This window comes from Vigna umbellata, chromosome 1 (genome assembly GCF_029865625.1).
Source record: "Vigna umbellata cultivar VRB3 chromosome 1, Vumbellata_1.0, whole genome shotgun sequence".
Classification (NCBI taxonomy): Eukaryota; Viridiplantae; Streptophyta; class Magnoliopsida; order Fabales; family Fabaceae; genus Vigna; species Vigna umbellata.
Genome location: NC_142165.1, coordinates 8,992,963 through 9,116,737, shown reverse-complemented (window position 1 = coordinate 9,116,737; position 123,775 = coordinate 8,992,963). Strand labels below are relative to the sequence as shown.

Below are 123,775 nucleotides of genomic sequence, written 5' to 3'. Positions count from 1 at the left end.
AATCCAAAACGGACGTTCTTATATGCACAAAACAACGTACGCAAAAAATAGGAGAATACATGAATAAGACGAACGGCCTTACAAAATACTTGGCCGAACGTTCTTTAAGCACTAACATTTACAATTCCTATTCTAACGAGCGCCTCTAAGGCTCGGCCTTCACTTCAACCTCTACCAGATTGGCTTCATCCAAATTTTCTTCTTCCAGCACTTGCTCAAGGGATGCACCACCATCTGCTCACATCCACAACGGATGATCATCACATTTGGACAAGACGGATATACATGAACAGTAGACAACACAATGGAAATGCAAGGGTAAGCTTATAATATTTAATTTATACAATCAACACATACAGTTACATTTCAACACACACATACAGCATGTGATTCATCAAATAATAATCATAGAAAAATGTAATATAAGACAGACCGTCCGGACTGTATGAACCATGTAGTTACAAGCGTCCTTGCACCCGAGTGGTGTAGTAACTGATCAATCTCCCAGCTGCCACTCGAGGTTAACCCTATCTGCCCGAAGTACTCAATGGACTAGGGTCTCCTGCCATTCCCACGCATGAATACCCCCTTCTACTTGAAGAGGCGTATCACGGAATATCAGGATGGACTGCGAGGCTTAACTTATCCAGGTTCATACTTTACCATTCAATATTTCATATTCAGCACATCTGAGACGTTCCTCCTTGGAACGCTCGTTAAAATCCACTTCCAATTATTCATTCAAAATATCATTCGCCCATAATAACCAGTTCTCTTTATTCACATTTTCATTCAGTGTTCCATTCTCTTAACATTAACAACATGCATCCTTTAATCAATTAAAACGAATGTATTCCAGTTTGTTTGACCACACGTTTCTGAACAAAAGAAACAAACTCTTTTCCATTTACGGACGTTAAGAAAATCTAACATATTTAAATGAAATTGAATTTAGAAGATCAGTATAATACTTAGAAGATTTGGAGTACAAGAACTTTATGTTGAATAAAGAGGATAAATACCTTACAAAATGACTTGGATAAATAATCAGAGTAATTGTAAATCAGAAAACAACACTTACTGTCAATGACCGAACGTTCCATAAATAACCGTGGACGAACGCCAGATACGTTCGCTCAGAATTCAATAATAAGGACGAGCGTTCAGTTATAAAACTGAACCCTACTTGGACGAACGCTGGGTCAATGACCGAGCACAAATCAGAACGAGCACTTCGGTATAAGACCGAGCGCCAATTGGGACGAACGTTCAATACAAGGACGAACGCTCTGTAGAACGAACGTTCGACACAAGGTCGAACGGCATTAAGGACGAACGTTCGACTTAAGGCCGAACATCATTGATGACGAACGCTCGACTTAAGGCCGAACGTTATTGAGGACGAACGCTCGACTTAAGGCCGAACGTCACGTATTTATAAAGTTTCAAATATTTATCTATACTGAGCTGAACCGAACGCTCATTCACTAATAATGGGGACGCTCGTTCTCGAGCAGAATTCTTTCCAAATGAAAGAATTCCAATCTAAGTTATTTAATGAAAACCGAACGGTCTAAGACCGTACAGTGACGAGCGTCATTTAGCAAAGGGGATGATTTAAAATTTCAGATTTCACAAACTTAACAGAATTTTCCAGATTTCCATCTTATAAACCTTATAACTTTCATTCCAGATTTAATTCACCTTCAACTTCACCATCATACAGATTTCAACATTTTAATAATTCCAACTATACAATAATCATATTCCATTCATACATAATCAAATCAATCATGCATTTAAATCAAAATCAACAACATATAATACATACGCGCAGTGTTCGTTCACAACAGATCATTCCAACCAGAATTCATATCAGTAAATTTCCATAGCAGCTCCAACTTCAGAGGTATCATACATGCAAATTAGAATATAGAACATACAGTATAAATTAAACATATAAGCTTCCCTTACCCGGATTGGATTTCAAGCTTGTCCTAGATAGAAAATGGCTTTGTCCAACTACGCTTTTCTTACGTTCTTGACTCTTCCAAAATAAAATCTAACCACGGAATGCAGATCACTTAGAATACATGTTTGCATGCAACCAAAACCCTATATTTTTTTTTTTCCAGAATCCTAAGGATGAGCTACGGAATGAAACTTACCAGTTTCAGTTCTTGAAGCTGTTCGGTCCAGTGAATAGCTCTCAATGCAGTGGACGTTTCTACGGTGCTGGAAATGGAATCGGAGGAGAAACGTGAGAATTACAGTAGAGAGAAGTTTAGGGTTTCTAGAGAGAAGTTGGAGAAAATGAAAGGTTGGTTTTCTGAGGAAGAAGATGACTGATGCAGGTGAGCGGAAAGGTTTTCGAAAATTACTTTTGTTCCTTCAAATTCCAGACGAGTGAGCGTCTCATTTTCGGACACCTGCAACCCCCATTCTGATTTCAAAAACTTCCAACGTGACAAGTGGCATGCTTGCATGCAGAGTTTAGTGCGTTTTAATGCACTGAGTGTGTAACGTGATGCGTGTTTCAGAGAATGATGAGCGTGGTTCTTCGTGCACGTCAGAGAGGGATAGGATCAGTTTAGGGAGTGGGTTTTAATGGCTGGGAATGAGGTGGCAAGCATTAATGGTGAGATGTCAGGATTAATTTAGGCTAATTATTAAGGGTTTCACAATAATCATCTATATTTTGACATAGATCTCTTAATATAACACAGTTCAGGATCAAAGTTCCAATTAAGGAAATGCTATATAATTTCTTCTAAATTACAAAATAAGAAGTTAACAAAACTATTTATTGAAGTTATGAAATTTGTTATAATAAACGTGCCGACGTCTACATTTTTCAAATTGAATATTTATTAATATGGGGCATTAAATTTGGAGAAAGTTCAGTAATAAAATAAAATGAGACTAATTTGTACAAAATAAAATAAAACTAAAGGTTGTGCTTTTTATGAATGTAACAGTTTTTCAACTAATTAAGGAATATTATTTATGATATTAATATTTGTTTCATATTCAATAGAGATGTTACATGTATAAAATTGTTTACGCCTTAAAAATTTCTAACGTCCTTTATTTTTTATTCATTTTGTAATAGATTCGGAATAAATGGAAGGTGACATGTGGAAATTTAGGCCCACTTATTATTTGATACACCTTTTAAAGAGTTACTCCCTCCATCATCACCTTACACTTCTCCCTCCACCTCCCCACCACCACACAATTTTCCCTCCACCTCCTCACTTGGTAATATTTAATTTCTGTTTTAACTTTTACCTTGAAATTTTGCCTCACCACACCTATCAACCCATCATCGTCATTTCGATTTGCCTTCCATCCATCAATGTGAAGCTTCCAGTAAACAAAAAATTAAAAAATTAAATATTAAAGAGAGAACCCGAAGAACACAACAGAAGTGAGACATCCGTTTGGCCTTGAACGGATATCCACTTCCGTTATCTGATAAGTCTAGTTCTACCAATTGGGACAAATTGGTGAGATGCAATTCATTGATATTGCTCTTCAAATAATTATTCTCAAGATTGAAGAAACTGCAACTTATAAAGCAAGTCGATGTTTTCTGGTATTTCTCCAGTTAACTGATTGTTGCAAAGATACAAATATCACAAATGTTTAAACGCTGAAATATTAGGTAGTTTTCCAAAAATCAAGTTATTAGATAAATCTAGTATCTCAAGTGTTATGTTGCACCTTGAGGAATTATGGATGAAGCTAGAAATTTTCTCATTCAAACTGTTATTCTTAGAGGTATAATATCTTTAATGTGCATATGTTCCTAGGGAAGCTGGAATCTCGCCTTTTAGTTTGTTTTTGCTAAGGCCGAGAGCTTCAAGAGAGTTCATTACTTTCCCAAATTCATCTGGGATGGGACCGTCTACCAAGTTATTATAAAGGGAAAGGCTTTGAAGATTGGTGGTGAAGTTGAAAAACCAATGAAATACAACGGATGATTTCAATAAATTATCCGAGGGATAAAGGGTGAGAAGAGAATGTGATTTTTAAGGCCTTAAACGGATGTCGGTATCCATTCAAGACCAAACGGATGTCACATTTCCGTTATGGCCTTCGCAGACTCATTGACGAAGCAACAACGCTCCTCCATACTAGGAATCAACCACCGATGGAAGCAATGAAACCAAAAAAAGAAACCAGAAAGGAGAAGCATGAACGAAAATGAAAGGAAAAGAAGAAGAGAGGAGAAGAACTCAAACCAAAGTCAAAAGAGAGAAGAGAATTCATGTGATGTGGGAGTGGGGGTGCAACATAGCAGTAAATAAGTGAGGTAGAATTAGGGTTTTTAGATAAATTAAAAAATCTTAAATGGTAAATGTAATAAACTTTTAACCTAAGGATAATTTTAAAAATAAAAAAATTTGAAAAGGTGTAAGGAATACTGTGTGGTGGTGGAGGGAGTAACAATCCACCATTTATTTCTCCCTTTGTGGGTTAATAGTTACTACCAATACCCCCAATATTGCTATTAAAATTGTTCACCATGTCTAAATTTTGATTTTACTGTAAATTATTCATTGATATGTGTTGCTCTTAAACACTGCATCAAATAATATTTATCGTGTGAAAAATTTGAAAAACCGTTGCATTCCCATGTATTAGGTATCGATGTATAAAATTTTAATATCTAATTATCGATAATTCTTTTAGTTGACAACGATTTTGATATTTTTTTTTATAGTGACTGCGTGGTACAGAATTGCTTCTGGTACCCACAACTTGCACTGGACATGCCACATTTTTTCATCAAAGCAGAATTTAAGATGATGTTTTGATAACTATAAGATGAAAAACCAGTATCTTTCTTCGTGTTTACAATTTTTCTATGATGTGATTCAAAGCAAATAAGTGAACAAAAGAAAAATTAGAGCGAAATTTTGAATTATTTAGATTAGACTATAAAAAAGAAAGAGAATTAAGCCCGTAATAACATTACGTTATTTTATTCTTGCATGTTAATTATCAAAGATGATATATATATATATCCACACAAAAAAATGGGTGAGTTAAGTATTTTTGTTGGTTTCTCTCCATTTGGTCCACATAATCTACATTGGTGTAAATTCTTAAAATATAGTAAGACCAGCAACACGTTGTGTGTTTTTTTTTAAACAACTTACTCATTCAAAAGTAACTCTGATGTTCATGGGTTCTTTTAGTCCAATAAAAGGTCATTTTTATTTTCAACCAGCTTGTACTTAAAAATATACAAATTATAAATTATAAAATTGTAAATAATACTTATTTTAAGAAATCGCTTTATAGATTTTATTATTGTCATTGATTTAATAAAATAAAATTAAAACTATTAAAATCTCTCATCTTAGTATTTTATACAGCAAAATAAACAATTTCTTATGTGGGTTGTGAGTTAGCTCACAAACCCACAAGTCAAATGTTGTTTGAGTGAACTAAAAAAGGTAGTTCACATTTCTCTGCTCTTGACGACTAAATGCAAGACAAGCTAAAATAGGATTATCGTTCCATATTGTCATTCCTAATTATAGTAAGTCTAATTCACTATGTAAGTCCAACTTACACTCAAAATTCACTACTCAAAATTCAAACATACTATGGCACATATCAAATTACCAGACATGGTAAACATATACTGTGACAAGTAATAATAACATATATTACATATAATGTAGGGTGTTGTTTTTTGTGGTTCGTGATGTTACGTCCTCTACACTTCTTATGTAGAGGATATCATATACTTTTTTTGTAAAGGGTTATAATATCGCACAAGTATTCTATTATATTTATTTATTTATTCTTTGTTAATAAAAAAACTATGACAAGTCACTCAGTGACATAATAATTTTTTCTTCTAATTAAAATTATACCATCGCATTCACTTGGTATGACATGTCCAGGTGACATCCCAATTATATAATAACCACAATCATATAATATAGACGTCAACATCCAAATAAAGAGAACAATTAGAGTATGACGTGTAATTAAGTGCAGAATTACAGTCATCCAAATAAGAAGACAGAACTTTAAACTTAAACAGTTTAAAGTATCGAACACTTCAAGCGTTCAAATAGGAAATTCTTAAATAGACTGCACTGCAACATCAGTATCCTCTAGTTCTTGCTCCAAGGGAACCTCCTCGACAACATCTGCTCCCATCCAAGTGAATGATCATCGCCAAAGAAACATACCCAAACAGCACACAACAAAACAAGTAAGGGTGAGCTAGGTAAACAAGCAATAAACATATAGTACAATCAATTCATGTCATCATGCTTAGTTACGTATAAAAGAACAATTAAAGCATACCCATTAAACCATGACTCACACACTCACACGACTCATCCAGATTTGTATAACTGTCGAACTATTGGTCGTCTTTGCACTTACATAGTTCAACTGGCCCTCCCCAACACTAGCAAGGTAAATCCCCAAATCTGTCTATGTCTAAATTATAAGACTATAGACGAGGACCTCTCTCTACTCTCACCACTTACATTGTTCTTCTCTATTTGAGCATGAACAATGCTTTGAGTGTAGGGATAGACATACCAGTTCAAAGCTCCATACAGTTATACAGAACAACAACAACACTTCACACATCACTTTCATCCATCTCACCCTGAGATGTCCAATTCATACTCAAATTCATCATTTAAATTTGCAGTCATATTATCACAGTAAATTTAACATATCTCATGCATTCACATCCTTCCCACATAAATCACATCATAGTATGCATTCCAAACATTTTGCACACTTAACTCAACCCAGAACAAGAGCAAATGAACTTAGAACCGAACACTATTTGCCGAACACTACTAGACCGAACACTATTTGACCGAACACTATTTGCCGAACACTATTAGGCCGAACGGTATTTGCCGAACGCTATTTGGCTGAACACTATTTGCCGAACGCTATTAGGTCGAATACTGTTTGGACGAACGCTATCGGATCGAGCACTATTAGGCCGAATGCTATTAAGACCGAACATTATTAGATCGAACACTGTTTGGACGAACGCTATGGGATCGAGCACTATTAGGCCGAATGCTATTAAGACCGAACACTATTAGGTCGAACACTATTTGGACGAACGCTATGGGATCGAGCACTATTAGGCCGAATGCTATTAAGACCGAACACTATTAGGTCTAACACTATTTGGACGAACGCTATGAGATCGAGCACTATTAGGCCGAATGCTATTAAGACCACCACTAAAACCGAACGTTACCAAGACCGATCGCTACTTGAGAACAAGCATCATCAAGACCGAACGCTACCTATGAACGATCGCTACCTGAGAACAAGCATCATCAAGACCAAATACTACCTATGACGATCACTACCTGAGAACAAGCATCTTCAAGATCGAACGCTACCTATGAACGATCGCTACCTGAGAACAAGCATCATCAAGACTGAACGCTACCTATGACGATCACTACTTGAGAACAAGCATCTTCAAGACCGAACGCTACCTATGAACGATCGCTACCTGAGAACAAGCATCATCAAGACCGAACGCTACCTATGACGATCTCTACCTGAGAACAAGCATCTTCAAGACTGAACGCTACCTATGAACGATCGCTACCTGAGAACAAGCATCATCAAGACCGAACGCTACCTATGACGATCACTACCTGAGAACAAGCATCTTCAAGACCGAACGCTACCTACGAACGATCGTTACCTGAGAACAAGCATCATCAAGACCGAATGCTACCTATGGTGATCACTACTTGAGAACAAGCATCTTCAAGACCGAACGCTACCTACGAACGATCGCTACCTGAGAACAAGCATCTTCAAGACCGAACGCTACCTACGAACGATCGCTACCTGAGAACAAGCATCATCAAGACCAAACGCTACCTATGACGATCACTACCTGAGAACAAGCATCATCAAGACCGAACGCTACCTACGAACGATCGCTACCCACAATCTATAGAAAAAGATCTAGCTCCCCTTACCTCTTGAAGACTTCCTTTGTAAACATTGAATCTATCTCCACAAGACTTGCAGTACCTTAGCCTCCTTGCAACTCCAGAAGCTCTCAACTTTACCTCTCTCACGGATTTTGCAGCAAAGACTTCACTCCCACAAGTGCAGAACCCATTTCCTCCTTTTTATCTCTTCCGTTCAGTATTTTTAAAGCCGCTTCCCTACGTGTTGTGCTCTCTGGACGGTGCAAAATGAAAGTAAGGGCCCTCTGTGTGCTGCTCTCCATGTTGCCAAATAAAAAAAAAATAATCCACTCCTTTCTAGGGGGCGGCTGGTGCTTCCAAGCAATGATTGTGTTTCTATAAAAAAAAATTTAAGCAATGAATGACTCCCCATCTTCTTTTAAAATATATAAATATATTTAGGTTCTTACACCAGGTACAAAGTCAAATAAATTTAACTTTCGTTACAAAAATGTTATAGATAAACTTATTATAACCAATAAACCTACCTCCATCGTAATAACTTTAACTTTTTATTACAAAATTATCATTAGACAACTTATTATAACATATGAACTACCTTAGTCATAATAAATCATCACTAATTTATATTTTTTTTATTATTGTAACACCAAATAATAATATAAACTAGAAAAAATATAATATAATCTAAAATAGCTAAATGTGAAAAAAGTATTCAATAACACAATGTCATCTATCTCCAGAATTTAGAATAACTTGAATATAAAATAATAGTCCTTTAAAAGAGGTAATATTATTTAAATGATATTTCATCACTAACATTTTTTAAATAAAAAAATGGTTTTTCTTTATTGATATATCTCTTAAACTAAGAAATATCGGCTGAAAAATATTTCTCTACTAGCAAGAGGAAAAATATCCAAAATTTATCCATGTTTTCTTGGATAGATCTGTACTTGAGCGAGGTGCTCCAATTTTGAAATTTATTTGTCTTGGCCTAGATATTACTTGAGTAATATATATATATATATATATATATATATATATATATATATATATATCATAAATATTAAACTTTTAAAATTCAACGAAACTAACTAACAACTCTTCAAATAAACCTAAGTTACAATACTACAATTCTACTCAAGCATGTATAAATGTCTAAGTAGACTAAGAAAAATCTTCTACAAATTATCACCAACCATCTAAAGATAAAAGGACTAACTCACAAGCTTACCACAATAAAGTTTACAGTAAAAAAAATCCTTAATTTATCATTTAATTATCACACATCAAATTTTAATTTGTACCTTAATTTATAAATTATAGTAAAATAATTTATTTTACCTTTAAGTTTCTTTGTAACCTGATAAAACAAAAGTCAAATGAGAGAGTGGAAAAAACTCTTTTATCACCTCAAACTCAAATTATATCCCACAATTTAGTTTAAACTTGAAAACTTTTCTAGAGATACTCCACATTATTGCATAAGTTAGACTGAAGATCATTGTTAAAGAAAAAAGAGTTTGAAAGCAAAAGGTGAACTTGTTTTTAAATATTCTTATGTGTGTGTAAATACCTGAAAAATAGAGTATTATAGAGCAGATTGGTGTATTAGAATAATGAGATAGATTATTTTACTTTAAAATAATCTTATAATATAAACAGAGTTCTTATAAACACTTCTCATTATTCTAAAAACATTTCATCTCTCTAGAACTTTATTCTTCAGAGTTCTCTGAGTTCTCTCTAAGATTTCTTCTTGCTGAGTTATCTGTTCAACGATCAGGAAGTGCCTAGGCGATCCTGGCGTTGAGGGCTTGAGTTTGGACCGATCAATTTCTCGTTCTTCAGCTGGTAAGTCGTCTCCCTTTTTCGGTCCGTTCTCCTCTCAACTGTGAGCATGCAATGATTCTGGTTGCATGTGAGTAGTGGTTATTTCCTTCCAATTCTAGCTCAATTTAGGTTCTAAGTGTGTTTCTCTATCACCAATTGGTGAGTTGTAGGTTTCTGTCGAGTTTCCTTGCTGTGCAAGGTACGGTTGAAGCGTTTCTGTGAGCTGATTATCTGTCTCTGAGGTAAGGGAAGCTAGCCACTGTCTTGAATTGTTGTATGAACTGTTTATGTGTTGAGTTTGTTAGTATTTGACTGTTTGAGACTAAATTGGTTAGTTCTAGAGCAATATGAATTGAATGTGCTAGAATGATGAGATTATGAAACTGTGGTCTGTGTTAATGAACTGGTTTGGATGATTATGTGCTGTGAATTGAGTGAATTGGAGGTTATTGCTATAGGAGAACTGTTGGGGGGAATGAAGAAGTATAGTGTGAAGTAAATTGGACTGGTTTAGGGTAGTTAGAGGAAGTGAGGTAGTGAAATTGAGAATTGGTAGTCTAGGGCTGTTGGTGACTGCTGGGATAGTGTAGGTAGATCATATGGGACTGGTTTAAGTCTTTAGAATGGTCAAAAATAGGTTCAAACTAGTAGAATTGGTTTTGGGTCTATAAGTTGAGAAATTGGAAGTTTTAGAGTAGAGATTGGTGCATAAACACTTTAGATTGGTGTTAGGAATGTTTAGAATCCTTTAGTCATGTTTAATTTAGTATATATATCGATTTAGGAGGGTTAGAAGTTGGCCAAGTTGAGTGGAATGGGTAAAGAGTGATTGAGTTGTGTAATTCTGCAGAATTTCGTTCTGCAGATTCTGCAGAATTTCGTTCTGCAGAATTTCGTTCTGCAGATTATGCAGACTCGTTGTGCGAATGGATTCGCATAGCAAGTTACCTTGGCGAGGTGATCTCTGCCAATGAAACCGCATAGCGAATGGGTGCGCTGTGCGAGTGAATTGAGAGGGTTGCTCTCTGTTTGACAAGCCGCAAAGCGAATTAGATCGTTGTGCGACTGTTTAGGGTCTAGAACTATTATTCAGTTTATTCGATTAGCGAGTGGGTCTCGCTCTGCGAGAGGTTGAGGTCTGATGCTTTTCATCTTTTAATCGCATAGCCATTTTAGTCGTTATGCGAGAGATCTAGAGTAGTTGGTCTCTGTCTTGGGTTTTCGCAAGGCGAGTTAGGTCGCTGTGCGAGAAGCTTATGGTCTCGCTATGCGAAGGGGTGCGCTGTGCGAGAGGTACGTTCTAGTTCAAGTATTGTGTATTCTTATGTTGTTTAATATGTATCAATGAGTGTTGTATGAAGTAAGTTGAAGTTGTATCATGTAATATCTGTGGTAATTGTGGTATGTTGTAATCAAAACTGTAAAGTTCAAGTGTGGTTTATGGACGTAATTCCATGTTCCTCAAGGAGAGGAGACATGGTGGTGACCTTGTTGTGATTCAAAGTGGAATCTCTAGTTGAGATTCAAGTAAGTTTAGAATGGATGCAGGAGCTCAATCTTGGGGGTTATCCTGAAACTCCAATGGTCTTTCATTCTCAAGTAGAGAAGATTGATCCATGTCGTGAGGAGTAGTAGGAGGTCCTAGTCTTGGGTGCTTCCAGTATGGCCCAAGGTGAGTGATAACGGACTAACCTCGTGAGTGTGGTAGGGTGAAACCCATTGGCAATGGCTTTGCAAAGTAGTAGAAGCCACCACGAGTGCACGACCCGCCATAGCTCGACAATCATTCTAAGTCCGGACAGTCAGAGTCAGTGTGTGTTATGTATGAGTGGTTTAAGTGATGTGAATGCATAATATACTTGTATGAACTTTATTGTTTGGGGTATGATTAGTCTTTGTTTAAACTAGCTTACCATGTTGTGTGCTTATGTTTTGTATGTTTTGCTGTTCTTCTTCTGCGATGACCATCCTTTGGATGTGAGCAGCGGAAGAAGATGTTTCCCTGGAGCGAGCATTGGATGGAGGTGATGCTGCTGCTGAGTAGTTGTGTTTGGTTCCTTAAAGCCTTGTAGATAGTTTTGAAATAGTCTTAGGTTTGTATATAAAGTTTTAAATTTATAGTTATTTTTGGATGACTGTAAAGATATCACTTTATGTCTTAGATGGATAATGTACTACTTTATCATGCATGTTATTTCTCTTTATTATAGTTTCCAATATATATTGGGATGTTACAATATATATATATAAAATAAAGTTAGATATGTCTGAAGTCTCTAAATTTAACTGTAAAAATATTTTTTTTAAAATTTTGATATAATTTTAATTTTTAAATTTTAAAATTGAATTAATATAACATTTTTAACTTAATATCATTAATTTATGTATGTTAAGTAATATTTTATATTGATATTTAAATTGAAAGGTGTTAAATGATGCAAATATTTCTATTATTAGTCTAAAATAATATATGAGATGTCAAAAATACAGATTTAGAAAATTATCAATTCACATTTTAAAGTTTGAAGATCAAATATCAAATTTAAAACCGAGTTAAATTTTAATTTTGCGTTAAAATTTTAAAAAATATATATATTTAATCTAAAAAACCTCCACGCAACTCTTTTTACTATAGACACCACCAATAATTTCTATTATCACCTCTCAACCTTCATTTTTGTTTTATTTCAAACATTTACATTAAAGCACAAAAAATAATTGTTACACCTAGTATGATACTTACCGCGGGATAACGGGAGAAGTATATAGTTGATACTTAGCTTGAGTGTCCAATTTTTTAAGAAGATTTTTGCAAATGGATTTCCATGTCTTTATTGGATTATTTCTCTCACTTTAATGGTATATTTTCATAATAAATAAAAAGTTTATGAAAGATTATAAATATTTTACAATTTTTTTTCTAGAATGTTATTTTTTAAAACTCTCTAAAATTACTTCTTTTTACAAGTTAAGTGTTGTGCTGACAAAATATAGTTATGGAAGAATAGTACTTGAAAAAATAATACTTTTATGAGATAATTTAAATTCTAGAAAGTTTAGTAAAATTTGTTACACTAAATAAAAATTAGAGTGGTCAAAACATTACGAGATATTGAAATGATAAATATTAATAGCTTAAAGTTAGTAAAGATTAGATTTAAAGTTTAGTTTAATTCTTTAAAGTTAGTTTGTAAGCTGAGATTTATATTTATTTATATATTTAATTTATTTTAAGTTGATGTAAAACTTGTGACGTACATCTCGAGATATATTAAACTCTAAACTATGACTTTAATAATATTGATATGTGAAATTTTTGTTATAAACTAGTGTATTTATGTATGCACTTATGTATGTACTATTCATTGGATATGAAGTAAGTAATACTTAAAAGGTATTGTAATCCTAAGAGGCCTGATGTTATCCACGAAATTCAATGCAAATATGACATATGCAACGTACAACGCTAGAAGCGAAAAAAACTTATGCATCAAATTATTATAAAATACGTGCAACTAATAATCTTATTTAATTTGAGAAAACATGTTTTTAGTAAAACTAACAAATAATTGAAAATATGTCCATTATTTTTTTTAAATACTCTTTAAATTGAAATAATAAATCATTAATAACTTTTACATGTTTAAGTAAAACTATTCAAAAATAAAATAAAAGTATTAAAAAAATACATTAATTTTTAGAAGTAAGTTTTTTTCATTTAATATTGTCTTCATTTATTTTAATTTTTAGATTAAATATGTTTTTAATTCTTAAACTACAAAATAATTTTCTAATTCATTTATATATTTAGTTCTTATTGTACTTTTAAAAAGCTGAATTTAGTAGTTATTAATTTTAGAGTTTTTTTACATGACAAATAATGATATCATTAGTATCATTCTCTCTTTTCTTTCTCTTTTTCTAACCTCCTTACGAGATCTCCTTCCTTCTTCATCCGTCATGGTTGTTGTTTTCCTCTTCTACCCTTTCCACCATTCCAATCCTCCCTCTATCATTTTTTAGTTATTATTACATCTTAGTGATGAAGATTAAATTCATTTATCTTTAAAGTATGTTAAAAGAAATAATTAAATACAAACAATAATCATTATAATAAAAATAATATTAATTTAGACACAAATGAAAATTAATAAAGTCAAATCATTTTTATAAAAAAAGTTAAAAATATAAAATAAAATTGTAATAAAAAAAAACTAAAAAAAATACAAATTATAACAAAGTGTTGGAGAAAATATTTTTACTAATGACAAGACAAAATATTATGTATTTTTTTTTCAAGATACAATATTTTATCAGATTGATCAAATATGGTGAAATTTTTTTGAACTTTTTTAACATCGAACATTAATATTTTAAAAAATAATAAAAAGGTAAATTTATCAATAAAATAATTCATAAAACATTAGTAAGATAATTTATTTATTCTTTTAAGTTATATTAAACATTTTTAATAAAATATACAATCAAATACAATTAACGAATAAAAACCATTTACAGAATCGTGTTATAATTTAATTTCTAAAAATATATTTAATTTTTATTTAAATGAAATTAAAGCTTAAAAAAATGTGAGTAAAATATTGAATCAACTGAAGAAAACTTAGATGGATTGGGTTATTATTTTCCAATCTAATGAGTCTGAGTTAAAATTAGAAAAGAGAGAAAGTAAGAGTGTTCTGAAATTGTGATATATAATAATGATTGAAGAAGATGAACAGAGTCTTTAAAGACTCCAACATTGTCTTTTCTTATTGGCTCATTCATTGTCACAGTACCTTCCTATTCTTTATTACCTCTTTCCTCACGCTCCCTCATACGCGTGTAAAACTGTCTCAATCATTCATTCATCCATATCTTCACTCCCTTCCTTTCTCTATAGTGTTAGTAAAATCAATAACTATGATTTTTTTTATAAATTATAATGATTAAATATATTTTTAATATTTAAATTGAGTGTAAAATTAAAATTTATTTATATATCAAATTTTGATATATATTAGTCTTTAAATTTAAAAAATAAACTAATATAATTATTTTAATTTAATAACATTAATTATTATATTTTTGTGTTAAATAATATTTTAGATTTATATTTAAGTTAGAATATGTTAAATAAAGAATATAACAAAATATTAATATTTTAAAAAATTATAATATAATTAAATTAAAATATATATATTTATTCATTTTATAATGTTTGGAAAATAAATTTTAAAATATTAAAAAATTTAAATTTTATGTAAAAGTTTAAGAACTAAAAATGTATTTAACTCAATTATAATTTTAATTAAAATATTTATATATATTTTGTTTAAAAATTATATTATTTTAATATATTAAATAGTTATATATTTAAAAAAACGGGTAACTACCACAAACGATAAAATGAAAATAAACATTCGAAATTTCAAGACATTCGTAACATATTAAATAATTTACCGTGAACGAAATTATATATATATATATATATATATATATATATATATATATATGTATATATATATATAATAATTTCATTTAGTATGATTTAAGAGCAAAAATAAATACTTTAAAAAAAATCTTAAAATGAACATAAAAAAAAGGTGACAATACCTTTGTTAGTGTGATAACTTAAAACTCTAATTTAGTTCAAAAAATCACTTTTAAAATATTTTAATGGAAGAAGCACTTGAAAATATATAAAAAAGACACGTGATCTACTCTGAGGACAAATTATTGATCCATTTTGTTCGGAATAACTTCTATGGTGCAGATACTGTTTATATATATTCTTGAAAAGACTTAGAAAATACTCTCATTAAGCAATATCAATAATACAGTACAAACTTAACTCTCAAAAAACTGTTTTTCTAAATATCTTCAAGACAAATGACAAGATATTTAAGAAACATAGTTAACAATGAATATAGCTAGATCTACAAAATTAATGTATACAAAACAAAGTTCAAACCTAGTTTTTCCAAATATATCTCAATGTGAGAGTTAAAAGAATTAGGTTATGTTATATAATTTTTTAAATATAAAATAATAATTATTTTCTTTAAATTGAATTTTGAAAATTGTTAGGCTTTTTTAGTATATAGAAATCTGATGAGATTATCTTTTAAGTGATAAATATACATTAATGAAACGAGAAGTAGTCGGAAAATATAAAATAAATGTTTTTTTTATATAAATACTATAACGATGTAACATTCTTACATGAATTACATTATATATAGGGAAATATCTGATTTTATGATATTATAATTTTGATGGTGTTTTTTTCTTGATTAAACATATATTTCTTTATTTTTACGAACTATCTAATTAGTGGTGGATATAAACCATGATTAGCCCACATATATTGTGAAATTGATAGTGAGAAGTAAAAGTATGTTGGTAACTTATTCGTGAATTCTAATTTCTAAGTAGTATAGTATTTATAAATTAAAATGTGTTTGATTATAATAGATTTTACTTTATTATTATCTTGGTTAATGAAATATTTTAAACCTAATGTTTAAAGTCAAAATACGATATTTTGTTTTAAAATTCTATCAATTCTGTAATCTTCTCCCACACATACCTAATATTAATATTTATAGTTCTTCTTCTTATTATTTTATGAGTTATTTTCTAAACTATTTAGCGTTGTATCATTATAATATTAGTATTATTGATATTTTTCATATTATTATTATTATTATTATTGTGATTTTCAAAAATCAATTACCACCAACTACTGAAAACATATGTACTACCTATTTTTTCATTTTTAAAAATCTAAAATATAATCTGAATCACCATTAAATTTTATAGTTTAAAAATTATGAAAATAAACATATGTTTTAATTAGCCTTCTTTAATATATAAAACATTGAAATATAAAAGTTGAATACAATGTGGCTGTTGTAAGTTAATGTGGAAGAAATAATGACAAATAAAGGTTAAATTGATCAATTAAAGAAAAGTTATTATTGTATATTTTATTTATATATAGAGAGAGAGAATTATTCTATTTAGTGTTAGCATCTGTTTTATTTATATTATCTTTTAAGTGATTGTTTATTTAAATTTAAGTGTTTTTTATTTAACTGTTGTTTTAAATTTATCTATTTTTTATTTAAAAAAATATCCACAAAATACATAAAAATTACTTACAATAAATTTATAAAAGTTATTTATATTTAAATTTATAATTATAATTATAATAATAAAAATAGTAATAATTTTATTATTTTTTATTATTATATAAAAAACAACGCATAAAAAAATAAACATACATTCACGTAAGACGTATATTTTCACTAATGTATTTTAAAAAAATAATTATTATAGAAAACCATAAGAAAAGTATATATAAAAAGTGAGAGAACCCATTTGTATATATTGCTACAGATATTGTTATTATTAACATAAACATCATTTTAAAACAAGAATACTATTTTGATCTTTTATATTTTTAGCTAATTTTAATTTATTTTTATATGTTTTAAACATCTCATAGTGACAATTTAACATACAATATTACTTAAAGAGACCTTTAGTAAAATTTACACTCACACTATTTTATTAAAAAAATAATTATTTTACCGTAGTAGCAATTAAAACTAAAACAAAAATGAAATTACTAAAGTCATTAAATCAAACACAGTGAGTATTAAAAATATGACACAAAATTCATAAAATTTCTTAATCATGTGATTTTGGATCTTGACGTCGTCTATCTTTTGGGCTTATCCTTAGTTAGGTCAATGTAATTATCAATATTTAATTTTCATTAAAATTTAAAGTATAAAAATAAAATGTATGTGATAATTTTAGGTTGACGATATTAAAATTACATGGTTGAAAAATGATAAAGACTAAAAACGATTTTAGGAGGACTTAATATAAGAAAACGATTTGGATTTTGAGACAGTCGTATTAACTTGTGAGCCAATCAATTTTCAATGAACAGAGAAAAAGCAAAATATCCAAAAATCCGAATTTATTAAATAATAGGGAAACCTAGAAGCCATTCGTGACTAACGCGCCACCAAGGCCTTCACGCGCAACCACAGCGCGTGACGTGTTCTGCGTTGGCTTTTCCCCTCCCTTTCTCTTTTGTATCGTTCCCCTTCTCTCTCTCTGCAGACCTCGTCGAAGCACCACCGTGACCACATCTCTCTGAAAATCAGACGAACAAGAGAGAGAAGAAGCGATTTAATAAAAGGCCGTACGAAGCACGTCACGAACGCAATTTAAAGCAGAAGAAGCGATTTATAAATTGTTTGGGTTTGGGTGGTTGGGTTAGGGTATTATCTATCTGCTATGGGCGAGTTGACTCAGGCGGAGGTGTACTCGCCGAGGACTCAGCAAGTGTGGAGGGCGCTGTTGAGTTGGTTGGCCTTCTTCTTTCAGATCTTCTTTCAGATTATAAGAGCCTTAGGTCACTATCCTCTGCTTTCTTTCTCTTCTTCTTCCTCTTCCTCCTCTTCGTCTTCTTCTTCCTTTAAGCCTCTTCCCTCTGTTGAGCTTGTCGAACACGATTCGCCTCCTCCATCCGCTCTTGAAATCACAGCCCTTGATTATTCTACCGCCGATCATCCCATCCAAAAACTCACGGTATTTACTATTCCGTTTTTGTTTTTTTATTTCTTTTTTCGCAGTTTTTCTGTTTGCTGATGTTTAAAGGAAGTGAAAACAAAGTTGTTGGAGTACTAATGGATTAGTTCCTCTCGTGTTTAATATATATAACTGCTGGAGTTGTTGTTTCTCGTTATGTATTTTTTGAAAAAAAATTGTTTCTGACTTTGACTATGATCTGAGCAGGGTCTAAGGAGGGTGAGAAAGTATGTTTATGTGTGTGTAAGGAGGACTTGAATAGGAATACTTGTGGTATAGAAGTATAGCCGAGCGTGTGAATCTATGTTTTGGGGATGAAGATGATTTGCTTTGTCTTTTGTTTGTACTTCGAACTTGGTTTGTTCCTGCAGCTTCGTTTGCTTGTTGTCTTCTTGTTTTTGTACTTTTTTTTTTTTGGTTATTGTTTTATTTTATTTTAGTTTCCTGGTGTCTCGTTTTTGTGTTCGGATTTTGTTTAAACGTGGACAGATGTATGTTCTGGTTTTGGTTTTACAAGGACATTCATATTGTGAAGTGTATTGGGGCGGTCTTGTTGACTTTTCTGGAAGTGGATAATGGTTGGCTTCTATGCTCTCAGGGTTTTGGAAGCATCCAAAACAGAGGACAAAACATTAGAAATGGCTTTCTTACGTTTGGATACATTTAGCACATGATTGTGGAAGCTAGTGCCCTGGGTTAGGTTGTGTACTGATTTCTGTTGCTTGCTTCAGAGTTCTTGTAAGAAATGGTGATGTGTTTTTAAAACTTCTTCATCGATGTTTAATGTGTTGCTACTCTCATTGTGTTGTTTATAGTTTTAATTTCCCGGTCTTTTCATGCACACTTTGCCAAAACTTGCAAATGCCAAATTTGGTGTGCAGTTCATGCTTCTATGAACTTCTCAGTTTGTGGTTGAAGTTAGAGAGGGCCATGTCAAATATAAAGTGCATGATATTTTTTATGTTTAACATTTGAGTGAATCAAATTTCTGAATAGAAAGAAATAACATACAGGTTTGTAACATGTTTACTAGTCAGTAAAGAAGAAAGGGAAAAGTGGTATATGGTGTATTCTTTTTGATGAGCTGTTAGAAGAATACTAATGATTTCATTTTCTATGTTGTTTTCTTCTGTTACTTCCTGTCCTCTGATCTTCTGTTACTCTGTCTCTTCCCAAATATTGTTACTATTTTATTCTTAATTTCCTGTAGCTAGTGTAGATTTGATCTTACATGTGTACTTGTAGGTGGTGCTGGACTTAGATGAAACACTGGTATGTGCATATGAGACATCAAGTTTGCCAGCTGCTTTACGGACTCAAGCAATCGAAGGTGGTTTGAATTGGTTTGAGCTGGAATGTGTATCGATAGACAAGGTAAGCTACTTTGTAATTTGGATCTGATTATTTGGCAATATCTAGAATATCGTTCATTCATTTGGGCATTTTGGATTTTCAAGGAAGGAGAGGGCAAACCAAAAATCAATTATGTTACAGTATTTGAACGCCCTGGGTTGAAGGAATTCTTAAAGAAACTTAGTGAATTTGCTGACTTGGTGCTGTTCACTGCTGGTCTTGAAGGTTTGTCTCAAAATACTTAGCTGCTACCTTTATCCATATTCATCTGGGACTTATATTCAATGTATATGCCTCTGAATTCTCGCAGGCTATGCTAGACCCCTCGTTGACAGAATAGATGAGGAAAATCGATTCAGTCTACGGCTTTATCGGCCCTCAACAATTAGCACGTAAGTGCATGTCTCTTGTTTCTAATTCAGTAGTCTTGTCTCTGAGTTTGAGGGTCAGTCATTGAATCTTGACAAAACTGATTAAACCGACACAGGCACTGATATTTGATGCAAATTTGTTTTACCTTCATATTTGATTGATGCTTTGCTATGTTGGTCTGAATGAAACTTTTCTAAATTTAAATGCAGTTTGCTTTATAGTTAAAAGTATGAAGGTTTCGTGCTGTTATAGAAGAACCGTGCAGCAATTATCTCTTATTTCTAAATTTTTGTTTCAACTAAATGTTTATGTTATTTTTCTATCATCTGTATGTGTGCTACAGAAACACATATATGGATGTTTGTGATCTTCAAATTCTTTAGAGTGCTTAGTCTTGATGAATGATTGTGGTCCATTTTTTTTTTTGTTATTCAGAGAGTGGTTGCGTTAGCCTCCCTCCCTCTCCCCCCAGAAAAAAAAAATATCTGGATGGCTTGAATGTGCTATGGACTTTCTTGTTAAATGTCTTGATTCTTTTGTTGGTTTACAAAACTCATTAGAGATAAATATGGGTGAGATGCGCCAAATTTCTCGTATGTTAAAAATCAATTATGCACCTTGACAAAATTTTCAGAAGCAATTTAATCAAATTTCTTCGCAAATTGAAGTGTATACTTGATTTTTATGAAAGACAAGATATTTAATTCATTTTATCTTCTTCAGCTAGTATGTGTTGAGATGTTTATCCAAATTGGCTTTTAGTTATGTTTTCATTTTTGGTATAGTGGGTGCTGTCACCATAAGCTGAACTCTCCCAAATCCCAACCTATGGTAACCTCACGAGTAATGCATGGGATTAATTTTCCCATGTATCGGTTGTAGACTCTGTTCTGCATGGTCAAGGCCACAGTTGAATTTCAGAGTTGAAGTTTTAAGTTTAGAGTCTGCTGGATGAATTTGTATAAGATTTCTCATAAATGCTGGTTGCTTGCAGGGAATATCGGGAACATGTCAAGGATCTCACCTGCATTTCAAAGGATCTTTGCCGCATTGTAATTGTGGACAATAATCCTTTCAGCTTTGTATTGCAACCAGTAAATGGAATTCCATGCATTCCTTTTTCGGCTGGACAACCACATGACACCCAGGTGAGAGATACGTGCTGTTGAAAATTAAAGCCACCAGTACCAAAATAAATAAAAAAATCACTCATAATGTTTTGATGAATTGCTCACCATTTCCCGCATTTTGATGTGTAACAGCTTCTAGATGTCATTCTCCCCCTTCTCAAGCAACTTTCTGAGCTGAATGATGTAAGACCTTTGCTCTATGAAAAGTTCCACATGCCTGATTGGTTCCAGAAACAAGGGATTCCGGCTTCTAGTTGGACTTTGTAGGATTAAACTAGTTTGTCATTAAGCTCTCCTTTTTTTCCTTTTGCTGAAATTCTTAGTTATTTTTCTGGAAGGGCAGCTGCTGATTGGTTGAAATAGATTCTTTGTATAGCATGAATTTGTTTTTGGATCACTCAAATGTTTCAAATGCTGCTTCTTGAAGTCAAATCAGTTCACCACTTGTGTACGTAGATTGTCAGAATTCTGATTCTTGTTTATAGGCTTGAAGTCTGTTGGAAAGTGTCTTGTTAGTCCATTGTATAATTATTATCAATGATTATCATCGGTTTAAACATTGGTTACGTTGCATAGTTTGTTATGACCAGTGTTGGTGAAGGATGTTAAATAAATCAAAGCTAACTATTTAAAATGACGTTGCTTATTTTCCTTATCTGGGGTCAATTGCTTTAACGAGTGAAAGAAAGGCTTCAGGGAGGTGGAGGTTTCAAGACAGTTGTTCTATTACCGCTAAACTTTTAAGACTGATTATGTGGTCCTGGTCGTTAGCATAATTTATGTCATTTGAGATATTCAACTGATGCAGCTTACATTATTAGTCGCTCACAGTCAGAATGCTATGGCACATTGGCAAGTGTTGGAGAAACTTTTTGATGTTAGGTAGCTATGATTGGCCTCTGAATAAAGAGAACAATTTTAATTCCGCCTCCATATTGCGTGCTAACTTGGAGTTGTTGGCTGTTTTTTCTATTGACTGGTATAATAAATTAAAGTATTTTACCTTGCTTCTTGGTAGTTGGGAGTAAATAGTATGAAGTTGCGTATAAGGATAACTATGGATGTTGTCTACAGTGAGCTCACTATTTAGACAATTAGAACTTCAAATGGATTTATCCAGGTGACTATGTTGGAAACTTATAATACTTAGACAGTTACTGAAATTGATATATTGGATCATTTTTAACCGAGTGAAATGGATGTAGGAAAGGTATACAAATTCATTTTTAGCTCACTTAATACTAATTAAAATTTATTAAAAACTTATAAAATGATAGGTGAAGTTTATTGATTGAGATCTTCACATATCTCTTCTGTTGTTATCAAATGGTGGAAGACAGGAAGTGGCTGAGCGGTGAGAGAGAAGAAGACGGGCAACGAACGGCTGAAGACTACCGAACGCCTGAAGGCAGTAAAGCTACCGAGCGCCTGAAGGCATTTAAGCTACCGAACGGCTGAAGGCTACCAAACGGTAGAAGCACGAAAGCCGATTGGTTGCAGAGTTTTAGAATCTTATTATATAGTTTGTTAATTTTGTTTTATTCTTTCTTTGTATATATACTTTGCTTTCGTTATAACTCGACATACTTTTCACTCGAATTCATTCATAGTTATTCTTTTCTCTAGAGCCCTTTTCTTTTCTCTTTTCTCAAACACTTACATGGTATCAACAGAAAGAAAGTAATTAGGGTTCAAAGTTTGTTCCTTTCTTAATCTCACTTTCTCTTCTCTAATGGCCACCCCGATTTCCAACTCCGATCATCTTTCTAATCCTGCCCACCCTCTGTTTCTTCATCCGATGAGAACCCAACCCTCATTCTTGTTAATCCTCCTCTCTCCAACACCAATTTTCAACAATGGAGGCATGATATGTTTGTCGCTCTTGAAACCAAGAACAAAGACAAATTTGTTCTCGGTACCATTTCTTGTCCTCCCCCTGATGATGTTCTTTATGAAGCCTGGAAAAGATGCAACAAGATGTTGATCTCATGGCTAACGCGTTCCATGACTCTTCCTATCAAACAATCTATAATGTGGATGAATTCTGTGCATGAGATTTGGGTCGATCTTCTCCAACGTTTTTCTCATGGTGATAAGTTTCGCATCGCTGATCTTCAAGAAGAACTTCAATCTTGTAAACAAGGTGATTCTACTATCTCTCAATATTATACTCGTCTTCAAATAATTTGGAAAGAACTTTCTTTGTATAAGACCATTCTTCTCTGCACCTGCAATTCTCCTTGCAATTGTGGTTTATTGACCAAGATTCAACAAGAGCGCAACGATGATTCTGTCATAAAGTTTCTTCGTGGGTTAAACGATGAATTTTCCCAAGTCCGTTCTCAGATTATGCTAATGAAACCTATGCCCGCTCTCCCTAAAACTTTTTCTTTGGTCCTTCAACAAGAACGAGAATTTCATAATTCCTCCTCTCAAATTCCACAAGATTCCATGGCCAATCTCAATTTCCAGGACCCTCAGAACAAGACTTCTAATACTTCCCGTGGTGAGTCATTTGGTGGTCGTGGACGAGGACACACCAGTAAATTTGGTGGTCATGCCAAATACTGTGATCACTGTCAAAGAACAAATCACACCTCTGATAATTGCTGGATCAAATATGGCCTTCCCCAAGCTTATAAACCCATCGTCAAACATAATTATGCTCCCTCCAATCCCTCTGCCAACCTGACTGATGTTGTTTCACACACCTCCAATGACTCCTCTAATGATAAAACCCAAGTTTAGTGCAGTTTTTCTCAGGAACAGTATGAAGCTATTCTTGGCTTGTTGAAACAATCTCAACCTTCTACTCCTATCATGGCCAATGTCAATCAATGCACTCCACAATCTTCAGGTTCTTCTTCTACACCCAATTTTTCTTCTTGGATTATAAATAATGGAGTTACTGATCATATATGTTCTTCAAAATTTCTTTTTAATTCTTTACAGCCTATCACTCCTATTTATATACGTTTACCAAATCAAAGTTTTGTTATTGCTAAATTCTCAGGGACTGTCATTTTAGGCAATTTGGTTTTGCACAATACTCTATTTGTTCCCAATTTCTCTGTTCATCTTACTTCTATTTCTAAACTGTTACATTCCAATAATTGTTTCATTATTTTTCATCAAAACAGTTGTCCCATTGTGCAGATGAACACTTACCAGATGATTAGAGTAGCTAAAAAATATCAAGGACTCTTTTATCTCCTTAGTAATAATATCACCAGTACTTCAGAATTAAATTCCTTTCATTCTGTTTTTAGTAATAGCTCTAGTGATTCTTGTAATTTGTGGCACATGAAACTTGGTCATCCTTCAAATAAAATTTTCCAGACATTAACTTCTCAATATTTGATATTTCTTTTCAATTTATTGATGCTTGTGATGCTTGTGCTTTTACTAAACAAAAACGTCTTCAATTTTCTGCTAGCAAAACTAAATCTCCATGTTTCTTTCACCCCATTCATGTTGATATTTAGGGACTTATTTCTACTACTTCCATTGATGGATATAAATATTTTTTGACCATTGTTGATGATTATAGTCGTTTCACATGGATTCTTCTTTTGAAACACAAATCTGACGTCAAATCTTTACTTCAAAACTTCATTCTTTTAACTGAAAACCAATTTTCTTGTAAACTTAAAATAATAAGATCTGACAATGGAAAATAATTTCTTCTTAATGATTTTTATACTACCAAAGGAATCTTTCATGAAACTACTTGTGTTGCTACTCCTCAACAAAATGGCATTGTTGAAAGGAAGCACCAACACATTCTTAATGTTTGTCGATCTCTTCTTTTCCAATCCAAAGTTCCAAACATTTTTTGGTCTTATGTTATAAAGCTTTCCATTCATATTATTAATAGACTGCCAACCCCTTTTCTTCAAAATAAATCTCCTTATGAAATAGTTTATTCCATCAAACCATATTTTTCAAATATGAAAGTTTTTGGATGCTTATCATACTCCAGCTCTGTCACTGCAGGTCGCACAAAGCTTGATTCCAGAAGTAATAAATGCATTTTTCTTGGATACAAATCTGGAACCAAAGGTTTTGTGCTGTATGATTCACATTCACATTCTACTATTGTTTCACGAAATGTCATTTTTCATGAGCATATTTTTCCCTATCAATTTTTTTTAACTCCACCTTCGTGTCCTACACATGATGATATTTCTGATGTTACTCTTTTTGACTTTCCAAATATGGCACCTGTTTCCACTACCACAAATTACCCAACTAGTAATACTTCTAACCATACTTATGATAGCATCATTCTTCCTACTGTTGGACAAAGAGTTTCTCTTAGAAACAAAAGTAGACCTAAGTATTTAGATCATTACTATTGTGGTAGTACTACTTCTAGCATTCCCTCATCCCATACTACCCCGTATCCTATGCATTTGTTCCTTTCTTATGATTATTGCTCTTCTAACCATGCTTCTTTTTGTCATAATATTTCTGCACAAGTTGAACCATCCTCCTTTAAAGAGGCCAACAAGTTTGAATGTTGGCAGCAGACTATGAATTCTGAACTTTGTGTACTTGAAAGAAACCAAACCTGGACTTTGGTGAATCTCCTCGCGGGTAAGAAACCCATAAGTTGTCGTTGGGTTTATCATATCAAGCATAAAATAGATGGCTCTATTGACATATATAAAGCTCGTTTAGTGGCAAGAGGTTTCACTCAAACTGAAGGCTTGGATTACTATGAAACTTTCTCCCCTGTTGTTAAAATCACCGTTGTTCGTCTTGTGCTTGCTCTTGCTACCATCAACAAATGGTTTCTTCATAAGTTAGATGTTGACAATGCCTTTCTCCATGGTGATTTAACTGAAGATATATACATGAAACCCCCCTTGGTCTTTGTCCTTCTACTCCCGATCTTGCTGCAAGCTTCAAAAGTCTCTTTATGGTTTAAAGCAAGCCAGCAGAAATTGGAATCACAAACTAACATCAGAATTACTCTTTCTCGGGTATACACAAAGTTCTGCTGACCATTCTTTATTTATCAAACATTCTCCCTCTACTATTACCATTATTCTGATATATATTGATGATATCCTTCTATCTGGAAATAACTTGTCTGAAATCACTACTGTCAAAGATCACCTCCACAACAAGTTTCACATTAAAAATCTTGGAGATCTCAAATATTTTCTGGGATTCGAAATTGCTAGATCTCAAGCTGGATTATATATAAATCAGATGAAATATTATCTTGAATTGATTTCTGAAGCTGGTATGTTAGGATGTAAATCTGCTGCTACACTTGCTGATCCTTCTGTTAAACTTTATGCTGATGAAGGTGTCCTTCTCACCGATCCTACTTCTTATTGTCGCCTTATTAGTAGGTTGATCTATCTCACCAATACGCGACCTGACATTGCTTTTGCCGTTCAACAACTTAGCCAGTTTGTTTCTACTCCACACCAACCTCATATGCAACAAGTCATAAGGATTATTAGATATTTAAATAATGCTCCTAGTTCTGGTCTATTATATGTTGTTGATAATTCCTTCCGCATTCATGCCTACTCTGATTCTGATTGTGCCACTTGTGCTACCACTAGAAGATCTATAGTTGGTTTCTGTGTCTTCCTTGGAACTACTCTTATTTCTTGGAAGTCAAAGAAACAAACCATCATTTCCAAATCCTCTTCTGAAGCCGAATATAGGTCCTTATCTTCTCTAACTTGTGAATTGCAATTGCTGCAATATCTTTTAAAAGATCTACATATACCTTGCCTGAATCCTTACTCAGTCTTTTGTGACAACAATTCTGCTATCCATATTGCCAATAATCCCACCTTTCATGAAAGAACCAAACATATAAACATAGACTGTCACATTACTAGACAAAAGCTTCAAGATGGTCTCATCAAGCTTCTTCATGTGTCTTATGCCAATCAAGTTGCTAACGTTTTCACCAAGTCCCTTTATCCCTCTCCTTTTAACACTATTACTTCCAAGCTAAACATGCGTAATATCCATATTCATCTTGAGGGAGGGTGATAGAGATCTTCACAGATCTCTTCTTCTGTTGTTACCGAACGGTGGAAGACAGGAAGTGGTCGAGCGGTGAGGGAGAAGAAGACGGGAAATGAACGACTGAAGACTACCGAACGCCTGAAGACAATAAAGCTATGGAATGACTGAAGGCTACCGAACGGTAGAAGCACGAAAGCCGATCGGTTGTAGAGTTGTAGAATCTTATTATATAGTTTGTTAATTCTGTTTTTATTCTCTCTTTGTATATATACTTTGCTTCCGCTGTAACTCCACACACTTTTCACTTGAATTCATTCACAATTATTCTTTTCTCTGGAACCTTTTTCTTTTCTCTTTTCTCAAACACTTACATTTTTTAAATAAAAATTGAATTTTACAAACTCATAAATATGATTTTCTCCAATAATGTTTTATGTTCACTTTTTTTTAATATGGCATCTTAGGTTTCATTTCATTCAATGTTAAAATAATTCAAACCCAAAAAAAAATTGTGTAATTTGATTTCATTTTCACTTTATTATCAATCACGACACCGATAATTTGTTACTGATAATTTGTTAGTGATTTAAAAAAGTGCCTTTTATGAAAAACAATCTAATAATTATTTTAAAATTTCAAAGCAAGGAGGTTTTTTATCTATCGCATTTTACTCTATATCTTTTTGAATTATATATACATATACATATATATTACTAAGTGCTTTTCTTGAAGCGTGGCTAGTTTGATAAAATGAGATATATTTGTTTGAGTGTGTGCCTCCAAAATATGAGTAGGAACCAGCAAGGCTGCCCAAATGAGTTGGAGTATGGTCATATTAAGAAATAGAAATTATCTGATGATTGAATAGAATCCAACATCATCTTATGTATTTAGGTTGTAAAATATAACATAAAATATAAAACAATTCTTTGCAACCTGCCAGCTTGACCTGACCTTCACAGAATGGAGAACACCTTTTCATTCTCAACTTCACATTCTGTGTCTCATTCTCTTCTTTTGTTCTCTGCTTCTACACCCTTTATTTATTCTCAATGTCTAAATGTCTCTCCTTTTGACTTCATAAAAAAAAGAAAGAAACAAAACTTCCACTCTAATACCTTATTCTTGTAATTGGTATATACATATTATATATGGTATAGTATGTAGGTCAGTCATGAACCGAACCGTCAACAAATCTTTCTATATCACATGAAATGGTCAATTGACCGGTCGGTTAGACTACAAACATAATTAGCGTTAAGAATAATTACATCAACCTTAAGAGAGATTATTACTATTTGAACCGTAATTACGTTAGCACTAATCATAAGTTCATTCCAAAATCTATCAATACATGTTTGATATCTTGGTTACTTTTTACTATCTATTTATTTCTAGAGCATTCAGACAAACATTTATTTTAATATCAGAGTGTTTTCTGTAGGTAACACCCCAACTCGACTGAACAAAAGAGAAACGATTGAAGACAAAACTTTAACCTAAGCTTGAAACTTAGAGACCATTTGAGAAAAGACTTAACATCGACCTTATAAACCGAAATATTTATGAAAACTTTTTTGGAGTATGTTTCGTTATTTTCCTGAAATTAGATGTTTAAGTAGTTACGTAAAAAAGTACTCAATATTAAAAATATACATTAGTTATCTTATACGAAGCCTTAATCTTAGTTTAATGAATGATGTAAAAGTAATCTCTTCTATTAGACTTAATCTTTGTAGGTAATGCAAAAGTTTTCATCAAAAGTAGCACACTTAGAACTGAAAGGAGAAGACATGGTATTATAAAATTGATTGAGCCCGCGTCATTTGTGCATATGGATTGTAGAATGGAGACATGATTTACTAAAAAGAATAGACAAAGCTAAAGTTCTATACTAATTATAATGACTTAAAAATTAATATATTTGATTACGATGAAGATTAACTATGTTTTATAGGTGAAAAACATATGGTTTATACTTAGTTAGCATTTCCATTGTACCAAGCTTTTGCAGCAGCCATGATTATAGTTACAACACATTATGTCGTTTTATAGTGTCGCTTTTTTCACTATTTTTTTTTTCTGACCATAATCTTTGGTTTCCTATTAATTGAGTATGATTCGTGGTATGCATATTTTAGTTGTCGTAATAGTTGGCACTTTCTCTTTCTTTTATTGCTTTGTGCTACAAATAATGGTCAAAAGAAACCTACTTGCTTGTTTTGTATTGCCTTTTATATGTTAATGTTTGAAATTAAGGCCCCAACATTTTGTTCGTACATCTTCGAAGCTGGATAGAATATTTCGAGAAAGGATTAGGTGGGTTCATTATTTTCATAATTATATCATTTATAAATATTGAAGCTCATTTGCTTAGTTTTGTATATAGTCCTTATCTCTAATTTCACTAATGAAGGACTTTATATATTTATTTATTAATGACGGTTTTAATTGTAATTAAAATATTTCATTAATTAATGATGGTGACAAAGTATGACACGACTTAATAAATAATAATAACTTGAGATATTCAACAAAATCTACGACAAGAGTTGAATTTCTTGTTATTGCTTTTCGATAATATTTGCTTCTTAAAATTTCTTTTCCAACATTATTCAGAATATATTTGATGCAACTTGTACGTAATTGAAATTCAAAAATTTCTTTGTGTGGCAGCCAAGTTAAGGATTTAACATGTTCAAATCATTTTAACTTTGTTAAACACGAATAATTTTATCTTAAAAATGTGTTTTGATGAATTAGGAGAATTCATAGAATTAAATTATGACGTGAGACTTTTAGATGTGTAAAATCTAAGTTCTTAGTTGATGATAAGAAAATGAAATGATTTGGATCCTTACTTAATATATCCATATTTTGACTACTGCAAATTTTTTGAACATCCTTAAAATTACCATATTTAAGATATTCTGTGTCGAAGTGTGAAATCAACTCATCACACATAATTATTTAACGAAAAGACGTATCAATAGGTTTTGGCAGTAGACTTTTGAAAAAGTTGAGTTGTTCTTAATATATTGAGGTACGATGCAACGAGAATAAATGGAAAATTTCTTAAAGAATATTTTTATCCATTCTAAATCAACTAATTTTAGTACATGTAATACATAATACTCAATGTTTCGATTCAAAATTAAGGTTAGTTTAGAGAGTTTAGGTTTTTATAATGTGGGATTTCCTTTGCACTTAATTAGTTGTATAGTTGAAGCTTGAGTAATAATTATGTCTCTTTAAATATAATAAGATAGGAAATATTAGAAAATTAATTCTATCTTTTTTTTACTAATAAATTAATAGTTTTTAATAAAAAAAATTTAATATTTTTGAGATTATAACAAATTTGTTTAATTTATTTATTACCATAATAAATTGATCTGAAACAGAGACTGAAGACTCTAAATTTTATTTCACTCAAATGTTGATAAAAGAGTTTTATTTTTTGTACTTTTGATTGTGATAGAATAATATTTTATATGGCTCCAAATCTCCTTATAATCTGTAATTAGAGGTTTTCTAAAATTATAACACTACACAGTCTCCTATCTTGATCAGATTTAGACTGTATTTCTTTCAGATTGGTAAACGTACGTTTTTTAAGTTATGAAAGTACATTAGTCAATAACATAATTTAAGATTTTATTTGTGAAAACATAATCATGATAGTGTTTAATTTATAATTTCATTTCTTATACATCATATTTTTCAAAATAAATATTAATATAATTTGATAACATATTAAATTATAAAATTTTGGTGTAAGTTTATTAAAAAGGTATATTTATTTCTGTTTTGTTCTTATAATGTTGACTTTGTTTTTTTTATCTTTCAATCTATTTTTTATCATAACAATTGGTATATTTTTCATATGGTGTATATTAGGTAAAAAAAAGCTAATGATGTATATTATGTAATTTTTGTTTAAGTATTAAGTTGTGTTTCTCCCTAGGACTATTATTATTTGTATTAGAGATATGGTACAAATGTCATAGTGTCAATTAAATAACATATCATTGTTACTAATAATTATTATTCTTTCTTATTAACAAAATATTTGTTCCTTCTATAAGATTTGTTGATTTCTATCACATTTTTTTAGTTAATATTATTCAAGCAAATTATTAGTTTGTTTAAACAATATTGGTTGACACTCAAATTATATTAAAGTTTGAGCTTGAGTGATAGATTATATTTTGTGAAGATATATCGTTCTGAGACGATAATATTCTTAATATGTTATCTCTAACATATTTTGTATTGAGACTTGTAAGATTATATATTTAGGAATGGAACAATAAATTAATAAATTTGGTTAAAATAGACTTTAATACAATATTATAAAATAAATTTAAATTTTATTCAATTTTACAAAATAAATTTGTTAATTAAATACTGTAAATTCATCTCATATGTAATATATATAATCTTCAAATTATTAATTTAAGTACATAAATATATCATGTAATGAGAATTTATGAAATTTTTTAAAATTTAATCAAAAAATATAACATTATCGTTACTCAATTTTGAAATTACTCTTTTATATGATATTGCTACATAGAATTTATACCAAATATATTGAGATTTTGTAATATGCACATAGATTGTATATACATGCCAGGAGTATGTAAATAATTAATATGTTAAATGGATTTTAAACCTGCATATTTTATGTTTCACAGTGATATCTATTATAAAAATGCTATCAAATAGAACTCTTTTAGATGGTAAACCATTATTAACAAATGGTAAAAGAAAAAAACATTTTATCAAGAAAAAATGGAGTTCTATTGAAAAAAAAAATCCTTATGGCGTGCTATTAAGCAATTTTTTAGTTTCCAAACATGAAATCTACTATAAAATCGAGTTGAATTTATATATGATGAAAATAAGAGAAATCAAATCAGTTCCATAACAAGTTTTATGACTAAAGAGTTATTAGTTTCATTTATGCATAAATTATTTTTGGACTATTGTATTTTTGAGTAAATATTTTCTTTCTACCAAAAATAACATTGATATCATGTTATACTTATTTATAATTAAATTGATCATGACCAATCATTTTATATTTGGAACAAAATTGAGATAACTTCTTGTACTCCACTTCAATAATAAACGCAAATTTTGATCTTTTTACCAAAATTTGATTACGCAAATTAGATAATAAATCAATATCAATCAAAACACATGCAAAGAAACTTCAAAATTATTGGTATAATCATCTAAAAATAAAATGTACCAATTTCACATGTTATTGAGAAAATTGCTTTGGATTGACAATACTCTAAAGGAAAGTCATGAATGTAAATCTAACTTTAGTTTTCGTGAGTTTCATAGAAGTTGAGAAAAAACCTTTTATCCAAGAAAAAACACGAAGAATGTCAGGAGATAAATTTCAAGTTTCAGTATCCAATGCCTTTCACATGTCTTTTAAAGAAGAAAACACAAATTCATAGAATTATTTGCGAAGTGAAATTGTCTTCCATTGACCTAAATGCTTCAAGCTACATTAAACTTTTTACAAATGTCCAAATGTGTCACGAATATCCCATTTTGTTAACATCCATGCAAATGATTTTTGTACTCCTCTAAACCAAAAAGATTAACTTAATTTGCACAAAGATCATATCTCCCTTTGAGAAGGTAATTGGGAAAAATGAATATTACATGTCTTATTAAGGACTTGGACAAAATATACGTTTTTGTGACATTTGAAAAAAATTTAGAGAAAGATGATTTTTTTGTGTTCTTAATCTTATAAGCAACCCTAGGAATGTGAAACTCCGAAGAAGGAATCATATTTATGTCTCACCGTTCGGTAGACCCAACCACCTCCAACATATAATCATGAATGAAGACTCCAAGTGATGCATGATCAACACTCCATATGTAAGACTTTAACCTTTACAAGCCACTACCGAATAATAATTGGTGGCAACTAACAACGCCTTTGGTGAAGGTGCAACCTGTTTGTCAGTCACAGTGTGAGTCAGTCGTGGGTAATCATGATAATATTTATGTTGTAAACTAGTTTTCTCTTGTTAAATCTGATTCCTTGAGTGATATGTCTTATTTAAAAGATGTCACTCTCATCATGAATAATTTGTAGAATTTACAACAATTAGATAAACTAATAGTAGTTCAATGATAGTTCTTAATCCTTTAACATCTAAAGAGATTCGTTTTTTTAAAAGAAAATAAAATTAACTTTAAATGAGCTAATATGTACGAAGATATGAAATATTCTAATATTGAAGAGGATGATACATGGAAATCTAACGAGGATAGATCAAAGAAAGTTAATACTAAATCCTCTAAAATAAAGATGCTTAAAAATTAAAAATGGAAGAGGATTGACTAAGGACAAATTTTTTAATTTGTTAATAAATTTGTCTTTTTTTCTGATACGTGACGTGTAATAATTTAATGTAACATTTTTTTTAATAAAATGTTGAGAGTTATACCTAAAATGAACCTATTTGAAATTTAATTATATGCTTCATTTTTAATTTATTTTAAATTGTACGTTTTTAAATCAAATTTTGTACATGATGAAATAAGAGAAAAAAAAAACAGTACTTTCAATTTATGTATAAACTATTTTGTAAAGTCTCCGTAGCCAGCAAATTGAGTAAGAACTTCTTTCAATTTTCTCATCTTCTGTCCCTTTCATACTTTTTCTTCTTTTTGTGAAATCCTTCTTATTTTATTTGCAAATATGATTCTGCGTTTGCATTTCATATTTGAATTTTAAACAAAAAATGGCAAAAACTATCACATCTTTCAAATATTTTAAAATCGTTTACTATAATTAATGTTATAAGCTATCATTTGTCAGAAGGGGTAACATTAACTGAGTAAATTCTAATTCTGTAACAGTGCAAAACGAGAAACTCTTTTTATTTTAAACAGAAAACGAAAAAAGTAATTAATATAGTGGATGTTTTTAAATGAATAACTCTTTAATTTATTTTACCCACAGATTTATACCATCTTTGAACGAATTTAAGTTATAAAATATGGTTTCAAACATAAGAAAATTTGAATTACATTTATGCTATTCAACATTTCACAGTAAAAAATATTATTTTTTAAATAAATTCATTATAGTTAAATTATATTTATTATTTTTTTAATTAATATTACTGCTAATCATTTTTTATATTTGGGTTAAAAATAATTATTACAAATATTTTTAGAATAGATGTTAAGTAGAGTAATTTCAAATGAATTTCTCAAGTAGATTTCAAAAACTAAATAATTGTTTATCTCTCTTTTTTTTTTAAATATACTCATTTTTGTAATATGAAACTAAATTAAAAAAACTACTCCACGTGTGGGTGTTGTTACATACTGAGTTGTCTAAATTGAAAAAAAAAAAAAAGTGAAAGAAAAATTTACGAGCCAAACACGGCCTAAAGAAAAGAAAGAAAAGCCGATCTGAAAACAGGTTCAAAATCCACGTTATCTGATGTCAACAACAAAGTCTGCAACAAACACCCTGAAAAGTTTCACCGTACTTGAGAGTTGAGGCTCTTCAACTCTCTCTCTCTCATTCTCTCTGCCAACGATGCAGAAACAGCCGCAACCCCCAGCCCCGAAACCCATTCTTTCCCTCAATGAAGAATAATAATTCACTCTTCTCCGCGGTTACCTTCACCCTCTTCACTGTCATCCTCTTAATCCTCTCTTCACTGTCACCCTCCCATGCCATTGGTTCCGCCTCCACTCTCGCCGTCACCTCTGCCGCCGTCTGCGGCGTGGTGGCATCGGAGCCGACACGGCGCATTGCGTGCTACAGCGATGGACACGTCGTCGCCGTTGCTCCCAACATCTCCTTCTCCGCGATCTCCGGCGGCCTGAGCTACTTCTGCGGCCTCCGGTCCGGCAACTACACTCTTCTCTGCTGGGACACCCTTTCGTACTTCCAAAGCAAGAGACTTTACAACAATGGCACTGTTCTATTCGAGAATCTCGCCCTCGGGGACTTCCAGGTTTGCGCCACCGCTGTCGGCGATGGAGCGGTGTCGTGTTGGAGAACCAATGCCGCCTTCGAATTGCCTTCTGGGTCGGACCGGTTTTCTTCTATTTCGTCTGGTTCGGGTTTTTCTTGCGGAATTTTGAAGGGTAGTAATTGGGTTCGGTGTTGGGGGCTTGAGGCTAGAGCGAGAAAAATGGAGAGTGAGTTTGGGAACGTGTCTATGGCGAGTCTTGTGGCTGGGGAGTCACATGTATGTGGGTTGAATTCAAGTGGGTATTTGGTTTGTAGAGGAAGTAACGATTTTGGTCAGATTGATGTTCCTGAAGGAGGGGCTTTGGAGTTTTCTGGTCTGGCTCTTGGAGCTGAGCATAGTTGTGCTATTCGGAGATCCAATGGTTCTGTCGTTTGTTGGGGTGGGAGAGGGTTGTTTGAGGTTAATGCTACAAAAGGTGTTTCTTTTGAGGTTCTTGTTTCTGGGTCCAATTTTACTTGTGGATTGACGACTAACAATTTTTCAGTTATTTGTTGGGGTCCTGGTTGGGTTAATACTTCAGGTTATGAAATTCCTTTGCCTCCTTTACTTCCAGGGCCTTGCGTTCAATCTTCCTGCAGTGAATGTGGGATATATCCTCAATCCGATTCTCTCTGTTCTGGCTATGGTAACATCTGTAAGCCAAGACCTTGTTGGCCTCCAATGCCAGGGCCAGAACCACCACAAATGGCACCGCCACCTGTGGTGGCAGTGCCACCTGCGTCTCAGTCAAGTGCCTTCACCAAAGGGTTATTGGCATTTGCCATTGTTGGATGCTTGGGAGGTGTTACTGGGATATGCAGTGTGATTTATTGCTTATGGACTGGGGTTTGTTTAGGGAAGAAGAAAATTCACAATTCTGTGCAGCCAACAATCACTAGAGGTGGCAGTGTAAACGGTGGTGGTGGTGGTTCTAGCAATAGTATTAGTCCTCCGTCGAGATCATCCACCATTAGGCGTCAAGGGTCGCGGATAATGAGACGCCAAAGGAGTGGAACCTCATCAGCAAAGCATCCTGAAAGGGCTGAGGAATTCACCTTGGCTGAGCTTGTTGCAGCTACGGATAATTTCTCCCTTGAGAACAAGATTGGTGCTGGAAGCTATGGCGTTGTTTATAGAGGCAAACTTGCAGATGGCCGTGAGGTGGCAATCAAAAGGGGCGAAACAGGTACAAAGATGAAGAAGTTTCAAGAGAAAGAGAGCGCATTCGAGTCAGAATTGGCCTTCTTGTCCCGTTTGCACCACAAGCACTTGGTAAGGCTGGTGGGGTTCTGTGAGGAGAAAGACGAGAGGCTCTTGGTGTATGAGTACATGAAGAATGGAGCATTGTATGATCATTTGCATGACAAAAACAATGTGGACAAGAGTAGCAGTGTCTTGAATTCTTGGCGAATGAGGATCAAAATCGCTCTGGATGCTTCGCGAGGAATTGAGTATCTCCATAACTACGCAGTTCCATCTATAATTCACCGAGACATAAAGTCTTCAAACATTCTCATCGACGCGACTTGGACAGCGAGAGTATCCGATTTTGGATTGTCATTGATGAGTCCAGAATCTGACCTTGATTACCGGCCAACGAAAGCAGCAGGAACAGTAGGATATATTGATCCTGAATATTATGGTCTAAATGTATTGACAGCAAAGAGTGATGTCTATGGTCTTGGAGTGGTACTGCTAGAGCTATTAACAGGAAAGAGAGCAATATTCAAGAATGATGAAAATGGAGGCACCCCAGTGAGTTTGGTGGACTTTGCAGTGCCAGTTATTATGGCAGGAGAATTGGCAAAATTTTTGGACCCAAGGGTTGAACCACCAGAGTTAAATGAGACAGAAGCAGTGGAGCTAGTGGCATATACAGCTATGCATTGTGTAAATTTGGAGGGGAAGGACAGACCAACAATGGCTGATATTGTGGCAAATTTGGAGCGTGCATTGGCTCTTTGTGATAGTAGTCATGGCAGCATTTCCAGTGGTACAGTCTCCATTGTATCAGACTGACACTCAAACCCTGATAAAGGGAATTAAAGTAGAAAAAAATGTTTCCTTATTTCTATTGATTCTTTTCCCGAAAATTATAAGGGTATACTCATGAGGGTGTATAAAGACTAGGAATGTCACCTAACATCAAGCTGTAGCGTAGAATTTTGCGCAACACTTACAGCCAGTAAAACTCATCACTTTTAACTTTAGCTATTCTCCTTATCAGACGAGATTTTGCAACCTGTAATCCTTGTATCCTCGCACAGGGCATAATTTCAAACAATTCATTTGTGCTAATGCGTGTGACATTGTGTGCAAGTACACCAGATTTTTTGTAACCACTCTTTTTGTCCTTTATGCTACACGTTAAAGCAATGTACTCGATGCAACCTCCATGTTAAGGTTTAGGCTATAAGTTTGAGGCATTGTACTTGATGTAACGTGGAAATTTGGAGCTCTTGCATTTTATATTTCGTCGGAGGAGAAGGCACCGTCATGAACTACTTATTTGGCGACGCGTTGACGGGGAAGCTACTTGTAGTTTACCAAGTCTGCTTGCAAATTTGACAAGCGTGTGAGAGAATAGGTGGGAAAGAGTGTGAACAGCAAAGATTGGCTTCAGTGTGAAAACATAATGTTAGTATAGGTTACTATTTGTGAGAGTGAGTGGTTGAGCCATTGGGTCCTGAAGTGCTATAATTAACCTTTTTTCTTCTTCTTTATCACCTTTCCAAAACATGGACCCCATAAAAATAGATTGGTCTACACATTTTTTAATTACTTGGAAGAAAGATGTTGCTGACTTCTATGAACCAATTTCAGAAGTGGATTGGTTGATGACTTAATGGCTATTGCAGAATGGCTACTTTCTAATCACACGTCAGCTACGTGATGGGGGTCATAACACAGGCTTTGGAGTACACACAGGTTCTAGGACTAGTCTGAAACAATTTGCTCTTCCTATTGAAAGTAACAACTCAAGTCAAAATTTCTGTGGACTGGTCAAATACGGAAGAGTGACTCAATGGCTGAAGATTGATGACAGATGATGCAAATTTTGCACATGCTGCTGGGCAAAGGGTTCTGGGCCATAGGCCTAATGGGTTACTGAAGTGGGAATGAGTTGGGCCCATGATGTTGATGATGATGAGTATGTCCTTTTGTAATTAAGGGGTGGTACTAATCCAACACCCTTTTGTCCATTTATGTTTGCTATGAATGCTTCTAGGTCAAGGCAAAATACCCACCCAAGACAGTTTATGGGTTCTTTGGTGTAATGTCAGAAGGGATAATAACTTTACAGGTATGCATCTAAACTGTGACAACATCGCTTGCTTTTGGCGTATAGAAAAACTCAGAAGTAGATATTATGGTAAAATGTTTTCATTAATATGATTTGTGAATTCTATCTTATTAATGTTTGCCATATGGTAGCCAAAATATCATATTTGTTCATACTTATTTATGTGGTTACTTCCAAGACTTACTTGTCAATATAAAAAGAAAAGAAGTTATGACACCAATTATACTTAGAAACAGATAAACAACTAAGAGATTCATTTCCCATATGTGTAAGTCAATTAATAAAAAATAGTCTTAAGTATGACATAAGAGAGTTTAATTAAAAAATTATCGCTAACTGGATGAGAAACAAAAACAAGTGACACCACGTTTAGGTATTTTCTGTTAGCCTGTCATGAACATCAATAATTTGTTAAGCCTCTCTCTATTTTGTCTACTCAGAAGCGATTACGTATTTTCTAACCAAGATATCTAAACACGCATTGCTGTTATAGTATTAAACAAACATGCTCATTGTCAAACTTGGTAGTTGTTCTTGTTGTAAAAATTTAAAAACCAAAACAAACGCTTAGGTGTTTGAAATAAGGCCTGTGGTGGTGTCAGTGAAAAAAACAAAACTTTTATCCAAAAACGTTTCACACTACTTTTGTAAGTGAAAAATATATAATTGTATTATTTTCGCTACAAAATAAGTAACTACCAAACTCTTAAGGATAATATAGAGACTTCGTATGCATAACATAATTACAAAATTGTGAAATCACAAAGACCAAAACCAACATTTGATGACAGATGAGTTAAAAGTATCCTCATACAAAACACGAATAATTTCCATGTTTGTATTACGTAGTTATATATTGACAAGGCTTACAAGACAAATAAGTCTCCTCAAGAAAACAAAATACACACCACATTTTATTTCTTACATCATTAAATTGAGGCATTGTTGAGATATACATACAAACTCATACTACTAACACGTCTTAATGACTGTACATGATAATGTAGAGTAGAAGGATGCACAGAATCAATTAATAAACTCAAAGCGCATGAGAAGCTTTACAGAGGGGTATTTCTCTCCCTTTTGGCTATTCAGTGGAATTGCTCGAATGCCACTTCTTAGCTCCCGGATAGGTAGGCATGTTTGTCCACCAAAGTCATCTTTCTCAGACATGTCATACTCATGAACTTCTATGCGAAGCAAGGCCAACTCTGGAACAGAAAGAGGGAACTCAAATGTCTCATTCCATGTAGGTAACCAATTATCCTCTATTGCCTTAGTTTTCTTCATTACAGTATCACTAGGGACTCCAGCAATCCCCACCTGCATTATAGTTTATCAAATCACACAATTGAGCCATCAAACAAGGTGAAAACAAATGGTAAGGTATCATGCAATGCATAGCAATGAACAACAATCATATAAGGGAAAACACATTGCTGTGGTAAGGTTCCTATGCATTAAGAGTATATCATCTCAACTTACTCTTGTATAGAAGTCAGGAGGGGAGTATTGATCAAAGTGTGTATGCTTGAAATCATAATACCATCCTTCCCCCATATATACAGTCACCTGAGAATTGGAAGAGTATGTTGTTTGTTAGTATTCAACTATAGATAGATACTTGAATGAGGCAGCTGATTAACTTTAAACCCTGACCTTCAAAGTAGTCTTCACAGGTAATTTGGCTTTAGGATCGAAGACCTCATTGTCTGGACCAGTCTCTAACAGAAAATCTGGTTTCTTAACATAACCACACCCTCCATTGGCTCTGAACATTCCATGCATCAACCAAAGCGATCTACCATATCCCTGGTTATGAAACCAACCATAATGAAAACTGAATTCTATTAAACAATATGGTAATCAATGATAGTAAGCTATAGGTTGAAGAATTGTAAATTGGATCTCACACCCTAACTTTTGGAATCTTGCATGCAATAAAAGGGATTCAATAAAAGGACCGCCCTACATTTTACCAATCACATTGCTAGACAAGAAATGTTCATTGTACACTTTATATCTATATCACTAGATGTCAAATGTTTACAGAATTTGTTGGCTACTTTAAGGTCAATTTCATCTCCCCTGCCACCTCAGAAGAAATGAAGCAACAAAAATGAAGATACAAAAACAATAGTAAAAATTCTCATACAAGAAAATATTAAATAAGGTAAACACAAAAATGGGAGGACCGGGGAGCAGGAAAATGAAGAAATATACACTAGACTGAGGATGATACCTGCATGTTAAATGCAACCATCTGAGCTCCATGCATCCACCCAATTAATGGGTTATAATTTGATGAGTCAATGCGAGTACCTTTGGGATACACCCTCAAAATATTGCGCTGAGTAAACCTAGAGAAGGGCAGCAGGAAAAAAAATTAATTATAATTCGCATACACATCCCACACCTCTTATAAGTTGTCCACGCAACCCCACCCCCAAGCACATGATGTGGGGTCGCCGGCTTGTCAACATTGATCAAAACACCACAAAACTTGCTAGAGTGGACCAGTAGTCAAAAAAAGTAAAAGAAATTCTTCAAGACAAACAGCATATAAAAAGTTTGAGTTTGTTTGAAATAATAAAAAGTCAATATTTACAACATTTTGCATGACAATAGTGTTGGATGATGTTTATTCGTTCTTCCATTCAGAAATGAGTGGGTTCAACCGCACACAGATTAATTCTGCCTTAAAAGTAATTGCTCAAAACAATTTGCAATACCTTACAATTTTTTTTCCATGATTTATAGCAGCCTTTTCAAGCTGTTGCTCACTTAAACTTAAACGTCTCACTTTATCAGGATCCACTTTGAGGCATTCCTCTAATCCACCTTTAGGCTTCCCAGCATGAATGGCAATTAGGCGTCTATATTCTGGAGCTTCATTATGTGCTAACTTATCTGATTCATCAGATTCGTCCTCGTCATTAAGATCTTCTTCATCCACGTTGTTGTCCTAAAGATGGCAAAGCATGAAGTCATTTAACAAATTTACCTTAAAATATTAAATGCCAGTGGCAATTAAAATACAGGTTCGATTTAGTCTACAACCTTGTAATCCTCTATAGTACCACCTCTCAAGCTAGGGACTTCCTTTCCCCAAGCTTCATCCTCGCCTGAAGCCTTTCCATCCTCCTTTCCCTTTTCATGCTGTGAATCATTCCCTTTATCCTTTTCTTTTGCCCCAAGATACTCCTTAGGTGGTTTTGTTGATATAATAATCCTCCTTTTAAGAGAATCAGGAGAAGGGAACTCCTTCACGCTTTCGGTGTTAGGAGTAAATAGTACATCTCCAAAAGTGTTTGTAACCATCTAAAAATTTGGATAGAGATGTCAACTATTTAGAGTGTAAGTACTATGAATCCAAATAAAATGACAAGTAACTAACCTCAGCCACTTTAGCCTGAAGATCCGTTGTAAGGTGGTCTTCTAGGGTTATTACAACTGGATATTCTGATGCCACAAAGGCATATTCTTTAATAGATCTCAAACATCTGATGAGCTCTACAGGAGGAGTCAATGTACTGTCAAAAAAAAAACAAAAAATAGACGTGTAAACAACTATTTTTTCAATTAAATAATTTAGGATCAGTTGGAAATTACAAACAATATATTTGACATAATATTATTTCCATATAATCTGTTCAACTACCATGATTTCAAGTTTAATTTTAAAGGGACTTTGGCAGATGTCAAACTGCAATTCATCACTTTATTACTTCAAGGGACTTTGGCAACATGAAAACTAATGTACCTACCCTACCCCAATGCCAAAGGCTCTTAGCTTTGCAAAGGTATGGGAGAGGTTAATTGTATGCAACCTTCCCCTTGCATATATGCAAAGAAGCCGTCAAGAAGCAGCTTTACAATTGTGCCATGGCTCACCCTCACTCTGGCATCATTCTCAAAAGGATAAAAAATAAGAAGAATAAATCTTTATCGAGTTTGCATAAGCTTATTCATCCTTTAAAACATTTTAGCTTCTAGGCAATCCATGCTTACGCTCAGCTCAAGACAGATAAATAATAATTTTCAACACTATTTGAAAGTTAAAAAACATTTTCAACTTAACTTTATTTCTCTCACTTCTGCCTGATCACTAAAGAAAAATGAGGGGAAAATAATGACATTGGAGTTGGAATTAGTTCATGTATGAAAGTAAGTACCATTCTACTTGTAAACTACTAACTTACTTTCCATGAAGAACATTTATATTATCCTTTGCTGCATTAGGCCATATGTCCAATTCAATCACCCTCACACCTCTCTTCAGTGCATTTATGATGGGCACGTCACTGCACTCGCTGCTCAGCTGATTCCCAGTTAAATAGGAATTATGGCCAGTATATATGAAATAATGTGACAAGGGTAAAGTCATATCATGGTGCACCTGGAATGAAAGAAATATTTGCACAACGCACAATGATCAGGATAAGAGAATGCAAGCAATTAAGCATGATATATTATCAACATTTATGGAAGTAACAATCAGTTGCGAAAACTTTGGATGGAATTCAATATGCTAATCAAAGGTTTGACCCTAAACCCATTGTGTAATACCACGGAGCCAGATTTTTACCAAATTAAGATGCTAGAGGAACTAGAAAAGAAGATCCTAAACTAAAATGAATGATTCCCATAAACACTATCAAAACCCGTGCAAGAACTAAAAAGTAATGCATATCCTGAAGACAGTGTGAGACAACATAGCATATCCGACAACAAAGGGTATTCCGAAATGGAGTATAAAGCGAAAGCCTCTATATTTCCTGCAATGCCCAGCCCTTTCACGAGAAGGAACCCTTAATAGAAAGGCTCAATTCCATTAAAGATAAATTCATTCTGGAACCTGATCCTCCTCCATCCTGTTATCATTTTCTACCACGAAACTTCAGTTATAAATCCTCATGGTCAACGAGTCAACCCAAATTCAATAAAACACCATAGTTCAGATTTTTTTTAGCAGAGACCAAAAGTACAAGTTTGGCACAAACACGAAGCTAAATCACTACAAATTCAGCTGCAATTGACCCTAATGCGTAACAATAAACGACAATCAGCACGAGTAGACCACGATTTTGCAAAGATGACAGCAAAAAGTAAAACAATTTGAACAGTACACACACACAAAAAAAAACATGGTAAAAAGTAAAACCCAATAAAAGATAAATCAAATCTAGAAAAAGTCTAATCTAGGAAGAAGATGAGCAACCCGATTGGAAAGTAAACAATGCCAAATCCAGATCTCGCTGACCCAACTGGCCCTGTCAACTACCATAACAGGAAAACACAAAAAACCGAGTTCTTTCCTTTTCTTTTCTTTTTTGCTTACCCCATGAGAAGGAAGAAGAGGGGGGTTGTCATCACTGAAGAGGTACTTGAAGAAAGATTCGAGATTGAGGCCAACCCCTCTGCGATGGAAATGCCTGAAGCTGTCAATGATGGCTTGCGCCTCTTCTTCAGTGGCCTTCTCTTGCTTTTGCACTTCAACAAGGAACCTTTTCAGATGCGAAGGTGTCATGATCTCATTCTCAGAGTACTCCTCGAAGAGGGTCTTGATCTCCAACGGCGCCTCCGCCAGGGCCAGCTTAAACCGCCGGCGCCAGCAGAAGCACACGCTGTATGTCTGCTTCGACATCACTTGCTCCCTTTCTCTTCTCTGTTCTCTTTCACTACCCACGCAAATATATGCGAGAGAGTGTGAATTTGTGCGTGTGGATTCCGAGTTCACTTCAATTTTCTTGTTGTGTTCTGACAGTGTTGGAAGAAAGAGATTTTTAAGTGAAGCGTTATTCAACCTTTCACTTCTTCAAATTACCGACTGTTAAATACGTCAATACGTCTATATATATATATAATCAAAGACTCTCAAATAGGCTTAACAGTGACACTCTTCTTCTTCAGATAGAAGGAGAACATTTAATCCATACGAAAGGTAGGAAATAAATTAATAAAAATTTATTACCAAGGTTGTGATATTAAAATATAAATTGTATTTGTTTACTTTTTAAATGAAAACATTAAATGTCAAAGTGGCCGTTCTGCTCAATCTCTTTAATGTTTACTGCTTTAATAAAAAATTATAACAAAATTAAATTTGACAATCACAATCGATTTGTTTATTTTTTTGTCAAATAAAAGGTATAAGAAGTACTATTTTAAAAAAAAAATATTTTACCAATAAAATAACAAGAGAAAAAAAATTTACTAACATTTTTTTATCATATCATTTGTCTTTTTATATATCTAATAAATTAATCGACTAAGGAAGAAGGAAGTTAGTTTAAGAAGTTTTCTAGATAATTATTTTTAGAAGTTTTATATATAATTAGAATCATTAGATATTTTTACTTTAACCTAAGAATAGCGAACTCCAAAATTAAATACATTAATAAAATATCATAATATTATTGAATTGAATTTTGGGGTATATGAATAGAATAATTTAAAATTTAGAATTAAAAGAATTGAATTTGGATTTGGATTTGGATATCATTGGATATTTGAATTGAATTTATTTAATAGATATCAAACAGTTTCACAATTTCTCTAAAATTTATATAATTAATGTAACAAAAATTAATTTAATATTTGAAATAATAAAATATAATGTATAGAACTAACCATCCATTTTCACCTACTTTTCACCCACTTCTTCTTTATGTACATATAGTATTTCCATAAGACTTAATTAATTATATTTCAATTCTTGAAAACGTAAAAAATACATAATTTTGACTTGTGATGTGATAATGTATATCATAATAACATTATTATAATTAAACTGATGTTTCAACTTTTAGGATGGTACAAATTTTATTCTGAAGATAGAAATAAACCAACAACATCAGCATTTCTGAAAGAAACTCAATCTGACAAGAAATCTTAGCATGCAGCAACATATTCTTTCAGAAAATTAAATACTTTTTGTTAGAACTAAACATAGACTTCTTAACATGCAGCATATGTTACTTTCTTTCTAATCTGTATTTTGGAAAAGTTATCTAAGTGTGAGATTTTATCGGAGAAAAAATTCTTTTAATGTAATTTTATAATAATGGAAGACTTTTTTTCTTTTAATGAAAGATTTTCCATAGAAAAATCCTTCAGAATTTTTCATCAATCTTATAAACATATTTGTCCGAAATCTTATCTGGATGATTCTGATTCTGATACTACGGTAAAAAAAATTTAAGAAATTTCAGTATTAATAAGTCCTAAACAAATTTATATAAAAGATCTAAATTTTTTGTTATCAAAACCTTATAAATGATAGATTTATAAATTCTTCTATTTATATGTTATTTTTTACCTGATCTAAAATTCTCAACTTAATTTAAATTTCTAATAGAGATCATTTTTTTCTTATGTTTCTAAGACTTTGTTTTTTTTCATTTTTACATTAATCTAAAAGTATTTTTCACATAGTTTGTTGGTTTTCGCGTGTCGACATTTGTCTGAAAAAACAATGATTAATGGACACGAATGACCCTTCAAATTTCATGTAGACCCAACCATTTTGTTATCGGGCCAACATTATCAATAAAGCAGAGAAAAATTTAGGTATTGTATATATTCACATGTCTTGCATGGATATTTCTAAATGCTACTTAGAATTCACAAATATTATTAATTTTGTTTTGGTCCCACTAATGCATCATACAATTGTTCTAAATGTTGACCCAGCCACTACTTTAATAATTTTGAAAGCTGTAACGAACCTTTTTGTCTTCTATCGTTTAACTTTAGTGTTTTTAGTGGAATACTTAACGGTTAATTATCTCTCAAGGTTAAATAATACAATATTAATCACACTTATTAAAATCTCATTGCATTTCATAACATCTTTTCTTCTTCAAAGTAGCATTTGAAACCAACTTTTCTACTTTCTCGTTTCATTTGTAACTCATGCTTCATTAATTTTATCTTCGTGGTAAATTTATTGGGTAAATTGTCTTGTTTTTCAAGCAAATTAATTTGGTATGATCCATCTCATTAGATATGTCATAATAATCACACCTACCCTTTGTACCATCATCTTGATTTTCGTGCCTCCATGCATATTCAACTAACCCTAACGTTTCGTAACCTTAAGGCCCTGTTCTCTTGAGTGGATTTGAGGGAATGGATTTGAGGGGATTTGAGAGGATTTGAAGATAATTTTTTTTATCGTTTTTTGAGCAAATTTGGAGGTAAATGAGAGTGAATTTAAAAATAATTTTTTTTAATATGTCATGTCAATACAATTCTATACTAATTCTGACAAATTTTATTTTCAAATTCACTCTTATTTACCTCCAAATTCGCTCTTAAAAACGATAAAAAAAATTATTTTCAAATCCTCTCAAATCCCCTCAAATCCATTCCCTCAAATCCACTCAAGAGAACAGGGCCTAAATGCCAAAACAACAAGCAATGATCTTATATATAAATTTCAACTTTAATATATAATAAATATGTAGTTTTTTTTCTCTTAAAATAACAAAACTAACTGTTACTACCGAGTAGGTTAGACCGACCCCTTGTGTTACTATCGAGTAGGTTAGACCGACCGGACATGCTTGAGTTACTACTGAGTATGTTAGACCGATCGGTCAAGGACGATGGAAGTGTTATTACTGAGGTTAGACCGACAATCGATCGGTTATACAAGAACGATGAAAGTGTTACTACTGAGGTTAGACCGACTGGACACGCAGGGGCGATGGAAGCCAATCATTCCCGGTCGGACACTAGAATAATAATCGTGAACTCTCCAGCCGTTTGCTGGAAACAACCTTTGAATGTCAATAAATGCATAATTAATGATGTAACGGTCACTGTGGAGCAGTTAATGTTGGCATTGATCGTCATTAAGAGGTAAATTAATGAATGATATTCCTTGAAACCCTATAAATAACAATTGATTAAGAAGGTAAACTCTCTTATTTTTTATTTTGACTAGACTTGCAGAGATAAATTCTGACTTGAGTGTCGGAGTGCTTCCTGCAGGTCACCCCATTTTGGCATTAAGAGAGGAAGATCTAGGAAGTAAGACCGGAATAAGGAGAACCGATCGACGAAGGCGAAACATTTCCGAGCAGAAACAACAAGCGTTTTCCTCGTCTCATTCTAGCATAAACACTAACATTCTCTTAACCTACTTTAATTCACAACTATTGTAAAATTGAAGCATGACGTGTTGTCTTCTTCAAATTATTTTATATGATATCTTGTAAAAGAACGACGAACTTGTTCTTGAAAGTATATCCTGTGTAATTGACTACCTTTGTTTCGTCCAAAACATGAAAATGAGAATACTATGTAGTTCTTTTATCTTCTAGCTCTTATCTTAAACACTTTAAGATAATGTTTAAGCATTATTTGGTTCCATGAGAACAAACATTGCTGCATTGTTTTGTTTGCTTCGAAAGATTAAATTCTTAAGTATAATAAATGTTTAAGATTGCAATGTATTTGAAGTTTGGAATTACGATATTTTACGCGAATGGTGTTGTTACATATTATGCAGTATTGTTTAGTTTTATTTGATGAAAGATATGTAAGAATGTTTTATATTAGAATGTAATGGATTGATAAGTATCTAATTGGATAAGTGGTCATCTCAGACATTATTATCAATTCTCAACTTTATTGTATTTTATTTATTAGACGTAGTATTTTCAGTGGATAAGATAGTTTGAACTTAATATGTATGGTAACATGGGAGAATATAATACTTAATTAGGTTTGGGGTTCTATTCTTTGGTAGTTTGAGTGTGTTTTGATGGTTGAGAGAGACATATATTTGACAATTATGAGATAGACACATTGCTATATATATATAGAAAGTGAATATTGCATTTTTAATCTTAAAAGTAAATAACAGACCGAGAAAAAAAAAACAGTGAAATAAAATTATGAAAGATGAAATATTAAGAACTAAATAACGAGAATGCAAAAATTATCACGAAAACAATGCTAAGAACAATTATTTAAATTAAATTTCATCATTGTATTGACTAACTTCTATGGGACATATATGCTTAAAATTATAGATTATGGAGAATAATGTCACTTGATCTTTCATCTCGTAAAAATAATGGTGCAACTAAGATGTGGTGGTTTTAAAGAAGGCGGGACCTGAATTTATTTCTAAAACAAAATTTAATAAATATTAAAAAAATTTAAATTTGAATTTAAGTTCTGTATAAAATAAAAATAATAAAATTAAATATTATATAAAAAAACTCATAACTTTATTATTTTAAAATTATAAATTAAAAATTGTGTCAAATTTTCATATAATTTCTCTATGGTGAATATTTCACCAAAAATTGATTTGTAAGTGATATTAGAGTTGATAATTTGTTTTTTAATTAGTTTAATATAATTTTTCTTAATAAACCTCTAATGAAAAAGCAATAAAAAACTGTTTAAAGGAATTTATTCAAATAATGTGTTTTTAAATCATCTGAAATAATTACAAATGTTATAAAAAAGAACAAATATGTAGAATAAAGAAAACAAATATAGAGGGGAAGAAAATAATGGTTTCTTTTTTCATCTAGTCAAATAAATGAAAGAATTCTAAAATAAGAAAATTTATAGGAATTATTTATAATGTCGTTTTCAATTTAATCCTTATCAGCTTATATATAATATCTTAAAATCTTATCCTTGGTTATCCAAACAAATTTAATTAAACGGGTACCACGAAATGGTTTGACCTACTTTATGAGCCAAATTACTTAACAATTTGATCAAATTTTTAAAATTTGTAACGTTTTTTTTTCTCATAACGTTGAATAAACCCTTTTTATCTTGATCCATGCGAGGCAAAAACGTTGTGAAAGAAATTGAATCACTTTCTTTAAAACGAAAAACAAAAGTGAATAATCTTTTTGACAATGAATAGATCACACATATAAATATTACTAGTATTTGTCAAGTTGAAAAAGTTTGATAAATCTATTGCACTCCTTATGTTTTGCTATTGAGACAAACATTAGTTTTTTTTTATATATATAATTTTGTCTTTTTTCTTTTTTTCAAGTTAAGCACCTTTAAATTTTAATTATTTTTTTCTTGGCTTTTTTTTTCAATCTCTCATGTCCAAACATAATATGTACAAAAATATGGATTAATTTGAATTTATATAATGCATGGAATGATAAAACTATTTGTATTATACATGGTCTTGACTAATGAAATTATGAAACTTAACAAGTAGAAAATTTACATTAACATTAATTTTTCAAATCAAACCAAAAATTAATGATGAAAATAATCTTCTCAATCTAATTATACAAGTTTTTCACGTTGTTTTTGAAAACAAAAATATCCTATGGAATGGTATATGAAATTATTAAGAATCAATTTTATTCTTACACCTGTAACTATTTTAAAAACATTTCAACACTCTAAGCCTTTAACCTTAGATAATCGTATTCTTTAAACTGGATGGAGTAGTGCCTACATAAAACACTTTTACGCATAAGTTAGCCGAGTACACCAACCAACAATAAATGTGAACATAAATCACATATTTTGTAAAATACACTATTTATGAATTTGAACCACGTAATTCAAGAACGTGTTAATTTTAAATAATTGGTGGTTGACGTGATGTCATTTTGATTAAATAGATAAAGATCGGTTATATGTCGACTTAGTAGGACCTTGGACATATTTAGTACACTAGTTCTAAAGACTTAACATGTTATGTGTTAAAGAATTAAAAGAATTAAAAGAATTAAAAGAATTAAAAGACGTCTGTGGTGTCAATTATCGATCTTCAATATTCATTTTGCTAGTCTTGATATTGATATCTAATCTTTGTGTTACTTGCAAAAAAAGAAATTATATTTCTCTAAGTAACTCTAAACATATAACTTTTATATGTTATATTTTCATATTAATTCATCAACGGATTAGTTTTAAATTTATGAAAAATATCATTAATTATAGTATAAAAAGTTCTTAAATTATAATAGAAAAGTTATTTATTATATGATTATATCAAGACAACCATTTTACTTGAAAATAACATATTCCAAAATCGATAACAATCACATACTAAAAGCAAATTCTAAGAAATATATGATGACACCCACGTCTATTTCATTTTCTGGTTTTATCTAGCGATGTATTAAGATTCGTATACTTGAGTTCATAAACATCTTGAAGCATCACCCCTAAAGCTAAAGTGAAAAAACAAACAAACAAATATCAAATGAAAGAGATAATAATTAATAGCATGTCTAATATATTAACCTATAAATCTTATGTAACGCAGAAAAGAAAAGTATTGCAAATGTATTTTTGTATAGCTTCCATGTTTCCATTTCTAGTTTTTATTTTTATTTTTCAATAAAATTTTCATATGATATGATGGCAGTGAAAACACGAGTTTATAGGAAAAATATTTCTTTGAAAAAGAGAGATACTGTTTCAGTTGAATTGGTCTGAGGGTCAGTCATTCCTTCTTGTTCTGCTCTCTTTTGATCTTCAATCCACTTTGATGAGTTGTTGACCTGCAGAAGACACTCCGACGCTCAAGTCAGATATGTTTTATAGGGAGGTCTAAATTTTATTAGGATAGAAGATGATGTGTTTATATGGGCATCATAAAGAGGTCTATATTTTATTAGGAAAACACTCTGACGCTCAAGTCAGATATGTTTTATAGGGAGGTCTATATTTTATTAGGATAGAAGATGATGTGTTTATATGGGCATCATAAAGATGTCTATATTTTATTAGGATAGAAGATGATGTCTTTACATGGGCATATTATAGCAATCAAGCTCATTAATTCATATTTGATATTGCAATAAATCCAATAATACCTGGTAATTGTCCATTAATATCATATTCTTGTACATGACCTGTCAATCACTCATAAATAACGTATATTCGCGTTTAATATGGCCATTAAACGTATTAATTGGTCATTAATGATATTTACCTTTCCTGATTAGTTTGTCTGACAGTTGGTCGGTTGTCAGGTATAGTACATTAAGCCCCCCAAGCCCCGGGCAGTTGTTTGCAGGTGCGAAGGGGTTTAAATACGCCAGAAGAATTTAAAGTGGCGAGAAAGAGTGATTACCCTTTTGAATCACCGGGCGGTGTGATGTGGTTTGAGACCGAATGACCGAATACTTGTGACCGTTCGATTAAGAGAGATTTTCCTCTCGATCTTTGACTTCAGCTTTGACGAGAAGGATTTTACCTCTCGGCCAAGAGGGATTTACCTCTTGGTCTTAATTTCAACGAGAAGAGTTTCTCTCGGCCGAGTGGGATTTACCGCTCGGTCTTTGTCTTTAAGCTTGGTGAGAGGGATTTACCTCTCGGCTAAGAGGGATTTACCTCTTGGTCTTTAATTTCAACAAGAGGAGTTTACCTCTCGGCCGAGTGGGATTTACCGCTCGGTCTTTGTCTTCAATCTTGACAAGAGGGATTTACCTCTTGGTCTTTAACTTCAATGAGAGGAGTTTACCTCTCGGCCGAGTGGGATTTACCGCTCGATCTTTGTCTTCAATCTTGACGAGAGGGATTTACCTCTCGGCCTAGAGTGATTTACCTCTTGGTCTTTAACTTCAACAAGAGGAGTTTACCTCTCGGCCGAGTGAGATTTACCACTCGGTCTTTGTCTTCAATCTTGATGAAAGGGATTTACCTCTCGGCCAAGAGGGATTTACCTCTTGGTCTTTAACTTCAACGAGAGGAGTTTACCTCTCGGCCGAGTGAGATTTACCACTCGGTTTTTGTCTTCAATCTTAACGAGAGGGATTTACCTCTCGGCCAAGAGGGATTTACCTCTTGGTCTTTAATTTCAATGAGAGGAGTTTACCTCTCGGCCGAGTGGGACGGTCTTTGTCTTCAAACTCTTCCCGAGAGACTTCGTCATTGAGTATGAACTTTAACAATGACATTAATAAAGTTTTGGATGCTTCTCCTCAGTTTAGAAATCCACTGACCGATCGTTCACGATGACGACTTGGACTGCGGTTATAGTTCCGCCTCCGATCGTCCTTCCGATACATCCGCTCGGGACTTCTTCGCAAATATCCTTCCCTGATAAGGTTGGATGTAGGGCTGAACGTTCCTGAAAGTTCTCAAAACAAAAGACATGTCTTTAGAAATTATTATGGAATTTTGTACCCTTGTTGCAAAACCTGATATTGATCCGAAGTAACAATGTCGAGGTCGAGCGCACGTCTACACGTCTGGTTCCTCTTGGAATCATGGGGATGCCGCTCGGCCCCACGTGGTCGCCAAAATGTTTCTGTTAATATACTTGCTAATTGTCCATTAATACCATATTGTTGTACAATATAACCTCTAAATCACTCATAAATAACGTATATTCGCGTTTAACATGACCATTAAACATATTAATTGATCATTAATGATATTTATCTTTTCTGATTAGTTTGTCTCACAGCCGGTCGATTGCCTACAAATATTGTAATTATTTCTCTAATAAAAATTAAAGAAATTGGATATTTATACTAAAAATGCAACAAAACAGAAATATTTATAAAAAACAAGAACAATAAATACAGTATTTTATACAAATAAAAAAATAAATATGAATATTTAATTTTAAAATATAAATATTTTAACAATTTAAAATTATGAGAGAAATATATACTCAGTAAAATTTTATAACAAAATGCATTTAGTTTATTTAAGTGGAGAAAGGAACCGAATTAGAAAACTGTAATACATTATATTAAATTGAAATGACAACAGGTACATATCATATTGATAAAATTGAGATAATTAATTTTCTCATTAGTTACTGCATAATTTGATGAATCAAGGTGATTTTTATTAATTTAGAAATGTTCAGTCCAAGGCGGCGTTATAACATCACCTTCTTATAATGATATATTTTTTATATACTTTTATTTAACGATCCTAAAAATATTATTTTATTTTAAAAATTTATGTATATTTATTTTTATTAATATTTTATCATTAAAAAGGGGTTGTAAAGTGAAAGTAAAAGAAAATGACGGTGTCAAAGTATAATTTTCCATTTAGTAACAATCCATTATATCTTTTTGCCTATGGCACTCTCTAATTATGTATAATAAAAGAAATTTTGGATTTTAAAAGCAAAGGAAGGGAAATACGTGTTTCCTTCAACCCTCGTTAGTTTCAAAAACATTTATCAGATAACAGTCACAACAGTAGTGTTCGTTATCCAAATACAAAGGGCAAAGCAAAGGGTCTCCTTCAAAAGAGTTGCAGAATGAATGAATGGCTGAATTGTGATGAGACATCCAAAAATCTCCTTCCTCGTATTACATATACTTGATGTGTCAGTAGAAAGGTGGCATGTGCCACCTTGTGAGGCTGTGTTGACAAACATCTGTCAACTGATTTATTTATCATCATCATTGTGAGGTATGACATCAAATTCTCATATCTATATCATGTTTTTTTGGTCTCATGTTCAATCAGCATGCAGACACCTTAAAACTTACATCACCTCACCACATGACGTAAAAATTGCATGGTGCTAATATGTTTGCGTTGTGCTGAAGGTAGTATTGATTCAAGCAGTTAGAGATGAAGATAATCTATAGTCACAACAATCTTTTTAGATGAACCTAGTCACTAGTAAAAAAAAAACCACCTAGGAATATGAAACCATGTTACATGCCTAGCAAGGAATGACTAATGTTATAGTTCATTTGAACTGAAACCGCATTAAAAGCTTTACAGATTTTAATTGCTCGCCCTTCTCATCAAATAGAGGGATTACCCGGAAACCAGATCTTAGCTCAGAGATTGGTAAACATGATTGCCCGCCAAAGTCATCCTTTTCATGCATATCGTACTCTCGAACCTCTATCCAAAGTAAAGCTAGTTCTGGAACACACAAAGGAAATTCAAACTCTTCATCCCAAACGGGAAACCAATCATCATGAATTATCTTCGTCTTCTTATTCACTTTATCAGCAGGTACTCCAACAATGCAAACCTGTTAAATAAAGTAATTAAATAAATAAGTATAACGTACTTTTGCTTCTCTCATGTTCACCATTGACAATTTCAATTACACAATTTTCTCTTTAAATTCTAGTCATTACCGACAAAAAGGGGTTTCTGATTATAATTTTTACTTAATCTTGAAACTGTACAGTACAGTCTTCTCTTCAAGGTATATATATAAACCCATGCATATGGTGAAATGCACTTATAGAGAGATAGTATAAAAAGTTGAAGGTTTTATAACAGTTATATTAACAAAGTTCATCCCAATCACTGGTTGGAGGTATCAATCAATATTGAAACACGACTAATAATAAAAATAATATCATCGACCATGTCCATCTACTGATAGATTACTTACCCTGATCTGCAATACTAGCAAAAATATCGAACTCACCTTTGTGTAAAAGTCCGGCGGAGAGAATGCATCGAAGTGTGTTTTACTGAAATCTGTGCTCCACCCGTTTCCCATGTACACTTTTACCTATAGGTTGACAGGGGAGAAGTTTAAAGTATGTCACCGAATCAATTGGTTACCTTTTCAAATAGTGTATCTTACCATCAATGTCTTTTGCACTGGCATTGGTTTTTTAGGATCAAAAACCTCATCATCTGGGCCTTCTTCTATCAGAAATGAAGGCTTTTTCACATAACCACAACCGCCATTCGCTCTAAACATCCCTTGCATATACCAGAGTGATTTTCCATGCCCCTGATATAGAAAATCACATCCTAAAATGTTAGCATCAAAGGATGCATAAAAACAAATAAAAAATTAGATCATACTAGTTACTGGCAATGACTACTACCAAAATACCTTACTGAGAAAATTTTCACAAAACCCACATAGCATTGAAATAGTGTACACTGTACAGCATCGAATTAAATATATATGGGCTCAACAACATAAAAATAATAATCAATATGCATCAACATTACTCCACAAAAGAAATTAGCCCGATTCACCAGTTTCCTAAACATCCAAGTATTCAAATAAATGAACTGTATGATAACAATTTGCACAACGATCAGTTGCGGTAGAGTACATAAAGACTAGGATAAGCCTTTTATTTGAAATGACCTTGGTCATAAATCCCTAACCTGCATGTTAAATGCCACCATCTGAGCTCCGTAAATCCATCCTATATGTGGCCTGTAATTTGAGGAGTTAACACGTGTTCCCTTTGGATACACCCTGATAATATTCTTCTGTGTAAACCTGGGAGCATAAATGCAACCACCTTATTTGAGAGGCTTTCAACTGTAAAGAGTAGTTATATATATGCAGTTAGCAGTACTATGTACTACTACGTAGGGTACCTAACAATATCAGATCCATAAGTGGTAGAAGCTTTTTCAAGTTCCTGCTCGCTCAAGCTCAAGCGCCTTACACCCCCAATAACATTTAAGTGGTCCTTTACAGGACCCTTTGGCTTCCCAGCATGGATTGTAATTAAACGTGTGTACTCTGGTGCACTCTGTTGGTCTGGTTTTTTATCACGGGCATTCAAGCTTTCCTCATCAAGATCATTTCCATTGGACTATCAGGTTAGAGGAGAAAAAGATAACATAAGCATCCGGAGCTTATAAATGTAAATCCAACAAGAAACAAATCCGTCTTTACGCTCACCTTTTCATCATCAGCAGCAGCAGCAGCTTCCAATTCAGTGATAACGCATGGCGATAATTCTTCAGTTGATTCCCTCTCACTGTCACTATCCTTGAATTGCTTGGACTCAAGACATTCTTTTGATGGTGGTTTGGTTGATATAAGAATTCGACCTTTCACCGACTCTGGTGTGGGAAATTCTGTGAGAAGATCGGTCTCAGGGTAGTATAGCATATCTCCAAATACTTGAGCTAACATCTGCAAATAAGATTAAATTTGCGTTCAATGCCTACACAAGTAGGAACTTGGAAGTAAGATTCTTTCTTCGTGTTGGGAAGGGTTTAACAATGGACCTTACCTCTGCAACTTTAGCTTGAAGAAATGGTGTAAGGTGGTCTTCTAAAGTTAGAATTAGTGGGTACTCAGATTTAACAAAAGCATACTCTTTTATGGACTTCAAACACTGGATAAGTGAGACAGGAGCAGTAAGTGTCCTGAAATATTTCAGAAAATGTTCCAAAGCAGATGATTATATAAATTGCAGCATGAATGTCCGAAATGTATAAAAGATCAGAACACGATGAAAAATAGTCATCTAGAGCTATACAAGACTGAACTCCAGATCAGCACCTTCCATGAACGACGTCGATATCATCTTTAGTTGAATTTGGCCATAAATCTAGTTCAATTACTCGGACACCTCGTTGCAAAGCCTTTATTATTGGCACATCACTGCAATCGCTGCTTAGCTGATTCCCAGTCAGATAGGAATTGTGCCCTGTATATATGAAATAATGTGACAAGGGAGCATTCATATCCTGATGTACCTGGCATTACATTTAATTCAAATTGTCAAGAAGACATAAACAAAACTTTCCTTGAAATAACAACACTGCAAACTAGGTATATACTTATTTTTTTGTCATTATAAATTTGGCCTTAACAAATAAGTATAATGTTAATCACCCATGCACGACCATTATAAGTAATGTCAATCAGAAACTGCACATGTAACTGTAGAACTTTAATACAAAGTTGAGTCACTCTTTTTCTAGTTGCACTATTGACGTCCATATTGTGACACAGAAACAAGTGTTAACATAGATTTTTTTTTCTTTCAATATTTTGATCCAATACCCATGTGATTTCCATTGAGTTTAAAGTACGCATAATAATTAAAAATAAATCAATAAAAATATGACACATGTTGTAAAAAAATTTGTGTCGAAATATTCTTTTCCAAAACAAATATCACTACAAAATTTGTACATGCACATACAAAAAGAAAAGCACTGCCGAGCTACTAAAAGTCATTTTTTAAAGTTGTTTTGGCCCTTTGTTTTGGAAGTTTTAATTAAAGAAAAAGAAATTTCAGTAAAATCTTTAAAGATTTTCTAATAATCAAGCATATTTTTCCAAAAATAACTTGTGTTTTTCTCGTAAGAAAAAGTAATTTTAAAAATGGAAACACGATATCTTATTTGTCAATATCGGACAAATGTTGTAAATACATAGTTTCTTTTGGATAAATATATATTTTTCCATTAGTCCTTAAATTATATAAATAAATAAATCTTAAAAATAGCTTTCATCCTTCCCACTAATTTTTCGTTTTAACTATATTTCTATATATTATTAACATAATTTAATCTTTATAATTTAAATCTATTCTAATAATAAAATGCAGAAACTAAATTATAGTTTAATAATATCATGTACAAGCAATAAAAATAGAAAAAAAAATATATTGTTTGACATTTGACAACTATTACTAGACATTTATGTAAGGATAAAATTATTATAAAAAATATAAACTTTTCTATTTATAAAAAAAATAGTAAATAATAGTATCAAATAAGAGTAAAAAAGATTTAAATGTCAAAAATATCTTTATCTTTAAAAAAATAACTAAAAATAAGTGATTTGTAAAGTATTTATTTTAATTTATTTAAATCTTATGACTAAATTGAATATTTTCTTTTACACTTTAAATGTCTAATGCAAGAGAAGATTTTTTACACTTGTTGAGTACAAGCTAGTCTCCCCTAGGTTGGCTCCATAATGTGATGGTTTGAAAGCTAAGTTCTACGTCTCATAAAAAGTTATTAAAACGGGTCCCTCATTTCTTGTATGTTATATTGACTTCTTCATTTCTTCTTTTTTTTTTCCCTCGTCTTTGTCCAGTAGAAAGAAGGTAAATAATTATGATATGTCGAAATCTGACAATAAAGCAAATTAGTACAACATTCAATAATCCAACCGACGGTATAAATATCTTTCTGACAACCACTCCCCTTATTAAAGCTTTAACCTAACTATAATCCCTTCAACAGAGACAAAGGAAACATGCTTCCAAATCGATATAAAATCAAATTAATCCTTGTTAAAGCATTTAAATTTTCTATCTAATTTTTTATATTACATTGGTTAATGGTTGGTTTAATACAAGTAATCTAATTTTCATGTTTTAGCATTTCTTGTTTGTTAGTGTTTTATAGTAGTTTCCTCACATTGTAAACTGTTACAGAAGGAAACGATTAGAAAGTAATCGATGTGAAAGTTCACGAAGTTACGGGCATTAAAGTCTTAATTAAACCTAATTATTTTAATCAAACCCTGCTCATGAACACCTCACATAACAATAAGCTAACAAACAACGTGACGAAATCATAATATTAAAAGGAAAAGAAAGAAGGTAAGAGAAACGTTTTTTTTTGTTGCACGTGTTTGGGAGAGGGTGGAGAGAGGGACCTTGGATTTGAGGGGATCGTTGAAATCGACGAGGAACAAGAAGCGGAAGAACTCGTCGAGCGTTAGACCGTTGTTGTCGGAGTCGCATTCGGCGTTTTGCGTGCGCGATTGCAGGACGGTTTCGACGACGCGGTTGGAATCTTCTGCGGTGTAGTCCAATTCGAGTTGGTGTTCGTGCAGAAAGCGGAGGAGCTGGTCGGCGGACATGAAGTCGGCGCCTTCGGCAAAGAGGGAGAATGCGTCCTTGACGTCCGGCGGAGGGGCCTGCTCGGAGACGGCGTAGGTTTTGTTGAAGTACTTGAACATTTTGTAGCCGTAGGTGACGCTGGTCATTGTTGCATGCAGTGAATGATTTGACGGAGGGAAGAAAGAAGAAGATGAAGGAAACAAAAATGGATTAATGATGAAAGTTAGGATTTGGAAATTTTGAGAGACAGAGAAGTCCCATAATTGGCATGCGATTTAACAGGAATCTACCGTTTACACTTTAGCCACGCTTTTATGCTCCTAAATTTTCCTCTTTATATTAACTTCAACTTCATTTTATTTTTCTTTTAAATAAAATTAACTTTTGTCCAATTTTTTCTTTCAATTGGAATTCAAGTAAGTGAAAACCAACATTGTATTATAAAATATAATTTAATTTAAGGATTTATTGGTAGAATGATCCTTTTTAACCCTATCACTTAAAACCTAACATTCATGTTTTACAATTCATATATAATTAATGTCAACCATGTTTCTCACAATTTTTATAAGAAAAATTTTATTTAAATGCTTTCTTTATAACATTATATATCACTATCACTTCTTCAAGTACATATCTTTCCAATTGTAAATTAGCTTCCTAAAAAGACATCATAGGAAAAAACACATTCCCAAGAATTAGGAATATGACTACCCATTACCCATTTGACCAGTTTTTTGGTCGAACAAAATAGTTACCCTACAACACCGCTAAGTGACAACAATATCAATATATGGTGTTAATTTTTTTCCCTTCATAATTTGTGTTTCAAATCTACGGCTAGAAAATAAATATATTTGTTTGTTTGAAAATAAATAATCACTGATAATTACATTTATTTATTTCAACATAATAAAATCATATTTAAATTTAAGTAACCAAATAAGACATCTGTCTCATTAAAATAAGTATTAACTGCAGGCAAAAAACATTGTTCTTTTTTTATATATTTTCACTAAATATTTTAAAATTCCTTAATGAGTTAAATATTTTTTATTACAGTATATTTTTTTAAAATTTTTGTTATCTTTAATCTTCTATAAGGAATTCATTAGAGAATATATCCATTTCTTTTCAGTAGCCATTCAGTCTACTTAAACCATTAAAATGAGCTTGTTTAGTTCGCTTTGTGGAAGTCCAAAATTTGTTTAAAAAACTCTGAAATTAAATTTAAACTAGAAATATGCAGTATGAACTGTTCACTGATTAATGATGACAAATAATTGTAGCAGTTATGTGTTGAAAGCATGCAATGTTAGAGATGAAGGTATATCCAAGAAGAGTGATCTCTATTCTCTACATTTCATTCAAACTGAAATCGCATCAACAGCTTCACAGATTTAAATTTCTCTCCCTTTTTGTCGTATAAAGGCACTGAGCGAAATCCATGTTTTAACTCTGACACTGGTAAACATGTCTGCCCAGCAAAGTCATCCATTCCTTGATCTTTATCCTTTACTTGTATCATAAGCATTGCAAGCTCTGGAACACTTAAACAGAATTCAAATTCTTCATTCCAAACAGGAAACCAGTTGTCCATGATGACCTTTGTTTTGTTCTTTGCAACATCACCAGGCATTCCAATAATTCGGATCTGTCACACAACAACAACTAAGATTCACACACAAAAATACTTTTTGTTTCTTCCTTTCATGTGGTGAAAACAGTCACTCAAAAGTTTGTGGTTGAGAGGAGTAAACAGGATAAAATCAAAAGTTCAGAACATAGCATTGTTTGAGTTTTCTGCCAGTAAATGTTTAACATTAAAAGAACAACGATGGAGATGTTAAGATGAATGTATAACCACATAAGAAAAGCCAGAAAACAAAAATAATGATTATATAGTAAAAGAAACTGATGTACTACTGATAGAGATATCAGCTAAGTTATAGAGTTTACAACATCTATGATCAACGATGAAGCATAATAACTGTGTCCAACATCAAGTTCTAATGGAAAAGATTAGACTCCCTAAGTTCACTGAGAACTGTTGTTTAATTATCCAACTGACCTTAGTGAAGAAGTCTGGCGGAGAGCACTTATCAAAGTGTGTAGGACTGAAATCTGAGCTCCATCCATGTCCCATGTATACTTTGACCTGTTATTAGACATGACAACATAGCATTCCAATGTCACCTAACAAAAGAATGTGCATTGTACGATTGAATGATAGATGGTTACCTTTAATGTTTTTTTCATTGACTCTATCTTTGTAGGATCATACTCATTGTCACATTGATGCTTCTGCATCAGAATTTGAGGCTTCTTTACATAACCGCATCCTCCATTTGCCCTGAACATTCCCTGCATCAACCAGAGCGATTTGCCATGGCCCTGTTGGGGAAGAAAAATGGTAGAACTGTACAAGGTTAGAATTCCTGGCAAAGGCAACAAGCAACTGAACTTAAATGCACATGTTTTCAAAATAATCTCCAAGGCACAATACTTTTAATTGCACAAAGTGTCACCTATTTCTAAGAGAAAGATTCAAGATGTGATTCATTTGAATCTTGATACTGTCTTATTAGACATGTATTTACTTATAAACCCGTTCAATTTTCAACATGCATATCGATTGGTCCGCAACAGAAAACAGCTGAAAGATGTGATTCAAATCCAAAAAACTTTCATTTATTTGAAAAAGTTAACCTTGATCATAGTTCCTAACCTGCATATTGAATGCCACCATCTGAGCCCCATACATCCACCCAATATGTGGCTTGAAATTTGTGGATTTGACACGCATTCCACTTGGGTACACCCTGAGGATATTTTTCTGTGTGAACCTGGGAAGTGTAAAAGCTTGAATCAGGCTAGTCACAGGATAACTATCAAGGCCTAGTATAAGTGTTAACTGTTGAAGGAAACAACCAGAAAAGATGTGTAATGAAATTCAACCTTGTAGCTGAAACTAAAAATTATGGACATGTTTGGATACTTTACACAGTAAATGCTTTTAAGAGAAAATAAATTTCTCTGTTTAGATTCCTTTTTCTGTAAGAATGACATACCTAAGAATATCTGCTCCATGAGATTCTGAAGCCTTTTCAAGAGTATTCTCACTCCAACTTAGGCGTCTAACTTCACCTTCAGTTCTCAATTTATCCTTCAGGCAACCCTTCAGTTTCCTGTTATGGATAGTAATTATGCGTTTGTAATCAGGTGAACACTCCAGATATGGTTTCTGGTCATATTCGCTTGCACTTATGCTTCCCTCATCACGATCACTGCCATTCTGCTACACACAAACAAAGTAACATAAGCCATCAAAACTTAATATTTTTAGAGCTTAAATTTGATACACTGTAGAACCTTTTAACTTGTAAATAATCTCCAACAACATTCGAAGTAGCATTGCTAAACAGTTTTACGAGTACTTCAATAAAATTCTAGATTTTGTTTAAAAAAATATGAATGCAAATATCTGTCTCACTGTGTCCTCAGTCTCTACTTCGTTCCTACTGGAGTTTGGAGATGCATTTCCGAATGATTCCTCTTCAGATGATTCACTTTCGTTCAGCATAGGACAGTTGCTATTGTCCTTGATTTGGCTGGACCGAAAACGTTCTCTTGGGGGTTTGGTGGATATAATAACTCGATTTTTGAGTGATTTTGGTGAAGGGAATTCTGTTAAGCAGCACTCTTCCCCAGGGTAATAAAGCACTTCCCCAAATATTTGAGTTACCATCTGCAAGCCATGAAACCATGATAACAAAAGGAAAAAGTAAAACAGAATAGTATCAACATTCATCAGTGAAATTGGATGCTTACTTCTGCAAATTTAGCTCGAAGATCTGTTGTGAGATGGTCTTCTATGGTTATGATCACAGGGTACGGAGATGCAACAAAAGCATATTCCTTTATGCACTCTAGACATTTCACCACTGAGACAGGATTGGTAAAAGTCCTGCATTGATTCCATTGAAGAGATAAAAAAAAACAGTAAAGTAAAAAAAAAAAAAAACATTTTGGGGTCCCTATAGACTATGGTCAAACGAACTTGATAATAAACTTCATTTACCATCCATGATCTACTTTAATATAATCCTTATTGCAAGTTGGCCATAGATCAAGTTCTATAACACGAACTCCTCGTTTCAAAGCCTCTATTATTGGCTCTTCACTGCAGTCACTGCTGAGTTGATTCCCTGTCAAATAGGAGTTGTGGCCTGTATATATGAAATAATGTGACAATGGAGCACCCATATCGTGATGTACCTAGAATCGCATCAATTGTATGATTTTAGAAGCTAAAACCAAAACACAAAAAACAAGAGCAGGAAGCAAAGATGAAACTTTTATGCAATAAGTTTTTTCAATTAACTGATGTATAGATTGAAATCACTCTTTTGAGTATAAAACTGGATTTGAAACACACTCACAGATATAATTCAAGAAACCAAAAACGTTCTCTTTCCCATGGTGACCAAACATGCATGGAAGAGCTTACCTGAGTTTTCAAGGGACCATTGAAATCATTATGAAGCAAAAATCGGAAGAGCTCATCCAGGGTGATCTCATGTTCTGTGCTGTGATCAATCTTAACAGTTTCTTGACATGTCTTTCTCTCCTGCAAAATCCTCTCAAAAACTTTTTCCGAATCCGATAAGGTGTGGTGCTCTTCACCCTGGTGCTCCACCATGAAACGGTGGAGCTGCTCCACGGACATGTGGGACCCTCCTCCTGTGAACTTTGAAAACGCCTCCTCAAGGTCCTGAGGTGGATCTGGCTCGATGACCTTGAACTTTCTGATAAAGAACATGAAACTTTTGTATTTGTTGTGTGTTGCCATGTTGTTTCCCATTCTCTGTGCCTCTCAGTGTGTTCCTCTGAAGTGTTTATGGAACAAAGCATGCATTTATAATATGTGGATTGAGGCTCAGACTGAGAGAAAAAACCAAGAACCTTCTCAGAATCTTCTTTCCTTCTCCGCTAACTGCTCCTTTTTCTGCCTTCAAACTCAGTAACTGATAGAATATAAATGTTCATACTGTTTAAGAGTTTTAAGACCATTACTTTTCTTTTGGCGTTAACGAATTGTTGATCACACAATCAGTGGTTTTAAAAGGGTCATTTAGTAAAGCATTTAAAATTCGTAAGACCAAAAATTGAAGAATTGATAGTCTAAGTTGCTTTGTTCTGTGTTCAGTCAAATTTAGAACACATATATATACCGAATGAAATAGTTATGCATCTTGTTTATGCATTATTAGATTTATTGACCAATAGAATATCTCGTCAGCATTGGCCAAAACGAAACTGATTTAGGATTTAACTTTGTCTGCTAGATTTTACATCAATCGATCTTGTTTTTTTTTCACATATTCATATGAAATTTAACTACTCTAATTGTAATTGTCCACTTTATCTGAGAGTCACGTACAGAAAACAGGCATAGTGCGTGTAGCATCTGGTTCTCTGACTAATTTTCTCATTGAATTAATATATTATACAGAAAACATGACCACATTGACTTAAGAAAAGAAAGAGACTGGGAGTTCAGGGCGAGAAAGTCTCAAAAATTCGCACATGTTTCTCTTTTCACGCAATATATATATATATTCAATTGTTACACACGACCACATGTGCATATATCATCGGATAAATGTATTCAATTGTTGCAGTGTATTCATTTTTTGTTTAAAGTTCAGATGATTTTTCTCTTTATCTCGGACGATTATCGGTTTTCATATTATAAAAGTAACCGAGGCTTTGTGCTGAGCATCTTCCTAATGAAGTTTTTCTGTATTTTTGTGTGGATAGTTTAGCAAAGTTTAGCATTGATATGAATAGATATTTTGTATAGTTTTGTAGTTTATGCATTATGTACGCTATAGCCGGACTCCACTAACATTATTCACATTCCACTGCCTTTATTGGATTCTCATCTTTAACGTGGGGATGGGTCACTTTATGTTATTTTATGTTCCATTTTATCAATACCATTTTTAATTTGTCTTCATCTACTTGACTTAATTTCCATGCATGACTCGGATCTTTAATGGATCTCATGCACTGATCAGATTAATTGTTATGACCTCACTAATCATAGACTTTATAACTTCAAAAAATTATATTAATTAATCTGCATACTCCGTGATCTATGCACAAACTATTAATTTCTATATGGATAACTCCAACTTGGATAAAATTAGATTTGATTAAAAACAAATCTCTTTTCAAAGTCTCGAAAACTTAAAATAAATTCTTCAAGTGTTAACAGTTAAGCGATCTTCTTGTTGTGTCTCATGGTTGATGTTTTTGATGATGCCTCGTCTTATGCTTTTTTTTTTTTTGTTTCTGCGATTGTTTTTCAGTTTTGTTCCTTATCTCCTTCGGTAGTATAAGATACAATTCAATCGAATCCTTTTCTTCTTAAATTTTCTCCTTCCACGCCTTCAATTGTTCTTCTTCTCTTCTTTGCACATTCTTCCTTTCATCATTAATGCTTTACAAGTAAGTATAAGACAAAGGCCATCAACAACTTGTAAAGTTTATAAATCTAAGAACGGGAGATCCTCACAGATAGCCACTTATACAGTGAAAAAGACAAAATTTCAAATATCACATAAAAACATAATTAAATAAATAAAGTCTAACTACAAAAAAAAAAGGTACACCTTTGTTCTATAAAGAAAAATAAAATTACTATCAATCTAGTAAATGTTAGTGGGAGAAGTTAGATCAGAACCTCATATTTTCTTTTAACTTTTATCATTAAACTATGTTAACAACTCAAATCATATATAATATATATACATATATATCTATATATAATAAAATATTAAATGCTTTATGTCATTATATTTTATCAAACAATTTATTAAAGTGATTTGATTGAAATTCAATTTGTTGTCCGTGAGGCGAGAAGAAGACCCTCTCACACAATTGAGTTTGTCTCCTGGATTTAGGTTTTAGCCCACTGATGAAGAGCTTCTGATTCAATTAGGGGTGGGCAAATAGAACTGAACTGCACTGTACTACTAAAATCTGTACTGAACTAAAAACTAATTTGTATAAACTGAACTGAGCTGTAAAACAGTTCAGACAAACTGAACTGAACTGTTTTTTGTTTTATCAAACTGGACTGAACTGAACTATACTAAATTGTACTAAACTACAATATAAACTAAACTGAACTACTAACTATACTGATTTTAAACTGAATTATGCTAATTTTAAACTGAATTGTACTAGTTTTTAAACTGAATTGTACTAGTTTTTAAACTGAATAGTATAACAATACATGTTCTTTTTAATTGAAATTTATTTTAATATTTATTTTATTTTATTCATAAGTGTCTTACAAATTAATTTTTTAATTATTTGATATTATTATTTTCTATTTTATTTATATTTCTTTTATTATTATATGTGTATGGAAATTATTTTATTATTATTTTTTTTTTTACTTTTTCTATTTTTTTTATTTTTTTTTATATTTATTTTGTCATGAATATTATTTTACTTTTATATTTATTTTTTTAATTTTTTATTTATATTTTTTTGTTTTATATGTGTATATAATTTATTTTATCTTTTTATCTACTTATTTTATTTTAAAATAATTTTTTATTTATATTTATTTTGTTCCCTCATAAAATTGTTTTATTAATCAATTATTTATTATTTATATTTTATTATGTAAAAATTAAACAAATATTTATTAATTATTATAATATAATAAAAGATGATGCTAGAAAAATTACTCTTGATAAACATTTGTTAATTTTTTTGTCATTTGATATTTTTATAATATTAGTTATTTTTGCTACATTACTATTTTTTTTATGATATTTCATTATATATTCATTTAATAAAATTTAACGTTAAAAAATATATTTTATTTTTAATATGTAAAATACTATCATTTAAAAATAATAATATTGATATTTATTTTAAAGTAAGTTGATTTTTAAAATAAATAGTTATTTTAGTGTGTGTGCTTACACACATTTTAATATCATTAAAAGTTTTTTTAACATATTTTTACATATTTAATAATATGTTAAAGAATATAATATATTTAAAGTATTATTTTTTTTATATAGTCTTTTTTTATGATTTATATTACTTAATCATTTAATAAAATTAAATTTAAAAAAATATATTTTACTTTTATTACTTAAAATAATATTATTTAAAAAGTAATATATTTTTATTGATGAAAAAATATAAAAATTTGTGATAAAAAAATTGTCTTAAAAAATTCATTATTGATTTTTTATTTGAACGGTTTCTTTTATTAATATTTTATTATTAAATAACGTTTTCTTAGCAAGACGGAGCAATTGAATAGGAACTAGAGAAAGAAAAGAGTAGATACAATTCTTACAGTTAACTAAACTGAAACTGTTATAAGTTCAGTTTTTAAAAACTAAACCATAAAATAGTATACTGAACTTTTAGTAAAAGTGGATCAGTTTTTTTAAGTATAATATAGTACAGTTAACTATAGTACAGTACAGATCAGTTATTTTTGCCCAGCCCTAAATTCAATACCTTTGTCGTAAGCTGAGGTTGTGTTTTGAGAAAAAAATGATGGTATTTCTTACGAATAGGAAGTACTAGAATGGTTCACAGCCAAACATAGTTGCGGCGGGTTTTGGGTACTGACTCAGATTTTTTGCACATGTCAAAATAATTTGAGATCCATCTCAAGTTATATTTTCATGTTAACTAATCGTGCTGTTTAGTATAGGAAAGTAAACTCTTACAATTTTATTCACTACATATTAAGTTATACTATGACAACAAATAAATTATATTGTATTTTAACAACAATAAAAACTTGAGTAATTTAAAACATATTAACATTAAGTTTTTAGTTGTTAAAAGAAAAGGTAAAAAATACACAGTTTTCTATAAAACACTTAGGGATAGAAAATCTTCATACTAAGAGTTTTCCGTCCAAGGATGTTCATGAGCATGTTGTTTATATGAATATTTTAGAGTTTGAATATATATATATATATATATATATATATATATATATATATATAGTTTTTATTTAAAAATTATACTTTGTATATTAAAGTTATTATATAAAGTAAGATCAGTTGAAAATAGAAGTTTACAGGTCACATTTACGTAATTTTTATGATATACATTTCATGATGAATTTATATCATTTAATTCTGTTAGCATAATTAATTATTGACATGTTTAGTTGCGATTGATACAAAAAAAGATTACTTTGGTTCTATATGTGATTCTAATCAATGAATGAGACTTTTTGAATACGTTCAAGATATACAATAACAATTTTTTTAATCTCATAAAGTCTAACACATATAGAAGAATTGTAAGAATATATACATATTCGTGACTAATAGGTGATTGTTAGATATTTAAGTCATACATAAATATATTACATACATATATAAGATCGTTATATTTTATTAGTCAATTTCTTAAAGTGATTTAATTGAGATAAATTTATGACTCAACATATATGTCATGAAATATTATCGATTTAAAACTTATAAACAATATTCTAATTTGATAAATTGTTAAATTAAAAATATTAAAAATTAATTAACTTATAGAAGTTACATGAAGGGGTTATAATGCCCATTTGTCAACACCTATATATTTTTCTTCATCTCCACTAGAAGATAAAATAATATTCATTTTTCTTTCTCATAATCTCCATTAGAAAAAAAAAATAAAGAAACTAATGTGTTCTATAATTGAAAGAACAAATATCATATTTTCATCTATGTTTTTTTGTAATGGTAAATTCATTCATGTACGCTTCAACATACTACTCCTAATATAATTGAAAATATTTTGTTATATGATAGAGTTTGATTGTTCTTCCTTATTGATCTATTTTGGTTCATAACTCAAACTGACCAACCTTCTATAACAAAAAAAAAAGACATGGAATAGATATACATATTACACATAAAATTAATACTATGTACCTATATTTTACAAATATTTACAAACCAAAGTTAAGAATTCATGTCAACGATTCTCAACTTTGTCAGAATGATGTTTTACGGCGACAACTCTCTTCTCCCCCTTCTGAACCATTCAGCAAAAACCACAGGGAGGATTTTGGAGGGAGTGTTTCAAACAGTGTATTTAAGATAGAGGCCGAGGGAAAGATTTTAGATTTGCTTTGATTATTCACCAAAACTTTGAATTTGGCTTGATTAGTTTACTCACCATTTCATCCACAATCTGCTAAATCCTAGTCATCAATATGGAATTTGATAAGAAGTGTTTGAGGGAATTTCAGATGGTTTTTAATTTTATGCATTGAACGTAACTCGTTTTTGTATGTTGAAGTAAAGTCTTACGTTGGAATCATTTACGTTGAAAATTTTCCTGTAGAAAAAGTTAATCTGGTCATATCATCAATAAGCCTGTTTTTATTGCATTATCCTATCATAAGTCAAAAAACTAATCCTAAAAGACACTGCTTCAGGAGTTATACGACCATATTCATTTCTTTTTCTGTGATGTGAAAGGGAATTATACTGAAAAAAGGGTGGAAAATGAAACCCAATAAACATAGAGATAATGTCGCAGTTTCTGATGGATGGGATTTCGGATTTATGTCATTCTGAGACAATTTTTGTGCTCATACTATTCTTTAACAGTAGAATGACCATTTAAAGCATCAATGAATTATCTACCACAAAATTGTGACATATATCTCTAAAATTCTATACGCACTACAAAGACCTTGCGTATGTAATTGAACTGCCATCTTAATTGCATATGCTTAGCACCATCCACTCTCTGTAAAGGATGCAGAGCAGGTTTAAACCCCCACTTAATCAGAGCTTGATTAATAGTGAAAGAATGTGTATTAAGAATTAAGATTATTATGCTTCCCATGTGGGTCAATAAAAACTTTACAAGTTGTTGTTTCGTGCTTCATTCATGGGTCTCATTGTAGGATTGCAGTATAAGATCTGCAGAGATATGCCACAGAAGAATTGAAAATTTCTGAGACTGTTCATTTATGGCAGCTTCATATTTAGATGTTATGTATCTCTTTTTTCATTATTTCATCAATTTCTTTCTCTCTCTTTTCCTGTACACTTTATATTTGTGAAAGATCATTAAGTAGTCCAAAAACAGTATTATTTATGGTAATACTGACATCAAGAATAATTCAAGTATAATAAATTCTTTGTTGTTAATATAAGCATTTATTGAGATAATGAAGAGATAGTAATTTTACAATACCTAAAAAATTTTCCATATTTGGAGTGTACCATTTGCTCTTTAATTTTAAAGCTCAAAATCCCCTTTTTGTGCAGAAAGCATTGGAACACTATGATCTTGCAGATTAACTATTTGTGTTTCCTTCCATATGTAGAGGTACTTCTATATGTGAAAGCTTAATTCTCCTTTTTGGGAATCAGTTAGCTTCACTTTATAGCTCAGAGTAGGCTATGCAAGGGGTAAAGTATCAATCTTTGGAACTATATTTGATTATGAAAACTTAAAACTTTAAGCAAAGTGGACCAGGTAAACTCATGCACATTTTTAACAAGGTATTCCTGATTCAGTTCATGTAATAAACGTAACAATTCATTCCAAAATTTAATAAATCCATGACAAGTTACAGAATAATTAAACAATATAATGTTCTTCTCTCACATTATAGCAGAAAGATGCTCGAAAAAAGGAATAAAAGTTGCAGAGTAAAAAATTACGAAACGGACACAGAGCAGAGCAGATCAAAATCGAATCTGAAACGAATAACGGAGCGAGTGAAGCCGCGTGTTGAGTCACGATTTGTCAGGGGTGACGTTGGCGGCGGAGTGGTGGTTCTGGAATGCGGCGGAGAAAGTGGAGTTGAGATCGGAGTAGAGCGAGAGGACCTTGGAGATGTTGCCGTTGAGCTCCTGAATGAGGGACACGTTCTTGACCATGTTGTGGCGGAGCCTCGTTTGTTGATTCTCGTTCACCTCATCGATCAGGCGGCGGTTGCGGTCCAACATCGACTGCACTTCGCGGAGGCTCTCGTCGACCGCCGCCCACACCACGGGGTCGCCATCGACGCCGTCGTGTGCGGTGGCGGGGGAACGACGGGAGGAGTCGCTGTTCATCGGGGATTCGGTGGTGGATTAAAAGGCGATCATGGGTACCAAAAGTGCAAAAGTATATAATTATTTTTCTGTCGGATGGATAATAATTTTATTAGTAAGGAGATGGATTGAGAACATATGTAGAAATGATGATAATAATTTTATTAGTAAGGAGATGGATTGAGAACATATGTATGATAAATATAGAAAAAATATATTAAATAATATTTAAAATATTAAAATACATCGTTTAACATTGAGATAACATAAAAAAGATGATATTTCAAATGTGATAATTTGAAAAATCTGAATTAAAAAGCTGATAGAGTATTAAGTTAATGAAACTAAAATTTCTTTCTTAAAATCACATTTTAGAACATCTGGTTTATTAGTCAATTTCTACTCTCTCTCTAGAACTCAGTTCTTCCAAGTTCTCTATCTTCTCTCTACCAAATCTTTTTACTGAGCCGTTTGATTTCCGATCAGGTGGTGCTTCATTCCAACCGGTAAGTAGTTTCCTTTCCTCCTCCTCCGCTGTTTTAGAACCTAGAACATGCAGTTCTACTAGTTGCATATACCTTGTGTTCCCCATTTCCTACTCTCTGCTAAATCTTGAGCTCTAAGAGTCGTTTTCGTCACCAATATGGTGGTTGTAGGGTGATGTCTAGGTTCTTGCTAAGTCCGGCACTGAGTCGTTCCTATGAGTTAGGTTGCTCAACTCTAAGGTAAGGGGAGCTAGAAATATTTCTTTATAATTAGTTGCATGTATGTGTATATACTGAGATATATATTATTTCTGCTGTTTGGTTTGCATGTTAAGTTTTGAGTAGATGAAATGATATGTATTGGAATGTGCATCTGTGAATCTGTGAACTGATGCTTGTGAATTGATTGGGATGTGATTTTGAACTAAAATTGAGTATTTTAGATGAAGGAATCTACTGTGAGAGCTTAGGTGTATGTTGAGGGAATTTGATAGTGTTTTAGGTTATTTTGGAAGAAGTGGGATAGTGAATTTGAGAGATAGTGATCTAAGGATCTTGTGGTCTGTTGGGGCAGTCTTAGCAAGTGTATTGTGACTTGTTAGAGTCACCAAAGTGGTCCAAATTAGTGCAAATTGGTGGAATGGGGTTTGGGATCTTCAAGTTGTGGAAATTGATGTTGAGGAGTAAAAGTTGAGTGTAATCCCTTTAGAAGTGTAGTAAGAAGGATTAGGAACATCTAGATCAGTCTAATTAGGTGCAAAACAGGAATTAAGGGTGTTAGAAATTGGAGAAATGGCCTATAAATGGTAAGGGTTGGTGTGAGTGCATGATTCTGTAGATGATGCAGAGTCGCTATGCGAGCTGTCTCGCATAGCGAATCCCTGTAGAGAATGCTCATTGTTTGGGTCATTCGTTGTGCGAGCCAGTGCGCTGTGCGAATGACTGGAGGGTGCTGCTCTCTGTCTGGTGATTCGCATAGCGAATCTAGTGCGACTGGTAGTTGCTTGGGAAAATGCTAGTTTAATTCGAATAGCAAATTTGGGGCGCTATGCGAGGGTTTAAGGTCTGATAATGTGTAGCAGAATTTTTAGTTTAGCATAGCGCACAGACTTGGTGCGCTGAGCGAATGGACTTTAGCTGAACGCACAGGCTTGGTGCGCTGAGCGAATGTGAGTGAGTAAAACCCACTGTTTTTTTTTATTCGCACAACGAGTTTGGTGCGCTGAGCGACTTGCCCAAAACCTGTTTTTATTCTTTTTATTCCTGTTTTCTGATAACCTTAAACTATGTTTTGATTATTAGAATGGTGTATAAGTATCTATGATAGTGTATGATCAGTGAGGTTATATGTTTGGATTCAATGTGATAGTATTATGGTACTTGGTTGTTCATGTCTTGAGTTAAGTTTCAAAGTGACAGTATGGTTGATGGACGTAATTCCATGGATCTCAAAGGGAGGTTACATGGTGGTGTCCTATGTTATCGGACGTAATTCCATGATCTTCAAGGAGAAGATCCATGGTGGTGCCATTGGTGTGTTTTAGAATGATTTGCATAGAAGCTCAGTCTTGGGGGTTATCCTGAAACTACAATGGTCAATCATTCTCAGGTAGAGAGGATTAAACCATGTCGTGAGTAGTAGTAGGAGGTCCTAGTCTTGGGTGCTTCCAGTATGGCCCAAGGTGAGTGATAACGGACTAACCTCGTGAGTGTGGTAGGGTGAAACCCATTGGCTTGGCTTTGCAAAGTAGTAGAAGCCACCACGAATGCATGATCCGTCATAGCTCGACAATCATTCTATGTCCGGACGAGTCAAGTTTAAAAGTGTAACAAGTTGTATTAAGTGACTATGTATATGTGAATTAAATTGCATGTATATCTAGCTCACCTTTCTGCTTGTGTTTGTCTTTTGTTTGTGTTGTGTTTTCTGTTGCAATAATCATCCATTTGGATGTGAGTAGAGGTAGATGAGATGCTTCTGGAGCAGGCCTTGGAGGGAGATGACACTGCTACTTAGCCTAGTTACGATCCATAGACGTTTTGTGTATTTGAAAATAGTCTTTTGTGTTAAAAGTTTTAAATTATAGCCATTTTAGGATGACTGTAACCTTAAGACTTTATTTGTAAGTCTTTCTGTTTTATTATATTAAAATGTGAATTATTATATTATATAATTTTATATAATCTCGCATGTTATAACTTTTAGTTGAAATTTGAGACGTGTAAGGATACATTTGAAATTTGAAGGAGTGGGAGTAAATGAATGCATTTAAAAAATAGGAAATAGGAAGGAGATGGTGAGATTGTTGGTTTTAAGAGATGTTGAGATGAAAGTGATAGGATTCAAGATCAAATTTGTGAACATTTTTTAATGATTTAATAAATGTGCTGAATAAATTCTTTTTTAACAAATTAAATTATTAAATTACAGTTTTGTCCTTATGATTAAAATTGATATAAAATAAAATGTAATTGTTATTATTATTATTTATTACTATATTACTTTGTTAGTTGATGTTTGATATATTATTACATTTTTTTATTAATTTCTCAACTTGGTTTCATATATATACCAAAAATATAATACCCAAATTAATATTAAGGATAAAAAAGATAAAATTTATCCATTTGTGACCATTCTCTCTCTGGTAAAAATAGTTTAAAATACAATGAAACTTGCTTCTGTTAAACAAGATAAAGAAAAAATATATAAACATTATGGGTAAAAATGTAAAACTCATTATGATGTTTCTTCTTTCTGATCTATTCAAAATAAGGGGATGAAAATATTGGGATCTCTTGAATTCATCCTTTCAAATTAGCTCAAATCCTTTGAAGTAAACATTTAAGTCATTTTCAAATTCATCTTCACAAACCATACGTCATCTCTAAAATGAAAATACTTATATTCAATTATCTATGTTAGGTAAAAAAAATTATAAATTTCATCTCATTTTATAAATTCATTTTACTTTTTTTTAACGAATGGTATATTATGTTATTCACTATATTTTAATTTCTATAATATAAAAAAGTGAAGAAATAACAAAAAATATATATAATGACTAAATCATAGTTTTAAGTAAAATGTCAAGTTCAGCTTTATTATTTAGTATTTGTAAGAAATTTGTTATATAATAAGTAAATAAGGAAGTTTAAAGTTAGTACAAAATAAAAAAATTGTTTTTAAGATGAATTTTAAAAGTTATAAATAAAAAATTAAATCATTTTTTTATTATCTAAAATATTTAGTTTTCTAAATTTAAAATCATTATCTTTCTATGTTTTTACTAAATATTTTTGTCGGTATTCTTCCTTGTTTTTACAATTTATAGATTAAGAAATAATTCCATGTAATATTAATTGCGTTTAAATTAACTTTGTTTAGGATAAGTTTTTTTGTTTTCTTTTAGATTTTATTTTATTTTTCCTATCCACGTGGTTTTTAGTAGGACACGTTATAATTTGAACAAAAAAAATCTATGATTATATATGATTTTAAATTTGACCTAATTAGATAAAAAAACTAGAGAATGATTAAAATGTGATTCTTTAATGACTGAAATATTTTTAGATAAAATAAAGGTTTAAATTCTCTTGTGGACCTTTCTTCAATAATATCAATTTGAGGTCTAAATTTTATAAATTAGAAACAATTAAATCTTTTTCATTAAGTATAAGAAATTGCGTGAAATTAATTAATGTGAATGATTTTATTATATAGAAATAAAATTTAAATTATGACCTGAAATTTAGTAAAGTAAAAAGAAAAAGCAAAAGAAAAGGGAAATTTCTCCCTATTCGACATACACCCTAACACATCATCTTTAACTTCAGAAGCTGCCACCGAACCAACCAATCCTAAATAGAATCACCACGACGCCACTGGAAACCATCGTAGGAGTGAATTTGAAACCTTTCATCGTATACAGAGAGAACCCTAAAATCGCAAGTTCCATCATCTCCTCCGCAACAGCCTCACCTTCATGCGCCGCCTACATCTCCCTCCTCGCGCAACTACCGTGAGAACCACCATTGTTCCAAACTTGCAGAAAAACTCAATCACAAATCTGCAAATTCGAATTACTTAAACTCTCAATCTCACCCTGAAGCACAACGCCTCTGTGGAACCTGCAAAAACATCCAAATTGTGAACGTGTCTTCTCTTTCGCCGCACCTCCATAAGCTAAAGGGATCCATACCTATAGGGAAGAAAACCCAAACCACAAACCAGAGGGACACTACGAAGAATGAACCAAAACGTGAGCCTATTCATCATCTGCTTCCTCGCGAAGCCTTCGCTTCTACTAACACACCGTGAAAAAGAAATATTGCTGTAAGAAATCCTTACTCCTAACTTTCACTATACCAAATCACTACTTTTTTTTCCTAACCATTGTTCCAATTAAATAATGTCACCTCATAAATTAAACCTTCAATTCCACATAATAAAAACATTCACCTCAGTATCTTTATTGTGCACCACATCTACTGATTTTAACAGTATTTTTTATCACTTAATAAAAATAACTTAATTGTTACTAATTTATAAAATTTAAGACTCAAATTGAGACCGTTTTAAATGAAAAGACCCAATTGATATTTTTTAACAAATATAAAAATGATCTGATGATTTAAACCTAAAATAAATTAACAGATTTTGAATTATAAATAATAAACTTTTTGAGAAAACTAGGTATTATACATATGCAGGAAGAATTGAGTCGTGTTTTTATTTTTTATTTCTTTGTCAAGCCACGTGGATTATAGTTTTAACAAAAATAAATAAATTTTATCAATCATTTATCTGTTGGAAGAATGTCACTCAAATATTTAAAAGTCACTTAAACCATATGCTTATAATAAATGAGATGGATGTTGTCTCTCATATAAGAAAAATATGCTTAAGTGATACCTTACTCAAACAACATTTATTTATAATCTAACACGTATTTCAATTGTTTAATTTTTATTTTTAGAATATATAGTGCATGAAAATATTAAATATGTTATAATGTTATTTTATTGATTATATTTTGTTCAAATGTGATTTATTTATTATATGTTATGAAAACTAGTAATTTTATACTATTATGGTAAATTATAATATATAAAATTAAGAAATTTGATAAAATGTTCATATTCTATTGATATCCTAACTATAATGTATCTTACTTTTACACTTATAAAAAACTTTTAGATAATAATATAACAGATTTGTTTTCAAAATATTTTGATATAATCTAGGTGTTATTGTTTTAATAAATTAACAAATAAATAATAAAATAGTAAAAAATACAACGTATGTTATATTAAAATGTTATAAAAAAATTAAGTATAAAAAAAAAATTTCCATAACTTTTATAATTATGTCAAAGAAAGACCATTAGTAGAATCAATTAATAGTAGTAAAGATGATTTAACTTGTAACTAAAACTATACCATTTCTTTCCTATAATGAATTAATGATTAAAACTTAAAATTAGAAGAATTACAAAGGATAAAAAACAGTTACATCTTCCTTAATTAACTATTTATTCTTAAACAAATGCATGCATATTTTAATTAATAAAATTATTGGATCATTTGACTACGTGAAGGTTTGCTGTGGAAGGAAAAGTCTTAGCAAATTGATGGTTCCTTCTCTCTCACAATCATCTACATGCCAAGTTTTGAAATGCGACATCCTTTTATGTATTATATTTACTTTTTACCAAATCTTTAGCCTTTCGTCAACACGCATTTAGTAAAATATGACTATGTCTTTTCTAGAAACTAATTCAGATTTTAAAATAATATAATACTTTTCCTAATCAAAATTTTTATCAAGCAGAATTCAGTTTTTAAAATAAAATAAAATGTGGAGCTCAAAAATTATTAAAATTTGAACTAATGGTAGTGTCTAATGTATTTTATTTTATATATCATACTTTGAATTATATTTTCATTAGAAATGGTAGACTGTTAAAGAATAGAGAGTGAGAATTGAGAAAGATACGAAAGAAGAACACGAGTAGTAGAAAAAAAATCCAAATAACTTAGAGATGTTTAAATATTTTATTTAGAAATGGAAAAGGATATAAATTTTAAAGGAACTCATTTCTTGTATACAATGTTTATAGGATAAACTTGTTAATGTGATAACAAATATTCAACCTGCACTTTAAAATAGCCTGTTTCTTTCAGTTTTAAACTATCTTTTTAAGTACGGAAACAAAAAAAAACATTTGATAAAAGACAATGGTAAATATTAATTTAAATTCAATAATTGAAATTATAATTTATTAATATATTGTATTTTTTTCTCTAATTATTTGTTTCCTAATTAACCATTGTGAGTATATTTGTTTTCTAAACTAACCATCACCCTCTACAAAAAGTTAAATCTATTTTTTACTCAAATTATATAAATTTACTCTTATAAAAGAAATTAAAGTAATATACTCCTTGTTAGCATGCTTAACTTTAAACGAATTATCAGCATGCTTAATTTTAAAAGAATGAAAATTGCAACAAAATAAATGATGGAGATACATACTATAAACTAATTTTAGTTTTTTAATAACATTATTTTGTTTTAATTTTATAAATACTCATAGAAAAACTATAAAAAAAATGTTTTCAACTGTACGGAGGTAGAAAACAAAAATTAATTAATTAATTATACCTATGTGACTGGTAAAGACAAAACAGAGCATGTAATTACATGCGTTTGATCTTCGGGTTCTACCATGCGTTCGCCCATTAGCATATAAATATTGAAAACTGAAATCACCACAACCAGAGCCAATACGTTAGATCTCAAATCAGGGGACACGTGCCAAAATCTGAACAAAGATTCATTTTCAATACAATTCATGGTTCATACAGAATCAGCCTCCCAAAGCGCCAACTTAAAAGAACATTGAAACGAAGAAAACAGAGTTTTGTGGTGAGAGAAAAAGATAGAAAGTCTTAATTTTTGTGCGTTTAAAGTTCTAATAATTTTTTGCCGTTTCTCTTTCTTAAGGTTTTTCCTTCATTTTTTCTTGTGAATTGCTTCTACCCTTTGTGCATAATAAACACAGTAGTTTTGAAGTATTGGAATCAGAAAGAAAGCTAAGTTATCAAGAAGATGGGTTTTCCAAAGGAAGAGAAATCCAAGAGGGTATTGAGAGGTGTGAAGATTGTGTTCTTCTTGATCACGATGGTTTTCTCACTTCTTATTTTCTCTGCCCCAGTTCTATTGGTCATTGTCGATGCACTTGTTCCTTCAGTTCTATTCTCAGCCTTTTCTTCCTCTTCTCTTTTCTCCCATTTTCAGAACTACCATTTCGGATACTCTCTCCTTGACATACCCCTTCTATCTATTGCACGATCACTTCTCATTTTCTGTAAGTACCAAATCTTCCATTTCTGAATACCCTTTTAAATTTTAAGCTTCATCAAACTTTTTTAAACTGGTTTTAGCATTACTTTCTAATTAAAATTGAATCTTTCTTTCGTACTGATACTTGCAGTTTAGTTTAAAAGAACAGTTTTTGGATAAAATATTTCTGATTACAATCAGAGAAAAGATACCAAAGCTGTCTAATGCAAGATTCCGATTGATTCCTGTGTGTTGGGATTGGTGGGTGGTGGGTTTTGTGTAGGTGTTTATAGTTTTTGTGATGGACCAAAGCTTTCACGTGGGCCTTATCTGGGAGTGACCATGTTATGCTCTGTGATGTCTCTGATGTTTGTTTGCTTCAAAGTTGTTTACTTGTTTGGCTACGACACAAGTGTTGGAGAAACAGAATTACTAAGGTACGACAGAGGCTCCCAGATAACTCTCTTCGTGTGGTCGTGTTCTTTGGCAGTGTTACATGTGGTTGTTGCCTACAGAACAAGTTGCAGAGAAAGAAAGAAGCTTCTGGTTTACAAAATTGACATTGAAGGTGTAAGAGCTTGTTCTTCTTCCTACTTTGTTTCGTTACATGATAAAACAGAAAAAGAAAAAGATGATATTTGCTTGTTTTCTTGTAAATGATTGACCTACTTGTGCATCACATGATTTTCTTGATGAAAATTTCAAAATGGGTTCCCTTTCTTTATTGATTGAGTTCAATTATTTTCTAAAAAGTGTTGTGTAATTTTGATCCATGAAAATGTTATGTGATAATATACACTTTAATATGGTTTAATTAAAATACTTTGCATATCTTATCCTCCACCCATTAATTAGATATTATGGATCATTATCATTTCATAACTCAACTTTATATTTTTCTTCATCAAAATTAATGAACATTTTTCTTTTTGTTTTAGTGGTACTTGGATGGTGGTAGGTCAAAATCACCGTCAGTTCATTCCTTGAACATGATATTTTAGTTGAAAATTTTGTATACATGTTTACAATTTTTTGTATAGAGGTCACTTTTAATACAAATATTAGATATGGGCATGAATATAATCCAATTCACACTTTTAAAAACATTATATTCTTAAGTTTATAAATTAGTTTGTTATAGTTTTAAAATTGATATATTTTAAAAGAATGTTTAAATTTAAAATAATTTTAAATTATTATATAATTTCTATGAATAAGTTTTAGAATCAGAATTTGTTGAATTATTTCATATTTATTAAAATGGGAAATTAATTAATAATTTAAAAATAAATAAATTCTCAATATTTTGTCTATGCTTTCTTGGAATTAATTAATTAGTTTTTCAAACAATATAATCCCAAAATCCAAATATAATCTATGTAATTAGATCGAAATTAAATCTAAATTGAAAATAAATTTAAATAGAAAATATAAGAAATAGAAATTTGATTTTTTGTATTTAATAGTCAAATTTCCTTTTACTTTTTGTTTATTATTTAACTAAATATTATATTAGATTTATTATTTTCTCTCCCATTAAAATTTACCTTTAAAGACTTTTGTTTTAATTTCCCTTATGTGATTATTGATTTGTTTTGTAAGTGTAATTTAAGTAGGGATGAATATTTTATCCATAAATTTTGTGTGACGGGTGTGGTTGCGAATACCATAGTACAACCTCTGTAATAATTATTTGATATAATTAAAATTCGAAAATAATTATATTAAAACAATAGGCTTATAATATTAATAGTTGTGATTTACATTTGAGTGAAGATAATATCTTTTTTAATCTTTTATATATATATATATATATATATATATATATATTATTAAATTTAATTAAGTTTTAAGTATTTTATAAATTTAGATAATTTAATTGAATTTTATTATTTTTTATTTTTGTAATTGAGTATTCATAGTTGTATAGTTTTAATTAAGTGTTTCTATTTACTATTTTTTGACGTGCATGTTATTTTATGTATTATTTTATTTATTTGTCCCAAAGTGTAAAATTTTACAATTAATTTAAAATAAATAACATTGTCAATATCGCCTGTAACAATTAATGAATTGTCATAATCATCATCTTAATGCAAATGATGACGGTCTCATTATTATCAGGTGTACTGTTAATGAAAATAATAAAATAATTTGTGATTTTATATTAACTATAATATCATTTCATATTAATCAATGAAATCTTAAATTTTTCAACACGTTCAAACAAGAAAAAAAATGTATTTATCGTACACATCTTTTTTTTATGTGTGGGTTAATACGAATGTAAAAATTTCAGCTTAAAAGTGAGCATAAATAACTTGTTCTAATTATTGTTTTAATTCATGTCTTTTTTTTCTTAAAACTAAAATGCGACATATAATTAAAAAGTATTAAATTGAATCGTACAAATATTTCTTGAGGTTTTGTTGAATTAAATGGACATCTCAATTTATTTCAAATTTTACACATACCTCCCTTTGTTTTGAAAACCTTATATTGTCATTTTTTTTACATAACTCATACTACTCTTTAAATTTTAAAAGTATTACACATAATCCTTTTTTAATTACTTGAAAAGTTATTGTAAAGATAATAAAAATAAGAGATGTAAATGCAGTTTAAAAATAATGAAGAGATGTAAATGCATTGGAATATATATATTTTTGAAATTAAGAGATTCTGAAATTGTGAAAATAGTGACGTTAATAGACCTTCAGAAGAAGCTGTACTTACCAGATAAATTGATTAACATGAAGATAACAAACATGTTGTCATATTCTTATTCAAAAAGAAGATAAATTCTTGGGTGAACTAAAACTCCAAGTATCAGAAATCTCAGTTATCAAAATCATTTCATTTTCCATAATCCCTGAAATGGGAGAATTTTAACTAAATAGAGTTTGAAAGCCAACAATGCACAAAGAAAAGAGTAATACAAACCATGTGATCCAAATCAAATACTTGGTCGATGTCACAAGTTGCCAGCCAAAAGGAGAAGAGGAGACCATATACTTGTCATCAAGAACTGCCTTGATCTCATCATGAAACAATGTTGGTGTGGCTGGAATTTTGAGCATACAAGAAAAGGCTCAGAAACCTGCGAAGACTGCTGTTGATTACAACATGTGAGGCCCAAAGGTAACTGTCCAGATTGCATATAGGAACAATTCTGGTATGTGTCATGTGACATATACTTGGGGCACATTAGAATCGGTTGAACAACCTGCAGAAATAGATAGTGAAAACATAAGGCTTTTGATCAGGAGGCCTTCTAATAGGTTCCTTCATAAAGAAGCAAATCTTCCAAATGTGCAAATCACTAATATTAATGTGATTATGTCAGAAGGTTAGTCCAATAAAGAGAGAAAAAAATCTGAGTTCTCCATCATGCTACTAAGAACTAAATAAAACAAACATTATTTAACATAATGTTTAGTCCTAATGCAATGCATGGCACGCTCACATCAAAATTTTGGACATATTGAACATTACTAAAAGGTTTATTTACTGCAGCATGAAGTTAACTCATCCAACTTGAAAACAGTAGAAGTGGTTAGCAAATAATGTAGCTAAATCTTAAAGAGTAGAATATACTGTAAAATCAACAAACAATGACAGAAGATCAATGCTTTTTTAGCTGTCTGACCCTCTGTTTCCCATATTCCGAGAAATTGAATGACACTGAAGGAAACTAAAAATGTGTATACATTTAGGAACGAACAGTTTTACGTATACATCTTCGATGATGCAATGTATGAAAGACTCTTTCTGGTGAACCAACTAGCAGAATCCTAGTATGTGAACTTAGCAACATAGAAAACTAAGTTGTAATAACATGCCTTCTCTCCTACATGACTCCAAAGCAAATAACCTAAATTGCGATTGATAATCTCACTTAGATAATCAACTCAGGAAAATGGAAAAAAGAATCACAGGTGTGCCATACAAGGATAGGGGTTTCAGTTGTTGCTTCTCCATAGATATTTTCCTTCATGGACTGCAATACAAGACTAAAGGGTAACTCCCAAGAGATGTATAAAATTAACACAATTTTCCTCTCTCTTAATGTGTATGTGTAAGTTGTTTACATGAGCTTAACCATCAGCTGTGCGGTAAATAATTGTCATTACTTAAACATAGATACTGTGGAAAGATTGAAAAAGGATTAAACTACTATAACAAACATTCCTTTTCACCTTATTACATAGAGATACCTCACACTTACATAACAGTAATTTAGAACATTATTGAACATAAAATAAACAAAACATGTTACTTGACCTTGTACTTGGCAATCTGTTCGCTGACCTCTCTTATGTCACCTTTGGTGAAAATTAATGCCACATTCCCCTGATTAAGGAAACAACCTTAAACATTAAAACTGTCTTCAAAATTTAATGAAATTACTTCACTTTTCCTATTATTATCAAAATTATTTTCTGGTACAAGAGACACCAAAACAAGGAAGCAAAGTTACCACAAGAAGGGGGACAAGGTTAAGGAAGGCCTTGTTGCCAGTCTTCTGAGCATCCATGATGATAGAGCGTTTCATCAAGGTGTTCTTTCCCATCACCACAACTGAATCAGCATGGAGTCCCCTCCGTATCCCCTGAAGCTGGTTTGAACCCACATTGTCAGATGAAACCACCAGTACCTGACTATACTCTCTCAGAAGCTTCAACATCTTTGCATCATAAGCTGCCTTTGCCAGTTTCCCCGCCATTGTTGTTGATCACTATAGCTATAAAAAACGAGTGGGCTTACTATAAGTTTTCAAAAATTTCATTGCATAGTGGTTGGTTATTAGCAGCGTCACTATTTAGCCAAGGACAACAAGGTACTTCTAAAAACCGTAATTGGCATTGTAAAAATTTATACTAGCACTGTAACAAAATTGAAATCGTAAGAAATCACTGTAGGGAATTGCTGGCGTTCTTCTAAATAGAAAACATGACTAAAGAAGTACAGAAAAATGGAAGATATGACAATACATGCAAAGCCGAGTCCAGAGAGCACTGATATTGATATATTAAAACGGTAGAGAATCCAAATTTTCGGTACAAAAAAACGGTGGAGAATCGAAATTCTACAAAGTCAACTTGATGGTTTACAACTCACTGAAACACTATGTCTGGCAAGTAAGAATAAAGATCAAATTCATTCTAAAGTATTGACTGGAGGATATAACCTGAAACATGGTAAGAAATCATGCATCAACTACTATGAAACCAATAGTTCTCTCCATCAACTTGTCTTTAATACCTCAAAAAGGCCAATGGTCGTTGATGTAGCTGATAAATTTTTGAGAAAAAAATGAATCACTAACCATAAGCAAGAAAGCAGCTAACAACACTAAGTGTGTTATATAATCAAATACTAATCTTAATATTGCCTCATATCTGGTAATCTATCGCAAACATGAGCGCTCATGGAAAAGTACTCATAACCATTAAATTGGAGTGCAGCATTATATTCCAGAACCTGATTCGATAGATAATACTCTTTATTGCGGAGATTAAAGAAATGGGATACTTTCATTGTCAAAGAACTGACAAACTTACAACAGGATTGACCATTTTCCCTTCGCTGAAGGCTAGAAAATTCTAAACTCGACTCACAATCAAATATAAAAGCTAAAAATCATTCCATAAAATTGAATCAATTTATAAATAAACTCTTAATCTCAATTGAAGAATTTCGATTTAATTTGAAGCACAAAATACTTCGATGGCAGTTATCTTTTACGGTTCTACCCCATTCTTTTATCTGGGTGTCAATAATTGTTGAGCAAAGTACACACTTCAAACACATTGAACAATTCGTAGGACCAAGTGATTTTAAGACAGATTGAAATTCGCAGTGATAAAGGAACTCGGATCAAATATCAGACACACAATACTATACTTAACAAGTGAAAAAACCCTTCCAAAATTTCAATTTGTTAAGTGATAAATGCAGGGACAAGTTACATGTATCGTTTGTTGTTTCAGCAAAACCAATCCCTCTAAATTGTGATAAAAGGTATGATCCAAAAACAAAATACGGTGTTTTGAAATTTTTAATTAATTAGACTGGTTTTGTGTAAACAACAAAAACCGGTGCACATGTTTGATAGAAAAATAAGGCGAAACTATATGTATGTTGGTATGAAAGTTTATTTCAATTCATTATTTTTGGCCACCAGTAGTCGTCGCAGCTAAATCAACAGTAGCAACAAACCTGTTGAAGAGCGAAGTCCAGCAACCGCGATAGAAGAGCGAAGTCGCGGTGGCAACGGAGATTCAGCGGCGGAGCCAACACCAGCACGTCAATGAGAGGCTATCACGATGCGACGACACAGACCGCGCGACTACACTACGGTGGTTGTATCCTTCCGTACAAATGCAATTGCATTGCTAGGATTCTCTCCGAACATTGTCTTTTTTTTTCTCTTGGTTGGCCCAAATCTACCATTTAGTAATAATAGTGGTTACTACTTCCTGCACCCCATTTTTCTTCTTATTGCACCCCCCCTAAAAAATTTAATCTCCATTCAACCCCTCATTTAAATAATATTTAAAACTCTAACTATTTAATTTTTATTCTTCCATGTCACACCTCTCCCATTCGAAATCATCATCACCTACCAGTCTCTAAACGTCACCTCCCTCGTATCCAAATCAACATTTTTCCTTTTTTTTTTTCATATTGCATTAAATTAAACCGAAATGTATTTTGCTTTTTACATATCGGAATGGTGTTCTGAAAGGTATTTTTGAATTTGAAAATAACTTTCAGAACATATATTTTGGAAATGGTTTTTCTATTCTAAAATGACTATTTCATAAAGTATTTTTGGATTCGAAAATATATTTTTAAACTAAGAAATACATTAGAATTACATGCCGAAATACAAAAAAAAAAAAAATAGGTGTTTCAGAAGTTATTTCCAAATTATGAAATCTATTCTGAAACACTTGTTTCAGAAATTTACTTTTTGTATTTCAAATTGATGCTTCGATGAAAATATCTTTCAGAACAATCATTTTAGAATACCAAAAATTATTTTCGAAATATATTTCTAGATTAAAAAATAACTTTTGAAACATTTAATCCAGAATACAAAAAAACAAAGATTTGTGGAAGGAGTATTTCGAAAAATATTTTCGAATTCAAATATACATTCCAAGACACTTATTTTGGAAATTATTTTCTAATGTTTCTGATTGAATATTTTAAAAGATATTTTTTCATCCTTAAATATCTATCGAAATATTTAGTTCAAAAAATATTAAAAATAAGGCATGAGAAATTTTTTTATATTTTTAATGTGAGGTAATTTGGGGAGTTCAACTTTTACAGAGGAGAAGGAAGAAAAACATGGAGATGCAGAAATAAGCACCCCACAAGAGTATATTTTATGATAACTTTTTGCATTAAAAATATTGACCTTTTTTATTTTTGTGTTTCACTATTTTCTTGCGTTACTAAATTATTATAGAAAATACAATGTTTAAAAAATTTATTAGCTCAAACACTTACGCTGTTAAATTATTATAGAAAATATATCTAAAATAAAGATTGTATTACCGAAAATTGCTAACACATATAATAAATGAAAGATACATCTACACCTAAGTTAATATTTTCCATTCTCATGTATCAAATTATCTTCACAAAAATCCTGTTAATATAACTTTTTTTGAAATAAATCGACACTGACCATTTGTGGCATTAAATTTAATAGTAATTTATTATGCTACAAGTGAAAGGATTTTTTGTAGTGATAATGAAGATTTAAGATGGATGATATAATATACAGAGGTGGATTTAGCTCAAGTGTTATATTAGGTCTACAAAGACATTCCTTCCTTTCTATAACCCCTAAAAATAAATCATATATAAACTGTTAACTACTGGATATAACATATTATTGCTTAATACAATGAACATTAAACTAATCTACAATCTCTGATTCTTCTTCTTTGCCCTTCCATGTTTGATTACTTGGTCTGGACTCCTCTCTGCGCTTCACTATGATAGGATACCTCTTCTGCGTCCTAGTGGTTGGGAAAAACACCAACTTGTCTTCTTCTGCAGGAAACCAACTGCCATAAAAGGGAAATAACATTACTCACACACTTCGGGACATGTTTAAAGTAAGGAAATCAAAAACAAAAAACATATCTATAATATTTAAAACTAATGTCTGGTTTCACGTTGTAATAGGTGACAATGTCACAGTATAAAAAACCACTTTAAAGTCTACTAATAGTGTTGATACTTTTGTTTGGTGCAGTACCTGTAACGGGTAACAGTACGGTGAAGAAAGACAGAGAGCACCACTCTGGCAAGCTCATAACCAGGGCAAAGACGTGGGCCTCCTCCAAAAGGGGTATATACATTCCCAGGGCTTGTTGTTTCTGAGTTACTCTGCATGTTTATACATAACTAAGCAACTGATACTAAGGGTGATTCAACATAGAGCAATGACGTATGAGATATATATAAAGAGAGACCTGCCATCTCCATGGATTGAAGGTGCGCGCATCTTTGTAGTGATCAGGGTTTAGATGTACAGCACGAAATGAAGCAAAGACCCTCCATCCCTTTGGAATAGTGTAACCTAAGGGAAGAATTAAATTGTGATATGATATCTAATTTGTCTGTAATTATAACTGGTAATTATAATCAGTGGTTAGTAGCTGATACCTTTTATGTTTATGTCTGTCATTGCTCTTCTGAATATCCCACCAATAATGTTTGCCACCCTCAAAGTTTCATTCACAACCTATATTGTGCACAAGATTAACGAGTGTATATAATAATGAAAGCTGATAGAACCTGTTTGTGCATTTTGTATCTGTGATTAGTTTATGCAGCTGAATTAGAGTTCAAGAATTCTTACGCATTGAGTAAACGCCATTGACTTGTAATCTGTCCACTCCAGTGGTTCCTCTGGGTGACTCTTTTTGGCTCTGATCAGGTCATGCTCTTCCTGCCAAAACAACACAGACAACTTCCCCGTCAAACCCTCCATTTGGGTGTACTTGTACTTCGTAATAATTGCAGAAGCGATGCAACAATCAGTTTAATAATTTATCACATGATCTTCTTTTAGTTTTATGTACGGTCTGATGCTATTAATTGAAGTTGTGCTGAAGCAAAAAGAAAGTTATGCTGTGGTATAACAGTGGGACCAAATCACCGAAACCATCATCTTTCACTTAATAGGGACCATTTCGCATAATTATCCTCGAAATCATCATAACACGATTTAATTTCTCGTGGCATGTGAGGGGACCAGAGACATTACTCTGCAACAAAACGCAAAGTGACGCATATGCCCCTTATGTGACAGTCCGGTCTAAACGCAAAGTGTGATCACTGTTGAGATTATTTTTCTCTGAATTTTTCCGATAATTGACAATTGGCAGCAAAAACTACGAAGCGTGCAGTTCGGGTCTGATAATTTTGTCCGTTGGTTCCAAGGGTTTGACTAGAGGTGTAGATAGATACATAGATAGATAACCCTTGAACTTTGACCGAGTCTCAACATAGCTTCTGTGATAAGCTGATTAATTTCTATAATAACGTCGTTAAGCGATAAAAACATTTTTTTAAGGTTGTCACATATCGAGAACATCAATACAAGACTGCTGACAAATTTAAAGACAGACCTACTTGTTCATATCAACTTTGAGTAACGAGAAAGTTTACGAATCAATTTTTATGAGTTTAAAAAGATTACATTATGTAACACACCTACCCACCAATGGTCTCGGTTGATGATTGTTCTGTGGAAGCCAATGCATGAGTTACAAGTTTCAACCGTATTAACCGCGTTGTAAAAGTTTAGGCAGACATCCTTTGACCACAAGCAAGTTTCAATATCAATGAAAACAATTAGACGTGCACAAAACAACAAAACCATCCGTCAAATCTTTTGCTTTCCTTGTCTCACCGTCAAGAACAAACCTCTCTCGAATAATGAAATACTAAGTTTGGTTAGCTATTTACATACCAAGACACTAATTATTTTTTTTCACTTTTAGCTATGCATTCATTAGTAAATAAATGTGACTCCAGGCAAAAAATATAGGCCAATCTAGAGTAGGGCAATTGTATAGAGATAACGAAAATGAGATTTGAAAGGCGACCACACCACATGAAGGGTGGTCATGGACATGGACATGCACACGATGGTGGGGTAATCCTAAGGAAGAAGCTACATCTATATGGTCCACCACCCTAGAAATTCATTAGAAAATATCGACAAATAAAGAAAAATGGATATAATATAAACAATGGTTAAAAGTTATATGTTTATGACGAACCTTGAGTTGTGCCAATGCTAGAGGAGTCTCCGTGAGGAACTTGACGGCAAGAGTCATTATGGTGGAGGTGGTTTCATAGCCGGCGACGAGCAAAGCCAACATAAAATCCACTATTTCCTCGTCGGAAAAGTTGTTGCCGGAGGCCAACAATGCCCCTAACATGTCATTCTTTTTCTCCTCCTTTGCGCTTTCTTTTCTTCTCTCCCTTACTATCAACGTTAATGCCTCTGCCACTTTCGTCCTGGCCTACACCATTACACATTATCTCAAATAAATATCTATAATTTCTAACTATTTTATCTTATTTAAATGTATTAGACAAATGAAAGAGCATGCACCTTGATGGCTCTGCGGTAGGTGGTCGAAAAGAGAGGCAATGGAAGAGTGAAAAATCCTTCGATCACAAGAACGTACTCTTTCCTTAGAGTCTCAGTCCATTCACCTGGATCAAAGCTCATCAACTGCTTCACTGTCAACTCAAACGTTATCTGCAAGTAATCCATAAAACCTAATCAATTTTCCCATTTAATAATATATTTAAACTATTCGCGTGGCGTGTATGTGCCCATACATATATAAAAGCATAAAATATAATACTCAAATAAAATATCACATGAACAACAAAATCATACATGTGCATGCTAACCTATAGTTTATACAGGGAATGATTAATATTCTTCTGCATCCGTAAACCCATTGTAGTTAACGTGGGGCCTCGTACGCACGGAACTGGACACATTATACCAAACCATGGAATCTGAGTCACCAACTCCAGTTCCATTTCCCTCACGTAAATCACACTCACATGATCTACCCACAAACTTTTCAGCACCAATCAACCAAAAAAATAAACAGTGGAATAAAATACGAAGTAAGAACCAAAAGGGAAAAATAGACAGACGACAACACCCCTGATGAACTTTGAACTCAATAAACAAAACAAAGAAAATCCAGATAAAAATTATGAGGCACAAAAAGCTGGTCCACCACCTCCCCAATATCATTCACGATCGTATCATGGTGGCAAGTGAGCTTCACTCGATTCACAGCCTGCTTGACTCACCCACTCGATTTTGGGAAAGCTAAATCAAATTCATTTCCTTTTACATGTGAAAATGCTTCGGTCATCGACACGGTTGGCGATACATCGTATCAATGACAGAATTGGAAACAGATAGAAATCTTATCCGAATAAGATTAAATCGTCATAAGCTATAAGACTCTTAATATTGATATTGTTCGAGCTCAAACTCGACCGTTTGAACCGAAACAATCTCGTACCAGTTGAAAATAAAGACAGCGAGAAAAAGCTAACCTTTTTGGCTTCTTCCATGAGAAAAATCCGGTCGGACCAGGAATCGAGGTTGAGCCGGATGAGACGGTCTATGTCAACGAGCAAGTGATCCTTGATGATGGAAGAGTTGGCGAAACTCATGGTGAGGGAGTGCATTTTCTTGTGAAGAGAGCCCTTCATGAGAAGCAGAGAGTGTTTTCCGAGGAGGTTGGATATGGAACCGGGGTAGCTGCATTCGAAGAGTCTCCCTTCGTTGAGCAGAATGAAGCGGTTGGTCTCCGGGTCTGCGGAGAAGACGGTGGGTTCGCCAAAGACATGGGTGGTAAAGATTGGGCCGTAGCGGTGGACGCGGTGGTCGATGAATGGTTCGGGGTTGTCGGTCTTGTAGGCTGATATGAGCTGCAAGGTCTCACCGGCGAAGGGGAGGCCGAGGGTGCCCGGAGGGAGGCGGAGGCGGAGTCGGCGGTATCGGGATCGGCGGTGGAGGAAAAGGAAGATAGCGGAGATGAAGAGAAGGATGAGTGGAGTAATGAAAGATGCCATTGAAGTAATAATATGAGAGGGATGGTACTGTGTGTACGTGTGTGTGTATATATATATATACAGGAATGTTATGGTGTATGGTGTGTGTAGGAGTATGATGTAGGGAGTGGTGAATGAACGGTGATGGTTTGAAGAAAAGAAATTGATGGAAGGAGAAGAGGGAGCACAGGGGGTGTCTATGGAATGTGTGATATGAGAATCTAAAAGGAGTGATCTTTTTGGTATGTCAGCAACTTTCTCCTTTCCTCTTCCAATTTTCTACTAATTTCCTGTCAGGATAAGACTTTGCTTTGGGTGGGGTACTTTGCTAACCCTTTATTTCTTTCTTTCTTTTGCCAAAATTAGCATACTAGTAATTAATATATATATATATATATATATATATATATATATATATATATATACTTACAAGTCTCGTGGTCTCGTTTTAGATAATGGTTGAGCTGTTCCAATCTCTTTTCTTACAGAGATATGGTAGTTTCATAAACCCCATTTTTTTACATTTTAATTTTCTTCTTCTAGAAATAGAAAAGTTTATTGCTTGTATGATCATATTTTATTCTTATAATATGTGTTAGATAAATGTAGATATATATTAATTTATTATTATCTTTTTAGATATTAGTCGTGTTGTTATAATAAATTTTGTTGAACCGTTTTTACAAGGATCGAGCCTTCTTTTGCAAAGAGCGGTTCTTTCTCTTCAAATCAAAGCTAAGTGGCTTCCTAAACAGGTCTATAAAATAGATCTATTCGACTCTTCCAAAATACAACTTACTTTTTTTTCTCTCATCCTTACTCTATTTTATTATTCTGGAATTAATTATTTACTCTTTCTTAAAGTTGCTTATTGATTTTGATATCTTTAGAAAACTCAAAAAGTTTATATTGTATATTAAAAACATTATATAATACATTTCAGATAAGTTATTAAGTACAATTAATTTAGGGTTAAATATGTTTTTAGTCCCTAAACTATTGGTCGTTTCTGGTTTTCGTCCCTCTTTCAAAGTAAGGTACAATATGGTCCTCATTCTTTTCGAAACGTTCGTTTTAGTCCTCGGAATTTTGGTTTTAATCCTCATTTATTGCTAAATGAGGACCAAATTTTTAAATAGTGTTTAGTTTTTGAGGACTAAAAAGAACTTTTCGAAAAGAATAAGGACCAAATTGTACCTTACTTTGAAAGAGGGACGAAAACCAGACACAGCCAATAGTTTAGGGACTAAAAACATATTTAACCCATGAATTTATATCTTTAAAAATTAAATTTTGTTCATGATTTTATCAATATTTACATAAATCCTAAAGACTTATGGATGATAACAACAATAACTTAACTTTAGAGAATCAAAACATTGTTTCCATAACTCAAACAGTATTTGTGAAACCCTTTCGAATATGTCAAAAATTGAAGTTTTTTTAGGCATAACTTTAAGCACTAGCCAGAACATATGTCTACCTTATTAAATATGTATGAAGTTGCTACTACTCTATCATTTTCAAACCCCGACTTCATCATCTTTTCAAAACAAGTTGAAAATTTGATTTATGTAACATGGTATGCTCACACACTCCACTTAGTGCACTGTCTAATGACTTGTTTGATGTAAATTATTCCTGTAAAAAAACAAAAGACATTTGAAATTTGTTGATTTTTAAATATATTTCTGAATATGTTGTCAAACAAAGATTTGTCATAGAAAATTACTATTGAAATATTATTGAAGATAAAAATATAAAGATTCAAATCAATTATTATCATGAAATGTGTGAAGATATCAAAATAAAAAGAACATAATTTCATCTATTGAGATTGTTTCAAAACTTCTAATTAAGAAATCATCCTTTTGAATTGACTACAAACAACAACTAAAACTAAAACATAGACAAAAGAACATTTGCTTATTACACACATTATCATTGAAAAGATATAATTAAAAAATAGTGTGATGCTGCAAGGCCAAAGCGTTGTGCATTGAACTTTTCACCATTTTTATTTAATTTTTTATATTGTGGGGCAAAACCATACACATGCACATCACTTGAAGGCATGGAAGGACGAAAGTAAGTGTAGAAAAGTGACTAAGCGGGTGCACACTTTTCCCTCTCTGTACTATGGTTTATAGCATCATAAACAAAAGAGTGTATTCAAACCTTCCATAGTTCATCAAGTTTGGGAGCACGTGTGAGCCTTGCACGTTGCACCTTGCACCTTGCACCTTGCATCATAGTCTCCAAGAAAATGCCCATATATTCATCATAGATCTAACGTGTTACAAAGTAGTGATCTATTAAAAAAATGCTTCTTTTATAGTCCACAATATTTTCTAATTAAAGTATTAATGCCAACCTGGGTTCAAGTTAAAGTATTCCCCAAATCTTCAAAAGTGGAATGCACACTACTCCATTCCTTTTAGCGTTTCAAACAAATTTAATTACTTAAATCTATACAATACAATATATTGTTAAAAATTAATATATAAATATGTATCTGTAATTTAGAAAGGGAAGTTGATTCAGTGTTCTTTAAGGATTTTGGTACTTGTGGATCCAATTAAAATATGTTGTGACATTAATTTCTTTACTTTAGAGTGAATGCATGATCAAAATTTCTTCAAACAACAGATCAATACTAGAAAAGTTGCGAAAACAAACTCGTTAGACGGATCGAGGAGGTTCTCACTCTCACTGACACTATCACCGGCATGAAGTCATGTTGCAACCTCCTCTTCTATACCAACAACATCAACGTTGTGAAATGTTTTGTCGAGGCCTGTTAGCGTTAAGACTTGCAGTGAGACTACGATTCAACTGAGTCATCACCGCCTTGAAGCAATGTGGTGTAAAGACTTTCCATGAATCTTTCTGTTTGATAAACCAACACACCAATAACAAAATTCGTTTGTCAGATCCTAAAGATTCCAACTTCAGATTCAAACAGCGCAAGCTTCTAGAATCAATCATGGATCTCTTTCTCACCAAGAAAAGAGCGTTTCCGATTTACTTTCTCTGCTGCATCTCCGCTGTTTGCACTTCCACTGCCTGCAAATCTCTTTGTGCTCTGCTTTACCAACGATTAAACAAAATTTTAAAAATAATATTTTGATATAAATTTTTTATATTTATTTAATAATTTTTTTGTTGACTTTTACTTCTAAAATTATAAAATTTAATTTTTTATAATTATTTTATTATGTAACTGTGTGTTATTGGATGTTATTCTTCTATCATTTTTCTAAAACATTTAATTAACGTGAAAGTACATCAATTTAATAAAAATGACCAAACTAAACTATTATAAAAATTTGAAAGATTAAATTAAATTCAAAAATAAAAATGAATCAAATTAATAAATCAGAGGTCTAAATCAATAATTAATTAGTTTGCGTTTGGTATAACTTTCTCGAAATGTTTAGCTCGAAACTTATGAGATGCAATTGTATAAATGTTTTTTCTTTCTTTGTAACATCTTTTGTAGTTTGATTTTATTTTTCATTTTTAAAAAGTTTATCTTCTAACACTTAAAGTATGGTACAATTGTTTGATGGCAAGTCTTATAAGAAGACCAAACAAATGTGTGTTTCATATTTAGAATGTTTGTTAAAAAGATCTCAAAGTCATTATACAATTATTTAATATTGCAAAAAAAAGTCAACAAAATTTACTGTTTAGAAGAAATAAGGGAAACTGACAAAAATTATCAAATTAAAAATACGGTTGAAAGTATTATATAGAAATAAGTTTAATTAATTAATTATATATATATATATATATATATATATATATATATATATATATATATATATATATATATATATATATATATATATATATATATATTAGTTGACAAAAAAGTTCCTATCATAAGTAAAAACATACTTTAAATATAGGAATATTTTAATAATTTTTATTTGTAATTTAAAATAGAAAAGTAAAAAAAAAACTAGAAATTATTCAAATACTCTTAATCTTAAAACTTAAAATCTATAATGTATGAGGGTATTTTTGTCAACTAAAATTTGGTACATTCTCCATATATATATATATATATATATATATATATATGGGTTTGCTAACGCGCGTATGTCTATTTTTCAGTTGGTACATTTTAGCAATGTGTACCGGATTTTAGTAGACAAAAATACCCTTATCATGGATTCTAAGTTTTAAGGTTAAGAGTATTTTAATAATTTTCATTCTCAAAACTAAAAAAAGAAACCCTAAAGTCTTGCTCACCTCCATCATTTCTCAACCCTTTATCTTTACCAACATTTTTTCTGTCATCCTATGGTAGCTCCAATTGAAAAAATGAAAAACACTGACGGTTAAACAATCTTACAAAAAATGATTTTATAACGAGTTTTCATTTGATAATTTTTGTCTTATCTAATTTTATCCAATTTTCACAAGCATAAAGGAATTGGTAATTGACCTGGAAAAAATCAGAAATACTCGTTGTTAAACAATTTCTTACAAAAAATTATTTTATAATGAGTTTTCATTTTATAATTTTTGTTGTATATAATTTTATCTAATTTTCACAAGCATAATGACATTCAAAGGAATTGGTTATTGGCCTGGAGGGTTTTTTTAGAGGTGATGCTTCAACATATGCAGATGATGAAATTAGAGAGGTTAGTGAAGATGGTGAAATTAAAGAGATGTTGAATGAACTTTTGTCTGAAGGTGAATATGTCAATTACTTAACTCTTTACAAAGGCAAATTGTTTAACAGTAAGTGTTTCTGATTTTTTCAATTAGGGTTACAGTAGGGATGACAGAGAAAAGGTTGGAGTGAGAGATGAAAGAGAATTCGGGTTGAGAGGAATGAGAGAGGTGAGCAAAGGTTTGGGAGTTTTTTTTTTTTTAGTATTGAGAATGAAAATTAATAAAATATCCTTAGAATCCATAATATATAAGAGTATTTTTGTCTACTAAAACCCGATACACATTATTAAAATGTACCAACTGAAAAACACAGAGGTACGTGCATTAACAAACCCATATAAATATATAATAAATGTAATTAATATTGATTTTGTGTAGTTGAATTAAATTTACTTGACTTAAAAAATAATATTTTATATGTTAAGATAAAGATTTTGCTAGTATGCTCCAAGAAACTAAAAATAAAAAAAAATTATTTACATTAGACTAACTTGAGAGATTAAAATGATGAAAACATCATATTTGTTAAATCTTCGGGGCAATTATATTTATGATTTATTTTAGATATCATCTTCCCTCATATATCCATCTACTTATTTGTAACATGTTTAAGTTCTATAGTATTGTTCATAGTAAAAGAAAGTTCATAAAATAGAATGCATCTTAGTCATAAGCTTGACCAAAAAGAGTTGTAATAATTGAACCGGATTAATACACCTATCATAAACCTTCTATAATGTCTAATTTAAACTTTTGAAAACACTTTCTCATCCAATGTTCATATAATGTTGTTGACTTGTCCTAATTGATACTTGATTTAGTGTTTTGTTTGGTGTACAGTTGATCATAAAAAATAAAAGAAAGATAGGATAATGACAATTATTTCCCTGATATCTCACACAATAGTAAATTCTATCCTTCCTTCAATTATTTGCTATTTGCAGCGGTGACCTGTAAATAAATAAATAGAAAAAAAAAAAACTTCTCCTTGTCGGCAGACATGTAGTTACATATTTTAAGAGTTTGTTTTTTGGTAAAGAAAGTTAAAAAAGGAAAAATCCAACGTTGTTTGGAGTATTTGTGTTTGAATGATTTATATACGATGTTGTGTTGTGATCTTTTAAAGTGATTAGTAAAGGATAAAAGTCTTTTTGTGCGTTTTTTCATACATCAAAATTATTTTATGTTTATCTTTTGTTTGAGAACAGATTCTTTTGGGTTGTTTTCTTATTGTATTTTTTCAGCTTTTGTGATTACACGTGTAAACTTTTCTTAGGCAAAAGAACAATATGCTTTATCTAATTTAGTCACAAAAATGCATGTTTAATTTTACATTTGATCAAGTTAAACATAGATTCATAATTAATATCAAAGATAATAAAGTGTCTTAATTTGTTTTTACATTCAAAGAATGAAATGTGGGCACCAAATAACAGCGTTATTTAAACAAATAACATAATCACATAAATAATATAGACACAAAACGTTAAAAATATATGGTTCTTAAAATATGATTTTTTTATTATTTCTTTCATATAAATAAGATTTCAAAGAAATCTCATTAAGTTTCAAAATTTGATACACGAATATAATTTTTTGCTTATATTTGGATAAATTTTTCAAGAATTCCTTTACATTCATCTTTTAAATCCATTTGAATAATTACTCTAAGTCTACACTATCCTATTTCCTGTCAAAGTTGACTGATTTTCTGTACTCTTACGCATGATATATATATTGCAACATATTAATTTTGCACCAACAACGTTCAATTCTTTATAGTCACATATATAACCTTAGAGAATTTTGCATTCGATTTTTCACCCAAGAATCACATTCGTTGACACATATCTCAAACCTTCAAAATATAATAATAAACTCCTTTGTAATATCTCAACCCTTCAAATCATATTACCCAATCAAACTTAAGAGAAGTGACGGAGAAAGTTTCACGAAAGTTCTTAAAAAAATATGATGAAGAGCAAAATGACATATTACTTCAACTACATGGTCCCCATGAAGAGACATGAAGCTCTCTACCCACTAGACATGAAGTTCTTATATTATCCATATATATCGAAATATCAAAATCTCTTCTTTCTATTCCATTGATAAGGTTTGATAATTATATATACGTGTTCATTTGTTAGAGATCACGATATACTCAAATTAAGTCAAAAGTCGTATGGTGTATGCTTCCCTTCCTAATCCCAATGTAATAAGAATTGTGTTTTGTGCTAACTAAATTTTGCACTACCATCGTGTTATAAAGTGATGAGTGATTCATGACATGCATGTTTGATGAATATGAAACATTATGGTTAATTTCCTCATTCAGCATGTCATTATGGTTAACTAGCTATTGGAGTTTTTATCTTCTCATGATATTAGATGGCAATGGAACATGATGGGTGCGGGTGTAAGTGTAATTATTTTATTATCATTTTTAAGTGAAAATGTATTCTTATCTTTATGTTCATACATTATAAATAATAGATTTTTTTGTCTCATTTTCATTCTCATCAAATAATTATTATATTTATACTTACATCTGTATCCACTATTTTATTATTTTAAATAGTAATAAATAATTTTTGTACAAAAAATAAAAATCACAACAACAAAAATATATATTATATTATCAAGTCTTAAATTTTAAAATGATAGACATTTTTGTCTCCAATTCTTGAGACAAAATGCACTTTAAAATGGCTCATTGTAATTCAAAAAAATGTTATCCTTTTAAAGGATTATGTAAAATTTTAAAAAATCGATAAAATCATCATTTTTAACTTTTATATTAAGTTTTAAATATTAAAATAAGATTTATTTTTTAATCAAACTTTCATGGCTCAAATAAAATAGCATTATTTAACAATGTAAAAGAAATTAGAAATCACATCATTTAAAAAAAATTAAGTAAAAAAAATTCAATTAAAAACATAAAAACTTAATTAAAAATATATAAATTTATCAAAATTAATTAATTCTTCCTTAAATTACGTGAAAAAAATAAAATTCTTATTTAGTCACTGGAAAGTGAGATGAAGAAAACAATAATGAATGTAGCATATTTTACGGGAGAGAGTAATGTTTTTCATCGTTTATTTTCGCTTTTTTTTTTCAACCAAACATTTTATATTACATTCTTTCACTCTCTTTCTTTTTATTTTATATTATTTATTAAACTTGTATCCACTTTTATATATATATATATATATATATATATATATATATATATATATATATATATATTAAATTGATTTTATAATTTTGATAAGATAGGTTTAAATTCATTATTGTAATGAATTTTATATCTAATTTAATTTTATAAAATTGATTTATAAAATAAAATTTGCATTCACTCTTATCCTATAAATTAGTCTTTATTATTAATTAATATAATACTTCTAAAATATATTCTACAAATTTATTATTTTTATTCTTTCTTTAAATATATATTAAGTATTGATCATTATGTTTTTTTGGAAATTTCCATGTACATCTCTTAATTTTTATATTCCTTTTCAATACATAATAGGAATTTTTTTTTACTTTTCTAGTTGATTTATATTTTAAAGTAAAAACATATTTTGTTGGTATTAATAGGCGTTGAATAGAAAATGGGTTATTTATGTATCATGATTGTATTTTTTATAAATGAATTATTTTTCTATTAAATTTCTCTTATGTTGCCCTAATATTTTGTAAAGTGCACAGGTTGAGAGGGAGGAATTTGCTGTTAAAAAAGGGGTCAAAAAATAAATGTAATTTGCCACAGTATGTGTAGAGTAGCATAGGTAGGTTTGTGGTTTAGAGACAATTTTTGAGTTGGAACCATAGAAATCTGAAAAATTGGGAATGCTGCTCCAATCACTTCTTTTAATTATTCAATTATTTCAAATAATTTTGATCTTTTTTTAAGTAAACAGTGTACCAATACTATTACAAAACCATGTTACTTTTATTATTTAATCGCCTATTATATTATATAATGTTATTGCAACGCCAATAAGACCTTCGTCAACATCTTTCCTCTGTTGGTTTATAGCTGTTTTCATGATTCTATCATCTAATATAATTTAATTTCTCGATTTTCTCACTCTAAGAAGGCAAAATGTATCTATAATAATGTTAGTGGAGTAATTAAGAGTATAATAATTGTACAATGAAAGGGAATCTACAAATCTGAGTCTATTTCAATAAAGTGTTATTTAAACTATAATATTTTTTTTCAAATTTCTATTTCGAGAGATTACACTTCCAACTTCGAGATTATATCGCATTATAATAATTATTATACTTCTAACTTTAAATCCAAGTTAATCTTAAATTTACAAAATTAATTTGTAAAATAAAATTTACATTCGTATTTATATTATAAATTTGTTTTAATTTTCAATACATCTTTTTGGTGATAGTTGGAGTGATTGTTTTGCGAAATGTGCAATGCATGGTAGTTGTTTGTAAAAATGCATTATGTAGTATGAAGATAAATTTAATTGAAAAGTGAAGTAAAAGTGGTTGTGGTGAGTGAGGAGACACGGGGCCTGCTCCACACCATACGTATCCTCTGATCTCTTTCACATTTTCCCATGTCTACCCACTTCTCCGCACGAATGCCCCTTTTTCGCTCTCTTTCTTTCTCCTTTCTTTTATCCAAATAAATACCACTTCACGTGCAATCACACCTTCTCATTAATATTCATTGCCTTTTCACCTTTTCTTCTATGCATTCACTCTTTCACATGCCAATCATCCCTCTCCACCCTTTTCACTTCTCCTCTATGCATTTCTCCATCTTTCCATTTTTGTTACCGTAAAATTCATTATGCAACTCCATTGTATTTTTACCCATTTATGCTACATCTTCCAATTCAACATTTTCATTTTCCTCGCTATCTTATTCTAAAAGCTATTTCATTTTATATACATACAAATTTATTCTGAAGGCTTTTGGCCCTCGGCAATTACCGAAGCGCGGAAGCCCTCGGTAAATGTTAGCGACAAGGAATTTACCGAGGGCTCTTTGGCCGTCGATAAGCCGTCTGTAATTACCTTTTACCGACGGTTTTGGGTTGTTTCCGAGGGCTCCTGGCTTTCGGTAATGCCCTTCTATTTTGTAGTGATAGATGTTTGATGGATTAACTTTGGTGTATGGTATTATTGGTGGTGGTTGAGGATGTGGTTATGGTTATTTTTTTGAGCTAGGTTGCTCCACCATATCCGGATAGTAAAAAATGTTTCAAGTGGGTTGGACAAGTTGATGTGTTGTTTGATTCATAATATGCATGTATATTGTTATTGTTTTAAATAGTATGTAAAATCTTTTGATACTCTAGCTTACTCTTGTTTTTCTATGGTTTGTCTTTGTATGTTGTTTCTCTTTTGCGATGATCACCTTAATGGTGTGAGCTTAGGGATGCAGTCTTTTCAGTTGACGCAGCTGAAGGTTGAGAGTGAAGCTTATAGTATAGGTAATTACTTTTGTTATTTAGGTGAAAATTTTTATTCATCAAATCTGTAGGTTTTGTTCTATCATTATACATGTAATGTTCAGTTTAGTAGTTTTATATTACTAAATTTGGAATGTTACATTTTTATCTCTAAATTTTCACAAAATTATATTTCGGATTAAATTTTACTTTTCTACTTACTGTTTTTCTTCTTCTTTATTTTCTCTTTGCCAAACATACCCGCAATTTCACCAAGTGTTCTTTCACTTCTTAACATTCTCTTGTCGGCTATTTACCATTTCTTTTTTCGAATCAATGAAGTTTCTCTATTCTCCCTCTCCCAAACTTATGATAGAAAGTGACTGAAAGTTGAAAAGGAAAAAAAGTTTAACGTGGTTCCACTTTTATTAGTTATATCCTCCCACATCTTTAAAGGAATAAAAACAAAAAAACAAATGGGTAGAATAAAAATTTAGCTAGTTTCATAAAGAATCATTCATGGTGGCCATCTCTTTCTTTTTACCAGATTTAGGGTATCATAATCCAACCCATAGTAATGCAGTTTTAGTTTCTTTATATATATATATATATATATATATATATATATATTAAAAATAATTTAAAAAAAGTTTAGAGAGCCAAGACTCTTTTTATTTGTGATGAAAGATCGTCATTTACATTATTATTAGATCTTAACTTAAATGTCGTAGTATCTTTATAAATACTTCTCACATTGGTCAAGACATCTCATAACAACAAACCGAAAATTGACATAAAAATTACGAAAGAAAAGCAAGTAAAATACGTGTCAGTCTTACAATAATATCTCAACAACTCCTATAGGAATATTTTTCATTTTAGTTATCATATATATATTAATGACGGAAAACTGGTACAATTTGCAATAGACATGGGAATTAATTACTGACGTTGATAACTGTGATTTGCAACAGGTTTTTAATAAAGGAAAATTAAGAATGTAAATCATAATTAACAGCACACAAATTGTTAGATCATGATGATGTATGCATTACTAAAGAGTATATGATGGGTAATGTGTAGGTATTATGCAAAGCTTTTTCCATTTTTGATGATGGTGATGAGTATATATTCCATTTGGGTGCAATCTTGGGACCTTGAATTTTAAGGGACATAGTCCGACATCAACATGTGTTAATAATGCCTTTTCTTTCTCTGAGTTCTCACATCAAACACTTGATAATAAGCAATTTCTGATTTGTGACTGTTTTGAGCGAAATAGATCATCGATCGATCCCATTCTTCTTACACTCTTTACAACCTATTAGCTTATTATGTTGCTCTATTCACAAAAAAGTAGTCGAATAATGATGGGCTTGGAAAGTGGTTTTCCTTTAATAATTGGACCTGATTTTATGATATGAAATCACATACATGTTACTGGGCCATAACAGTTCATATACTACCTCTACTGCATGTGACAAAAGGAAGGGCTGCTTCACGTGCCATCATAGCTCCATGTTTCTGTTTCTTTCCGACATTTCCTATGCATTTTGTGGATATAGTCCTAGTTAAAAAAGTGGTGTTCTTGCATGATCGGCTTAGTCCCACAACATCACTATTTCATTTATCTTTGTCTGGTTATGACGGTCTCGGCTCAGGTTTCTCTTTTACTCTGTTTTTGGCACGAAGAAGTAAAAAACATTCATTGCGAGTTTTGTCTTAAGAATCCAAGTATGAATATACATTCTACATTAGGTAAAAATACAAAGTAGAACAATAAGGATTTATTAAGGTTTTGAATGAAAAATGGTATAATGTGATTGAATTTAAATTTTATTAGTATTGTATCTCTTTATAGAATCTTCTCCTTCATAGACCCAATACTTTATTCTATATCAAAATATATTCGATCATATGTTAAATGGTTTAAGATGTTACTAATAAATAATTGAGTTTAATTACTTTTACATTTATAATATATAAATTGTACTTATTTAAATATTATAAATGGATAAGGTTATAGGATATTCAATAAATATTGTGTAAAAAAAATCTCAAAATTTTAGTTAACAAAAAATTTTGTTTTATTTCTTTGTTTTCGTTCTTCTTTCTACAAGTGGTATGGAAAAGTTGTAACATCCCAAAATACATGATAAACTATATACGAGAATAATCACATATTAATAATATGACAGATCAGTTTTACAAAAGATCGGAAGCACAGTTATGGCCGAACGACCTTACAAAATCCTACAGAATTTAAAACTGTACAAATTCTACCGCCTAAAATGAACGGTTTCCAAAAACACCAATAACGAATGGTTCTACAGAACATAAGTAGCAATAATAACCGAACGTTCCTAAGATTCGACCTTCACTTCCACCTCTTCCAGTGCTTCTTCCAGCAACTCTGCTCCTTCTGCTCACATCCACACGGATGATCATTGCAACAGGACAAACAACCGAATGTATAACACAGACAAGACAATAAATAGGGTAAGCTTATATAATTTAATTAATTCAATAAAACATACAATTTTCGTGATTAAATCAAACAACAACCAAATCATAATTCATACATCATGGCATGCAAAGACCGACCACTTGACTCTGACTGTCCGGACTGTATGAATCCTGTGTAGCTACGACGTTTTGCACCCGGGTGATGTAGTAACTAGGATACCCTCAACAGCTGCCACTCGAGGTTAATCCGTTTCGTCCAAGTTAACCTTATGGACTAGGACCTCCTGCCATTCCCACACATGACTTACTCCTCTCTACGTGAGAATGAGTAATCACGGAATATCAGGATAAACGCCTGCTAAGCTTTGCTCACATTCATACTTTACCAATCAATAACCACTTTTTGAGATATTCCTCCCTGGAATACTCTTTCATAACCAAACTATTTCATTCGCATCACATTTAAAATTCTCTTATACTTCATCATCGATATATTCAATTGAATAAGATCACACTTTCTCATCATAGCACAAGTTCGAATGGAATAACACTTCTTAGAAACTAACATGACCGAGCGCGATTTATGAATTTATCCACTTCAATGAACAGACCCTTAAGAGTTCAACCCGGACACCACGAAGTCTAGGCCGAATACTAAGACCCTAGGCCGAACACCCTTTTTAAAGACCAATACTGTTTGACACCAAATACTAATAACTTATGAGATACTAAGAAGAAACGAACACTATTGAGTTTGGTCGAAGACTCTTATTTTAAAAACGGTAATAATAGATTACTGAAACAAGACCGAACGCTTGGTTTAAGACTGAGCCCTGTAGAAAACGAACACTATTGAACGAGCGCTGGTCCAAGACCAAGCACTTATCAAGAACGAGTGTCATTGAGATCGAACGCTTGGTCCAAGACCGAGCACTAATAAACTTACATAAAATGAATTAATATATATATATATATATATATATATATATATATATATATATACACACACACACACACACACACACAATTGCGCCACACTTATTTTTAATGAAAAATAACGATAACATCTACGATTTTAAGTAGTATAAAATACATTAACTAAACTATTTAGGAAACCTAAAGGAGAACTACACTTAGGCCGAACGCTCATTTACATATATCTAATAATATAAAACGATCGTCATTAACTAAATTCTCTTCAAAAGAAGAATTTATTTTAGACGAACGCTAAAAAGGAAAATTGAACGACTAATACTGACTCTCGGTTATAATTTACCTAATTGTGCAGAGTATTACAGAATGACTCTTGCAGACAATATCCCTAAAGCATGAGAAATCAGTTAAGACCATGCACTTCCATGAAGAATCGAACGATCACGAATGACGCTCGACCATACTACAACATTTACTCAGAATAATGTAGTTTGAAGATCAAACCCTATTTCAACTCCGTTCACACCATTTATCAATCATCCATCCACACATCCACACATCCAAACATGCAGTAACATGCATATTTCATACTCATCAAAGAATCAAACAAAGTATCATACAAACATACAAACGTTCAAAACAAGAATCTTAATCAAATCATATAAGCTTCCCTTACCTCTAAACGTAACCGAACGCTCACAGATGCAGAAGATAGCTCACCACTACCAAAGACCTTAACGTTCGACAGTCACGCTTTAAGAAACTAAACCAAACAGAAGACCAGAAATACTCAAAATAAGATGATCCGCTCAGGCAACCAGAAATCTGGATTTGCATGCGAAAAGAAACGAATGTGCTAAGGAGAAAGGAACTCACCGGCTTAGAACCACAACTCGATCGGTTTAAACAAAAGCCCTTGACGCCGAGAGAGTTCAAACGGTGCCTGAGAGGTGATCGGAAGAAGAAAGATGAGATTTTCTTAGAGAGAAGGTGGAGATGGTAGAGAGAAGGAGGAGATTCATAAGGTTGAAGATGAATGGTGCATGCAGAGAAGTGGCACGAAAATTTGAAAGTTTCAGTTTTATTCCTACCGTCAAAACCGTTCGTCCAATCTACATCACACACCTGTCTTCCACTTTCTGAATTTCAGACACCCCTTTCGCTTACACATGTACTCCACTAAGTTGGGGTTTTTATGGGTCTAACAAAAGTCTTCCAGATATTGTAACTTTTTTCTCTTTCATTAGAGAAAATTTTGTTTCAGTTGTGAAGAAACTGATGAAGATGTCTAAATAAGCAAATCTATCAATGGTAGAGGTTAAGCCGAAACAACTTTACATTACTCAATTTGTACATGTGGTAGTATAATTTTGTTTACATACAGTGTAATTTTAAAAGATTTTTCCATGTAGATTTAATGAGAAAAATTAAACATTTTACAATTTCATTTTATTTATTCATAATTTGAGAGTCAAATCAATCTCATTAAATAGTTATATATAAATATTTATTTAAATATACTTTATTTATATATTAAGACTAAAAATATAACGTTATCTATAATTAAAGTCGCCTCTGTATGAATTGGGCCATGCATTTGCTAGAAGGGTGTTGCTCCCTCCACCACCACCTCTTGTTCTCTCCACCTCTCCTCTCCCTCCATTTTTCTATTCCTATTTTACCTTTTACTATAATTTTATTTTTAGGGTTAATATTTTTAATTTCTACCCACTTCAATCTCCTATATGAATACGATGGTCTGGTTTATGCTTAACCAACAAGCATTTGTTATTGACAGTTATGTTGTTTCTTTCTCTCTTCGATCTCATCACCCAAACAACACAACCATTTTTAATGGTGGACCCATGTTTCCATGTTTCATTTTCCTCTCTCTTTCTCTGTTTTTTATGCTTCTTTCCATTGTTGTATCTTTTGAATTTTTTGATTGTTTATCTTGCCCACACCAACGTACGAAGAGTTAAACAATCTCACATAAAAAACATATTGATACGTGAGGAATAAATATATGTTGCAATGTGTCAGAAAAAATATTGTGGAGGATAGGTAATTTTATAAAATGGTTGAAACATTTTATATAATCATTTAAGTAAAAAATTAAAATATTGAAATTTTAAAACTTTAATAGATGAATTTGTTCATTTAAATTTATAAAATTTTAAATTATAATTAAATAGTAAGAATTTTGAACTTTTGAAATTTTTTTAATTAATTCATGTATACATTTTTCATTTTTTTTATTCCGTTATCGTTTTGGAATTGGGATATAGATACTTTAACACATTTTACTAAGAATAATGAATATTTCTCTCATGTTAACAATCGATTTTGGTTAATTTCCAGATTTATTTTGCAATCATTTGTTTTTACCAACATTAATGATATAGTTTCCATTGATGTCGTTTAGAATTTTTTTATCAATGTCAATAAAATTATTTTTTTATGATGTTAGTCATAAAATATTCATTATCGTTTGTAACCGCTGCACCGTCGAATGATCACTGCAAACACCCCGCATCGCCGCACCACGAAAAGCCACACCACCGCACCACGAAACCAAACGGATATGGAGACAGGAATATGAAGAAGAACCAAACGAATATGGAGAAGAGAAATAAGAGTTAGGAGATGAGAAGAAACAGATCCAGTGAAAGTGAAACATTTTATATAATCATTTAAATAAAAAATTAAAATATTGAAATTTTAAAACTTTAATAGAGGAATTTGTTCATTTAAAAGGGTTAAATATGTTTTTAGTCCCTAAACTATTGGTCGTTTCTGGTTTTCGTCCATGTTTCAAAGTAAGGTACAATTTGGTCCTCATTTTTTTCGAAAACGTTCGTTTTAGTTCTCGAAAACTAAACACTGTTTAAAAATTTGGTCCTCATTTAGCAACAAATGAGGACTAAAACCAAAATTCCGGGGACTAAAACGAACGTTTCGAAAAGAATGAGGTCCAAATTGTACCTTACTTTGAAACAGGGACGAAAACCAGAAACGGCCAATTAGTTTAGGGACTAAAAGCATATTTAACCCTTAAATTTATAAAATTATAAATTATAATTAAATAGTAAGAATTTTGAACTTTTGAAAATTTTTTAATTAATTCATGTATACATTTTTCATTTTTTTATTCCATTATCGTTTTGGAATTGAGATACAGATACTTTAACACATTTTACTAACAATAATGAATATTTCTCTCATGTTAACAATCGATTGTGGTTAATTTCCAGATTTATTTTGCAATCATTTTTTTTTACCAACATTAATGATATATGTTTTCATTGATGTCGTTTAGAATTTTTTATCACTGTCAATAAAATTATTTTTTTATGATGTTAGTCATAAAATATTCATTATTGTTAGTCATAAAATATTCATTATCGTTTGTAACCGCTGCACCGTCGAATGATCACTGCAAACACCCCGCATCGCCGCACCACGAAAAGCCCCACCACCGCACCACGAAACCAAACGGGTATGGAGGCAGGAATATGAAGAAGAACCAAACGAATATGGAGAAGAGAAATAAGAGTTAGGAGATGAGAAGAAACAGATCGAGTGAAAGTGAAACATTTTATATAATCATTTAAATAAAAAATTAAAATATTGAAATTTTAAAACTTTAATAGAGGAATTTGTTCATTTAAATTTATAAAATTTTAAATTATAATTAAATAGTAAGAACTTTGAACTTTTGAAATTTTTTTAATTAATTCACGTATACATTTTTCATTTTTTTATTCCGTTATCGTTTTGGAATTGGGATACAGATACTTTAACATATTTTACTAACAATAATGAATATTTCTCTCATGTTAACAATCGATTGTGGTTAATTTCCAGATTTATTTTGCAATCATTTGTTTTTACCAACATTAATGATATATGTTTCCATTGATGTCATTTAGAATTTTTTAATGTCCATAAAATTATTTTTTTATGATGTTAGTCATAAAATATTCATTATCGTTTGTAACCGCTGCACCGTCGAATGATCAGTGCAAACACCCCGCATCGCCGCACCACGAAAAGCCACACCATCGCACCACGAAACCAAACGGATATGAAGACAGGAATATGAAGAAGAACCAAACGAATATGGAGAAGAGAAATAAGAGTTATGAGATGAGAAGAAACAGATCCAGTGAAAGTGAAACATTTTATATAATCATTTAAATAAAAAATTAAAATATTGAAATTTTAAAACTTTAATAGAGGAATTTGTTCATTTAAATTTATAAAATTTTAAATTATAATTAAATAGTAAGAATTTTGAACTTTTGAAATTTTTTTAATTAATTCATGTATACATTTTTCATTTTTTTATTCCGTTATCGTTTTGGAATTGGGATACAGATACTTTAACACATTTTACTAACAATAATGAATATTTCTCTCATGTTAACATCGATTGTGGTTAATTTCCAGATTTATTTTGCAATCATTTGTTTTTACCAACATTAATGATATATGTTTTCATTGATGTCGTTTAGAATTTTTTATCAATGTCAATAAAATTATTTTTTTATGATGTTAGTCATAAAATATTCATTATTGTTAGTCATAAAATATTCATTATCGTTTGTAACCGCTGCACCGTCGAATGATCACTGCAAACACCCCGCATCGCCGCACCACGAAAAGCCACACCACCGCACCACGAAACCAAACGGATATGGAGGCAGGAATATGAAGAAGAATCAAACGAATATGGAGAAGAGAAATAAGAGTTAGGAGATGAGAAGAAACAGATCCAGTGAAAGTGAAACATTTTATATAATCATTTAAATAAAAAATTAAAATATTGAAATTTTAAAACTTTAATAGAGGAATTTGTTCATTTAAATTTATAAAATTTTAAATTATAATTAAATAGTAAGAATTTTGAACTTTTGAAATTTTTTTAATTAATTAACGTATACATTTTTCATTTTTTTATTCCGTTATCGTTTTGGAATTGGGATACAAATACTTTAACATATTTTACTAACAATAATGAATATTTCTCTCATGTTAACAATCGATTGTGGTTAATTTCCAGATTTATTTTGCAATCATTTGTTTTTACCAACATTAATGATATATGTTTCCATTGATGTCATTTAGAATTTTTTAATGTCCATAAAATTATTTTTTTATGATGTTAGTCATAAAATATTCATTATCGTTTGTAACCGCTGCACCGTCGAATGATCAGTGCAAACACCCCGCATCGCCGCACCACGAAAAGCCACACCACCGCACCACGAAACCAAACGGATATGAAGACAGGAATATGAAGAAGAACCAAACGAATATGGAGAAGAGAAATAAGAGTTATGAGATGAGAAGAAACAGATCCAGTGAAAGTGAAACATTTTATATAATCATTTAAATAAAAAATTAAAATATTGAAATTTTAAAACTTTAATAGAGGAATTTGTTCATTTAAATTTATAAAATTTTAAATTATAATTAAATAGTAAGAATTTTGAACTTTTGAAATTTTTTTAATTAATTCATGTATACATTTTTCATTTTTTTATTCCGTTATCGTTTTGGAATTGGGATACAGATACTTTAACACATTTTACTAACAATAATGAATATTTCTCTCATGTTAACATCGACTGTGGTTAATTTCCAGATTTATTTTGCAATCATTTGTTTTTACCAACATTAATGATATATGTTTTCATTGATGTCGTTTAGAATTTTTTATCAATGTCAATAAAATTATTTTTTTATGATGTTAGTCATAAAATATTCATTATTGTTAGTCATAAAATATTCATTATCGTTTGTAATCGCTGCACCGTCGAATGATTACTGCAAACACCCCGCATCGCCGCACCACGAAAAGCCACACCACCACACCACGAAACCAAACGGATATGGAGACAGGAATATGAAGAAGAACCAAACGAATATGGAGAAGAGAAATAAGAGTTAGGTGATGAGAAGAAATGGATCCAGTGAAAGTTGGAGGGAGTGGGAATTTGAAAAGAGAGAAAGTGAGACTTGGGAGTGTGGGGGATGGGGCTAGGCGAGTGAAAATGAGTGAGTAAAAATAGGTAGGAAATTAGGGTTTCAGAATAAAGTAAATAAATAGGGTTAAAAATAAAAAAGGTTATTTTTGTAAGTAAAAAAAATTGTAGAAGGATGGGAAGGTGGAGGGATAAGGGGTGGTGGTGGAGGGAGCAACACCCTTGCTAGAATTACTGGTTGGTGGATAAAGTTTATGCCCGGCCCAATGTGCTTAAAGACCCGCACATCCATATTATTCAAAGTACCAAGTTAAAGAGGGTGTTGCTCCCTCCACCATCCCAAGTGCTCCTGCATGTCCCCACTATTTTCTTTTATTCCAAAAATACTCTACACCTTCCCACTATTTTATTTTATTCTAAAAATACCCTACACCTCCCCACTATATTCAACAATCTTTCTCTTTCTCTCTCCACATTAATGGGGCATTCACATGACTTAGATTTAAACTTGTGATATATTGCAAAATTTTATTTACACTTTCTCTTAAATAAGTTTGATTCAATCTTATTTTCACTGTTCAATATATTTTTTTTTCTTCAAATTACTTAATAAATGGTAAAATTTTGTTCTAAATTTCTAGAAAAATGTTTATATATATGTGTGTTTTTTTTTACAGTTAATATCTATAGTTTTTAACATTATATTATGTTTTAACTTATCGACATGTTTGACTCAAATAACTTGAATAAAGTATTTAATTTATTAGATAAATAATATAAAAATATTATTAAATACTTAAAATATGAAAGAAAAGTTATTTGTTAAAGATTCGAAATTTAGTTCTTTCGTCGTTAAAAAGTTAATATATAATAATAATAATAATAATAATATATTATTTGCTATTAATATTATTATGTTTATTATTTTGTATTTGTATCTAACTTTTAAGATGGAAGTGGTAGAAGCACTAATATTGAAGTTTCCTCTGAATTTTATATTTTGTAATATATCATAAGTTTAAATGTAAGCCATATGAATGCTCTATTAATGCAAAGAGAGAAAGATTGTTGAGGATAGTGTGGAGGTGTAGGGTATTTTTGGAATAAAAAAAATAGTAGAGATGTGTAGAATATTTTTGGAATAAAAGAAAATAGTGGAGAAGTGCAGAATCACTTAGGGTGGTGGAGGGAGCAACATCCCGTTAAAGAAAACCAACAAAAACACAGATAATCACTTGAGTGTTTTGAAAAAAAAAATTAAAATAAGGTTAAGCATCATTAGATGTGTAAAAAAAAAGGAGAGATAAATTTAAACTCATTATTCTACTTTCATTTATCATCTATGGTGTTTCATTATTGAAGAAAAAAATAATTCTCTTTTATTCAATTTGATAGTAAAAATATTATTTTCATAGTCCAGTATTTTTTTTATCTCACCAGTCATTTGTATAATAATTCTTTTATAAACATAAAGGAGTTAGCTTCAACATAAGCAATATGCAGTCCAAAATGGCTCGTGTGTGATTTCCATGTAGTCCTTTCAATTTAGTTTTATATGTTGATTAAAGATGTTTTATTATAATTAAGAAATATATTTTTTAAATTAATTTATGTACTTTGAAGATTGAATAAAACTAGCTTAACAGATAAAAGCATCCAATTAGTGAGAATATTGATCTTGCATTAGTGAGAATAATTAAATATATAAATTTTAAATATATTATTTTGATCTTTTGAAATATTGTTTTCAAAGATTTACTAACATAGTTGTATTTTGTCAATATTGTTTTGGCTTAAAAATCCATCTATATAAAAATGTAAAACATCTTAGTAGACAAAATTATTTTTACTTTTAAATAAATATCATCCTAATCTAATAATATAAATTTTTCTTTTACATTTCAAATTAATATTTAAATTGAAATGTATTAATAATATAAATTATTCAAATATTAACATAAAATTTATTTAATAAATGAAAAAAAGTTAAATTAAATTAAAAAATATATATTTATTTATTTTAAAATGTGAGAATCAAATTATATAAAATTTAAGATATTGATGAATTTTAATTTTACATTGATGTTTATAAAATTAAAATATATTTAATTCTTAAAAAATATTTTTAATCTTTTAATAATGTAAGATTTGAGCATGTAAATGTTTTAACTGCTGTTGCAATTGAGTAATAGTCTTAAATATTTTTTTGTTGTATTCACAAAAGGAAGTTAAACTCTGTTGAAAAATAAGTTTAAAATAATTGAAACTGCTTAAGCTAATATCTAAAGTTTTAATATAATCCTGTGACAGTTCATCAAAGTGAAAAAGAACTTGGAACAAAATTGTCTTGCAAGTAGTTAAGTGAAGCAAGCAAAGGAACCTTGCATTAACAAGGTTATTGATTTCATCGCAATTAATTTAAAAATATTTAAATTATTTTTAAGTGAATCGCTGCCATTACAATTATATTAAAAGAAAACTATAAACAATTTTTTTCATTAGAAATAACCATAAACATATTAATTAACATTAAACATTACACTTTGAACAATTTTCTCCCCTTCCATTAGTATTTTATCATTGTATTAAACAAAGAAAATGAAATAAAAAGGAGAAAAGCGTAATACAATAATAAATAATTACGGGGGAAGCAGACACGTCTTGTCGGGTTCTCTTTTCGCAGAAAAAAGCGAAGATTGATTGTTTCTCTCTCCACATTTCTTGCAAGTCCTCTCCTTCTCTTCTCTTCTCTTCTCTTCTCTTCTCTTCTCAGGTAATTTTCAACGATTCCCTTTTTCATTTCCCTTCCTCTTCATCATCGTCATCGTAATCTTCATCTTCTTCTTTTTCTTCTTCTATCCTTCATCGATTGACGCTATGTCTAGATCATCACCGCTTCAATTTGACCTTTGCGTGATTTCGCTTTGACTGAGTCCTTTCTTTAGTTTACCCTTCGTCTGAAAATCCCGGTTGATCTTCAGCCTAGAATTTTCCGAATTGAGCTATGGGGAGGTTGTTTGTGGTTCATCTCGAGGGGAAGGTCTATAGCTGCAAACACTGCCGTACCCATCTTGCTCTCTATGAAGACATCGTTTCCAAGGTTGTCTTTTATTTATTTTCTTTCTTTCCCCTACTTTTATGACTCACTTTTTTTTCTGCTTTTCTAACTTCGTTCTGGGTTTTTATCTCATCCCTGTTAATTTTATCCGCTGGATGATGAGTTTGTGCACTAATGTGGGTTTGAATAGTCACTTTATCTGCTTCTCAAGCATTTCTTTTTCTTTTCCTCTGATAGTCTGTCCATACAATTTTGAGAGTACAAATTGTTAATTTTAATGATTGATTTGATATACATCTTTTAGTTATTGTTTACTTGTATTGTATTCCCTTGGCTCAATTTGGGATTTTTTCTTATTCTTTTTCCCAATTTCCTGGGGGAAACATCATGTGCCAAGGCTATAGCATAGATGTAAAACCACTTATGAGTTTTCACCTAATGGCTATTAGTTAAAGCTTTTAGGAGGGTTGGTTATTGTTGTGGTATCACTGTCTTTGCGATCAAGCGATTAACAGTTTAATCCTTGACTGGATTGCATCCTTGTTTACCAATTCTTTTTGCAAATGAACTTAATTGCTAAGATCCTGTAAATCATGAAGATACTTGTTGTGTCATTTGTTGTGTTTTGTATTTTTGTATATAAATTGTAATAGTTAATGGACACAAGTCTTGTGGAGGTAACCTTTCTTTGCTGGTTTAACTCTGAACAATTAACTCGTTGCTGCGTATTCTTAGATAATAGATACTTTGCTTAAAAAGAGAGGGTGAAAGTAGATATTTTTCTGGTTGGCTGTATGCCCAGAGGAGAACCGAGAAAGATGTTCTCTAAATTAATGGCTAACCACCGTGGTTTGGCTGGTACAGCATATTTCTTAGAGAAGCTGTGAAAAGCCAAGCTATTTGGATTTTGATTCTTCATGATTTTGTGAATGTAAGATGTGCAAATAAATTATGAGTGGCAGAACTTTTGGTTCTACTTGGCCCTTTACTTGCAGAAGTGCTCCTATCCTCTTACATGGAATTTGAACCCACTCGATTGTCTCGGTTGAAGAAAATTTGTTGTGTTAAGTAGTATACTTTAATGGGCCAAAGCATCAGTTATGCCATTGTGATAATTTTTCATCTTCATTGTATTGGTTTTGAGCTTTCGCTCACATTGTTTTATTCACATCTCGCCTTCTTCTATAAAATATTTCTGATTTCCATTTTTTCTTGTGCTGTTTTATCCAGTCTTTCCACAGCAGACATGGGAAAGCTTATCTCTTCAGTAAGGTGTAAGTTATCCTTGATCTTGGAACCTTTTGTATCATTATGTGATTTCTAAATGAAACTAAGATAAACGTTCTCTTTTTTGTATGAATGTATCTGGACAATTAGTGATAAAATTTTGAAATATAGTTGTAGGCCAATTACATTGTCTAAAAGTAAGGCCAAAAAATCAAGGGATTTTTAATGACATTTTGTTTGTCCTAGAACTTGTTTGAGTGTATACATTACACATTGCTATTGTAGTCCTTGTTTTGTGCATCGTGAATTCACTCATGCTTGTCTTTATGACTTGGCAATAGAAGTCATATGTGCATCGCAGCTACATAGCAAGAACAATGCATAGCTGCACTCTAATCAACCGACATTTAGGTGAATGTAGATCTTGTAGCTTGTAACCGAAGTGTTATGCGGAAGAGATGTCTTTGTTATTCATGGCTTCTCGCTTCTGAATGTCCAAAGATCTAGCAACGTTATGTTTTATAGTTGGTTCTGTTTATAGATGCAGTTAATGTATTTTATTCGTTTACAGCGTGAATGTAACTGCTGGAGAAAACGAGGACAGACAGATGCTCACTGGGATGCATACTGTGGCTGACATTTTCTGTGTGGGGTGTGGATCAATTGTGGGTTGGAAATACGTAAGATTTATAACTGTGTTTTCGTAAGATTTATAATTGTTTCACGAGTACGATTTTTTCTATTTGTACGTGTAATTTAGCAGTTACCACTTGGGCTTCTTTCAGGAGACAGCTCATGAAAAAAGCCAGAAGTACAAGGAAGGAAAATCTGTACTTGAACGGTAAGAGAAATGTTGTGTGAGAACTGAGAAAACACTCTTTATACATGAAGTTCTTTGGAAGACAAGTATCTGGTGGACTTAACATGTTTTTACTTATGGCCAGGTACAAGGTGTCAGGTCCTGATAGCTGCAATTATTGGGTCGGCCATGAAGCACATGGTGGAAGTGATGCAGATGACGCTTAGTCATCTGCCTTTGACAATTGAATTGTACATTCTTTAATCCCCTTCCCCTGTTGTTCAACGAATGTGAATTTTATTCGGGCACTATTGCAAAATCTGCATGTCCCAAAGACAATTTAAATACATTTGATTGTTAATTCTGATGTAAAAAAAAAACAACTAATGTTAAAACTTCTAAGTTCGAATCAATCATGTTTTTCTTGTTGTATATTGATCCCCATTCGCTATTTTCAATTACCAGGAGTTGGCTTGTAGCGTCAAACTCAAGTACTTTCGGGGTATTTGGAAGTTTGTTTTTACTTTCTAATCATACAGATACTCAAAATTAAAAGTGGAAGTTGTTTAATACGAATGTGATCCATGGCAGCGATCTTACAATTTCTTGAGTTATTTTACGAAATTTTATCGTGTTATTCATTAAATTATAAAATAATGTCAGTCAGTTATTATGAGAGAAGCTTTTGTACAAATTATTAAAGAAACAGACAAACAGATAAGTTTAAGAACAAAGGCTAATTGATAACTACTCTCATCTTAAATTTGATGAAATAATAGTAGGGCCATTCGTATACGAGATATTATCTGTTTGAGTGTGAAATGTAGTCTTAAATTTCGATTTCATTTCTTGAAATGGAATCTGGATGGATAAGGGGTGAAACACTGGCGAACGATAAAATGTATAAGCAACGTGTTCATTCATGTAGTAGAGAGATTTTCGAACGAACCAAATTCTGATGTATCAATGAAGAAACAGAAGTTGCTTAAATGCATGGCATGATTGTTGCCTGTTTTTGTTATCCAAATTAACTGCTCCAATGAGAATCTCATGAAAAGGGTTGGCTTGGCTGGCTTTCACCAATAACTAACTAAGCGCCTAAATTTCTCACATCATTTATTGAATTCTGTACTCTTTTTTCTCTTGGTAGACTTTTTACATTAGTGGGTTTTTTCTTTTCTTGCTTTAACAGAAAAAAGTTACCAACTGAAGACGTTAGCCACAAGGAAGTAAATGCAAAAAGATTGTTGGGTGTGAGAGTGGAATAAGCATCTTATATAACGTAGGCCTTAAATTTATATGGAAACAAGAAACTTCTTTTGGAAACGGCAAATCATTTAGTTGTAGTTAATATAATTTAATTAATACCTAAAATATTGTCCCGCGAGAGAAGTTTGGGATGTGGGGGTTGCATGAATGATGAGTGCATAGTTGCGAAGTCAGCGTTGGCAAAAGAATGGAAAAGAGGAACATATTATAATAAAAAAGAGGGTATAACGGTGATTACTCACCCAACTCATCCAATCCATCAACCGTGTAACGTAGGCTTTAAGTGATAGAAATTAAAAAGAAAGAGCAGCAGAAGCAGCATCTGTTCTTCTTCTTCTCTCCCTCCATCTTCAAACTTGCGTTTTATTACCTCTGAATGCCACTCCCTCAATCGAAGTTTCTGGAACCCCAATGCCCTCATTCCGTTCTTCATTCCACCCTCCATGCCTTTGCGTTCCACCTAACCCAACGCCGCGGCACTTTGTTTTTTCCGCAACTGTTTCCAACCGAAGCCCGTTTTATTTTATTTACCTTTTTTAAATTTTAATTTCATTTCTATTTTTGGTTCACGGGGATGCGTTCGGTTGGTGCGTGGTTGTTGAGGTGAATGGGGGAACTCCGTTAGGTTCTTCTCTTCTTTGGGGCTTTTCTTTTTCTTTTTCCTCTTCTTTCTCTTCTTCGCTCCATCGATCCCTAATTGTCGTTGCCATTTCTGAGATGAATCGGAGCTTCATAGCGCCGGAATCCAAAATGCAAGACGCCTTCAAGCAGAGGCAACAGCAATTGGGGGCTCTCAGGTCCTCTGTGCGCGCCAAGGAAAGGGACGACGAACTCGCGTTGTTCCTGGAAATGAGGAGCCGCGAGAAGGAGCGTGGCGATCTCATGCTTCGCGCCGCCGAGGATTTTGACGGTGCAGCCGCGTTGGGTATGAACACCGTCGACAACACTCATTGATTTTTTTTATACCGTTTTGTTAATTTTAGCGCCAACAACTGCGGAATGGTTGTGTCCTTTGCACGGTGTGACATGTTGTGTTTCCCTTTTTCACTCGCTATGTGTTTCGTGTTTCAGGCTCAAATCCAGACAATTCTCCCTTGTTTAACGTTCCGTCTTCCATGGCGGCGCTGGTACGAAAGACTGGTGCTGATGATTTTCTCAATTCGGAGAATGATAAGAATGATTATGACTGGTATATTCTGTTTGTCTTTCTAACTATTTTTTTTTTAATTCTTAACCTGTGTCTGCTGTGTCCAGTGCAACTATGTCATTTTAGTAGTTTGTTTTTCTTCCTCCTTTTTGTTGGATAAAACATCTACAATGTGGTTTCTGGTTATTCTTGTGAAAAATGATAAGTTAACAACTCTTTGTACTTGATATCAGCTCTAATAATGTAGCAATAGATCTGCTCTACAATGTAAATCTCGCAGAGGAAGCAATTGTAATGAACATCACCTTAACTTTGAAGCTATAACTATCCTTTGCAATTACTAATATGAAATGGAAAATTAAGTTAAATTTGTGGTGGAAAAACCAAAATGTGGGGAAAACTGACTAGAATGAGTTGAGTTAGACTGCTGAGATTATAATTGAATTTTTATGGTGGACTAAGCTTTATCTCAAATTACATAATCACTTTTTATAATTGTAAATATGAATGCCCTTACTTGATTGTGTTCTCTCACAAACATTTGTTAATTCACCCGCTCCCTTACCAAATATCTAAATAAATCTTTGGTAAAATTTTATGAGAGCATAAAAAACTGTTTTGATAATTTGGTATCTGTGACCAGAGTCTTTGACATTTTTTCCTGACCTCACATAATTGACGTGCTCACTTTATAGATTTTCCCTTGTTTTAATATCATCATTATGATACTGACTAGGTTTGTAAAGTCTCATGTTCTATTTCCGCAACAGAGAGTCTAGAAGATAATGACTAATGTATTTGAAAACTGATGGGTAGTTGCTCTTGTTCCCATGCTTAAAAACAGCCAAATTGTTAGAAATCACAGATCCATCTGCATTCAGCACTTTAGACAATTGCAAAATGCCTTTTAATTAATTTGGCAATTTATTCAACTTAACAATTAATGTGTCTTCGTAGTTCCTTTCTTTGATATTTCTTTCTAATAATTATTTTTTAATCATAAATTATTAGTAGGACTGTATCACTGTTGCTATTTTTGTTATTGACCTCATTCTTATCATGCATCCAAATCTGAAATTGCTGACTTTAACCAGGTTCTTGCGTCGATGCTGTGTGTTTGAAGCATGGGCTAATAATAAATAACTTAACAGGCACTAATATCCGGACATGGTTTTACATTATTTAAGATAGCATGGCATTTTTGGCTACCTGAGCAGAATGATTAATGTTCAGATTGGGGCTTAGCATATTTTTTTTTTTCTTTTCAGGCTTCTAACCCCACCTGGGACTCCCCTTTTTCCTTCTTTGGAGATGGAATCTACAAAAACTGTTATGAGTCAGCTTGGGGCTCTAACTTTACGCCCCACATCATTAAAAACTAGAGTAAGGAATTTTATTGGATGTTTTGGATTATGTCAATTATTTTATCATTATATGGTAATTTAAAGATTTTGTCTAGTACTTCTGGTTTTTACTGATTAACAAAATGGTACATTTCCTGGTAAACTCCTGGTTTTGATGAAAGTTCGTCTGTTAGCAATATCATCATTATTCATTATGCCTGATGAACTTAAGCAGAAATATATGATTTTAGGGAGGGGTGAGAAGTATATTTTGTGAATTATTGCATGATTTCAGTTATTGGTGCCTGATTACAAGTAGCTAATTGGCAGACACGGGCCCCACTGGCAGTGACTCCCTGGGCTACAAACTTCATGCTCATTGTTTTGATGTTTTCCAACATTCCATGACATGCTTTGGTTAATTTATTTGTTAATAACAGGATCATTGCTTTAAGTATCCTCTCTTTCTCTTTTTCACTGTCCTTTTGCAGTTTCTTCATGGCATTCCATATTTGGTATGTTTAGATAATATTGGGTGTGTCCTTGACCTAGGTCCCTAGACCAAATTGATGAATTACTTTAATGATTTAGGTAGAAGTAAAGAGGCCTAAATTTTGTGGAAATTTGCAATGTGTACTACATTGCAACCCTTCAAAAAAAAAGGTGTCCAAGCTTCACAGTCTATTTGGTAGGAAACACGGGGCCTTTTTGAAGGGGTTCCACTATTAGATATGTTAATGTTGAGGAATGAAGCTCTATTACTTTGGTTTTTTCTTTTTCATTGTTTGTTTTTCTGTTCTGTTACTTTGTTTAGGAGGATTCCTTACCCCTTTTCTGTCTACATAAATTTCTTTCATAAAAACAGATTTGTCGGTTCCACGGAGTAAATTGATAATATTTTTTATATAGATAAAATCAAAGGTGTATAATGCTCTGTATCTATTTGTTAGTTCCAAGTTCAAAGTAGTCCATGACAGTGCTTTAACATATGGTTCATAATAGTGTGATTTTGTTGTTTTTCTTTCATGCTAATGGTCAGAAAATAATTTTTCTTGTATTTGTTTCGTTGTTAATAGTTGGCAAATCCTCCGTCAGAACATACTGGAAGGAGCAACTTAGTATCTAAACAACCAGCCTCCTCCCCTGGGTTGACCCCTTCAGGTGGTGGACTTAGAAGGCCCTCATCATCAGGGAACTTGTCAGAACTAGCTGGAAGAAGCAACTTAGTATCTAAACAACCAGCCTCTTCCCCTGGGTTTAGTTCTTCCGTTGGGGGAACTAGGAGGTTCTCATCATCAGGGAATCTGGGATCTAGATCTGTAACTCCTACTGGACGACCTACATTGACCACAGTTTCAAAATCATCTAGACCGTCGACACCCACTTCTCGGACAACCATACCATCAACTAGGGCAATGGTAGCAACTACCAAGACCTCAGTTTCCTCAGCCAAGCCCGTGGTTTCTGCTACTAAGGCTGCAGTTTCTGTTGCTAAAACTTCTACAGTACCTGCTGCTAAAACCACAATTCCATCTAGATCCTCTACACCTTTGTCAAGATCTACTGCAAGATCTTCAACACCAACAACCAGAACTACCTTACCTGCATCGAGGCCTACTTCAAGGGCATCAACCCCAACTAGGCGGCCAACAACACCATCTAATGTATCCACCGTATCTTCTCCGTCTGTAAAGACTTCTTCAATCTCCAAGTCAGCTCCTGTGATGTCACGGCAGCCAATAACATCACCTGGCACTTCACCAACTGTGAAGTCAAGCCCAAGACCATGGAAGCCATCTGAGATGCCTGGCTTTTCACTAGACGCGCCACCCAATTTGAGGACATCGCTTCCAGAAAGGCCACTGTCAACAACTAGGGGTAGGCCTGGAGCACCCAGTTCACGATCCTCTTCTGTTGAGCCTCCTTCTATTGGTAGACCAAGGCGGCAATCATGCTCTCCATCTAGAGGGCGTTCCTCCAATGGCATTTCTCATCCAACTGGAAGCTCTATGCCTGCAGTTAATCGTGGGTACTCCAGAGCAAATGACAATGTCAGTCCTGTTGTAATGGGCACCAAAATGGTTGAGAGGGTAGTGAATATGCGGAAATTGGCACCACCAAGGCTGGATGGCACGAACTCTTCCCATAATCTTTCTGGCAAATCATCTTCATCTCCGGATACCTCTGGTTTTGGAAGGTCACTCTCGAAGAAATCCTTGGATATGGCAATAAGGCATATGGTATGCATCTTCTTCACATTTTCTACATTAGTTCTTTCAATTGAGAATACATTTATAACGCACTTGCATCTCAAACACTGGATCCAAAGAAACTATTAAGTGCTGTGTTGGCATTTCTCTTTGTGGATGCATTATGTCTTGACGTTATTTAGATATTTGAGAGTTTGTCATTAATGGCCTACATCTCATTTCATACCTATTATTAATAATCAAATTAATCAGAACTGATGAAATTGTATTTTTTTCCTCCTAATAACATTTCGTTTCTCTTGGAACAGGATATAAGGCGAAGGGTTCCAGGCAATTTACGGTCATCAATGATGACGAACATTCCAGCATCTTCAATGTATAGTGTGAGGTCTGGTTCTCAGCGTAGCCGCACTGTTAGTATCTCGGGCTCTCCTCATGCCACTAGCAGTAATGCTAGTTCTGAAGTGAGTGTAAACCCAAATGGTATTTGCTTAGATAATAGTGAAATAGACGATGATATTGGCAGTGAAAGAAGTGGTCAATCTGCTGCCAGTGTGCGGGGTAGGTAAAGGAATCCTCTTACCTACTCTTAATGGTTCAACCATTCTTATCCTGAGTTTCAGCCATATTAGATTTTTATATGGAGCTAATCATGCTTCAATTCATGTAAAGTTACCGGAAGTGGAAGCTATTTGTAATTTAGATAGATCACCTTTACGCTGAAATTGTAATACTCATTTTTTTAAGTGGTGTTATATCACGTGAAAACTCTAGAAACTGTGTGGCATTGTATTTTTGAGAAATGCTAGCAACATGTGATTTTACACTTTTTTAGCACTTTTTTAAAATTTACGGCTGACATCTCTGGTTCTAACCTATTTATTATACGAAAATATGATTTTATTTAATCAATATTAAGTGGTTTTAGAATTTTATAGAAACTTCTTAATTGATTCACAAAATAAAACTTTTAATTTAATAGATTAGTAAATTTTATTTGAAAATAATTGTCCAAGAAGAGTTATTCTCTAAATATGTTCATGTTAGGTTTCTATTCCATAACATTGTTGCATGATTTGATTATAAAATTTCATCATACGCCTCCCACATATGTATTAGGCTTATTATTTTAATTAAACAAACATCCTGAATAATGATAGCATTTAAGTATTACTTATTTTTTATCTCAAGTATTTGAGCAAATTTTCATATTTTTATTTAAATATTAGTATTTTCTTAAAAAAATACTTTACTTTTCATTTGTAGTTGTCATTGTAGAAATGTATACCTCTTTTCTTTGTAGACAGAATAATTTAATATCACTAATTTTTCGTTTTAGTAGTATTTTTCTTTTATAACCTATTGTTGCAATTTTAAATACTATAAATCATTACATTTTCATTAAAATGACTTTCTTAACGTTTTTCTAGTTTGATTTAATTATAATTGAGTTTAGAAATGGCTTATTATTTAATACTAATGAAACATACTTACTTTGCTACTATAGTTATAAAAGATAGTTCAATATTCAGATTAGTAGTTTTTTTTATACACAAATAATGGGAATTTTTTCATAAAAATTTCTAGTTTACGTATATTCCAATATTAACTGAGTTCAAGATGATTCTTTGTGAAATGTAAAACTAATAAATTAATAGCTGAAATTTTAGGTCTTTAAAAATTATATATTTCATATTTTATAAAAATATATTTTCTGAATATTCGAAAATCATTTTAATACATATACTTATAGATATTTTGTATGAAATTTAATATTTATTATTTAAAAGACATTTTTTATCATCATTGGTCCTCTTTGGAAAGTTGGTCTGCTTGCACATTGTTTCCACAGAAGACCTATTTGGGGTTTTTTTTATTTCACATCCAATTTTTCTTTCTTTATCTCCACTTTTTTTTTAAATGTCTAAATTTTCCTTCTGACCAGGATAATTTTTTCTCTCTCTCCTACATTTATCCTAATCACTC

At 31.9% G+C, this 123,775-nt stretch overlaps 12 protein-coding genes and 1 non-coding gene across 14 annotated transcripts; 6 read left to right on the top strand and 7 right to left on the bottom strand.

Moving 5' to 3' along the window:
• The first annotated feature begins 17,783 nt into the window (after window positions 1-17,783).
• On the top strand, window positions 17,784-21,827 carry LOC124848026 (Haloacid dehalogenase-like hydrolase (HAD) superfamily protein). Its single transcript, XM_047325630.2, has 6 exons — window positions 17,784-18,413; window positions 19,659-19,787; window positions 19,871-19,991; window positions 20,077-20,158; window positions 21,133-21,286; window positions 21,401-21,827. The coding sequence occupies exons 1-6, from the start codon at window positions 18,120-18,122 to the stop codon at window positions 21,533-21,535; spliced, it is 915 nt and encodes a 304-aa protein (XP_047181586.1). The 5' UTR covers window positions 17,784-18,119; the 3' UTR covers window positions 21,536-21,827.
• A 1,310-nt stretch (window positions 21,828-23,137) lies between these two features.
• LOC124848032 (uncharacterized) lies at window positions 23,138-24,016 on the top strand. Its single transcript, XM_047325637.2, has one exon. It carries the CDS (start codon window positions 23,138-23,140, stop codon window positions 24,014-24,016), a length of 879 nt encoding a protein of 292 aa, XP_047181593.2.
• A 10,684-nt stretch (window positions 24,017-34,700) lies between these two features.
• CCR3 (CRINKLY4 related 3) lies at window positions 34,701-38,010 on the top strand. Its single transcript, XM_047325635.2, has one exon. The coding sequence runs from the start codon at window positions 34,912-34,914 to the stop codon at window positions 37,303-37,305; it is 2,394 nt and encodes a 797-aa protein (XP_047181591.1). The 5' UTR covers window positions 34,701-34,911; the 3' UTR covers window positions 37,306-38,010.
• A 1,376-nt stretch (window positions 38,011-39,386) lies between these two features.
• LOC124848022 (phosphoinositide phospholipase C 2-like) lies at window positions 39,387-44,390 on the bottom strand. Its single transcript, XM_047325625.2, has 9 exons — window positions 43,932-44,390; window positions 42,793-42,989; window positions 41,988-42,123; window positions 41,651-41,911; window positions 41,323-41,555; window positions 40,833-40,950; window positions 40,250-40,402; window positions 40,076-40,162; window positions 39,387-39,913 (listed from the first exon to the last, which is right to left on the bottom strand). Exons 1-9 carry the CDS (start codon window positions 44,235-44,237, stop codon window positions 39,617-39,619), a joined length of 1,788 nt encoding a protein of 595 aa, XP_047181581.1. The 5' UTR covers window positions 44,238-44,390; the 3' UTR covers window positions 39,387-39,616.
• Window positions 44,391-53,866: 9,476 nt separating this feature from the next.
• LOC124848017 (phosphoinositide phospholipase C 6-like) lies at window positions 53,867-59,552 on the bottom strand. The gene is made up of 9 exons (XM_047325620.2): window positions 58,950-59,552; window positions 56,829-57,025; window positions 56,557-56,692; window positions 56,220-56,456; window positions 55,910-56,130; window positions 55,691-55,808; window positions 55,149-55,301; window positions 54,987-55,073; window positions 53,867-54,578 (listed from the first exon to the last, which is right to left on the bottom strand). The coding sequence occupies exons 1-9, from the start codon at window positions 59,280-59,282 to the stop codon at window positions 54,285-54,287; spliced, it is 1,776 nt and encodes a 591-aa protein (XP_047181576.1). The 5' UTR covers window positions 59,283-59,552; the 3' UTR covers window positions 53,867-54,284.
• An 826-nt stretch (window positions 59,553-60,378) lies between these two features.
• Window positions 60,379-64,306, bottom strand: LOC124848034 (phosphoinositide phospholipase C 6-like). 2 transcript variants are annotated; one of them, XM_047325639.2, is made up of 9 exons: window positions 63,647-64,306; window positions 63,218-63,414; window positions 62,968-63,103; window positions 62,630-62,884; window positions 62,208-62,434; window positions 61,865-61,982; window positions 61,378-61,530; window positions 61,208-61,294; window positions 60,379-60,790 (listed from the first exon to the last, which is right to left on the bottom strand). In XM_047325639.2, the coding sequence occupies exons 1-9, from the start codon at window positions 63,998-64,000 to the stop codon at window positions 60,500-60,502; spliced, it is 1,818 nt and encodes a 605-aa protein (XP_047181595.1). In that variant the 5' UTR covers window positions 64,001-64,306; the 3' UTR covers window positions 60,379-60,499. The 2 variants fall into 2 exon arrangements, with proteins under 2 accessions (XP_047181595.1, XP_047181596.1); XM_047325640.2 differs by having other exon boundaries at window positions 62,208-62,431; window positions 63,647-64,305.
• A 6,424-nt stretch (window positions 64,307-70,730) lies between these two features.
• On the bottom strand, window positions 70,731-71,371 carry LOC124848016 (protein EARLY FLOWERING 4-like). The gene has a single exon (XM_047325619.2). It carries the CDS (start codon window positions 71,271-71,273, stop codon window positions 70,953-70,955), a length of 321 nt encoding a protein of 106 aa, XP_047181575.1. The 5' UTR covers window positions 71,274-71,371; the 3' UTR covers window positions 70,731-70,952.
• A 7,277-nt stretch (window positions 71,372-78,648) lies between these two features.
• Window positions 78,649-79,809, top strand: LOC124848029 (uncharacterized). Its single transcript, XM_047325633.2, has 2 exons — window positions 78,649-79,110; window positions 79,369-79,809. Exons 1-2 carry the CDS (start codon window positions 78,852-78,854, stop codon window positions 79,743-79,745), a joined length of 636 nt encoding a protein of 211 aa, XP_047181589.2. The 5' UTR covers window positions 78,649-78,851; the 3' UTR covers window positions 79,746-79,809.
• Window positions 79,810-81,833: 2,024 nt separating this feature from the next.
• On the bottom strand, window positions 81,834-85,512 carry LOC124848028 (large ribosomal subunit protein uL10-like). The gene is made up of 4 exons (XM_047325632.2): window positions 85,308-85,512; window positions 83,566-83,829; window positions 83,370-83,438; window positions 81,834-82,311 (listed from the first exon to the last, which is right to left on the bottom strand). Exons 2-4 carry the CDS (start codon window positions 83,809-83,811, stop codon window positions 82,060-82,062), a joined length of 567 nt encoding a protein of 188 aa, XP_047181588.1. The 5' UTR covers window positions 83,812-83,829; window positions 85,308-85,512; the 3' UTR covers window positions 81,834-82,059.
• A 1,358-nt stretch (window positions 85,513-86,870) lies between these two features.
• CPD (Cytochrome P450 superfamily protein) lies at window positions 86,871-91,407 on the bottom strand. Its single transcript, XM_047325634.2, has 8 exons — window positions 90,720-91,407; window positions 89,743-89,892; window positions 89,405-89,650; window positions 87,976-88,065; window positions 87,780-87,858; window positions 87,587-87,693; window positions 87,370-87,500; window positions 86,871-87,175 (listed from the first exon to the last, which is right to left on the bottom strand). Exons 1-8 carry the CDS (start codon window positions 91,239-91,241, stop codon window positions 87,025-87,027), a joined length of 1,476 nt encoding a protein of 491 aa, XP_047181590.1. The 5' UTR covers window positions 91,242-91,407; the 3' UTR covers window positions 86,871-87,024.
• A 12,856-nt stretch (window positions 91,408-104,263) lies between these two features.
• On the bottom strand, window positions 104,264-104,344 carry LOC148204539 (small nucleolar RNA SNORD36). Its single transcript, XR_015783993.1, has one exon. It is a non-coding gene; the product is annotated as a small nucleolar RNA SNORD36 (small nucleolar RNA).
• Window positions 104,345-113,368: 9,024 nt separating this feature from the next.
• LOC124848027 (protein yippee-like) lies at window positions 113,369-116,252 on the top strand. Its single transcript, XM_047325631.2, has 6 exons — window positions 113,369-113,509; window positions 113,622-113,836; window positions 115,025-115,068; window positions 115,593-115,701; window positions 115,807-115,862; window positions 115,966-116,252. Exons 2-6 carry the CDS (start codon window positions 113,741-113,743, stop codon window positions 116,045-116,047), a joined length of 387 nt encoding a protein of 128 aa, XP_047181587.1. The 5' UTR covers window positions 113,369-113,509; window positions 113,622-113,740; the 3' UTR covers window positions 116,048-116,252.
• Window positions 116,253-117,227: 975 nt separating this feature from the next.
• Window positions 117,228-122,615, top strand: LOC124848024 (uncharacterized). Its single transcript, XM_047325626.2, has 5 exons — window positions 117,228-118,014; window positions 118,161-118,278; window positions 119,505-119,619; window positions 120,656-121,819; window positions 122,098-122,615. Exons 1-5 carry the CDS (start codon window positions 117,807-117,809, stop codon window positions 122,356-122,358), a joined length of 1,866 nt encoding a protein of 621 aa, XP_047181582.1. The 5' UTR covers window positions 117,228-117,806; the 3' UTR covers window positions 122,359-122,615.
• Window positions 122,616-123,775: the final 1,160 nt, after the last annotated feature.

Excerpts from the sequence above, each read along its gene's own strand:
- LOC124848028 (XM_047325632.2), bottom strand. The coding sequence starts at position 83,811 with ATGGCGGGGAAACTGGCAAAGGCAGCTTATGATGCAAAGATGTTGAAG. Across the intron at positions 83,439-83,565 it reads ACCTTGTCCCCCTTCTTGTG|GGGAATGTGGCATTAATTTT; the intron begins GTAACTTTGCTT and ends TTCCTTAATCAG. Across the intron at positions 82,312-83,369 it reads AACAGATTGCCAAGTACAAG|GTTGTTCAACCGATTCTAAT; the intron begins GTCAAGTAACAT and ends CTATTTCTGCAG.
- LOC124848026 (XM_047325630.2), top strand. The coding sequence starts at position 18,120 with ATGGGCGAGTTGACTCAGGCGGAGGTGTACTCGCCGAGGACTCAGCAA. Across the intron at positions 19,788-19,870 it reads AATGTGTATCGATAGACAAG|GAAGGAGAGGGCAAACCAAA; the intron begins GTAAGCTACTTT and ends TGGATTTTCAAG. Across the intron at positions 20,159-21,132 it reads CGGCCCTCAACAATTAGCAC|GGAATATCGGGAACATGTCA; the intron begins GTAAGTGCATGT and ends GGTTGCTTGCAG.
- LOC124848029 (XM_047325633.2), top strand. The coding sequence starts at position 78,852 with ATGGGTTTTCCAAAGGAAGAGAAATCCAAGAGGGTATTGAGAGGTGTG. Across the intron at positions 79,111-79,368 it reads ACGATCACTTCTCATTTTCT|GTGTTTATAGTTTTTGTGAT; the intron begins GTAAGTACCAAA and ends GGTTTTGTGTAG.
- CCR3 (XM_047325635.2), top strand. The coding sequence starts at position 34,912 with ATGAAGAATAATAATTCACTCTTCTCCGCGGTTACCTTCACCCTCTTC.
- LOC124848017 (XM_047325620.2), bottom strand. The coding sequence starts at position 59,282 with ATGACCAGCGTCACCTACGGCTACAAAATGTTCAAGTACTTCAACAAA. Across the intron at positions 56,693-56,828 it reads ATCGACGTCGTTCATGGAAG|GACACTTACTGCTCCTGTCT; the intron begins GTGCTGATCTGG and ends GAAATATTTCAG. Across the intron at positions 56,457-56,556 it reads TTCAAGCTAAAGTTGCAGAG|ATGTTAGCTCAAGTATTTGG; the intron begins GTAAGGTCCATT and ends TCTTATTTGCAG.
- LOC124848024 (XM_047325626.2), top strand. The coding sequence starts at position 117,807 with ATGAATCGGAGCTTCATAGCGCCGGAATCCAAAATGCAAGACGCCTTC. Across the intron at positions 119,620-120,655 it reads CCACATCATTAAAAACTAGA|TTGGCAAATCCTCCGTCAGA; the intron begins GTAAGGAATTTT and ends CGTTGTTAATAG. Across the intron at positions 121,820-122,097 it reads ATATGGCAATAAGGCATATG|GATATAAGGCGAAGGGTTCC; the intron begins GTATGCATCTTC and ends CTCTTGGAACAG.
- LOC124848027 (XM_047325631.2), top strand. The coding sequence starts at position 113,741 with ATGGGGAGGTTGTTTGTGGTTCATCTCGAGGGGAAGGTCTATAGCTGC. Across the intron at positions 113,837-115,024 it reads ATGAAGACATCGTTTCCAAG|TCTTTCCACAGCAGACATGG; the intron begins GTTGTCTTTTAT and ends TGTTTTATCCAG. Across the intron at positions 115,702-115,806 it reads CAATTGTGGGTTGGAAATAC|GAGACAGCTCATGAAAAAAG; the intron begins GTAAGATTTATA and ends GGCTTCTTTCAG.
- LOC124848016 (XM_047325619.2), bottom strand. The coding sequence starts at position 71,273 with ATGAACAGCGACTCCTCCCGTCGTTCCCCCGCCACCGCACACGACGGC.
- LOC124848022 (XM_047325625.2), bottom strand. The coding sequence starts at position 44,237 with ATGTCGAAGCAGACATACAGCGTGTGCTTCTGCTGGCGCCGGCGGTTT. Across the intron at positions 42,990-43,931 it reads CTCTTCTTCCTTCTCATGGG|GTGCACCATGATATGACTTT; the intron begins GTAAGCAAAAAA and ends CTTTCATTCCAG. Across the intron at positions 40,951-41,322 it reads CATGGAAAAAAAATTGTAAG|GTTTACTCAGCGCAATATTT; the intron begins GTATTGCAAATT and ends GCCCTTCTCTAG.
- LOC124848032 (XM_047325637.2), top strand. The coding sequence starts at position 23,138 with ATGTTTGTCGCTCTTGAAACCAAGAACAAAGACAAATTTGTTCTCGGT.
- LOC124848034 (XM_047325639.2), bottom strand. The coding sequence starts at position 64,000 with ATGGGAAACAACATGGCAACACACAACAAATACAAAAGTTTCATGTTC. Across the intron at positions 62,885-62,967 it reads TTCGAGCTAAATTTGCAGAA|ATGGTAACTCAAATATTTGG; the intron begins GTAAGCATCCAA and ends CATGGCTTGCAG. Across the intron at positions 60,791-61,207 it reads CGCCAGACTTCTTCACTAAG|ATCCGAATTATTGGAATGCC; the intron begins GTCAGTTGGATA and ends GTTGTGTGACAG.
- CPD (XM_047325634.2), bottom strand. The coding sequence starts at position 91,241 with ATGGCATCTTTCATTACTCCACTCATCCTTCTCTTCATCTCCGCTATC. Across the intron at positions 89,893-90,719 it reads TCATGGAAGAAGCCAAAAAG|ATAACGTTTGAGTTGACAGT; the intron begins GTTAGCTTTTTC and ends GATTACTTGCAG. Across the intron at positions 87,176-87,369 it reads CGTACTGTTACCCGTTACAG|TTGGTTTCCTGCAGAAGAAG; the intron begins GTACTGCACCAA and ends CTTTTATGGCAG.